At 41.7% G+C, this 144179-nt stretch overlaps 1 protein-coding gene across 3 annotated transcripts; it reads right to left on the bottom strand.

The window, feature by feature from the left end:
- Positions 1-804: 804 nt before the first annotated feature.
- On the bottom strand, positions 805-117661 carry LOC126095761 (outer dense fiber protein 3). Of its 3 annotated transcripts, none has more exons than XM_049910564.1 (8): positions 117560-117661; positions 76952-77061; positions 22979-23039; positions 21264-21334; positions 17962-18138; positions 17261-17394; positions 14605-14739; positions 805-2027 (listed from the first exon to the last, which is right to left on the bottom strand). In XM_049910564.1, the coding sequence occupies exons 2-7, from the start codon at positions 77058-77060 to the stop codon at positions 14605-14607; spliced, it is 687 nt and encodes a 228-aa protein (XP_049766521.1). In that variant the 5' UTR covers position 77061; positions 117560-117661; the 3' UTR covers positions 805-2027. The 3 variants fall into 3 exon arrangements, with proteins under 3 accessions (XP_049766521.1, XP_049766519.1, XP_049766520.1); XM_049910562.1 differs by having other exon boundaries at positions 17261-17520; XM_049910563.1 differs by lacking the exon at positions 14605-14739 and having other exon boundaries at positions 17261-17520.
- Positions 117662-144179: the final 26518 nt, after the last annotated feature.

Genomic DNA, 144179 nt, shown 5'->3' on the forward strand with positions numbered 1-144179 from the left:
TATTTTATTTTGTATTCTCCAAGATATTTTAGGCGTACAAACGTCCTTATTTTTGTTTAATCATTCATTTTCTTGCCATCTGCTAAGTGCACAAAACAAATTTGAAGTGGAGAACTATATTTTCTTGTTCTTATGTAGGTCGGTTGGTAGGACATGTTCTGAGGCATCAAGGGATCACAAATTTAGTATTGGAGGGCAGTGTGGAGGGTAAAAATCGTAGGGGGAGACCAAGAGATGAATATACTAAGCAGATTCAGAAGGATGTAGGTTGCAGTAGGTACTGGGAGATGAAGAAGCTTGCACAGAATAGATTAGCATGGAGAGCTGCATCAAACCAGTCTCAGGACTGAAGACCACAACAACAACAACAACAACAACAACATGTAGGTCTGTGTCACTTGCTTTAGTGAGAATCAGACAACAAATCCAAAGATTCAACATTTGATCGCCACTTGTTACTAGGATGTTTTCCATTATTTATTGCTGCCTTCTGTTCGTGCAGTGGAATGTGTACGAGAAAAATTCTATTTTGCAATGTTTGGATTCCATATTAAACAGTAAGCCTCCCTATAAAAGGCTGAGTAAGTAAGTTAATAGATCTGAGGAAGACATGAGCTCACAATTACAAGACCATGTCTAGAACAGAATTGTGATATTCAAACCAATCTTCACACTTTATTTCTCAATATTCAGAAAAGTGGAAAAATATATTTCAAGATTGTCTTACAACAATCAGTATTAATGAAAAGTGTACAGTGTATTATTTTATGTAATTGTGGTAAAGGTATAAAAATAAAGTTTAGCTGAAATTTAGCAATGACTTTATTGTTATTAACAGAAATGAGCATCACATTTTGGCATAATCTTTCCTATAGTCATAAACATCAATAACAATATGCAAAACTTAACAGTATATTATATAAGTAACAAGCCATCAGAATATTCTGAACAAAAGGAACTCTTCATTGACAAGAAGTCCTTCACCTGCAGTGTTATAAAACAGAACATAATTCACAGCAAGTATTAAAATTGATCTCCTGACTTGTTAGGATATGTGTTACTGAAGCCTCATCTTGTTACACTAACAAATACAATAGATAAATCAGAATGGATGGATGATATCTATGTAAAATGAGAAATGTAAATGACAGTTCAATATTACAAGATAACAGTGTATATAACATTAAATTTAACACAGTGTAAATAACAGTGGCAACAGAACAGTTATTAATATGTCCTGAATTTTACCCAAGTACACACATTTTACAAATATTTTCCTTCATTAATAGTTAGTAGACAAAAAGTTCATCTATAAAAATATACTTTCAAAGGCTTATTTATGAAGTCCATACATTTTTTTTTCCAAATGATGTGCTTCGCCTACTTACAAATATTTTAGCAATAGAGTCATTCATAGCAGCTCTTGTGTGCAAGCTTTGTCAGTATCTATTGAATGTCAAAAGTGCTTGTTTGTGTTTTAGCAAGAAACCAAAGGACTTCCCTGCAAATAATCTCATTAGTGCCATGCCTTACTACTGCTCTGTAGTGGAGTTCTACTGCAGAAAAAGACATTTAGGAATGGATTTCGCCCTTCTAACTATGTATGACAAAGTATAAAGAATAACAAATTGGAAAGATGAATATATTTCTTTAATATTGAATGATACTGCTTATAGCAGGTTAGCTAAATTAAGCAAACTGCAGTTGATGTTTAATGTATACGGTTTGCTGTTATAAGCTATCTTGCTAAACATAAGCTCACTCTGAGGCACATTATAGAATGAAATTTGTCGTATTGCTGAAAATATCATTCCACAAGTTTAATTAATAGTTCTCCAAAAAACAACAGCTAAAATATTTGCAGTACAGTAGCTTCCTTGAAGTGTCATACATATAAATAGATGAAAGGCCTCTTATTTTGAAATCACACATGGTTGGATTTTCTACACCATCTGCCCCTTCAGGTACCCAAGGTAAGGAGAATGCTTGATGCCAAAGCTGTAGTTTGGCAGTGTGTCCAGCTTCACCTATAAGAATAATAATTGGACATTTCACTTTAAAAACTGCAGCATATTTTGCAGACCAAAACGGAAATAAATAAGCAATTTTATTTTGATAATTGGGTAAATATGGCATACTGGTAACTCACATTAGCATTCTGTTAAAAGAGGAAGGAAAACTTACACAGTGAAATAAATATATATATATATTTTTTAGTTTTTAATCCTTTCAGTGCCAAACATTTTCTCAAAAGACCATGTTAAAAGTGTCATGCGATTTTACAATAAAATGCAGACCTCTCCCATACTTGCAATAAAATCTAAACTGTTGCATAAAGGAATGTATTTTTTTTAATTTTTAGAGAATGCTACTGGCTACAGTAATATGTGCAACACACAATGTTAAGGAACATATTTTCAGAGAAAAAAATTTTCATGATGGGGTTTACTGAAAAAAATTAAAACATTGATTTCAGTTTACTCTGAGACCCATCAAATTATGATATACTCAAAAAATTCAGGTATATATGGAATCTCTGTAGTTTCCTTAACAAAAACATCATAAAGGAATACAAAAAATTTTATTACACTAAGGAAAAAATCAAAAAGAACATAACATTACAAAAAAATTGTTTTGCTCTGAATGTCTTCTCAGTCATAAATCACTGACAAATGTTGCAGTTATGACAACTACCTGCACACCTGCTGACCAACACATGAAGAATGCTGTCCTTTCTTGCAACAAACACTGCAGTAGCATTCCTTTCTCCCTGGAAGAGTCTCTACATCATATACTGTTGGAGTACATACATTTATATTAATTGCACTTGTGGTTGCAACCCTTGCCTGAAACCACTGTTGAGAAAGTTTGCAAATGACTATGCTGTTAAACTTCAGCCATGTCAATGGTTTGTCATTGGAGTGTAGGCTTTCCTTACACAAATTCATATGCATTCAGGAACATCCTAGTTATTATGCTGAATGCTACCTTCTTCCACATCTTGACATTCTCTTCTCCTCTAAATAGCAGTATGCCATCATATCAAATGAGACAATGCCATACATATACTTATTATATTCAAAAATTACATCTGGTTTCTTGACCAACTGTCTATTGCGAATTGTTTTTTCTGATGTAGCAGAGGATGATGTACTCACAAGGAGGACTGGGTTTCCCTGTGATTTCCTCTGTCTGAAGCCACAGAGAAGTATAAGCGATATCCTGAAAAACTTTAGCTGACCCACAGCATAATTCAACAGAAGACCACATGGCAGGCATTTTCTGTTTCTTCTAACTGTTCCTGTTACATAAGTGTCAACTGAACACAGCTTTTCTGCCAGAAGAATAGATGTAAAAAAGTTATCACAGAACATGTGGTAACCCATTTTCATGTAGAGCTAGTACTTTCATTACTACTACGTATCCCAGGCCATTATCTTTTATTTCATTTTTGTGATCATCACTTTTTGCACCACGGTATACATAAAATGCTAGGCAGTAATTTACTACTGAATCACATAGCATCCAAAATTTGACTCCCTACCTGTGATGATGTTTATTGGGGAGGTACTGGATTAGCTGTGAGTGCGCCTTTGTCCCAACAAGACTTTCATCAACGATCAGTTCCTGGTCTGTAGTGGCGACGGAAAACACAGTTGGCAATATCCACCAACACTTGAAATTTGGCTGTTGTATTATATAATGGGTGAGCAGGAGGGCGAAGTTTCGAATTGTCTACAAAATGTAAGAACAACTGAAACCTGTTGCGTGAAAACATTTGCGAAAACCACAGTGTCAGCAGGTTTGCATCAGTTGACCAATAACTAAACACCGTCTTTTTTATCAGTCCCATATTCAAAATCACTAGTATAAAAGCCCTCATTTCTGCTACAGTTGTTGGTTGCCACTGTTTGATTCTCGAGTTTGGCGGTAAATGCATTGACTGAATCACCTGGCGAGCGTATCTGGTAGTCACCATAATCGTAAGAAGCTGCTGCGAAAAGAACAAATTGAAAAAATCAATTGGTGTGACGTTTGCTGGTATATGTTTAGGGCCTGGTAGTTCTGCATAAACAAAGCTCGTGTCTAGTGAAGCAGGGGATACAACCCGTCGGCTTGGGCCAATGACGTCAAAATTGGCCAGAGAGCATTTAGTACAAAGATGAAAGAGCTGACAAGACTGTTCAGAAACAAAGGAATGCGAGAGACGAAAAATATAGTTGACATATATAAAGGCCAGTAGTATTTTCTCGTCAAGGATATCATATTATTTCTCTGGGAAAATGTAGGGGAGAAAATGGATGCAAAATATTGTTACGTCGTATATATATATATATATATATATATATATATATATATATATATATATATATATATATATATATATATATCGAACCTCATCTGGCGTTTCTCTTTCCCTACAAGAGATTTCACAGCTGGCCAACAACCCTCTATACTATTTGTGCAAGACCCTGTGGATAATGATCTAAACTCAATATTGTGATTTACTACGAGATGTTGATAACCCCTTTACCCTAAATCCCTATATGAAGGAAACCCATCTGAAATTACAATGGAACCCTCTGCAATGTGATCTTCAATTAAGCTGACCAAAACTTGCTTCCTTCGAGTGGGCACTAGTTTGAACACTACATTGTCACACTGCTGACCTGAAACTACTGTCCCCCAAACTCATAATCCCACCGGAGGTTTCTCCCTGTTGTATTTCCTTTTGCCAAAACGTGATTCGTCAATTTCCACCATAACACCCGCTCCCCTATACTTCATGTACTCCCCACACACTTCCCTACAAAAAGAATACCAATCCACAACTGTACGCTTACTCACACGACATTCATCCACACACAGCCACACAGGATATCTCAGACACCAACAGTAAGTGATTTTCATAATGCCCTACAAGGCGACCTTAGATTTTTCGAACCACGTCCCTCTTCTAATGAATCGCCACAACCTATCTCTGATGCAGCGCCATACGAATTAGTCGTGAGTACGGCGACGAGATACACTTGTGAGGCGCATATGTTCGCCGCACTCGCGACATAGAACATATTCGGCAATGAGACGACACATTTGCAAAAAACAAATCGTGGCCAACATGTCTTCGCCCATAGCCTCTCGTAAACCATCAAGGTTCATTGCAACTGATAAATCCATACCTACAAACGAAAATGAGATACTAAAAATTGTTCTAAAATAATAAACTAATAGTCCAAATTACATCAATATCACCAAGAATGAAACTAAGTACCGAATGAATTATAAACAACCAATTAATTGAATAAAAGCACACGAGGAATGTTTTCAGCTATATGAAGCGATCTGTTTTAGAATCACATTCAATTTTTTTTAAAGTATAATGATACCGCTTATCGGAAACACATAGTTGTTTCATTATCTGTGGCCATGGAGGTAAAAATTTCTACCTCCATGTCTATGGCTCGAAGTGAAGACATTACTATCTATGAGTAATATATGACGTCATTGGTCAAAGCTGACTGGTTGTATCCCCTGCTTCACTAGACTCTAAATCTTGGAGGGGCGGGTTGTCTGATGCCTCATCCATTATTTCAACGAAAGTATTTGCACTGCAATTCAGTTGTGTTTGGTCGTCGTCATTTGCTGACGCTTGAAGGAGAAAACGAGTCCTCTTCTCCGCCGGACATCTCATAAATCGATACACTTTCTGCAAATTCATCTTCACTTTCACTGCTTGTCATATTATTGCCTAAATCACTCGCATCCGACCGCAACTTCTTACTTGACGATGCCATGCTGCCGCGAAATAGCCGGTAAATAAACAACACCAGAGAAGTTTATTTTAATCGACATATCGCACTGACAATCGATCAGAAGATCGATATGCAGTGCCTTCTACCTTCCTTCGCTAGGAAATACTAACATCTTTGCCTTCAAGCGCGGAAAAAATGAACTAGAAGGCCATCACTATCAGATCGTTACTGGCATTTTTCGCCCAAAATCTGGATCATGATAACATCGTATTTGGCACTAAAAGGGTTAATCACTGGCCAGCTGGCCCTTACGTGAGTTTCCTCGTTACTCTTATTAGACAGACAAGTGGGAAACAGTTATTTTGTCCAGCTGAGTAAATCATTAGATACATTACATAAGTTTCAATGGTTGTAGTGCTGGAAAAGACCCTGATCTTCAGATAGAGACCACAACAATATAGTCGCTTTTGACCATTATTATTGTGATTAGTACAATTGTTAATTCCACAACTATTTCATTGGCAAAATATTACTGAAGTTTTGCAGTTTAAATTAGTTAACTGGCTTTTTCTTTTGTCATTGGGTAGTTCAGATTTAATGACAGTCACTTAACACGCTTTGTTTTATTGAACAAAACCAACCTTTTTTAAGTTAAAATTCTAGGACATAAGGTAGAACTGACTTCAAGACATAATTAAATTATACTGAGTGATTTATCAGTACTTGCTGATTCCTAAACCAATAATTCTACAATTGATTGGAGCCTGATAAAGCAAACTTAGTAGCGAGAATACTGATATACACTTCCCAGAGTTAATCTTTCATTTGCTGTGGAGTGTGAAATGTTTTGAAACTTCCTGGCGGATTAAAATTTGTGCTGGAATAGGACTCTAATCGAGATCCTTACCGTTAATGGGGAATGTCCTTATTGACTGAACTCAACTAAGAATCTGAGACCCATCATCAAAACTTTGCTTCTGCTAGTTCCTCTTATACTTTCCAAACTTTACAGAAGCTCTCCTGTATACATATCTGGATTAGGACAGTTTTAATCTGCAAGGAAGTTTCAGTAGATACTTTACTTAATTATTTGTCAATTTTTAATCCTGGATGGCAACACAGTAGATGATGCTGCTCTGCCATGTTAATGGTAACACATCTTATTATGAATTCCATGTAATTTTGTGAAGAATTCAGCGGAAGTTTTATGAAATTGGGTACTATAAGATTTGAGGGCAGGAGTAGGATGCACCAGATAATTAGTTTTAGGACTGTGTATATGGCTTTGTATTATATAATTTTGTGTCAAACTTGGTAAACAGTTGAAGTAGTTTTTGTGCCTTTTGCTCACCTCAAAAAATTCATCAGTGTACAGGGTGATTATAATTAAAGTTTCAAAATGATTGCCTATTGAAGTCGGAGGGGTCCAAACCATACATATCGAGCGTGCGATAGTAAATCGATTATCGAAGTCTCATGGCGGGCGTTGTGATGAATTATTTGTGATCGTCATTTCTATCAGTTTTTCGTTGTTCTTTAGTTCATGTACATTACATTCGCGCCGTAATTATTTGTGATTTGATTGGGAAACCCACGCAGTTTCTGTTGATAGCGAGTATAATGTCTGCTGATTCTCACGTTTCTTCTGCGGATTGTCTGACATGGACAACACTAATTCTGTGCATATCCAGGATAGACAAAATGTTTGACTTTTTGCTGCAAATATGGACTTCTGCCAGACGAGGAAAGGAGGGACTGTGTTGACTGTGGTGCTGCGAAGTCTGTAAAACTTCGTAAGAGGAGTGTCGACAGTGAGATACCATTGAAATTTCATTGCGGACTTTGCGGAAGCAAACCAGCATCAGGAAAAATACGTGGTTCGAGTCCTCCAAATTATTCATTCAGGCGAGTGTAATTCTTGTGTCGTGCTGGATTCGAGATTACACGTTGGAATCCACAGCATCAGAAAGGAGTTATCTGCAAATTCTGCGTGTGACTTGCCGAGAAGTCTGTTACGTGGTAGTGACAAATGATAGTGTGTCAATCGTCGGAGAGAATAAAATTGTAGAAGTAGACGAATCTCATATTGCTAGATGAAAGAACCAGAAAGGACGACCTTATAAAAGTGGAATAGATCATTTTTTGGAATTGGTGGGTTAGAAAGAGAGTTGCGCAAGTTGTGAGGGTATTGTCCCGAGACAAGGTGACTTTAGTGGGTCTCATACAACACTTCATACTGCCTTGAACAAAAGTCATCGCAGATGGGTTTCAGTTGTAAAAGACTCTAAAAGCTGAAGGGTTCGACCACGAATTCATGAACCATTCTGTGGAGTTCATCTCTTTGGATGACGCCAGTGTCCACACCCAGAATATTGAGTGGCTGTGGAAGCCTGTCAAGTCTACCATAAAAAGAGAAGGGCGTCCAGGACAAAGAGACGAACTGTACTTGTTCCAGTACCTATACTTCCACAACTTGCGTTTGCAGGGGAAAGTCGATGCATGCGACACTCTACCGATATTCATGCGTGATATTGGCAGAGTTTACCCTGGCTGCAGGAAAAAAGAAATTGCCCCTGTAGCTTATACATCACACGGACTGTCACAACACGATAACACTGATGACGAATTTGAATTTACAAGTACTTCTCTAACGCGTTTCTTTTGTCGTTGCTGTAGTGACAAATTCAGACCTACTCATAACCCCCACCATGAGACTTCCATAATTGATTTACTATTGCACGTTTGATATGTATCATTTGGACCCCTCCAACTTCAATAGGTAATCATCCTTTGAAATTGCCAATAATACCACTGGTCATTATGATGTCAAATTGCAATGGAATATTATCGGAGAAAGGGGAAAATGTATGGCAGAAGAAAAAAAAATAGTGTGAAAATTGATCAATAGGTGGCACTGTATGTGGCAGAATACGTAAATGAAAAGACCTTTCATGTGCATGACCCATTGAAGTTGGTATAAACACACTGGGTATACAGCTTTTCCTTCTTCATCTGAGACATTTGCCATGACTGTCTCAATGCAGGATCATTCTCTGCTTGTAAAGCTGTATTACAAGAATGATGATTGTGCACATGTTGCTCTGCAAAAGTTCCGGACACTGAAGGGTTTGAAAAAAGGTGTTGGCCCGATGACTGCCACGAGTCTGGAGAAAATGATTGGAAATTCAAAAAGACTGGTTCTTTTGGTGTCCAGCCTGGTAGAGGGAGGAAACGAACTGATTTAACATCAGTGGAAGCAGTGACCACGGCAATGCAGCAGGAGACGAGTGGTGGTGTGCAAACGTGTAGTGCGTGAATGATTGCCCGAGCACTGAACATACCCTTGAGCATGGTGTGTAAAATGCTTCGAAACATCCCTCTTTGCTTTCCATTCAAAATTACCCATGTGCACGAGTTGCATCCTGTTGACCTACCCAGCAAGAGAGACCTTTGCTTTAGAATTTCTTGCTTACGTGGAAGTGGACAATGATTGGCTGTGGAAGATTTTGTGGACAGACGAAGCCCACTTCCATCTGACGGGATATTTCAATACACAGAATTGTTGAATAAGGGCAACGGAAAATCTACACGCAAATTAACCAGCACCACTTCATCCTGAAAAGGTCACTGTGTGGTGTGGGTTTACGGCATCATTTATCATATGGCCATATGAGACAGGTGCTTCTGATTCTTTACCTGTACCATCACTGGTAAGCACTTTGAGTATCTTTTGCACAACCACATCATTCCAGGTCTCCAACAGTGTGGATGGGATCATTTTATGCAAGATGGTGCACCTCCACACACTGCAAATGCAATTAAGCAGCTGCTGAAGCACCATTCCGGAAATGCTAGAATTACCAGCTGCCATTTCCCTACAGTCTGACCATTCCGATCACCTTATCTTAATCCGTGTGATTTCTGGCTGTGGGGTATCTGAAAGATGTTGTGTTCAGTGTTCTGATTGCAAACTTAGCTGTGTTGAAGGCACACATTATGCAGCACATTCTGAACGTGACCCCAGAAACACTTTGATCAGATGTGAAACATGCTGTTTCTTGATTTCAGCTTGTTGCAGAAAATGGTGGACAGCATTTGAACATGTTTTGTGCCAGTCACACAGAAATTAATAATCCCATCTGATTTGGATTGATGCTTTTTATGCGGTTTTAGGCCTCAGGTGAATTAAAAACTGATGTGATTGATGCTTTTTATGCAGTGTTTGGCTCCAGGACAATTAAAAACCAATGTAATTGATGCTTTTTATGTGGTTTTTGGCCTCAGGACAATTAAAAACTGATTTTTCCTATCCGATGTGATATGACCTTGCAGTGGTGGATGGACTTAAGTAACTAACATTATCATGTCTGTACACCCATGCATGCTGAATAGTACAGTTTGTTTAATGTCAAACATACACCTTAGGCTTTGTCGTACGATTCGTTTGTCATTTGTAGTCTACCACTATTAAATTATGATGCTTACAGGGCCATCTATTGTAACTATTTATTTTTCTTCAGCCATACATTTTCCCTCTTCTCCAATAATATTCCATTGCAATTTGATGTCATTCTGACCAGTGGTGCTATTTCTACAGTGCTTTGAAAATTTAATTATAATCATTCTGTATATTTGTTGGGAAAAATTTACTCTGTAGCTACATTAAATTGTAATAGGTTCTATTTTTAAATTGTGTTCTGCATTCCAGCTTTTCATAATCACACAAGTCTATTTTGGACACTCCCTCCCATATACCTGTCCTCCCCCTCCCCCTCTCTTCACACACACAGTGTGTTGATTACACAACGAAGAAGTGCATTATTGGTTCTGGAACATTACAGATACCAGCTCAGATGTATGCAATAGTGTTAGTATGTGGCAAATTTCGCTGCTTAGACCTCTAAGGAACCTCATTATATTCTGATGTTCTCACTGCTTCTTATCTTTTCCTTTCTCTTTTGATCTCCCTTCTATCAGTTTGTGTTTTCCTTATAGTGCTTACTTCGGGTTTCTCACCCTACCTTTTCTTTTGTGACCTTCAGCTTTCATTTCTCTTTTGATTTTCTGTTGGCCTCATCTCTCACTTGATGATTTTTTTCTATACTGCTCATATTTATAATATAGTATGTTGGCTTTTTGTAGCCTATCTCATTTTTGTAGTGCTGATCTGCTTCCATCCCTTTTGCATAGAAAAATGGCTCTCCATCTAGCTGCTTAAAATTTAAATCCTCCCTTTCTTCTCTTATATGGATTGCTCCAAGCATATCCTCCTGAAATACTTAATTATTTTGTAGCTGCAGAGCTTTCATTCTTTATTAATGCTAGTAATCAGTCTTTTTATAGCTCACTGGCTGATTTGTTATTGCTTCCAAAGGATGTAGGATAGTCAACGTTATTGTCCCAAGTATACTTTGATGGAGACAAAGTGAAACTCATTTGCTATTTTCACTTCTCATCCCATCTGGTTAGTCTCTCGTGACTTCATTTCTGGGTGACTTTTTCTAACTCTGTTGCTTTCCCTAAACGTCACCAGTCCTATTCCTTCACCCCTCTTCCTTCCCCTTCAACCCTTCTGCCATAAGGAGGAGCCACTGGCTCTGAAAGCTTACATAATTTAATACCTTTAAATGTGTTTTCTGTTGCCACTGCTTGATGAGTAGATTTTTTTTTATCTATCCTTTCACATCATTTGTTATTTTGTCATATGTTCAGCACATGTCATCAAAAAGCCAGTATAATGTATATGAATAAGGGCTCTGAAATAGGCACAGGTCATTGTCAGAGATGAAAATTGGAGTGTGGTTGTTACAGATGTATTTTCTGTGCTAATACATTGGATATTGCTGCTTTTTTGTTTTGGGTATTGTTGTTGGTACCACACTTATTTTTATTTCTGCTTCCAGTGCTGCTGCCATCCTTGCAGTGTCCACTATAATCATTTGCTTTATTCCCCAATGGTCCTCTCAATATACCAGTCGGTATCTGATAATTTTGGTATCTGTTTCTGAAATTTGTCCTTTAATTTAAATAGCTAGAAAAGTAATACTTACATTATCAAATTATCCTCTGAGCCTTCATAATGCATGTACACATGTTCCTTTCCTGATCCCACACTTATTTTGGAGTCAAATTAAAAGAAAAGCAAATAACCCACTCACTACCTTTTCTTTCATCTTTTCATTAGAGCATCACAAACACTTAAGGATTAATTCATTGTATCAGACACATGGTGATAATTTTAACATATTGAAATGTTAATTCTTTTGGGCCTAATTAGAATTGCTATTTCATGCAGTCTCTTAACATACTTGGCCTGCAGCAGCTTTCGTTGCAACAAACCATTGTTTCAGATTGCAGTTATCATTGAGTGTGATCTAGATTACTCTTGGTGTACTTCATTTCTAAGAAGTAAGCATTTCTTAAGGTGATTATGGGTATTTTGAAACTACATTTAAGAATGTTTCAAAGGACAACAACTTCCCTAATAGATCATAACATTCTCTTACATTGGTGGCAATAACCATGCATTGTAAGCACACTTTTTTGTGCCGGAACTGGATTTACTGTATCAAACATTATTGTCTTCATTAGGATAGCAGCTAACAGTCAAAGAGGTGATGGAAATCCAAATATATAAAATAATGATTTGGTTATATCCATGTGACTGTAAGGACAGCCATCTGTGAACTTTTTTCAGCTCTGAAGTGTTACCTCTAATTTAAAAAAAGTTCCTTAAAAAGATAGACTGAAGTTGGTGGTTAAGTACTTCTCTCCTGAAACAATCATATTAATCCAATACGTGGTGACCAGCTCTTACAAGTTATATAGCAGTAAATAATATGAAGTGACTGATAGGATGGCAATGGCTCACCACTATCACTGGCTTTGACTACCTTTTCATAGAGAATTTTAAGACTGTGCCATAAACTATTTTTCTCTGCCAGTCATAGGTTTTTCAATATGTAGATTTTACTACTCTCTCTTGGCCTCATGGAAGGATAGCACTGCAGTGTCATTAATAATGTGGATGGCTTGAAATACCATGGCTGCTCACATTTTACTGTCTAGCACTGGACTTAAATAGTGGCTCATTTGTCCATTGTTACAACCTGCAACAGCCAGTGATAGGTACTGTCACAAAACATATTTGATGTGAGCAGAAGTGACTTCATCTGAATTTAAATACTTGTTTTGCAGTCTTGCCGTGGAGATCCATCAAAAACCAACTTTAGAGATGTTAGAATTAGAAGGTAACTGCTCTCTGGGTTTGGCTCTCATGATTTGGATTATACTAGATTTGCTGAACCTCTTTCTTTTCCCACCATGTATTGTAAGTGCTTGACAAACAGATAGCAAGTACAAGTCCTGAAGACATCAGAGTTGCATGCCTTGGCAAAAATAATTCTAATCAATGGGATGACAAGATTTCTGTTTCTTTGATGTTAAAACTAACTCTTACCTCAGTTGTTTACCAGTGTGCATTACACACTGTATTTAGGATGCGGAATAATAAGCCACTAGTCATAAAATTTTCAACAGAGATATTATACCCATTTAAGTTGTACTTTTTTATGCTTGAAGTTCTTTGCAATGATACTTTCTGTTACATAGAAAACACCAATTCCCTCACCAATATACACTGATGAGCCAAAACATTAGGACTGCTGCCCATCACAAGACTCATTGTCACCTGGTGGCTTTGCGAGCATGTGATGTGGTAAGGAACACAAATGAATGGACCAAAGATGACTGGGGAATCATTCTAGTGGCCATAAGGGCAGAAAGCAGGGAAATCCACTTAATGAGTGACTTTGAAAAAAGGCTGATTGTTATGGCCCTGCACTTGGAAATGGTGAAGCTGGTTGGCTGTTTGCGAGCATTTGTGGAAACAGACTGAATGATTGCGGTTAGATGATGAGATGGTCAACATCAACACTATTCATGGAATGTGAAGGTTGGAGACTTGCCCATTCTGTAAAGCAGCATATGCAGTGATCTGTGACAAATGTAATACCAAAACACAATCTAGTGCAGACACAGTTGTTATGTAGGTGAGCCCTACATGTTCCCCTGTTAACCAAATGATATCATCAGTTATGACTGCAGTGGGCACAGGATTGTTGCATTGCCATTGTCCAAGCGAATGGCTACACAAAACATATGCCACATCAGAGAAGCAGGATGGTGGGAACGGTGTTATTATGTAGAGGTCATTCACCTGGGCTCCCATGTGACCTGTGGTAGCAATTGAAGGCTCCATGACATTTAGGACAACATGAATATTATTGCAGACTACATGCATCCCTCCATGATTGATGTTTTCCCCATCAGCAGTGGCATATTACAGTAAGATAATGCTCCTCTTACAAGTCCAGGATCATGCTACAGCAGTTTAGGAGCATGATAGTGAACTCATGTTGGTGTCTAGGCCACCAAATGTGCCTGATCTGAACCTGATGGAACACATCTGTAATGCTGTTGGGCACCAGCCCTGCACCCATACCACTGACCAGTAATTTACAGGAGTTATGCAACTTGTGTGTAGACATCTGGTGTATCATACCTTCAGAAACATGCCGAAGACTTGCCAGATTCATGCCACGCATAATTGCTGCTGTATTGTGTTCCAAAGGTGGGCCAACATGTTGTGCAGGTGGTCATAATGTTTTGGCTCATCAGTGTAAAATTCAATTATAAAATAAGAAAGGGTAGAAACAAATGTGTAAACATAGAAGCATTTTGCATTCAGCACTCAAGCACAGCAGCAAACCTGTCCCATTTATGTGTCAAAGCAAAGCCAGAAAATTGCACCCTAACCCACAGCAAGCACCCACTAAGAGTGCTACGTTACCTAGCAGGAGCCCCTCCTGTGGCCACAGAGTTGCAGCTTCTGCTCAGCCAGCAAATCAGCCCTCGATGTCCCCACATATGGGGAGTGCTTGATTCCAAACGAATGAGCAGGGGCCCATGGCCTGTTGAGGGTTACCTGGTGCAACCCGTTGCAGTTACATAGTTAGTCTTTAATATAACTGTCAGTGCTGATGGAACACATTTCCATACCTCATTCATCTCTGGAAATTTTCTTTTAATATTCCTTGTTCAAAAGCATTATTGCAAAAATTAGTACAAATTTATTCAAGGCAAGATTAGTGCAGTAAAATTTATCAGGGTCTACTGGCTATATACTGTGCTCTTTGATATCAACATATTTTGTACTTGTGGTTAAATCAATAAATGGGTTATTCAATAATACAATTACAAAAAAGCAATATACATTTGCACAGGGAATCAAATTAATTAGTTGCCTCTCAGATTGGTGTATTGTTATACTGTGCTGGTACTAAGTATTTGGTATTTCACTAACTGTTATAATAATAGTACAAAATTAATGTGATATGTTAACTAGTTCTGTATTTATTAGACTTGAAAATCACACTTCTAAATGAATATTGAATGTCATTTTAGCAATACAGCTTCACTCATGACGAATACAATGAAATGATGATAATGGAATTTATAACCTGAAAAGCAGGCACATGTGTGGAAGGTGGAACAATAAATTGATAATTGAGTTTTGAACAGTTCACATCTTTCACTCCATAAAATTTATTTGTAGGAATGAGTAGCCTATCTAGAACTTAATTATTATTGTGAGTGAGATTTAGTACCTCAGGCACATTGCTTTTTCTGTATTTGAAGGGGAGAGGATGTTAACACCTCACTGAAAAGAAAAGGAAGGCAGATAAGATTAATATCCTATCACCATCTATATCATTGAGAGGTGTAGCACTAGCTAAAAGAAGATGAAGAATGAAATTAGACATGGCCTTCCTGAGGAAATGATCCCAGTATTCACCTGAAGTGATTTAATAGAACCAAATAAAACTGATGATACTTAAACCATTCTGCTCTCAAATACTAGTCTATTGCCTTCACTATAGTGTCACACTGCTTGCTAATATATCTTTGACAGTAAGATTGTTAAAACCATACTACAAAATCAGCACTGAAAAGAATGAGAAGAAATTAAATTATGACATTCAGCACATACCTTTACCTAAGCTTATTTGGCATGTAGCAGAACATTCAAGTAATGAAGTATCAGTAGAACAACTTTCAAATGCAAATCTGTTTTTCTAATACTGTGCCAATCACTTTGTCTCTTCACAAGGAAGTTGTGTCTTTGGGGAATCTGGTGGTTTTACTTATTTATTTATTTTTTAAATTAAATATTTAAAACGTATGCTAAAATAGTGATACATGATGATTACATTAATTGTTCAAAGTCATTAGCAGGGATTGGCAATTAATTGCCTTCTTTATAAATATTAATAGAGTTCTTTAATTTTCCAACCAAGTAAGGTGGAACAGTTGTTAAGAAACTGAACTTGCATTTGGGAGGACAGAAGTTCAAATCCACATCCAACCATCCAAATTTAAGCCTTCTGTGGTTTCTTTAATTCACTTCAGGTTAATACCAGGCTAGTTCCTTTGAAAAGGCCCATAGTCAGTTTCCTTTTCTGCACTTCTCCAACCCCCCTAGAGCTCCACTTCTATTGACCTCATTTCCACTGGACATTAAATTCTTATCTTCCATCTGTAATTCTACACATTGTAAAAGGAGATCTCTTTGATTTAATACATAATATATTTGTTCATACACATTCTTGGACAATTATTCTCTGATAGTGTTTATTATGAACTACTGGCAGTTCCAGTTAGACAGTGATATTTACCTTCTCTGGTATACTGAAAAGTAAATGCTGAAACATAAGTTATGGGTCCCAACTAGTTTTCAGAAATGAACATTTTTCACATAATTAGATCTTTAAAACAATTACTGTACAGTGTTCTGTTTGAAGATTTCTGTGTGTGTGTGTGTGTGTGTGTGTGTGTGTGTGTGTGTGTGTGTGTGTGTGTGTGTGTGTGTGTGTGTGTCACAAAGGTTAATTCTTTCTTCATTGTGTTAAGTAATTGTTGGTTATGAATTAAGCTGCTGATTACTTATGTTTCTGTACAAAATCTGTGCTAGCTTTATGTGTGCTTGAAGCACATCTTCATTTTAGAAAATAAGCACATTTCATGAACTTTGTTACATTTGTTAGGTGACTCGAACCCCCAGTAGTGTTACTGAAATCACAGATAACTCTTAATTATAACATAACATACATCAAATGCTTGTGTTACTGATGGGTTTCCCTGTTTGTTAGAAGCAAGTGGTGACAAACAACAACAGACAGTCACTTATCAAACAGTGAGTTTTTACTTACCAAAACCATGACTATTTTGAATGAACTTAGTCATTTAGATAACTTGTTGTCTTTATACAATGTTCTCAGAAAGACACCTTGTATGAAGAATGCGTACTGTTATAGATGAATGACTTCAGTCAGTAGTAGTCATGGTTTCAATTAGTAAACAAACCACTGCCCTTCAATTGTGCCACTGATGTTGTTTATTTACAGTTAAAACATGTTTTCCTAAGGTGTTAGTGGTGTGCTGTTTACCTTCTCTGGAGAATGTGCCCCTGGCCCTGGCTTTTGTGTTGAGTCTGAAGGTAGCTGGTAACGTGAGCTGATGGAGTATGCTGGAGAACGTGCTTTGTAGTTTTCTGCCCGTGCATCGTTGTAGGTACCTGGGCCTGGCACAAGAATACGGTCATCAGTAAGTTCCTTCTGCCTCCCAGAAATGGTGAATGCTGGAGCCTGCTTTTTGTTACCCTCCTTTGTGGCACCCAACACTGTTGGAATGTTGTACACATTAGGAGCTGTAACAACAGAAAATAAAACTCCTTTATATTAATCTTCAGATAATGTTCCCGTGTTCTGCATCCGTAGAAATGATAGAAATGTACTGGAGCTAAGCAGGATCCCTTAAGAAAAATGGAACGCATAGACAAATAGCATGCTCTAGATTACAAGAAATAATAAAAATCAAATAAGTAATTTACCAACTGTTGCAGTCACTGGGAATACTACTTGGAGTTTTACTTACTGTGCAGCTTAGTCATGGAGTTTACTACATGGAATGGAAGGAAATTACTCAAAAAATGGAAATGTCAGTTGTTCTTGAACTGCCAAATTAAAAATGAACAATAATATATAGGCTATAACAAGTGTTAAAATTAATTTTTGGTGGCAATATAAATATTACAATTAATGTTAAGAAATAGCAGGATATTTAAGCCAGATATATAAAAACTACTTGCCTGGAGTAGTGCTAGGCTTCTCAACCTGAGTTTTCAGACCAAAAGTGTACTTCGGGGAGTTGTCAAGGACTACTTTTTCTGATTTTTCTGGATTGTAATCACCAGGAGCTGGTGTGTTGTCATGGCGTGGGTCCTTGGGGCGCCCATGAAGAGTGGCAGCTGGAGGACTGTCCTTTCCTAACAAACAAAGAGACATGAGAATATTAGTATTTTTTCTGTAAATCCCGACTGTTTTAAACTGCCAGACAGTTTTTGGTGGCATCTTATAAACAGCAGCTATTATTGGGTGTCTTTAGGGTAATTGTTCCTGTAAGAGTTACCATGTTTTATTCCTTACTATGATTCTTTAGAATAGAGGTACGGTAAGGTGTTTACTGTTTCCTTAATGCTGATTATGTCTGCAGTATAATTCCATTGATAGTCACATGTAGTCATATATATGGTACACTACCAAATTTTCATCGGCTCTCACAATGCAGTACACTTGACTGGAATGTTATGTGACTACAAGAAAATTGCATAAATGGGATGTGGAATCAACACAGCCATTCTGAATTCACATTTTGAGTGGAATAGTGTCCAAAATTAAGGTATTTTAAATAGTGGTAATCATTCAAATGATGAGGGACACAGTAGTGTCTGGACCTATCAAAAATAATTGCTTATCTTTCTGGAATTTTGTAGTATCTGACAGAAATTTGTGTATTTGATAGTAAATGTGGGAGTGATGTGATTTTATATGTGAGTGATTGTAGTTCTGTGCGATACAATTCTAGTCACTGGTTTTAGTATTGTGTACATTTCATTTCATTCCACGGCAGCAATTTGTAGAACAGAAAAGCAAACCACTACGACAAGAAGAGGTATTCTGGTAATGGCCCATTAGCTGTTTGTCAGCATAGGGCTTGGTATATGACTAACCCCTAGGCCATCCACTTGCAAATGAAAAATGTCTGTCTCTGGAGAACAACTGAAGCAGGTTAAAACAAATAAAGCAAAGGTGCCAGTGTAAAATAGCATCTCAAAGAGAACATAATCATTCTAGAAGAAACTTTCCCATGCCAAAATGCACATGATGGCTAAACAAAAAAATTCTTGTTGCCATATGTTTTTGGGAGAACTTGCTTGTTTGACGAACAAAGTGTCACCAAAAAGACCTAGTGAAATCCTTGATATTGTGTCTGGAGAATGTACCACAGATGATTCAATGAGAGGAAAGCATGAGATAAAGGAGAACACTTCACGACAGGATACACTTGTACATAGAGTTCTGTTCTGTGGCAGTCTTTGAAAGGTCAAGATCTTCTTTAAGATGGGCACTTATCATGTTTGTTACTGCCACTTGCTCCACACTTTGCTGCTACAGTGTTGTGGGTTTCCTGTAGATGCTCCAAAATTTGTTGTGCATAGCCAAGTACGCAAGGCACATGAGAAGAAGCTGTGGCTTCTGCACTTGTTACTACTTACTTCTACATGATGTACCATCAATATGTCCTGGAAGGAGGTAATCTATTGTCTTTCATAAGTCTTGTTCCTGTATAATGTGTGTTTCTAGAGTTGTCCAGGCAAATACCTTCAGATAATCTCACTCTCTGAGGAGCCAATAAATATTTGTTATTCTCCATCATTCACTTGCTGTAAAGCTTTTGTTGTACAGTTGTGCTTATTCACTCTGGTTCAATACAGATGCTTGACAACACTAATATTTCATTGCCTGGTATCTCACATTTCCATATTATGTTCCTTCATGTCTTCTTCAGGATGTCTGCACACTGTTGCAAAATTTAATTGGCATGTAGTAAGCAGCCTCCTGCTCAGATCAGTTTAACTAATTGAACCTCATTGCCTAAATTAACCCTATTACTTTTCCTAAAAAATCAAGATCCATAGTGCATTTTTTCAACAGAAATTAATGTGTATATATGGAAGAGGCTGCAGCAGATGTGAGACTATAGTATTACAACTGCATACCTAACAGTTTGTGGCAAATGTGTGGGTTGAGACTGTCTCAATCCGCAGTCTGTGGTGGTATAGACGCTGTCTCGGTATGCAATGATAAGCAACATAAAATGTGATTGTGATTGTTTCAGATGCTTCAGCTATCTTTGGTCTGGAAACACTGTTTGATACAGCTTTGCAGCCTTGGGCCCATTACAATTTGTGTGGCTATACATAACAATCATGTCTTCTTGCTCATGAAACGAATATCCTGTCATGTTTGAACAGGGCACTTTCAGTTAACTTATAACTTGTAGCACATGTACATAATGGACACATTGAAGACAAGTCTCCCTGCTGATACAATACCTTCTAGAATACAATGAGTGAAATGTGTGTGTAAGTAAATGGAGTTGTTGGGTTGTACCTGAAAAGCCATCGAATGTCAAATTTCATTAACAACTCAAAAACAAAGGATTTTTTTTACATATGTGTAAATGAACTTTCTTATCTTAGTAATAGATATTATTTTTTGGCAATTGTATTATATATTTCAGAACAGAATTCAGCCATTAGTTGCAAATATATTGTTACTTTGCTGTACTGATTTTGACAAATTAATCTGTATCTTCAGAAGTGTACAATTTAAGGGATATTACACATCTTTAGGCCTTGGCTATACAGTTATGTAAAGTATAAGAAGTGTTTTACAGAAAATTACTTAGTATTGGTTTAGCAGAAGTGAGTACTTTCTTCACAGAAGCATAATGCCATGATATGTCCAGAAATGAACATTTTTTTAAAAAAGTGTGTTGTATGCAAACTTCCTTATATACCTCAATTACACTTTTTATCTGCTTTTATATGGACGATGATGATGATAATAATAATTTTATTGTCATTTAGCCATTACAAAAATTGACAATGTCACACATATAACACAATATAACAAAACAGTGGGCTTGTTATTAGTGTCACACTATTATATTACAGTTGAAATATTAGTTTATTTCAGAGAATAGGTGGGTCACTAACTGGTATTCTGTGCTGCTAGCACAACAGCTTGACACATTCATGGATTTGATTAACATGCTATAAATTATTAATCTGTGTTTACAATAATCGCATTCAATATTTACATTTTTGAATACAGCATGGCAGTATGCAACTTGATTTCAATGATTAGGTAATTCTTAGTACATTGTAATCAGTTTAAAGAATTTTTTGTGATTTATTGTATCACTGTAGGCATCATAAGAAGTAATTAGAATGGGGAAGCACATCAAATCGTTATTTTCCTTTTTTTATTTCATCTGAGGATGGTGTGCTAAATGAACAAAGAAAATGTGTGATCAGAAACTTACCTTTTGCACTAAGACCAGTCACATTGTACTGGCCTGGTCCAGGACCTGCACTGTCATTCTTGCTGTTGTGCCTGAAAAAATTATCATGAAACATATAATCTGGGTGCTAATATGCAGAAAAGTAAACAACAAATCATATCATGAGCTGTGAATTGAAACATGTCAATTCTTCTGTAACATGTCCCAGTTCTCACAACAGTAATGAGGTGGAGTAATAGTTATAAGACTCGACTAAAACTGGGGAGGAGAAGCTCATGTCAGGGAATCTTCGTTTACATTTTCAGTAGCTTCTGTAAATCACTTTCGATGTAGGCAGGGATTATTGGGACTTTAACATCTAATTGTCCTTCCTGTTTCTTGTTTTAGGTTCTGAAGAAAGTTTATTATTATTTATTTAATCACTCATTTTTATATTATGTTGATATAATGATAATGCCATAAATAACAAGTTAACATAAAGTTAACTATGTGCTCTGAAAACCCAGTGACCTGTTCTGCAGGTGTTTGTAACAGCTGTCAGCTGCAGTTACCAGCATAGTGAAAGATGCTGTTTTAGCTCCTGTAGGACATAGACTACAAGCTCTGATCTCGTTGTTTCTAGTTTTGGAGGTACTGACCAAAGCACAAAGGACACTAGTTTGATTTACCTTTTATATGTGATGTGCAGTTGATCTTAATACTCGTTTTATTTCAACTGTTTCTTACTGTTAGCTACTTTATTGCTGTTGGTTTTGACATTAGGGACTCATTAATTAGAAATATGTTTTCTGTGACTTGTTAAGGATGTTAATGTCAAGTTAATTGTTGTCAGCTATATTTCAGTTTGAGTACCATATACTGCTAATCATTCAACTTTCATTTTATGGAAAAGTTAGTGAATTATTTGCTGATGACATAGTGCATTCCAAATTTTAGATGTATGCAAAAAAAAAAGTATTAGTTGACATGGTGAATTCTGAAAAGAAAAAAGTGGCACATTTCTCAATAGCATTGCTTTTAAGATAGCTTTATCATAACTTGAAAATTCTTTCTACATCATCACTGGCATATATTTTCTGCATTAATTCTTCTTCTCCAGAATCAATTTTCTCATCTCTGTAAATAAGAAAAACAAATCTACTTCTTTCATGAATGAATTTTCATTCTGGAGTGGGGAGTCCACTGATTTGAAACTTACTGGTAGATTAAAACTGTGTGGCAGACTGGGACACAAATCTGGGACCTCTGTCTTTCACAGGCCAGTGCTCAACCAACTGAACTATCCAGGCACAACTTGCCCTGAGCCAAGCACAACTCACTTTTAACCATGCTTGGATATGACAGCCAGTGGAGCACTTGTGTGCTATAGACAATGGTCATGGGTGCAATTCTTCATCTTACACACAGTTTTAATGTGCTGGTAAATTTAAAGAATACTTATTGTTCTTGCATAGTCAAAGATGTCATGAAGTCAGTGTTGGTTTGGCACAGTAATGTTGTATGAGCTATTTTCCTGTCAGAGATGGTCTGCCCTTGTAGGGAACTACCTCACTCAGTCAGTAATTGTAAACCTATGTTTTTACAGGAAGTGATCAATAACGAAATTTGGTGTTTCTCATACACACAAAACATTTTAGCTATACTATGTATGATAAATCAACTTATCAGTTTTATCCACAAAAATTAGCTTTCATAAAACCAGAAAATTGCACAAAATATGTTGTCAAAGTTATTACCTGCTGCCAAAGCTGAATGCCGGAGCACGTCCCCGTTTAGAATCAGGAACAGCAGAACCTCCTGCAGAAATAAAATAGCAATCATCAGTTTTAGAAAGGCTATCCTTCATTGCCTTGTCACTAAAATTTTGCTTCTTTAGTGCAGCACCTTTAGCTGCTGTGTTAATGAAGTGACTTTGCTTAATATTGCTATCAAAAACATTTTATTCTCTGGTCACACTAAAAACAATTGCAAATTTAAGATGGAAGGACTGATGTCAAGAATAACATACAATAATAACAAATATCATTTAAAAAAAAGACTAACAACTGCATGATATGCAGACCAAATGTTAAACCTAAATAGATACTTTTTTAAAAGAAATAATGATTGTTGACTGTATCCCATAATTTATTCTTACTCTCTGTTGCTCATTGACTAATGATGATCTTTTTTTGTTATGTTGCTAACATCAATATTAGGATATTTTCCTAAATTCAGATTATCACCTGTGGTTGTCGATCTAAAATTTCACCATAAATTTTATATCTTAAGTTTTTTACTGATTTCTCATGTGCCTTTTCATAGTTAATCATCTTACCCACAAATGAATATGAATGAGCTAATGTCTTGGTGAAAGTCAAGCACATCTAAAGTACTTTATTTTCCCCCTTCTGTCATTTCCAACATAAATGCTAATTTTGAGACCTGTTATAGTAAACCTATTTGGTTACTGCAGCTGCTTGTGTAGGACATTCTAGTGAAAAGATCTCCAAATTTATTTGTTAAATTAACGATCTAAAAATGACTAAGAAATTTATGCACTGTGTACCTCATAACTACATTACTTGAGAATAGTGTTAGTGTCTACTTTGTTGCAGTTCTCTCAAAAACAGCTTTGTGTTGATATGATAGGCAAGTAATTCTTGAAAAGCTATGCAAATGGTCAGCAGTATTCTACAAGGCACTTTGTACATCTAGCTGTTTGATTATTGTCTTGTTTGATATCATAGTGATATTCTACAACATTAAACAGTGAATGAGTTGCAAAACATATACATAACATAATAAATGCAGACAAGATTAAAAACAACAAAGATAAAATGGTGAAACTGTCATTTTACAACAATGCTGTGCAGCACATAGCATGGGGCAATTAAACTATTTTTGCAAAAAAGGAAATGTGGAGGTCAGTTACGTACCTGTCTTAATAATGGAGTCTTGTCTATGAGTAAAGAAGCACTCCAAATGGCAAACCATAGAACTTGCCCCAATGATATACACACTTTAGTATTAATGTCGCCAGGAATTCCTGTTCATTATTTAATATTTCGCTGTGATTTGTCATTTTTTTCTACTTAGGCTCTTGGGGTTCTAACTGACTTTTTCCATCTTTAAGCTGTCGTAAAATGAGCAAGTGACATCCACTTTTTGCAATAATTTCAATATAAATATCTGATTTTTTTCAGAAAGCACTGTGTTGTGTCTCTGTATGACACATAAGTGAAAGCCTGCACTCTGTGCACAAATTCAGTTTTGATGAATTTTAAAAGCTTTGTTTTGATCTTTGACTTCACACCTCTTATTTTTATGATATTGGATCGTTCATTCACTTGCTCTGTGTTTCGTGGATGTAAAGTTTGCTAAGTACCATATCTCATTGTTAACGTAGATGTACATAAGGAAATTATTGTTAACTTCTGTAATAAAATTTACATGCAGTTGCAACCACAGTTCATTCTGTGGCTAGGTGAAGCACCTCAGTCAAGGTTTCATGCACATTTTTTTCCCTCCACAATGTCATGTGAAATGGTTTTAACAGTAATTTTGATTAGCTGTGCAATCTTGCGAATGCTTGTCCTTGTCACTTATGGAAGGAGGAACACAATTTTAATTAGTATAAAAATATCAGAAATCACTCTTTACAGACAGTCTACACCTATATCTAGATTTTGTAAGCTGCTGAATGATATGTGGTGGAGAGCACCTAATGAACTACTATTACTTCCCCGCTTTGCTGTTCCAGCAGTGATTGGTGCTTGAGAAAAAAGACTGTTGATAACCTTCTGTATAAGCGCAGACCTCTTTAATTTAACTTTCACAATCTTTTTACAAGATATGTGTAGGCCAAAGGAGGATGCTGATTGACTCTCTTACTAAAGTAAGCTCTCAGAATTTTAATAGTGAAGCACACTACAATGCTGATGAATGACCTTGTTTGCAAATACATAGGCAAAGCTGCTTGCTTTATTGTTTATTTTTATTTGTGCTGGACTGGTATCAGGCTATAGGCCCACTTCAGCAGGTGTGTATTTTATTATTGTGCTCTCACGGAAATTCCATAATTTTTTAAAAAATTTTACTTTAATTCCTAATTGGTTTCGACCAAATCCTTGTTGTGTTACAGATGATGCAGTGATGAGGCTCATCTGTAACACAACAGAGACATGCTAGAAACCAACTAAAAATTCAGGTATAATTTTAGGAAGAATCTACAGATATTCTATGAGGGTACAAGAATAAATTATACAATCACTGAAGATTGGCATGTAGACCAGTAATGGTCCGCTCAAAATAAAAATGGACAATAAAACAAGTAGTCTTCTCCATATGCATACAATGTAGCTTCATAAAGGCTACAGTACTCTGTGAAAACAAAACACTGTGATGTAAAATACAACTATTACAGTGTCTGCCACTGGCGTTGGATGAGCATCTCTGTGGCATCTTTGCATGCACAAACGAACCAGTGATGAAACACTCTGTTTTCTGTGTATCTTCTGTATTTACTTTATCAATTGTACCTCATGAGTGTTTTAGTCTGAGGACTAGTATTTAAGAATCAGTCAAAAGATGGTTTTGTAATGTATACTCTTCATGTGACAACTACACTTTCCGAGGATTTTTCAAAAGAATATGTCTGGGATCTGCCATCAGTCAACTTATTTTATGCAGTTTATCCATTTGCAGTCACCCTGTACTCATTCTCCTAGATATTTAATGAATGTATTTCTGGAGATTTTTTGGCAGTTATGGAACCAAAAATAATTGTTATTTTTGCCCATTTACATACAATGCGTTCCATTTTTTTTATTTTTTATTATTTTGAAGGCCAATTGTCAATCCCTGCACCAAGCATATGTCCTTTGCAAGTCTCCCTGCGTTTAAGTAAGATTTTCTGGCATAGCAACTTTTGTATATTTATTAACAACATCCACAGACAGTCTCATGGAGTTTCTGCAGGGTCAGTTATGTTTATGGTGGAAAGTAATTTTCTTGACTGTAATGCCCCCTTGGGGTACACCCAATGATACTTTGTCAGAAGATCTCTCTCCATCAAAAACAATATGCTGTGTTCTGTATGGTAGGAACTCATCAGTCCAAAAGTCAAGGAATACGGCATCAAGCTGGAAGCAAGTATCTACCGTCTTATAGGTCTCATGGATTAATGCATCCTTCGTCTGTGATAATGGATCGTTGCTGTACACACACTTTGTTTCATCAAATGGGATGGTCCAGTGGTAGGACTGGACAAACACTCGGGAGGGCAATGGTTCAGATCACCATTTGGCCATATGCAGAGGTGGCTTCTTTCTGAATCTACATCTAATTGTGTATAGTGGAGGGTACTTCTATTAGCCCTATCTGATCCTCTCCCTCTTTTCCTGTTCCATTCGTGAATAGCATGTGGGAGGAATGACTGTCAGTATACCTCCGTAAGAGATCTAATTTCTCTGATTTACTGGTCATAATCATTTTGTGAGGTGTATGATGCAGGAAGTAACATGTTTTTCAACCCTAAACCCAAAAATACTCTCTCAGAATTTCGGTATTATACACTGGGTGATACACAACACCCCTCACAATCTTCCACTGGAGTTTGTTAGCAGCTCTGTAAAGCTCTTGCGCCAGCTAAATGAGCCCATGACAAAAAACTCTGCTCTATGTTGAAAACTCTGTCTCGTCTATTAATCCAATTTAATAAGTGTCCCAGACTGATGGCCAGTACTCAATCGGTCGAACAAGCACAAGCAATTTCTTTCGTGGATGAACAGTGTTTCCTAAAGGTTTTTCCAATTATTCTCAATATCTGCTCTTTCTTCAATTTTTTTTTGTGTGGTAATTTCATTTTAGATCGCTCCAAATGATAACTTGTAGGTTTTTTTTTTTTCAGTGGTTACTGTTTCAAGTGATTTATCAACAATGAGTTTCATTTATTTACGAGTACTTTCTAGATCAAATGCCGATCCCTGCACCAATTATCGAAACTCTGCAGGTCTTCCCTGCAGTTCGCTAGTCTTCTGGCGTGCTTTCCTTCCTATACACATCTCCATATTACGCGAAAGATCATTTATATATAGGGTGGTGCAGAGCAAGTTGTGCTGAGAAATAAACTGTTAAGAAAAAAAAATCGATGTGTTGTACTGCTACCATTGAAGTTAGTCAATCAGGCAGTTGCGCGCAAAAATTCAAGCGACTAGGCAGACGAGCTATAATTAGTGTCAGTTGTCCGCATACAGTAGATGATAGTACTCGAGACTGCTCAGCCTATGGCTCACGTTCGATCCTTACTACAGTCCCATGTCTAAGATCTGTATCGCTCTATTATTTGGCTTTTGGAAACCAAATGAAGAACACGTTTAGCAACACCGTCTCTGGCGGGCCACTTGAATTTGTGCACAACGGCCTGATTGGCTAACTTCAGTACTAATTAACTCGGAAACCGAGCAACGTATCGAATGTTTTTCTCGACAGTTATTTCTCAGCATTGCCTACTCTGCAACACTATCGGACGAGAGTGTGGTCGCAGTGCGTCCGATCTCCTTCGATAGTTTTTTGCGGTGTCAAGGAGTTTAGGTTAGGTTAGAATCTGTTCTCTGTAGGAAGTAGGTTAGATTTTAACATCCAAGGGTGGAATGGCTACCACAACGCCTCTATGCTACAGTGCGGCTTTTGCTATTAAAAAGATGCCGAATGCATGTGAATGAGCAGTGTCTATCTCTAACATAACGTGGCACGTACTGTACACTGTGTTCTCAGTTCTGGGAACTACCAGACGAGTTTTAGGAATGTATGAGAATCATTCTGTTATATACTCGAGATGGTTCGTAGTGACCTTGAAAAGCAAGATTACAAATCCTCTGTTTTCCTGCATTTATATCAGGTTATGAGAGATACTTCAGTTAGCTTTCAATGACTGTCATTGAGCATACGTGTGAAAGAAAGAGTTTCGAAGGTAAGCTGACACCTAAAGCACTGAAAAGCAGAAGCCACTTCATGTAACAGAATCACCGTCGTACTGGTAAAGAAGCGTATGTTATGTTATGTTATGTGGTTTATTCATCTCATTACATACAATTTTCAAATCATTTGATTTGATGTACAGGAGACATGTCAAGGTTTACAAAACAGTAATAATAATTTGTAGACTGCTAACGTCCACCTATTACAACTGGAAAAAGACCCTCTACAGTAACTTTAAGCATAGTATACACCATTCTCCTTACTTAAAGAAATTATTTTTTGAGGTTATAACTCACGCCTAAAATTTTCGATAGTGATATTGTCCACTTGTGGTTTTCAATAAACCTGTGACTTCAGTCCATAGATTCCGAACTATGTCCCAATCATGATATTTTTCGTTCTCAGGATGCCACAAACTACTCCTTTGACTAAGCTTGTCAGTTTCTCACAGTCCACGTTTCGTGTTGTGCGGGCAATTTGACCGAAGAAAACAAGCTGATTTGAATATCACCGATTGTCGTCCGAAGACTATGTTCGGGCGATCAGATTGGCTACATTGCGACCGCGCGCGTAGTGACGTATTGATTTGAAAAGATCGGCCGTCACCTGCCGATGTCGGTCGTCGTCAGAATCCACCGATATCGTTGCCACTGTTACCGCAGCCTTATGTTTCTCAGACCATTTCTGGCTACCCTGTAAGCTGTAAACAGTAACGTCCTTTCATATTTTCTTGGGGTTCTCCTGAAAATACCTCCACATCTGACGATTTTGTTTCGTTAAGAGCGACGAGTTGACTTACATTTGCAAGGAAGTCTTGAAGCCAGTCGCAAACCTGATCCGGTACTCAGTAAGCTCTTTTTTTTCTTTTTTCTTTCACTGAACGGCATTTTAGGACGGTGTCAAATGCCTTCCAGTAGCCAAGGAACACGGCATCTTCCTGAGCGCCGTTTTCTACAGCTCTATAGATCTCGTGGGGGAACAGAGCGAGCTGTTTTTCCAAAGATCTCTGTTTGCGGAACCCATGTTGATTTTTATAGAGGAGATTTTCGTTCCCCAAACAGGGCCTAACGCGGGGGATTGTACTTAGTGTATGATGACTTCGTCGTAGAGGGGATGTTAACTTCTTGTCTTCTTTCGCACCCTTTATCATTTTATACGCTTCCTGTGCTGTTTTCTCACATTTGAAACGAACATTACTGCACACTGTGTCAGTGAGCAGCAGTGACTGACGCGACGCGCAGCCACAAGAAATGTCCTTCGCCACTCAGAGCAGGCTCCAAACGCTGGAGGAAATAACGGTCATTTGGCAAGACTCCCGTGATGTAGCACCTCTGAGCGTTCAGAGGTAGGTAGCACTGGCGGTTCTTCACTGGAGAGCTTTACATTCGCAGTGTATATGAGTAGTTCTCCGTCTCGCACTTCTTCCGTTGACGCGTTTGAAACGTCAATACATGGTGTAAAAGAAAAAGAGGCTTTTGCCACGCACTTTAAACTGATTTCCGAAGTACATCTACATCTACGTGATTACTCTCCTATTCACAATAAAGTGCCTGGCAGAGGGTTCAATGAACCACCTTCAAGCTGTCTCTCTACCGTTCCACTCTCGAACGGCACGCGGGAAAAACGGGCACTTAAATTTTTCTGTGTGAGCCCTGATTTCTCTTATTTTATCGTGATGATCATTTCTCCCTATGTGGGTGGGTGCCAACAGAATGTTTTCGCAATTGGAGGAGGAAACTGGTGATTGAAGTTTCATGAGAAGATCCCGTCGCAACGAAAAACGCTTTTGTTTTAATGATTGCCACTCCAATTCACGTATCATGTCTGTGACACTATCTCCCCTATTTCGCGATAGTACAAAACGAGCTGCTCTTTGTACTTTTTCGATGTCATCCGTCAGTCCCACCTGATGCGGATCCCACACCACACTGCAATACTCCAGAATAGGGCGGACAAGAGTGGTGTAAGCAGTCTCTTTAGTAGACTTGTTGCACCTTCTAAGTGTTCTGCCAATGAATCACAGTCTTTGGTTTGCTCTACCCACAACATTATCTATGTGGTGGTTCCAATTTAGGTTATTTGTAATTGTAATCCCTAAGTATTTAGTTGAATTTACAGCCTTCAGATTTGTTTGACTTATCGCGTAATCGAAATTTAGCTCATTTCTTTTAGTACTCATGTGAATAACTGAGCACTTTTCTTTATTCAGGGTCAGTTGCCACTCTTCGCACCATACAGGTATCTTATCTAAATGATTTTGCAAGTCATTTTGATCATCTGATGACTTTACGAGACGATAAATGACAGCATCATCCGCAAACAATCTAAGACGGCTACTCAGATTGTCTCCTATGTCATTAATATAGATCAGGAACAATACAGGGCCTATAACACTTCCTTGGGGAACGCCGAATATTACTTCTGTTTTACTCGATGAGTTTCCGTCTATTACTACGAACTCTGACCTTTCTGACAGGAAATCACGAATCCAGTCGCACAACTGAGGCGATACTCCGTAGGCACGCAGTTTGGCTAGAAGACGCTTGTGAGAAACGGTGTCGAAAGCCTTCTGGAAATTTAAAAATATGGAATCGCTTTGACATCTCGGGTCGGTAGCACTTATTAAAAAATGATTCAAATGGCTCTGAGCACTATGGGACTTAACTGCTGAGGTCATCAGTCCCCTAGAACTTAGAACTACTTAAACCTAACTAACCTAAGGACATCACACACATCCATGCCCGAGGCAGGATTCGAACCTGCGACCGTAGCAGTCGCGCGGTTCCAGACTGCAGCGCCTAGAACCGCTCGGCCACACCGGCCGGCTAGCACTTATTACTTCATGAGTATAAAGAGCTAGTTGTGTTTCACAAGAACGATATTTTCTGAATCCGTGCTGACTATGTGTCAATAAATCGTTTTCTTCGAGGTACTTAATAATGTTCGAATACACTATATGTTCCAAAACCCTACTGCAAATCGACGTTAGTGATATATGCCTGTAATTCAGCGGATTACTCCTACTTCCCTTTTTGGGTAATGGCGTGACTTGAGCAACTTTCCAGTCCGTAGGTACGGATCTTTCTGTGAGCGAGTGGTTGTATATAATTGCTAAATATGGAGCTATTTTATCAGCATACTCTGAGAGGAATCTGACTGGTATACAATCTGGACCGGAGGCCTTGCCTTTATTAAGTGATTTAAGCTGCTTTGTTACACCGAGGATATCTACTTCTATGTTTCTCATCTTGGCAGTTGTTCTTGATTGGAATTCAGGAATATTTACTTCGTCTTCTTTGGTGACATGTTCAGATATATTGACATAATGAAGCCGTCGGTTATGCATTGCATTGTTGTCCATTCAGTCCTAAGTCATGTAATTTTGGCATTTCAATCCATAAAAGGAACATATAATTTTGTGTGAAATTCCCAAATCTACTTTTGTAGAATTCAGTATTCGTACATTCTGCGTAGGCCTAGTGCAATATGTGTTCACTAATCATCATGTTGGGATTCATATGAGGACCTGAAGTGGAAAACGTTCCTATTGCCAAACCTAAATTTCTCATGAGAATGAAAAACGACGTATCTCGGTTCGTTGATAACTGATTTGTGTCCCAAAACTGAGAAGGTATTCTGATACCACAGAATTATTATGTTTGCTGCAGCACCGGAAAAAATAATGAGACAAATTAGAAAATTACTTTTAAACAGGGGCACTGCAGTAGCGTGTTTCAGACAGCGAGGAGGAAGTGGAGATAGTGTTTAATGTCCCACCGACAACGAGGATTAGAGAGCACAAGCTCGAATTAGTGAACGATGGGGAAAGAAGTCGGCCGTGTCCTTTCGAAGGAACCATCCCGGCCTTTGCCTAAAGCGATTTAGGGAAGTCACGGAAAACCTAAATCAGGATGGCCGGATTTGGTTTGAACCGTCGTCCACCCGAATGCGAGTCCAGTGTGCTAACCACTGCGCCACCTCGCTCGGTCAGCAGACAAAGACTTTCAATTAAGATGTCCTCGCCCTGCACAGGAATTACACAACAAATACTAGTGCAGGATGTGACGCATGATCGACGACATGTGGAACTTTGGGTCTGCCCGTGAGTCGTTCACGGCCAGCCAAAGCGTTTAAGGTGGCCGTTCGCGATAAGCAGGAAATGCTGGTTCGAGTGCTGGTCTGGCACAAATTTTCATTGTCGTTCCATTATACAACTGACGGCTGACCGTATTCGCAATTGCGAATATGTTTCGTGTAACTTTCTAAGTGTCTTACCAGGGAACTGACTGGCACTAAATATCAGTAAGACAGCTTTTGCAGAGAAGAAAACAGCAACCAGCCACTGTTAACAATGCTATTTATTTGCACAAATAGCGTCGTTACCGGCATCGAACCGACAGGTTCACCTTCAGTTTTTTTTTTTTGTTTTTTTTTTTGTTTTTTGTGGGGTTTAAGGGCGCTCAACTACTGAGGTCATTAGCGCCCATCACCTTCACAGATGGCTGTTAAAGTTTGTATGACATTTGTTATTGCGTGCATTAATTGTTGTTTGCCTTTTTCGAACAACTAATGTTCTTTTTTTCCCAACAGATAATTAAGCAACAATAAATGTGAAATAAACGTGGACAGCCCTCTGAAGATGTTTTTCGCTCCTGCAGTATCATGTCCTTTATACACGTATAATTTAATTTTGTGTGTATAAGTTCTGTACTGTGTAGGTACGATTCGTTCAGTAAACTGTAAGTTGATACTTCTTCATAATCAAACTATCATTATGTTACAGTCCTTCTGTATACCAACGTGTGTCTTCCTACAGCGAAAAAACAATAAAAAATGTGTATGTTATATCAGCAATTAGAGTCCACGTTATGTTTGTACTGAAATGTGTCCCTCGTTCAGTGACCACTATTTACATTGCAGTTTGACCATTCTTATGTCCTTTTCCGACACAGCTGCACCACATCATAGTAAACATAAACCACTAACTACTGCAACATATTGGTACTTATTGTTAGCACGAGCGATGAGAATTTGATTAAATAATAAGGGGATATTCAATGTATACAGAGAAGGGCAGCACGAATGGTCACAGGTTTGTTGTTTAATTCGAGGGAGAGCGTCACAGAGATACTAAAGGAGCCGAACTGGAAGACTCCTGAGGATAGACGTAAACGATCCCGAGAAAGTCTATTAACAAAGTTTCGAGAACCACCTTTAAATGATTACTCTAGGATAATGCTATAACCCGCTACGTATCGCTCATATAGGTACCATGAGAATAAAATTAAAATAATTACTGTACGCACAAAGGTATTCAAACAATCATTCTTCCCACGCTCCATACGCGAATGAGCAGGAAGAAACCGCAATAACTGGTAGAATGGGACGTATCCTCTCCCACGCATTTCACGGTGGTTTGTAGAGTACAGTTGTAAATACATACGTAGAAACCCTGCTTACTGTCGTGAAAGAAGATTATGTGCGTTGGTAACATTTTTTTAAAAGTTTTAATGGTTCGATTCCTTGTACAGAAGGATCTTTCGTGTACGTTAGTTGTTACCAGTTCATGGGCTGACAAACCGAAAATCGGTTGGTGCTGAATAGACATTGTGGAACAAAATGCTTTTTATTTTCTTTGCATCCTTAAATATGTAAATGTTCTACTGATGGATGACGAAACAATCCAACAGCACAGGTAAATGGTGACAATTGCGATAGAATTTTTTTGTAGACAAAAAATGAAAGCTCCGGTGTTCTGGCTTCAGACGGGACACTCGAGACTGACCGATCGCCGTATCACCTGCAGCCAATGGCGTTATTTGGATGAGTTATAGAGGAGTGTGAGATCAGCATACGGCTTTCCCGGTCGTTTTCGACTTCGGTGACCTTGGATCCACAGCTTCTCATTTAAGTAACTCTTCAGTTGGCATCACGAGGCTGAGTGGACCCTATTCCAGTCCTCCCACCAAGGAAAAATCCCAGGCAATGCCGGGAAATGAACCCGGATCCTCTTCGTGACAGTCGCCGCGCTGATCAGTTTTCTAAAATCTATTATTTTCTTCTTCATTTTTCCTCAGCAGTTCTGTGCGGATGTCTGTTGACACCGCTCAAACATCATCGATGCAAATCTCATTTTTTAAAAATTTTTATTATAGATGGTGGCCAGCTCACCGGCATCTCTCAGCTACTGAAGCGGAGTTCGTAGACGGAGCTCTGTGGAAAATCTGTCCAGTACCAATACAAAACTCTTTTTCGTGCTGCGATCTTTGGCCCTCTTCTCAACTTAGATTATGATTTAATGTCCCGTCGACGACTGGGTCGTTAGAAATGGATCACAAACTCAGGATGCTGACGTATGGTGAGGCAAATAGGCCATACCCTTTCAAAGGAACCATCCAGTGATTCTTTTTCTTAATTTTTTATTCGAAAAAGGCCATTAAAGACCAGGTTAGGTGACACTTATACATTACTGGGAACCTTTTTTGTACATCAAAAACTTTGCATTCTCTCTATGGTAGATTGTCTTCCTTGCGCTATCAATCTCCTGTCCAGTTTCTGTTCTCCCTGAAAGCCTTTAGCCGGCCGCGGTGGCCGAGCGATTCTAGGCGCTTCAGTCCGGAACCGCGCGACAGCTACGATCGCAGGTTCGAGTCCTGCCTCGGGCATGGATGTGTGTGATGTCCTTAGGTTAGTTAGGTTTAAGTAGTTCTAAGTTCTAGGGGACTGATGACCTCAGATGTTAAGTCTCATAGTGCTCAGAGCCATTTTTGAAAGGCTTTAAAGCAGTCGATCACTGACCTATACTTGGGCCGGACTGAGGTGTCTCCACGATTTAATTCAGCTCGTCTGAGGTCATTTCTCACCTCCATAAACCACTCCTCGGAAATTTTATCTCTGCTGCCAAATGTATTAAAAATCTTGTATTTTCAACCTCTTCTCACCCATCGTGAGCAGATATCCGTAAAATTTTAGTCTTCTTTTTATAACTGATTCGTTTGATCTTTCTGTTATAGTTCTTCCCTTCCTCACTATCTATACTGTCCATCCATGATCTTTAGACCCATCTTCTTGCGGAAGATCTTTCGAATTTCTGGGTTCTCTTACTCCTGGTATTCTTGCCATTCGGAAGTATTCTCTTGCATAAAATCATTCTGTTTTAATATCAGTGTTTTGGTGTCATAGTTTAATTCCCCTTGAAATAGCTTCCTTCGTGAGTAAAGTGTGTCATGCGAAAAGCAATGGCCATCTTTTTTCACCTGGTGCTGTTGGTGTTTCTTCCGTCATTTTTCATTTGTACTATTTTCCTGAAATATTTAAATCTGTCAACTCTGTCTTACTGTGTCCCGTCTTCAGGTAACGAGAAACGGCTTTGTGTTTGTCATATAATTTGTTTTTTCGAAGGAAATTTGTAGTCGAGTTTTTTCTGTTTGCGTCCCAATATTCATATTAAAAGATTTAAGTAAATCACAGGACTCTTAAATCTAGATGGAATGATGGGGATTTGAAATGCCAACTTCTCGAATACCGGTAGACTACAGTGCCTTAACACTGCGGAACCTCACTCGTTTCCCTTGAAGGATATCGTCTTGTTTCTGGACCCACGTTGCCCAAGCAAGTACGGACCGTCAAGGCCAAAGAGCATTATGGAGTCTGCATTCGCTCATCGCTATTTGGTGACGTTGCCAGCCGTAATGCTGTAGGCTTCCTCCGCAGTCAGTTCCTAGTCGTGATTTCGTCATACTGTAAACGTTCTTTATTCAGAACAGGCCTCTAACGCAGGTCATTCCGTAGCACTCAATACGTTCCTTGCCGTGACTGACATCAGAAATGGAGCCGCCGGGCTGCAGACTGTGAGCAAGCAAAGGCTGACTTCTCCCTCTGCTGGCTGAGGTCACGGTCCTCCACATGGCGCATCTCTGGAACCGGTTTCTCCAGCGCGTCCGACTGCGACCCTCTGGAGCGCACCTCGCGAGCGTAATTTCTGACTTTATTCGCGGTGCACAGTCTGTAGAATAACACAGTAACTCGAATGTAGATCTGCAGAGTAGAATCACAAAGACATCCATAAACCGTTTGCACAGCTAGGTGAGAAGCGTTCACTGGATTCGAGAACATGCCGTGTTGAGGATAAAAGGGATGAAAAGGTCACTCGTAAAATCGGTTACCGGACAAAATGCTCCTGCCCAGATGGTTTTTGATCGTAACCACAGCGAAACCGAGAGTGATAATATGAAAGCTGATATACTGAATTCTGTTTTTCGAAATTTCTTCACTAAAGAAGATCATAATATTGTTCATACTTTCAGCCGTCGCGCAGTTGCAAGAATGAAAGGTATTCTATAAGCGAGTGCGGAAAAGAAAACCACTGACGTCACCAGAGACTCGAAAGGTCACTAGATCAGATGGAGTATCGACTGAGATTTTCTGTCTAATATCAGAATAAATAGCCCATCTTCTGGGTGCATATTATCGTAGGTCACCGGAATGGATCAGGTATTGAGGCTTGTGAACTTTGGTGTAAGACACAGAGTAAGATATCTATGGTGTGAGCATAGAGTACTGCTCATCTCGCCAACGTCGAACAGTAACCGTCACGTGACTTCGGGGGATATAGGGCATTTGACCATCTACATAAACAAATGTAAATTATTGCGTGTGCGTAGACAAAACACCCATTACTGTGTGATTACACGTTTGCAGAACAGAACTGAAAGCAGCTACTTCCATAAAAGATCTAGGAATATGCCTACGAAGGGATTTGTAGCGGAACTACCACATACATTTAATCGCGGATGAGGTAGACGGCGGACCGGGATTCGTTGGAAGAATCCTCGGGAAATGTAGTCCATCAACAAAGAAAGTAACTTACAAGACACTCGACAAATACCTGAGTTCGAGTCTTGGTCCAGCACACAGTTTTAATCTGCCAGGAAGTTTCATATCAGCGCACACTCCGCTGCAGAGTGAAAATCTCATTCTGAAAAGGTCGGTTGTTTTCGCCATACAGTAGAGATATATATTTTTACTCTACGGTTTTCACATATGAACGCAGATTTCTTAGATGTTCCTACTATGTAGTACCGACACTATGGAGGTAAAAAAAGAGGGGAGGTGGCATTGTGCCACACATTTGAAGCCGATGTCCGCCATCTTAACTAGCCCAAAACATTAGGTTCACTGCATTCACACCCACACATTCGCCACTGTCACACTTCCCCGTGAAGTCACTCTGACTGTATCGTATTGCTAGAGTAAATACGCATTCAAGAACAGAAAAACGTTCGAAATTGCCTTCCTGACACTACGTTCATGTAAGCTCTATAATTTTTAGTATTTAAAACGGTTATTGAGCGCACACGACAGAAATAATGAACCAGAACCACTTGTAAACAGTAGTCGCAAATGTTTTGGGCTACTTAAAACGTAGTCCACTTTGGCTTCAAAACAACATAAACGGCAAGTCTGTAGTGCCACCTCCATTCACTTTTTACCTCCATGAATGACACAGTCTAACTGCACTCGCGACACTCTAAGCTGCGAAAGTTGGTACCATCTGAGCGGTAAGAAAGCCATTAGTCACGTAACGTCACATGTACCATAACATTAGTGTTTTTTATTAATTCGTTCTCTACTTAATTCAGAAAATAGCTGTTATATTTTTGCTTCCTATGAGTTAGTAAAACATCAAGAGACCTGAATAATCCTAAAATAAATATAAACACAGCTGAAACTCATTACCTGAATGACATAAACTACAGTGTCTTCGTGAAGAAATACTCTCGAAATTGCTCATAACTGTAGCTTATACCTCTGAAAGCAAGAGAATAGAAACACAGTACTTTATCCATAAAAAGCAAATATTTCTGTGGGTGAAAGATCATATGATTGGCACATTCGTTGACACACACCGATTTTGCACGATGTCTAAAGATTTACCCTTCGTTACTCTTCACTCGACTTTTTAGTTCACGAATATTTGATGGAGATAATTATTTCTTCTTCGAAACACGACGTTTCCGGCTCTGATATCACAAGACCTCCTGAGCTGGTTTCTTTTGAGTTGGGAAGCAGTTTTATTGTTTTTATCGCTTTGTTATCAAGCATCGTATGTGGCAGTTTTCAATACAGCTACGGTGACAGTGACTTATCTGGCACGTTAAATAATTTAGATACTGCATTACGTAGGAGTTTCCTATTTTATGCATTCATAAACTGGTTCGTTTCGAACTGCACTGAACAAAACCTCACGTTACTGTGTACATATAAGATGTCTTTTTGCAATTCATCATGCCTCTTGCTGTTTACTATCTACTTCTTGTTTCTAAAAATAAACGATACTCTTCAGTAAATGTCCGTAGGCTACAAACAAATTGGCAACTTAATAGTCCTGTAATATGATGTTTCATATCGCTTTGTGGCCGCTATGAAACATAAAGACTGATAAATTTGATGTCTTCCTTTTGTTATTGCTTCAGTTTTCTGCGCTACGTACGCTCCCTTTCGTACAAACCGTGTTACAAAAAATGTAAACGATTATATCCGTATTAATCGGATACCGTATTTAACCGTGTTCATTACTTACAATGAGCGGGTGTATCGTGACTGTATGTGTTAAACTGTGGTATGGATTATGAATGTTACGTCTTTCACTATGTGATATTTCTGGAAATACGGAACTAAAGATATGCTAGTTTTGTTATTTTTCGCGATAAAAGATACGCGAAACTAATGCTGAAACGCGTAGGACGCAGTACAAGACCGCGGACTGTTTGAACACACTTGCTGCACGCCGCATAATAACATTACGAAACCATAACGTATGGTCGAGCGTCACTCTTTCGACAATGCCGGATAAACACTCTATCGTATTTCCACCATTGCGTTGTCAATAGGACGTTTGTGAATAAGTAAGCATGACAGAACAGACTGTGGCAGAATTCTCCGAACGTAAAATATTCCTGTGGCGTACATATGCACGCTATATTCACTAACAGCACAGAGATTTATATCCCTCCCGTTTACTTCATTCGCGCTGTCAGCTGTTTTGTTCACAGCTCGCATTATACGCAACAATCCGAATTACAGGCGGAAATAAATCCTGTAATCGTATATCTAAGCAACGGCCCAGAGAGAGAGCCAATATTACGCGCTTCGTCAAGAAGATGCATCAGTTTGTCGATTAGACAGCGCTTGGGGATGTGAAATACTGTGAGGACAGATTACACGAGACTGTAGACAGATTTATAGGCCTTGACGATGAGAATCACAACTATCGACATATAATCGATTCTCTACAAGCGCAGCATTCCACGCGATGTCAACATTCACACATACTGAATCTAGTTGTGTCTTTCCACCTGGAGTCCTGCACTGCAGAAATCCGGTAGTACTCTTTGTATAGCTATCATTCAGGAGTCGGCAGCGGCGCAATTTCCCTGCTTCCTCCGACCTACTGTACGGTTTTCTCAGACGATATCTGCGCACTGCAGCTATACACGCACTCCAGATCACGGTGTGGTTTGACATACTCTACATACGTGAAGCTTACTAGAGGGGAAAGCTGCGCCGGGAGTTGTCCTCACATCTCCAGCTACGAGGTAGCTTTTCGATCCCGATCCAAATTCTGCAGAAGCCTATGTTACAAAGGAACTGTGCTGAGCATAGTTTTTATCGTTTTACTATAGACTCGACCACATGTCACCAAGCAAGAAGCAAAAGACTCTGTTTACACTAATACATGGCAGAACACAAAAAAACTTATCAACTGCCGTTTCGTCTTTCGCTCGTCGCTTAGTGTCATGCTACTCTACAGGGGATGGACAAATACAGGGTTATTACAAATGATTGAACCGATTTCACAGCTCTACAATAACTTTATTATTTGAGATATTTTCACAATGCTTTGCACACACATACAAAAACTCAAAAAGTTTTTTTAGGCATTCACAAATGTTCGATATGTGCCCCTTTAGTGATTCGGCAGACATCAAGCCGATAATCAAGTTCCTCCCACACTCGGCGCAGCATGTCCCCATCAATGAGTTCGAAAGCATCGTTGATGCGAGCTCGCAGTTCTGGCACGTTTCTTGGTAGAGGAGGTTTAAACACTGAATCTTTCACATAACCCCACAGAAAGAAATCGCATGGGGATAAGTCGGGAGAGCGTGGAGGCCATGACATGAATTGCTGATCATGATCTCCACCACGACCGATCCATCGGTTTTCCAATATTCTGTTTAAGAAATGCCGAACATCATGATGGAAGTGCGGTGGAGCACCATCCTGTTGAAAGATGAAGTCGGCGCTGTCGGTCTCCAGTTGTGGCATGAGCCAATTTTCCAGCATGTCCAGATACACGTGTCCTGTAACGTTCTTTTCGCAGAAGAAAAAGGGGCCGTAAAGTTTAAACCGTGAGATTGCACAAAACACGTTAACTTTTGGTGAATTGCGAATTTCTGGAGTTAGTAGTTGGTGGATCTTTGTTGAACTTCGTCCTGAAGTGTCGTTGCACTGTTATGACTGACTGATGTGAGTGCATTTCAAGCACGACATACGCTTTCTCGGCTTCTGTCGCCATTTTGTCTCACTGCGCTCTCGAGCGCTCTGGCGGCAGAAACCTGAAGTGCGGCTTCAGTCGAACAAAACTTTATGAGTTTTTCTACGTATCTGTAGTATGTCGTCACCATATGTCAATGAATGGAGCTACAGTGAATTTATGAAATCGCTTCAATCATTGGTAATAGCCCTGTAGATGGAAACAGCAAAAACACAACAAATTACCAGACCTAATACGGTGTAGGAAAACCGTTGCCATTTAAAGCAGCTGCCAGTCGTCTCAAAATAGATAAATACAGGTCCTGTATGGTTTTCAATGGAAATTTATACAATTCGTCCGGCAAAATCGTGGCAGGTTCCGCCAACAATGAGGGAAGTGGGTAGCCATTCCACAAATATCTCTCCAATGTAGACCACAAAGGCTCAATAATATTGAGACATGGTGACTGTGATGACTATGGTAAATGCGACAATTCATCCTCATCTTCATAAAACAAGTTCCCTGTGTGGACAGGGGCCATATCGTCTTGGAACGCAGCGTCTCCATTCATGAACGATCATCGTACCGTGCGATGAATCTGATCAGCCGAAATGGTAATGCGAGCTTGCAGAGTAACCATGAGCCCCATGGAATACCACAATATGGCTGCCCAGAACATCACGGAACCCCTGCCAGGTTTCGCACTTGTGACGTAAACTCTGTCAGAAGTTGGAAACAGTGCGAAACTAAAGAAGACATCCGACCAAACGATTTTCTTCCATTGCTCCATAGTCTACGTTTTATAGCTCCGGCGCCACATCTCCCTGTTATGGGCATTTTCATTACTGTTGTGTGGTTTTGGAATTCTAGCTCACCTTAAAATTTGCAGCTTCTGGAGCTCTTTCCGTGTTGTTTTTGTGCTGATAGGGTTCGCGAGTGCGCCATCCAGTTCCGTAGTAACTTTTGTAGCTGTCGCAGTCTGATTTTTCGTAACAACCCTCTTCTATGGTGGTTAGCACACTGGATCCGCATTCGGGAGGACGACGGTTCAATCCCGCGTCCGGCCATCCTGATTTAGGTTTTCCGTGATTTCCCTAAATCGCTCCAGGCAAATGCCAGGATGGTTCCTTTGAAAGGGCACGGCCGACTTCCTTCCCCATCCTTCCCTAATCCGATGAGACCGATGATCTAGCTATCTGGTCTCCTACCCCCAAACAAACCAACCAACCTCTTTATCTGTCACGATCGCTCGGCCGGCCGCGGTGGCCTAGCGGTTCTAGGCGCTCAGTCCGGAACCGCGCGACTGCTACTGTCGCAGGTTCGAATCCTGCCTCGGGCATGGATGTGTGTGACGTCCTTAGGTTTAAGTAGTTCTAAGTTCTAGGGGACTGATGACCACAGATGTTAAGTCCCATAGTGCTCAGAGCCATTTGAACGATCGCTCGATAGACACTTTCGTCAGCGTTGTGGCAAGCGGTTCATGTTTCTCCACTTTCCCCGTATGGGTTATAAATCTTCGATAAGGTGCCTCTTGAAACATCAAATACTTCGGCTTCCTTGGTTACGGAGGCACCAACGACTTGGGCACGTTCGAAGTCACTTAGCTCCGACTACACATTATGCATATACTCGTCTCAGTACTACTGACATTTGCAACGTATTGAGAACATTTTACAGGCACCGTTGGTGGTAAAATACATCAGCTCAACCGGAAGGCCTGGCTAACATCTGCATTTATGTTCAAGCATGCGTTTCTCGCGGGGTTTCCACACCTTTGTCCACCCTCTGTATTTGTGGAAGAGACGGCTTCGCCATTCGCCACAGACTGCGTGAATCTTCGATTCCCACCAAAATGAGCTTATACAGGGTGTTTCAAAGTTTTAATGCTAAAATTATACAGTCTGTAGAGAACCCTAAATCAAGTACTGTTAACAAGGAACCAGTGGTCGGAAATGAATACTTAGTTTTTTATTGAGATAAATAACGAACATCTTATAGCAAGGACTTAAGCTGATAAAACGATTCAATATGACGACTGTCGTTCTCACTGTGTGTACTTCGACCCAAATCACTGACAGAACAAAACTTGTTCAAAACATAGCTTTGTGTTGCTGTAAGTACCCAGATTTTGTAAGATGCTGTTCACGACAATTTCTTCCAACTAGACTGACGCTTATGTATTTGTCCCGCTTCGTGGAAGTTATATTCTGTTGCACTGTACATTGAATTCTTGCCTGTAAGTTCCTTGTCGAGAAATGTTCCCTACGGACGCGTCACAGACAATTGTCTTATGTTTTTTTTCTTAATCAAGGTAGCGCCTCCAACGTCGATGCGTGTGGCAATTTTTTGTTACAGTGGCTGTCCTTTGAGAAGAACGCAGCCCACTTGCTTTCCCAATCGGAGCTTGTGTCCCGTCTCTAATTACCTGGTCATCCAGTGGGCGTTAAACGCAAATCATTGTTGTTTCAGTCGTCTCTAAAGCACCTTGACACTATACAGGTATAATTCGTCATAGTCTTATCTTCGAGCTCTTATATATGTATTGTGGAAGTGTCTAATGCAGCGAAGTTACCGAGTACCACCGACACTATCAAGGAACATGGCGTGCCGTGGATAGGACATTTACATTTTGTGGACTACTCTCGCCTTCTACGACGCACTTGCCAAGAGACGGTCTGGAGGCCTGCACTGTGCTTGGAAGACAGATGTGAACGCGAGTGCAACAAATGGAGGAGCTCGCCGTAGCGTGCAGAAGATGGAGGAAACTCGTCAAGGACGGCAGCAAGTTTCTCGACGGCGCCTGGCTTAACAACTTAGCGTGAAAAGGGAGTATATGCGTCGAACCACCCTGTCGGGATGATATACAGTTGCCATACCTAAGGGCGCCAAGTGGACTCTCGCTTCGACCTCCTGAGTCACCAACGAAAGTGCTTATGTGGTGCTACTCCAATGTTACGTCAGGAAGAGAGTTGTCTTTAATGGTATTTTGGAATGTGCCCCGCATTTTTGTCCTGTTTGTGTTTGGAAATGAAATGGAAGATCATGGAAGATGGACGCTTAAGTAAGTGGCAACATACAAGAGCGTACCAGGATTCGAGCTAGAGGGAGGGTCGTGTTGGTTTCATGGAGAGAGGAGGGATAGAGGAAATGAAGCACAATTTCCCACTGAATGGAAGTCTGGCTGTAGGTACAGTTACTACTAGTCAGTATGGCTTTCTTCGGAGTAGTACGAAAGTGATACGCCAGCCTGTGTGGCGGATAGGAGATGGATTCGATTTGTTAAAATCATGGTGCTTTTTCTTCCTAGTTGAAGCGGCAGGGGGACAGGGTTCTACACCTCGCTTGGCATGGGTGGCTGCTAATGTTTGAAAATACAGTGAAAGCAGGAAACAGATGCACGTGTTGGCACGCATGATACCTCTCATAATTATGAGGTGGTTAGCATTTGCTGAAATAGATGGTTCACTGTCAGATCTATTATATTCTGTCGGGAAATTTTCGGCTAGATACAGGATACTGGAGTAGAAACTGCAGGACAGAACTTGTACATCACCGTCTGTTCTGCCCTTACCACGGTAGTCCTGGTTCTCTGAGCTACGGCCGTCATAAAGAACCTGACTTCATTGTGCCCATCTCTCGTTACTTGGCATTTACAACGGCGCTAGATGAGCCTGCCATATATACGCGAAGAGATAAAGTGTGGAGATAGGTGTTCGACTAAGATGTGGGGAAAAGTGCCTTAGTAATTATCGGAAATGCGAATGCAGTCCACCGGCGGTAACGGCCGCAGACTGCGACTCGAGCACGAGCAGTTCCGCCCACGTAACGTTCCGTGTGGGCGCGCCACCTTGCCTCGGAAATCGTCCGCCGGAGGTCGCGCCTTATTAGGACGGCGTCGCGGAGCAAGCCCGCTCCCTGCTCTGCACAGATCTGCCAGTCTGATTAAAATTACTCGTTACTCGACGTCCGTCGCGCGGCGCTGCGGGGTTGTCACACAGGCTAGCAGCTGCGCGCCTATGAACTCTGCCACCTAAACAGCCAGGTGGTGCTGCTATGGGCGACACAGGTGCAAGGTCTGACACATCTTACTAAACCGCTATCCCAGAATCCAGTTCCAAGTGCAGATTGCTGTTTAACGAGTTTCATCGGCAACAAAAATTTGTTTTTCAGTATTTCGCTTCATTTAACCCTTTATTTGGCAGTGTTGCTCTCAAGCAACATCAAATTTACGTTGGCCTTGTGGGACAACAAACACTTCCCAGTGCCTTTTACTGGCATTGCTGCCTCCAGGCAACGTTCCTTTACACACTGCGAATGCCAGTTGTTGTAATAGTTCAAGGTTTTCCACACGAGATGGCAGTTTGTGCAGTGGTGTTACAGAGATATCCTCGTGTGAGCAACAGGGGTGTCTTATTTTGGTTCTAAAAGAGTGGATTTCAATAAATTGGCAGTAATATTAGCAGATTTTCTTCAAGAAATACCCAGAGGTGAGTTTACAGCAGAAATATTTAAATCTAATATTGTTTTGAATTACGTAAATAGTATAAAACTTTTATGTTGCATGTGAGCAACATTGCCCATAGTTGGGACATGTGCAATTAGTATATTACATATGCTTACGGCGGATATTCAAAACAATAAAATCGTGACACTTGCAAGCTCATTTTGTGGTGTCCAACCACTCTCAATAGTAAAATGATGGTACAGCAATGAAAAAAGAAGAATTGATGTGCCCTGTCCCAGTACCGTACGTCAGTACAACAAGCATATGGGAGGAGTTGATCTTGCTGGTATGCTGATAGAGCTCTACAGAGTACCAATGAAAACTAGGTGTAGGTACATGAGATTGTTTGGATTTATGCTAGATTTGAGTGTTGTAAATGCCTCGCTGGTATTTCAAAAAGATTCTCTGGACAAAAAGACCTCACTGAAGTCATTCAGGGAAGATATTGACAATGGTTTGATGTTTTCAGGGAAAAGGAAAGTAGGAAGGCCCTAATAGACATAACACCACCGCAAAAGAAGAGGAGGAAGCAAACAGCTCTGACTGTTACACAAGATGTTCGATTTGATAATATGGAGCATTGGCCTGTATACGGTCCCAAAGGTCGTTGTCGTTATTGTCCGTCTGTATTTTCTACAGTCATGTGTTCAAAATGCAGTCTAGTATTGTGCTTCGTTCCAAAGAGGAACTGTTTCCAAAAATTCCATTGCAAGAAGAACTAGAAGGGAAAATGAAACAGTTCTATTACACAGCAGGAATGCATAAATGTGTTTATAAATTATTCATGTACCGGAAACCTTTTGCTTGAGGTTATTGGCAAACACTTTTTTTCTATAATATGTATAAATGTGGTCTACTGCTGGCAATGTTGCTTGTAAGCAACATTTCATAATTTTTGTCAAACATTTCTAAAACTGACTGAATTGTATTTCTTTAAGCATAATAAATAAATATAAGCACTGAAAAAATTTTTGTTTTTATTTTCACCATTTGCCAAATAAAGGGTTAAATTAATTAAAATAATTTAAAATGCTGCCATAATCTACTCATTAACACTTTGGAAATAAAGACCGAGCACAGCTCGGCTCACACCACTGTGTTCAAAAGATCGCGCTCGAATGTAGTTCGAACTGCGATTTTCTCGACGCGCGAGCCACCTCTCTCTCTCGAAAACTGGACTCATTTCCTATGAGAACAATATACGGATGTCTCACTACGTGTTCCCTGACAGGTGCTGCCTTCTGTTTTAAATTTCAGATTATTTCGAAAGAAGCATAAGCGAATGTAACAGCTGCTGCAGCGAATGGCTGAGTTAGGATGTCATCGCACTGATATAGTGTCCACCCCGGTAGCTGAGTGGTTAGCTGGCACGGTAGCTCAGCGTGTTTGGTCAGAGGGTTAGCTACCCTCTGTAATTAAAAAAACTGAGTGAACGGATCAACGAACAACCTGAACGGCTGTCATGAGACGTCTTTATAAGAGCAGGCACGGTAACTCAGCGTGTTCGGTCAGAGGGTTAGATGCCCTCTGTAATGAAAAACTGAGTTAATGGATCAACGACGAACTGAAACGGGTGTCTTGCGACGTCACCCCCCCCCCCCTCCCCCCCCCCCCCCCGAGCACATACAAAGAACAAAAACGAACAAAATGAGATTAATAAAAAAAAAGGTGGTCAGCGTGAGAAAATGTCAATCCTAAGGGCCCGGGTTCGATTCCCGGCTGGGTCGGAGATTTTCTCCGCTGAGGGACTGGGTGTTGTGTTGTCCTAATCATCATCATTTCACCTCCATCGACACGCAAGTCGCTGAAGTGGCGTCAAATCGAAAGACTTGCACCCAGCGAACGGTCTACCCGACGGGAGGCCCTAGTCACACGACATTTACATTCACTGATATAATTTCGTGCACGTACTCGTTAGGTTTTGCAGTTGGCTGTAGTTCTGCTACAGATACATCACGTTTGCTAAGTAAGCAAGAAATTTTGGAAGTTCAAGAGGAAGAAATTGCTCACTAATTTACCTTAAACTTTTTTTTTTTTTTTTTTTTTTTTTTGGAAGGATAATTATACTTTCTGTTATCATTGTTCTAAAACTTGTAATCTACCATAGAACTAAGGTATATATGAAAAAAATCTTGAGACTTGGTCCTTTTTTTAGTATTTATTACTCTTAAAGATATACAAGTTGCACATGTGCTAGTAACTCTTTAAATAATGGCATATATGGCTGGCCTTCTTGGCCCGCTATTCCTCTAAGTGGGCGGTCTTCAAAGTGTTAAAGAGGTACAATCTTACGTTAACAGTTTTAACTCGCTAAGACAAGTTAGAAAAATTTAACACAATAAGACGAGTTAGAAACTGTGTTTGTCCTGATGCAGTGTAACTGACAGCGCGCAGATAGCGGGACTTTATTGATCCATTATTTGAGAATGTGAGCATTTACACGTACTTTAAAATCTTTACGAAACTTTCTATAGCCGGCACCCCCCACAAAATGACGATTAAAAAATTTATCACTGACTACACTTTCGCTGTTCATGCAGTTTAACTTCAGCACAGACATGATTTTTATCACTACTTTACTATCAAATCTATTCGCAGCACTCTTTCCAGATAGTATCTACACTGTCCAGCCACAATGTGACCACCTGTCAAAAGCCTAAGAAAACTGCCTTTTGGAGCGTTAGACGTGCAGGAAGAGAGTCAGTGAAGTTCTAGAAGGTTCTGATAGGGCTGTGGAACCGCACCGATTCCAGTGCGTGGCCAGCAGCGCTAGGAATCTCTGTTCAGCATACACGGTGCGAAAAGTCCATCGAGGTGGAGGAGTTTACCGTTCAACTATCCCAGTACTATTCGAACCACGCACGTAGACTGCGAGCTGTGTGACTCGTTGCATTGTCCTGTTGGTAGATGCCATCCTGCCAAGGAGAAACAAACCGCATTTTAAGGGTGAACATGGTCCACAAGGATAGATGCGTATTTGCGTTGATCCATTGTGTCAGACTACCCAGAGAGAACCACGAATACTTTCCCCAGACTATCATGCTCCGACGATTGTGGCAGCGTGTTTGCTTTCAGATGTTTCACGCCGTACACGCAAACGGCCATCACTACTGCTCGTGTCTTTGGGATCCCCTTCATGTCGGATCACAGGAGGACATCGAAGTAATTCGGAGGCGTGCTGCTAGATTTGTTACCAGTACATTCGATCAACACGGGAAGATTAACGAAATGCTCTGTGAATTTAAATGGCAATCTCTGGAAGGAGGACGAAGTTATTTTCGGGAAACAATGTTGAGGAAGTTTAGAGAACTGGCATTTGAGACTGACTACAGAATGCCGCCGGCCGGTGTGGACGAGCGGTTCTAGGCGCTTCAGTCATGAACCGCGCGACCGCTACGGTCGCTGGTTCGAATCCTGCCTCGGGCATGAATCTGTGTGATGTCCTTATGTTAGTTAGGTTTAAGTAGTTCTAATTTCTAGGGAACTGATGACCTCTGGTGTTAAGTTCCATAGTGCTCAGAGCCATTTGAGACATACAGAATGCCTGCCACCAAGGCACATCTCGCGTAACAACTACGAAGATAAGAAGAATTGGGGATCATGCGAAGGCACATAAACATGCATTTCCCCTCGCTCCATTTGTGAAACGGAAAAAACAAATTACCAGCAGTGGTGCAAGGTACCCTCCGCTACGCCCCTTATGATGACATGTGCAATATGTTTCTAAAGGCAGATGTAGACGAAGTCCCCACTGTCTCAGAGCGAGTGTCGTAAGTTTATAAACAACCTGTACACAAATAAAGACAAGGTTCTGGGACAATTACAATAATGCGTTACCTGGGCACTGTAAAACTGCCGCAGGTAACATTTGCAAATTTCGAAACCATCGACAAATGTAAGGAAACTTAATGGCAATGGGTAGCACAGCAGTGGTGTAAGCTAATAAGCAATTTCCACGTCATTGAAGTTTATTCCTTATTATTCCACAAGGTTTAGAGAGTGTGGGCGAATGACATCGACACCTTGCTACGACATTTCGGCTGGATATCAGGCAGCCATCTTACTGCGAGTTTTACATTGTAAAACACATTCATCTGAATATGGCTGCCTGGTTTTCAGCCGAAATATCACGGAAAGAAAATAGCTAAACCTCATGGAATACTAAATACGCCGGGAAAACTTTAAGACCCACACATTCACTGGTTTAGACAGCATCTGTATCTGAGACAGGTTGTACGACTTCTCCTTAGCCGCTGCCCTTATAAGATGTTTACCGTATACAGTTGTATGCGAAGAAGTATCCTGCAGTAAAATGCCGAGTGGCCGTGTTTGAGTGGTAAGAAGGCGCCAGTGTCTCGTTTGCATAGCGCTGCAGACTGGCATCGCCACGGAAGGCTGTTGTGCTGCCAGTTTATAAATGATTTGCCGGAATGCCGTAGAAGGCAGCAGACGTACACGCGACGGAGTTCGCCACCGTAACGAGCAGCTAGACCGACAAGGACTGCCTGCAGCTATCGTGTGTGGCATCACGCCATCCCGTGTATAATACAGGAGCGGACCACTGCCACCCACAGCGAAGTGACAGTCTTACGGTCCAGTAGACACAAGTCATTTCTCGATTATGCTGAAAATTAGCAGTTCCTTACTCTCTTCGAAACTATTGCGATATTTTACAGAGGCTGTGAGAAATTGTTCCAGTTATGCTAATGTATTCATGACTTCCTGTCAGAGAGGCCACAGTACATTTTAACCGACGGGAACTCATTACTGTAACTAACGTTATATGCGGCGTTCTCCAAGGATTTTTTTTCTAAAAATATGATGTCGTTGACTATTTGTACAGTCCCCTTAGATTGTATGCAGATGATTTCCTCGTAATGGAGTCGACAGCAGACGATAAAAATAACAATTATTTAGACACGTTAACTGAATGGTATAATAAGCGGTTTTTGACCTTGAATAACAAAACGTGTGTAAGCGAATTCCCTTGAATTTGTTACATTATAAAATACACAAATTTAGAGTTTGTCGATTCGTTTACGTATCTACGGGTTACATATAGGAGCAACGAGACGATCATATAGACTTGGTTTCCGACAGTACGAGCCGAAGGTTGCTTTTTACTGATAAACTCGGAATGAGTTTCACATCCACTGACGAACTTGCTTATACTACGCATGAAAACCCTCTACTATGTTCTGTGCAGTATGGGATACTAACGAGACAGGAATGGTAGAAGACGTCGTAAATGTTCAAAGAAGAGCATCTCGTTTTTGCGTTATCAGGAAATAGGGAATAGATTATCACGGATGTGATAAACGAGTTGAAATGCCATGAAAATATAGGTGTTCGCGTGATTTCAATCAACAAATGTCGCCTCCAAATGCCAAAATATTTTTTTGAGCTAGCAAATAAGAAAAATCAGGATTCGGACTGAAATATTTAGGTGTTCATTTGACCGATGCCGTATTAGAGAAGGGAACGATAGATATAACGTTCCGAAGTTACGTCTTGCACCGTCTGCCAAGCACTTAAGAGTGAAATGCAGAGTAATCATGTAGATGGAACTGGAAACGAGGTGATAGTTTGCTGAGTTGGAGGTACAGCACGAACATAAATGTCGTAGTAATTGAAACTTGTAAAGCAAGTCGCAACTAACTTTTATGTGTCATAGATTTACGCAGTAAATTATAGATATTGCCTTGTGTAGGAATGTATGTTTAAAGGAACAGTGACAATAAAAAATATAAGATAAAATAAAATAAAAAATATATATATCACTGAAAAGAACCTGCACTATAAGCCGCGCCGGATTAGCCGAGCGGTCTCAGGCGCTGCAGTCATGGACAGTGCGGCTGGTCCCGGCGGAGGTTCGAGTCCTCTCTCGGGCATGGGTGTGTGTGTTTGTCCTTAGGATAATTTAGGTTAAGTAGTTTGTAAGCTTAGGGTTCAAATGGTTCAAATGGCTCTGAGCACTATGGGACTCAACTGCTGAGGTCATTAGTCCCCTAGAACTTAGAACTAGTTAAACCTAACTAACCTAAGGACATCACAAACATCCATGCCCGAGGCAGGATTCGAACCTGCGACCGGAGCGGTCTTGCGGTTCCAGACTGCAGCGCCTTTAACCGCACGGCCACTTTAGCCGGCTGTAAGTTTAGGGACTGATGACCTTAGCAGTTTGGTCCCATAAGACCTTACCACAAATTTCCAAATTTCCTGCACTATAAAGGAACCATTAGAAACGAATGAAAGGATGGCATAGGATTAATGTTGTTTTAAATACAAATTAAAGTTTCAGAGTAACACAACTTCCAAATCGCAAAAAAATCCTCCTAGTATTCCGTATCACCATTCCGGGCCGCAATAAAACTTTATACTTCCGATCAATAAGGCACTTGATTTCAGTGTTCATGTGGCACTGGTGGTGTGGAGCCACGCACTGCGACACAACTAAAAGACAGAAGCTTATGAACTTTTTTTAAAATTTCTTTATTGCCATTTCATTCCCCTATGCCGGGCGGGGCTGGCAGCAGCGTTGTAGCAGCTCTCCAGCCTACAGTTAATTTAAGAGTGGCATTAAAAACATCGAAAGGTGATAAAAATGTTACATTATCTAAAAAAAGGGGGGGACGGTGATCAGGCGAATTGACCTTGTGTGTTGAGCTGCTCGGAGGTGATAAGGTATGAGATCTAACTTGATGACTAGCTCCAGGTAATTAATAGGTGCGAAGAGATCATGATGGAGAATGTATAGAACATGAGGATAAGGAGCTGGCGTTGGAGGTATATATATAAAAAGAAAATTTTGTGTGTGGTTTGTGAAGATTGCACTGACAGGAGAGATCTGGCTATGGTGTGGCATGGGGATGGATGCTGTGGGGTTGGATTTGCTGCATAAGTTTGAGAAGTAAAGAATTAGGCGAGAGCGTCTAGTCAGGAAGATCAAAAGTGGGAGTGGTTTCGGGAGCACGTGGCAGTGACATTTAAAGGAAAACTGAGCTGGCAGCTAGGGTGACTTGATGGAGGACTTGTGGACGCTCAAATTGGTGTATACTTTGAAAGACAGTGGTAATGAAGCCGATGATATCTTTAGCTGTGGGAACAGGACGTAGAGAAACTTCCTGGCAGATTAAAACTGTGTGCCCGACCGAGACTCGAACTCGGGACCTTTGCCTTTGCGGGCAAGTGCTCTACCATCTGAGCTACCGAAGCACGACTCACGCCCGGTCCTCACAGCTTTACTTCTGACAGTATCTCGTCTCCTACCTTCCAAACTTTACAGAAGCTCTCCTGCGAACCTGAATTTAAGAAACTCTGGAAGATGAAGGAAGACCGACTGGCAGAAGTAGAGCTGTCAGCACCGGGCGTGAGTCGTGCTTCGGTAGCTCAGATGGTAGAGCACTTATCCGCGAAAGGGAAAGGTCCCGAGTTCGAGTCTCGGTCGGGCACACAGTTTTAATCTGCCAGGAAGTTTCATATCAGCGCACACTCCGCTGCAGAGTGAAAATCTCATTCTGGAAACATCCCCCAGGCTGTGGCTAAGCCATGTCTCCGCAGTATCCTTTCTTTCAGGAGTGCTAGTTCTGCTAGGTTCGCAGGAGAGCTTCTGTAAAGTTTGGAAGGTAGGAGACGAGATACTGGCAGAAGTAAAGCTGTGAGGACCGGGCGTGAGTCGTGCTTCGGTAGCTCAGATGGTAGAGCACTTGCCCGCGAAAGGCAAAGGTCCCGAGTTCGAGTCTCGGTCGGTCACACAGTTTTAATCTGCCAGGAAGTTTCATATCAGCGCACACTCCGCTGCAGAGTGAAATTCTCGTTCAGGACGTAGAGAGTCGTCTGGGTGAAGTGGTGTATCGATAGGGCGAATTGATACGGTCAGTTAAGGTTTAGTTGTGGGATGTTAGCTGTAAACTTACAGGAGTGGGTGAGATCGGATTGATTGCAACTGTTACAGAGGGGCAAGGATTGAAGGTTAGAACAGTGTTGTTACAGGTAATTGACTTTGCAGTGGGGGTATGTGAATGAGTTGACTTCACGGACGAGCCGGCTGACTGAAACAAATTTGACGTCATGAAATCCGTTTCACTTGGACTGGAGTGTTGCAACAACATTTCTCGTATATTTCTGTTTTATTACTTTTCACTTGCTCCCGGCAGTACTTTTCGTCTGCGCTGCTCATTAAATAGCCAGTCGGTCTTCCTTCCTCTTCCAGAGTTTCTTAAATTCAGGATTGTATCATAACTCGTCATTTCCTGTACAGATAATGTCTTTTTCGAAAGCAAGCGTTCCGTGTGAAACTGTTATGGAAGTGTAAGTCGGTGACATAAAATCTGTGCATACAGTAAATAGTCATAGTTTAATAAATTATTTTCTGTGTAGGCATAGTGCCGTGCAGGTACACTTCTTTTATTCCGGTTTGGTGCTCGAATAAACATGTTACGGTGTTGTCTCAACAAACACTGAGGCAATCCATGATTAAATAAAACAATTGCTTTTGACTTTAAATCGATCTAGTAAATGTCTGCTTTTCATTCGTAGTACGAGATACGCAAACGATAATATTACTGCAGCCGTTTAGAATGAGAATGACGTCATTCATGGGTGTTTGACTTGCTTGTGACTCACAGTTTTAGTACTTCGCTCCCTTTTTATTTATTTCTTTTTTTTTAAAAAAAAAAGAAAAAAAAAAGAAAAAGACCTCAGCTAAGCATCACATCAGGACTGGCAGCAGACGAATTCAAGACTGTTCTTAATCTTTGAAACGTGTCGTATATAATTCATTAACATGTGACTATTTACCGTGCACGATTTGTTACTGTAAAACTACTTCAAGAAGTTATGCAGAAGAGAACACAAAGCATACCCATTTTTAAAAGCAACACACTCAACAAGTGCAGTACTATGATGGTGTTGTCTTTGCTATGAACAGGAATAGAGGAGTGGCTATACATGTTGGAAATCCAAGCATCAGAGTGCATGCATACAGAGCGTGCAGCTAAGGACTCAAGGCACTAGTCACTAGTCACTGGTGCACCTACAGATCTCAGTGATCCAATGCTGTGTCACCATTACTCACCATAGTGGTCACAGTCATACAGGACAACGACGCAGTAGCAGAGGACAGAGAGAAATACACGGTATTAATAAACGTCAGACACACAACACACGCTAAGGCAAACGTGAGCAAGGGTAAACATACACTCCGTCATCACATAGTGACATGACAATGATAACTTTGGAATAAATTAATTAATCTCCTTTTGGATATCGTATAATCGGAATGATCAGGGATTGCCTGACCAGTCTTTCAGGCGTGAATTCTCGATTCTTGCAAACTACGTCTCACAAAGCAATGTTGTAGAGATCTCATTGATTTCTTGCAGCGTTAGGATTTATAATTAACTGTCAAAGTGGGTCGAAGAGATCTGCTGTGTATTTCGGACATTGTATATATACTGGGCTGTCGTGCCAGAAACATTACAATGTTCAGATTTTGTATGTACGGGCTAGCCTAAGGAACTACTTTAGAGATTTTGATACGTTGGCCTTTTTTTTTTTTGTGTGCCCCGTGGCTAACATCCGAAATCAGCCATAGGTATAAGTCAATATACCACGCCATCACGTCTGTATTTGACTTCTCCTGAACTGTGGCTGGTTTTTAGTTGTCCGCCAAACGTTTTGTTGTTGTTTGTGTATTTTGAATGAAGTTTTCTCCTGCTCGTTGGTGAAATTCTGGGTCTTATTATTTTGCTGTGACTTGGACTTAAGTTTCACTGAACAATTTACTACAGTTATATCTGTAAAAACGAAGCTGATACCTCACAAATCGTTTGGGTGAAAACGATTGCGATATCTTAAGCGGTTCAGGAAACATCTGAAATGAACAGCTTCGCTGAATGAAACTGCATGTTAACACTTGCAGCACTTACAAAGTCACAATTTCCAAAATAGATGTTGCTGGATTGTATTATATTTTTCCATTATTCATCAAAGTGAAAATTTGTAGTTTCCATGGTGTTATTAAAACAAAATGGAATGAAACAGTATGCACACTTAACAAACGGAACATATGAACATGCTACATCATTTTCGGCGTGTCCGCAATGCAGTACTTCAGTATCAATGTTCAAAGTGATCACGTTTCCAGATATTTGCCACGATCTATTTCATTCCACTATGTTTTAATTAGTGCGCTGAATATCCACGTTTGTATTCTGATGATGGGTAAGAGATGAACGTTTAACACAGCAACATCTATTTTCAGCAAACATGAGTCTGTAAATTATACCACCATTTCTTGGGAATGCATCCAGGATATTACTTTTCGGCTAACAACCTCTAAGAGATTCTCAAGGTGAGTCGCTTGCAGGATCTCTAACGCTCTTAACATTGTGGAGTAAACACGCATGCGTCAACGATAGTACTGTTGGTAACAATAGCGTCACTCGTAGACAAAACTTTACACCTCTAAGAGTATGGCAAAGCAAGTACACTCAATGGATCCACAATGTTTATGGAGTATTTGGTTGGTTATTATCTATGGCATACGTTGGAATGCCAGGCAGTGGAAACCTAGAACAATATTTCCTTTGAGAGCACAAATTGAAATGAGGGCTTTCCATGATTTGCCTAGCTGGCAACACTCGTCTCGGCTAAGCAGGTTGTCTGTTAATTGTTTTTCCACAGCTTACTTGACCACTGAATCCCAGTAGGATGAGGCTGTGGTCAGTATCCTAACTTCTCCGTAATACATCATATTGACAGCAGAAATAAAATGTTCAGCCACTGTAGATTTGCTAGGCTGTAGTAGGCGAAATTATCGCTGGTGTTCAATGCAACGTCCTTTTACAATGCGTACTGTTTGTCCTATGTACCTTTACTACTCTCACAAGGAATTTCGCATGTACCTGCCGTTCGTAAAAGCAAATCATCCTTCACAGGTCCCAGAAGAGTTGCTGTCTTGGCAGGCGGTAGGAAGTTAACCCCCACTGTATTCTTCTTCATTATTCTTGCAGTTATTTAATAAATATTTTCCACATAAGTTTCTTCTTCCTCATCTTTTGGTTGGTCGGGAGATTACGTTTGCAGATGTTTTGTTTTCTGTCCTTACGGAATATTTCTTCTAGATGTACCAGTTGACTCTGTAGGCTATCAGTATCGGACACTCCTTGAGCCCTGTGCACTTAAGTTTTAAGCACACATTGTCTGCGATGGATAGTGACAGTTAAGGACCTGCAAGTACACATCTGTATGGGTAGGCTTACGATAAACGGCAAGCCCTAAAAACCCTTCTTACTTTTATGGAACTAATACGAGTCATGTTTTTTTTTTTTTTTTTTTTAAGAAAGTACCATTTAGAAATAAAAATAAAACAAGTAGGTTTTTCTTAGCGATGTTATTTTTACGTGAAAGGTTGTACTTTAATCTGCTTCTCTACATAATTCCCACCAGTATTAACGCACTCTTCGTATTGTACGACCAGCTTTGGAATACTATTCTAGCAGAAACCTGCCGCCTGATTTACATGACCATTGTAACACGATCGTTTTCACATCTTCATCGTTGTCGTGGTGTTGACCACCCAGGTGCTTCTTCAAATGCAGGAATACATTATTAGTCACATCGAAGTCGTAAAGCATCTGTTCTCTCTCACTTTTTCCATCAACTTTCTACACCAAACCGTCAGTAATTACTGGAGGTGGCTCATGTTTTTTCTCATCATGCACATTCCTACGGCCATCTTTAAAAGCTTTCACCGGTTTCCGTACCATTCAATCGCTCATAAAGTTCTCTCTATACCCTCACTGATCTGAAGCCTTTGGCACTAAGAGAACGGATCACAGTGCGTATTTCGCAGTCGTCGGGATTCTCAATCGGAGGAGGCATTTCAAGTACTCGCAAACAAACGTAAACACGCCGAATGACTCTGTAATGGCGTCCGTGGCTTGCCAGCAGAGTGCAGTACACAGCGTGCATGCGCCAAATGCCGACTGCGGCGCTGCAACGGCAGAATTTTAAAACAGTACTTACTTTAAAAAAACGCCTCGTACATCCAGAAACGGTAGACTGCCATTATTTTCCAGTTCCATTGCAAATTTGATAGTTTCGTGAATGGAGTTTCGATGTTCAAGAAACTGGATCAATTTGTCCTCGCCATGTCGCCAAACTATGAATGTGTCATCGACATATCTGCAGAGAATTATCGGTTTTAAAACGGTAGAGTTGATTGCTCTTTCTTAAAAAATCTCCATAAATAAATTAGTTATCTTGGGTGAGAGAGGTCTGCCCATGGCAACAGCATTAATTTGTTCAAAATGTTGGTTATCAAATAAAGAATAAATGGAGTTTAGCATATGCTTAAATAATGCCGTTAATCTTCTTCAGACTTGCTTCCAATCTATGACAGAGAGTCAGCAATAGGTACTTTTGTGAAACAACGTCAAAGCTGCCATAGTTGTTAAGTTCCAAAGCTTTTAACCTACTAATACTATCCTATGAATTTCGGATATGATGTTCACTTTTATCTAGAATAGGTCTCAACAACGAGTCTAAATATTTGGCCAACCAATAAGTAGGTGCATTTATATTACTCATTATTGAGGTAAACGGCAATGCTTTTAAAAACGTGATTTATAACTTCCATCATCTTCTGAACCACTTTTTTGTTTCTGTTTAAGAGAGACCTTCAATAAGTAATGCAACACATCTTTTTCCTCGGCCAGTTTCAATTGAAAAAAATTCGGAATATGTTGTGGGATATCGTCGAATATTCCCGCGCTTCAGCCCCTGTCGTTTCATTAAGTTACGATTGGTGGCGGCGCCATACGTAGCCTTCAGAATGGCGTCTGTGACGAATTTGCGTTCCAGGCAGTGAACTGCCAATGACTTTATTTTGTCGGAAAACCAGAGCATCGCAGATATTCATAGGCGCTTTCAGAATGTCTACAGAGACCTGGCAGTGAACAAAAGCGCGGCGAGTCGTTGGTGAGGTGTCTGTCACCATGGCAGCAAAGTCGTGCAAACCTGTCCGATCTCGCGCGTGCCAGTCGGCTGCATACAGCCTCAGGAAACTGAAGAAACAACTCCAGCGTGTTCGTCGCCACAAAAAATGCAAACAAACTTCTCCTTCACCACGACAATGCGAGGCCTCACACAAGTCTGCTTTCCCGAGAGGAGCTCACAAAACTTCATTGTGCTGTTCTTCCTTATCCCACCCTACAGCCCGGAACTCGCACCATTCGACTTCCATCTGTTTGGGCCAATGAAGGATGCGTTCCCCGGGAAACGGTACTTGGATGATGGGGAGGTTATAGAGGCAGCGAGACGTTGGTTCCGACGTCGATCAGTAAATTGGTACTATTGAGCATACAGGCCCTCCCAGTAAGGTGTAAGACCGTCGCGTTGAACGGAGATTTTGTTGAAAAATAGGGTTTTGTAGCCAAAAGAGCTGTAAATAATGCGATGTATTGGAATCCTAAATAAAACCAACTTGCTTTCCGAAAAATGTGTTGCACTACTTATTGAACGCCCCTCTTACGTTGTGGAGCTTGGGGAGGAACAGAGCTGTGTCCCTTCAGTCAGCTGGTGTTTTCGTTCGGTACGGAGCTGGAATTCAGAAGTGAAGCAGTTTTTCTTCGAACTCGCGCAGTGTGATCCTTGTCAGTCTTACGGTATGTTGTGTCCTCAAGTAAGTTGTACGGTTTTTCTTTGTACACGTCTCTCGGCAGCAAAACAGTGGCACTGCCTTTGTCTGCAGGAAGAACCACCGTCTGGGAATCGTGTCATAGTTTAAGACGTGCAGCTCTCACAGACGAGAATATGTTCCTTTTTGTGAACGGGGTCTTGTTAGTGCTCGGCTTCACGTCGTCCGCCTCCGTAGCGTAGCCACGGAGGGGGCCCAGGTTTGATTTCCGGCAGGGGACTGGGTGTTGTGTGTCCTTCATCGTTGGAGTTGGGTTGTTTGGAGGAAGGGACCAAACAGGGAGGTCATCGGTCTCATCGGATTAGGGAAGGACGGGGAAGGAAATCGGCCGTGCCCTTTCAAAGGAACTATCCTGGCATTTTCCTGGAGCGATTTAGGGAAATCACGGAAAACCTAAATCAGGATGGCCGGACGCGGGACTGAATCGTCGTCCTCCCGAATGCGAGTCTTTTGTGCTAACCACTGCGCCACCTCGCTCGGTTGTAAGTTCTACAAATATTAACATATACAGAATAACCCCAACTCCACCGTCAACACTTCAAAGGCTATTCAGATATATTTTCTGAGAATTTTGGCACAAAAGATCCACGGTGTCTGATGTCTCTTTATAGAATAATATTCAACCACCAAAACGTACAACAAAGAACGCAATCTACCAACCCTCTGACCGAAGCAAGTGTTCTGGGATGTGATAAACATCGCTGCGGAAACAGCTCAGTGTAGAGTCGTGCCGCATTTCCATTGCATTCAGTGAACCGGTACACGAGGTATGCATATCAGCCGACTCTCTGTCAGTAAACCGGTCTGTACTGCTGTGCATCACTGCGACGTTCAAATAATATTACCGTAAAAACAGACGCGAGACAGAAGCGAGCAGAACTTAATGAAACCTTGAGAGCGAAAAGTAAAGTATGCTTTAGTCAGCAGCAAGTACCGTAAGTGAACACAACAAGTTTATTTCCAAATACGGCTTACCGTCGGCATTCGTGCTGATTTGCCGATGAATTAGTGTCCAAAAGTTAAGCCTAATCACGAAAACACGAAAATGAAGAGAGAAAAGGTGAGCAAACACCTAACATCACTGAAAATATTTACCTGCGAACCCTACTTTTCGCTATGTATAGGGAAGAAGTACTCTGTGCTGTGAACAGCTACTTAACCGAAAGGTAAACACAAACAGTGCATGAGACCATTCATGTCTTAGTCTTGTTTGGCCGCTCATATGAGCAGAGTGTAGTCTCTTGGTGAAGTTGACAACGTAATGCCACGAACACTCCGTATAGACCCCGTTTTGCAAGGTATAATACTCGGCCGCCTGCAAGCATGCCAGTCACTGACTAAAGTCTCAATATCCTTGGACGTGCTAAGAAGTGTCATTTCGAGGCATCGGCCATGGTATCGAGACGCACAGAGGACATACACTACTTGCCATTAAAATTGCTACACCACGAAGATGACGTGCTACAGACGCGAAATTTAACCGACAGGAAGAAGATGCTGTGATATGCAAATGATTAGCTTTTCAGAGCATTCACACAAGGTTCGCACCGGTGGCGACACCTACAACGTGCTGACATGAGGAAAGTTTCCAACCGATTTCTCATAGGCCGGCCGCGGTGGTCTAGCGGTTCTAGGCGCGCAGTCCGGAACCGCGCGACTGCTACGGTCGCAGGTTCGAATCCTGCCTCGGGCATGGATGTGTGTGATGTCCTTAGGTTAGTTAGGTTTAAGTAGTTCTAAGTTCTAGGGGACTGATGACCACAGATGTTAAGTCCCATAGTGCTCAGAGCCATTTGAACCCATTTTTTTTTTATTTCTCATACACAAACAGCAGTTGACCGGCGTTGCCTGGTGAAACGTTGTTGTGACGCCTCGCGTAAGGAGGAGAAATGCGTACCATCACGTTTCCGATGACTGTTAGCAGAATATGGACTCGATGGGTTCAGGATGGAAATACGGAACGCCGTGCTGGATCCCAACGGCCTCGTATCACTAACAGTCGAGATGACAGGCATCTTATCCGCATGGCTGTAACGGATCGTGCAGCCACGTCTCGATCTCTGAGTCAACAGATGGGAACGTTGGCAAGACAACAACCATCTTCATGAACAGTTCCACGACGTTTGCAGCAGCATGGACTATCAGCTCGGAGGCCATGGCTGCGGTTAGCCTTGACGCTGCATCACAGACAGGAGAGCCTGAGATGGTGTACTCAATTACGAACCTGGGTGCACGAATGGCAAAACGTCATTTGTTCGGATGAATCCAGGTTCTGTTTACAGCATCATGATGGTCGCATCCGTGTTTGGCGACATCGTGGTGAACGCACATTGGAAGCGGGTATTCGTCATCGCCATACTGGCGTATCACCCGCGTGATGGTATCAGGTGTCATTGGTTACACGTCGCGATCACCTCTTGTTCGCATTGACGGCACTTTGAACAGTGGACGTGACATTTCAGATGCGTTAGGAGCCAGGGCTCTATGCTTCATTCGATCTCTGCGAAACCCTACATTTCAGCAGGATAATGCACGACCGCATCTTGCAGGTCCTGTACGGGCCTTTCTGGACACAGAAAATGTTCGACTGCTTTCTTGGCCAGCACATTCTCCAAATCTCTCACCAATTGAAAACGTCTGATCAATGGTGGCCGAGCAGCTGGCTCGTCACAATACGCCAGTCACTACTCTTGATGTACTGTGGTATCGTGTTGAAGCTGCATGGGCAGCTGTACCTGCACGCGCCAAAGAAGATCTGTCTGACTCAATGCCCAGGCGTGTCAAGGCCGTTATTATGGCTAGAGGTGGTTGTTCTGGGTACTGATTTCTCAGGCTCTATGCACCCAAATTGCCTGAAAATGTATTCACATGTCAGTTCTAGTATAATATAGTTGTCCAACGAATACCCGTTTATCATCTGCATTTCTTCTTGGTGTAGCAATTTTAATGGCCAGTAGTGTATATGTCGTAGGCCAGTACAGGGTCGAGCAAGAATAACCACCCCACAGCAGGACCGATACCTGGCCGTAGCTCCTCGACAAAATCGGAGAAGGAGATTAGTGTTGAACGTCCCGTCGACAACGAGGTCGTTAGAGACGGAGCCCAAGCTCGCATTAGGGAAGAATGGAGAAGGAAATCGGCCGTGCCGTTTCAAAAGAACCATCTCAGCATTTGCCTCAAGTGATTTAGGCAAATCACGCAAAACCTAAATCAGGATGGCCAGACATGAGTTCGAACCGTCGTCCTCTCGAATGCGAGTCCAGTGTGCGAACTACTGCGCTACCTCGCTCGGTACTAAATCGGAGTACACCTGAAGACAATTGGCTGCAGAGTTTGTAATTGCCTGAGGAGTTACTGTTTGAAGACAAACTGTATATCGGAGTCTCAGAACAGCAGAGCTGTTCGCCGGACAGCCGGACGCGTGCATCCCGCACACTCTACCGCATAAACGGGCGCATGTACTATTGAGACGGCAGAATCAAAATTGAACCATCAATGAAGGAAGGAATGTGCTCTTCACAGATCAATCCCGCTTCAGTTTTCAAAATGATTCTTGACACACGTTACCCAGAGAACCCGGTAGCCGATACAGCCCGGGGAACTTCATGGAAAGAGACCGGTTTGGTAGTGATGGCGTCACAGTGTGGGGAGGCATGTTGAATGGCCACACGAAATCTTCGTTGGTGGTCGGAGGAATAATTAAACGCTCAGAGGTATGGGACTGAGGTACTGCTACGTGTTCACCTTTTTAGTGGTAGAGTTGGTCCACACTTGCTCTTCACGAACGTTAACTCCCGTCCGCAACGAGCTGCTCTGGTGGATGAATTTCTTGAAGTAAGTTTTTGAAAACAGCCACAAGCCACACTTTGTATTTTTTATATATTTTTATACACATTTTTTATAAAAATACAAAGTGCGACTTATGGCTGTTTTCAAACACTTGTTAACAGTCGCTCCCTCTGCTAAATTTTTTGAGGGTCAAGGCATGACCTGGCCATAGAGATCCCCGGATCTGAATCCTACAGGATATGCCAGGGCTGCATTAGGGAAGCGAACTGCATCCCGACACTTCCAAACCTCCGCACCGTTCTTACTGAGGAATAGGATCGACTGCCAAGACAGTTCTTGACAACCTGTCCGGTAAGCACCCCATTTCGCGCATCAATACTGCAGAAGAAAACTGGTGGTAAGTTCCTATGGGACCAAACTACTGAAGTCATAGGCTTACACACTACTTAATCTAATTTATGCCGGTGCACGCAGTCTCTTTAGTAAATACGTCGCGTCTTCTAACTATTTTGCCAATAAAACGCAGTCAATGGTTCGCCTTGCCCGCAACATATTCTGCATAATGGCTCCAATTTAAGTTGCAGTACTGTAATCCATAGGTTTTTAGTTCAACTGCCAGACATTTAATCTGTCTGATTTATCCTGTAACCTAAATTTAAAGGATTTCTTTTAGTACGCATGTGCATGACCTCACACGTTTTATCGTTTACTGTCGATTGTCACTTTTCGCACCATACAGATATCTTGTCTAAATCATTTTGCAACTGCTTTGATCTTCTGAGCACTTTACTACACAGCAGACGACAGCATCATGTGCAAATATCGATTGTCCACAGATGCAGAGTTTTGCAGTTAAATGGCCGTGATGGGTGACGAAACAGACACATTTGTTTATTTTGTATAGTTTTTATTCGGCTGCAGCCGTTCGACCTCTGTTACTCCTTAGTGACATTCGCAGTCCAAGGGATACCCAGTTTATATTACTGGACTAGAAGAAAGTTCTCCAAGCGGACGACAGTAAAATTGCAAAGCGTGGTACACGAGAAGGCACAAATGAGCTCCACTCTGAGAAAGGCTTTCTCTCCATAAGAAGCATGGGCAGCTGTGGAAGCCGGCTCGCCCTGTATGGAAAGACGAGTGGAAAGCCCGAAGCAGCAGAACCGCAGCGGTCGGTGGAACAGGAAAACAGACCAGTTCCTCGGCTACCGCGTCCCCGGCTTTTCGGAGAACTCGCGACAGGGCGGCGGACTGACGTGCGTCTCACGGGACAGCCAAGGAGTTTTACTTGCGCTCGCTCCTTACAAGGCGTGTGCAACTCTCCTAGGAAATCTCTTGTGATTTCACTCGAACGTCGATCAGAATGGCTCGGCTACTTCTCATCTCAGCCCATTCACAAATAATGGCGTGACAGCAGAATGAAATTTTCACTCTACAGCGGAGTATGCGCTGATATGAAACTTCCTGGGAGATTTAAACTGTGTGCCGGACCGAGAACTCGGGACCTTTGCCTTTCGCGGGCAAGTGCTCTACCAAATTAGCTTCGCAGGCACGACCCACAACCCTTTCTCACAGCTCTACTTCCACCAGTACCTCGCCTCCTATCTTCCAAACTTCACAGAAGCTCTCCCGCTCGCAGGAAGTTGGGAAGGTAGGAGACGAGGTGCTGGCGGAAGTAAAGTTGTGAGTCGTGCTTGGATAGCTTACTCGGTAGAGCACTTGCCTGCGAAATGCAGAGGTCCCGAGTTCGAGTCTCGGTCGGACACACAGTTTCAATCTGCCAGGAAGTTTCAATACTGTGGTAATTTGCCCGGAATTAATAAGAAATTAGTTCATGACGTAACAGATCCTGCCATGCCACAAATTTTTCATTTACTTTGTAGTTTTCTGTCCGTTTAGGTTTGTGACTTGGCCTTTTTTTTAGAGTTCTTAAAGAGCAGCATTGAACTTAACAGTCAGCTCCAGACAGACGTTTAGGAGATAAAGGGAGAGTATAGCTTAAAATACCGTCGACGTTGGGTTGCTAGAGTCTGAGCGCGAACTCAGTTGGACACTACTTGGAAAATCAGCTGTGGTCCTGTTGGAGTGGATTACAGAAGTGACAGTGATGAAATGAAAACAATTACTGTTCTGATAACTTAGATTCGTCGTAGATGGGTAGCATATTTACCTTCAATTCGTTGACATATAGGGTGTCCATAAAGTCACTTTACAACTTCAAAATTTTGTTACAGCGGCATTTGTTGAAATATTTTAACAAAATTTCTTTTATTGTAATCCTGTTTACTAAAGTTTTTATATATACTAAAATTCTGTGTTTCAGATCCTCTGTTGGCGGAAGGAACTGAGACTCTATAAAATGGCAACTCCTCTAGAGAAGCCACAATGTGTGTCCTGGTTTATTGAGACAAAATCGGATGTTCAGACTCAACGAAACTTCAGAACGAAGTATGGAAGAGATCCACCATCGCATGGCACAAAAAATTTATGGGGACATGGACAGTGTCTTATAAAGGCAGGAGCGGGTGACCAAGAACATCCGAGGAAAACATCGCTCGCATTTTAAATGCCTTCACTTGTTCACGTACGAAGTCCATCCGCACTGCTACCAGACAGTTGCAACTACCACGTTCAACTGTGCATAAGGTCCTCCACAGGAACTTACCGTTGCACGCTCACAAAGTGTAACTGCTACAAGCACTTGAGCCAAATGACTAGCCAAAACGGACAGAATTTGCACTCAACATGCAGGAACGCTTTTCGGAGGATGAAGCATTCCTCAAGCGAGTTTGTTTCAGTGACCAGGCAACTTTTCATGTTTCTGGGACACTAGACATACACAATGTGGGAATCTGGGGATCTGAACACCCTCATGTGACTAGGGAGCTTCACTGGGACAGTCCAAAAGTGAATGTGTGGTGTGGAATCATGCGCAACCGAATAATTGGTCCATTTTTATTCAGCGAGTCAGCAGTATTACTGCAGATGTTTACCTCTACCTTCTGACCGAATATGTCGCAGCACAACTGATTCACTTGCAACCAACTATCATTTTCCAGCAAGATGGTGCCCCACCACATTGGGGACTGCATGTTCGTCCGTTCCTCAATGAAATATTCCCAAGCAGATGGATTGGGAGGAATGAGCCAATTCCTTGGCCACCGCGTTCGCCAGATATCACTCCCTTGTCTTTTTTATGGGGGTATGTAAAAGATATCGTGCATCAAACACAGATACGGGACATTGTTGACTTGAAGCAAAGGATTCGTAATGCCGTTGCCACCACTGATGACGCTATGCTACGGCGAACAGGGCAAGAAATCTAGTACCGTCTTGATGTGCTTCTTGCAACTAAAGGCGCCCATATAAAGGTCTATTAACACTGACAAAAACTTTTATAAACACTGATTACAATAAAAGAAATGTTGTTAAAATATTTCAACAACTGCCGTTGTAATAAAATTTGGAATTTGTAAACGGACTTTATGGACACCTTGTATATTGTGCTCCAACAAATCTTCAGCTAAAGATGGTTGACTGAATGACCGTGGTGTCTTTTTTTTGTACCTGTACAAGATTCATTCCAACTGTGATTGGCTATATCACTTATAGATTAACTTATTTACAGGTTTTTTCCTATCACCACGCTCAGAATCCTGTCAAAATTTGGAGTACTTAATAATTTCCGTGCTTTTCCGTTACATTTATCTCCTAAGAAGCAACTATATCATCAGTGAACAATTTGTTGTCAGCTGCTACCAACACATTATTATACAGTGTTAACAGTATTGTCTTTATCACTCTGTTTTGCACACCCTATGTTACCTCTATATCTCTTCAAGATGGTACTTGTCTGACTTTCAATTCTTAAGCCAATCAGAAATCTTGGTAAATGTCTCTTATTAACTGCTTTTACTTAATGTCCGTAACGTACTGTACCCAAAGGTCCAGGTATATCAGACCATAGGGGATAGTTTGTAGAGTTTCCGTTCGACTGTGTCCTAGGAAAAATAAAGGGATTTAGGCTCACTAAGTGACTAAACTAGCTGGAGGAACGGTAGACGCTGAAGTCAGTAAATTACTTCAAGAGACACTAGGACTATTTCTCATTTAAGATTCATGTCGATTCATTTCCAAAACTGAGCGATTATTTCGTCTCTGAAGACAACACCGTACACTCTATAAACAGGCAATTATCGGCCAAACTACATAATTAGACCAGGACTCAATAATTAGTTGTTTAATGTATGTAATTGGTTCAAATGGCTCTGAGCACTATGGGACTTAACTTCTAAGGTCATCAGTCCCCTATAACTTAGAACCACTTAAACCTAACTAACCTAAGGACATCACATACATCCATGCCCGAGGCAGGATTCGAACCTGCGACTGTATGTAAGTGGCCAGAACAACTGCGGCTTTTTTTACGACATTGACCTAATATAAGGAACTTTCAGCAATGCCTAAATTAACCATTGCATTCTTGTCCCAGTTAGCACATTCAGAATTAAGAGTTTTCAGTTACGGTACGTGTAATTGCTTGCTCCACGTCCTATGTAAAGGATAATAAACGCAGACAAACATCTGTAGCAGAAAATTGTGCACTTGAAACTACACGAGAATTTTTGAAAGCGATAGGTCCAGACTAACCGCAATAAGTTTGATATTCTCTATTGCTACAGCTGTTTTGGTTTTATTGAAGTTCCCATATAACCTGCAAATAACAATGGTGAAATTATCTACACACATGGTGGTTGTCCATATGAATAATTATACATTGGCATAGTACTTCTAGTTTGATTTGTCGCCCATATTTCATCTATAGTAAACTGTCGTTGTCCAATTCGTAGAGATTACGCGACGTGTAGTAATTATAAACGTATGGAACACATTTTGACACTTATTTGATAGCTCTTTCCTATAAAGTACGATTTAACATTTATTTGACAAATAAGAGACAAACTGTATTCCATACATTTATAATTACTGCATGGCACGTCGTATCTACGAATTGGAAAACAACAGTTTGCTATAGGTACAATATGGACGTCAACTCAAACTAGACGTAAGTGCCAATGTACTATTCCAATGTATAATTATTCATATAGAAAACCACCATATGTGTAAATAATTTCACCAATGTTATTCACAGGTTATTTGAGAATGGCAATAAAGCCGAAACAGCTACCGTAATAAAGAATATTAAACTTATAGCATCTAGTCTGGACTTAACCTTTTCAAAATATCGTATTTTGGCTTGTACTGCTCTGCGGGCCCAATCGAAATGAGAATTCGCACAATCCTAAAAAACAGAATACAAAATATAAATTTATGGGCTCTTTCTAATTATTGGGAAAGCATCGTGTAGCCATGACAGCAAGAAGTCTTTCTTCTCTCAGTCACATAGGAGACATACTATAAGAAGATACGGTATATGTAATGAGGAGGAAAACTGCGAGTGAGAAGCAGGTGTCGGCTAACAGCTGCTCGGCGTTTTCTCGTGGTCGGGTCGCGCGGGCATCGAACCCAGGCCTCGGTGCCGGTGACCCTCCTACTACAGGCGGTCGGACAACAAAGCGAACCACCTTGCCCACGAAGGTCGGCCGGGTGTTTTACCGATGAAACCGCAGCTGGAAATCGTAGTCCGCGAGACACGGCCGCAGGTTTACTCGTGTCATTACTAGCAATAGTTGGTGGCGCCAGAGTAACGAGGACACAAACGAGAGCAGCGGCTGTTATTCCACTCATGGTTGTTAACACGACAGGAATGGTTGGCAGCAGCCACAACAAAATGTCACTAGAACATCTTGCCTCAAGCAGCTGATGAGTGCAAGTCTGACGGTGCCTCGTAGCATTCGCTGGCGTACCCTTTCCAGTCTCATTTGTGTGTGTGTGTGTGTAGGTAGCGACGAGAAAAAAAATGTTGGTCGCTTCTCTTTATGCGTACTCTAACCAGTTTTCATTTGCCCTTGTGATCGCAGTGGGAAATAAAGGCTAAAAATATCGCAAAATATTCAGAGCCCAATATCTGATGATTTTTTTGTAGTTTATCTAATTTTGTATCGTGAGAAAAGCAAATGTATCCTATGAATATTCCCATTTTTTAGCAACCTGATCATTCCTGTATCTCTATTTAACGGACTATTTCGTTCCATCACAAACGATGCGCGTCTTCTTTATTGAGGTCCACAGCCATCAAATCGATTTAAAAAGCTTCACTGTTCCACTTAAGCCGTCTGTTATTTGAATGAAATGTTTCATTCATCATTATTGTCAAATTTAGACCACCACCATCATTATCAAATGCTACGCACATATACAGTGTGTCTCTCCTAAGCGTCGTTAGGCACATTTTCTCTGGTGTTTCGCAGTATATTTCAAATTTCGTTTTTGAAACGTTTAGATAGAGTCTGCCCAAACAAATACTGCTCATCAGATGTTTCGTGCGACACGCAGTGTGAAGGCTAAACGCCGGTTTGTTACCCGTTATAAAAGGAATTCTATTGAGTGATCTGAAATTAGTCTAATGCGATATTTATTTTGTCGGTTTGTATTAATAGGGACAGCAAAACAGGAAGAAAAACCAGTACACTAGCAGCGACTGAGTAGCACAGCTGCATAGGGTTAGCAGTCAGCACCAGGTAGGGCGGCCCGCGACGCTCTGCTGGATTACTGGTTATTCTTCGTGTTTTACTGTTCTTGTTAATACACATCGATGAAACAAGTATCGTACTAGGCTAATTTAGGACCGCTCTATTCGATGGGCACTTAAAATTCCGCTTTAAAAATAATTTTGTATGTAAACCGACGCTATTTAAGTGTCTGCCAGTAGGTTCACCGAACCACCTTCACAATAGTTATTATTCCATTCTCGAACAGCTGCAGAAAATACGAACACCTCTACCTTCCCGTGCGATTTCTGATTACCCTTATTTTATTATGATGATTGTTTCTCCGTCTACAGGTTGACGTCAACAAAACATTTTCGCATTCGGAGGAGAAAGCTGGTAACTGAAATTTCGTGAGAAGATTCCGCCGCAAGGAAAAACACCTTTGTTTTAATGATGTCCACCCAAAATGCTGCATCATGTCAGTGACACTCTCCCCGCTATTTCTCGACAGTACAAAACGCGCTGCTCTTCTTTGAGCTTTCTCGATGCACTCCGGTTATATCGTCTGGTAAGGATCCCACACCGCGCAGCAGACTCCAAAACAGGACGAACAGTCTTTGGTGTAGGCAGTCTCTTTAGTAGAGCTGCTGCATCTTCTAAGTGTTCACCTAATAAAACGCAGGCGGCCGGAGTGGCCGTGCGATTCTGGGCGCTACAGTCTGCAGCCGAGCGACCGCTACGGTCGCGGGTTCGAATCCTGCCTCGGGCATGGATGTGTGTGATGTCCTTAGGTTAGTTAGGCTTAATTAGTTCTAAGTTATAGGCGGCTGATGACCTCCGAAGTTAAGTCGCATAGTGCTCAGAGCCATTTGAACCATTTTTTTTTTAATAAAACGCAGACTTCGGTCCGCCTTCCCCAAAACATTTTCTATGTGTTATTTCCGATTTAAGTTGTTCATAATTTTAATTCCTAGTTATTTAGTTGGTTTTACGGTTTTTAGATTTGACTGATTTATTGTGTAACCGAAGTTTAACGGATTTCTTTTAGCACTCGTGTGGATGGCCTCACTCTTTTCATTATTTATGGTCAATTGCCAATTTTTGCACCGTACAGATACCTTTTCTAAATCGTTTTGCTATTAGTTTTGATCTCCTGATAACTTTACTACACGATAAACGACAGCATCATATGCAAACAACCTAAGATGGCCGATCAGACTGTTTCCTAATATAGATAAGGAACAGTAGTCGGTCTGTAACACTACCTCGGGGAATACAAGAAATCAGTTCTTTTTTGCCCGATGACTTTTCCTTAGTTACTGCGAACTGTGACCTGTCTGACAGAAAATCACGAGTCCAGTCCCATAACTGAGTCGGTATTCCACAAGCACGCAATTTGATTACGAGTCGCTTGTTAGGTACAGCGTGAAAAGCCTTCTACTGACACTGCATGTCGCATGACAGACGTGATGAAAAATTCATTGCCCCTTAGTTTGTGTGAGGTGTACTCGGACATTTTGAACAAAATGGGCTGGTGCTCCATCATTAATGAACCACACCTCAAGCCGTTTGATAGGTACGATACCTTGTACCAGTCAACCTATATGGTAGCATGTAAGGCCCTATAAGTATGGATATTTTTCAGCATACAGGACATAGGCTATGCGGGTGCTTCCATTTGCCAGACCATAACAGATGAGCACGTATGCCATTTCCCACGTGGAATAATAGGTTTTCATGACTCTGGTAAGTACAAAGATAAAACTAAAATGTAACAGCACTTCACAAACTTATCATAACACAAGTTAGTTCCGTTAGAGCTAACGTAAATGCTGCATTTACACAGAACTGTGAATACAGTTTATTATTGTAACACCACCAACAGATGTTTACTGCGCGCTGTATCCACGGACAATAACAGAGGAATTTGCCCTCATTTGTTTACTGCATTCTGTAGGTCGTCATAATAGCAAAGAGCTTGCAGGAGAGAAGATGTGTTCCGCACTGCACAGTAACAAAGATGAGCAAGTGCTCACAGCTCTTAAGTAGGCATTTGAGTGCCCATGTCTACTGGACATTTTTGACTTGTTTTGGTCCATACTATCACCTGTCAAAATATGGTATACCTTTTTTAGCGCCCTGTATACGCCAAGAGCAGTTCGTTCATTCAGCCTTAATTAAAAAAGGAAATGCCGAGACAAGTGAAAATTCATCGCTGCCCCAACTAGCTTGAGATCGCGCTGCAAAACATATTAAGTTATTGTGTTCACTCGTATTGCTAAGCAGAATATACAACATAAATATGAGTTCCTGTAAATGCATAGGCCGAAATGGCGCGTCGTTACGTGGGCCATCATTACATTTGGATAAACTTCGCCCTTTTATTTTTTATTTTTGACTGTATGTAAGACCTACAATTAGCCTATGTATGTATATGATCGCACTTGATAATGACCATGTAGTAGAAATTGGTCATCACATTCCAAATCTCTGCAAGGTGTCTCATAGAGTATGTGCGTGTGACACTGACCAGGTAATTCTTCTGCCAGATGTGTCATTAAGCTTGGTGTCCCATTCGTGATATTCCAAACGAACAAGCTGTACATCAAAATTCGGTTTCATTCTCTCAATTTCTTTCATGTCTATAATGACCCCTAACAAACAAACACAACACCACGCTGGGCATAAACACTAGCAGTAATCCATACTATAAACTGATACTAACTTTCCACTTCTCTAAAGTGTCGGGGGATGGCATAGCTAACGACTGCCATTGGGCCCTTTCAAAAAAGCAGCGAGGAACCTTTCCCCTACCTTCAAAACTCAACACTGCTGATGAGACTAACTTTGACTTCATAGCGCTTTGTTACTCCCAAGAAGCCTCGAGAGGTGTAGTTTTTCGCCCTCTTTAACTATTTGACATGCAGCCATGCAGCATGGAGTTCGTCTCGTTGTTTGATTTTAAAAGTTCACTTGAGATATTTTTTCTACGTATGCTTCAGATAATGATACTATAGTCGCTCGGTGCTGTCCGCAACGTACATATAGTAATCAGAGCATTAGATTCTACGTCAGTACTAACATTCTGTATGTGTCTTAATCGGAAGCAAAGCATTCTACACAGGACGCCACTTCTATGGCTTACTTGTATCACCAGTCAGTTGTTTGTATTGTGTCGGCAACTATGGTGCGTACTTCTGTGGTGCGCTGACGGTGATGAGAATGGGAGAAGAGGAAGGGTGGAATCCTGTGTTTACACGTAGCTTACATCTTTCGAGAAGCCCCAAAAATACAATGTCTTATGACCTGATATTTTCTTGCCCTGTCAGTATTCGAGCCGTCTAGTTCTATGTCAATCGTTATCACGTTGCTGTAGATTGGCTAATAACTCGAGAATATTTTAACGAAGACTTCCATCCACATCCACGAAGCGAGGTGGGGCAGCGGTAAAACACTGGAATCTTATGCGGAAGGACAGCGGTACAAATTCCGGTTTACGTTTTTCTTGACTTTCCTAAATCGCTTGAGGCAAATGCCGGTCTGCTTCCTATGAAAAGACCAAGGTCGATTTCCTGCCCCAAGCAAAATGTTTGCTCCATCTCTAATGATCTCCTCGTTGACTGGACGATAAAGTGATATTTCTGTCTTCCTTTCCCTCCACATCAAAGAAGGTAGGTTTAAGTCCCGCGCGATGCAATCGGCACTTGCGACGCCAAGCTGAGAGGTGTGTCAGAGGCGCTTAAGTGCAAAATATATTTAGAGGGTGTATCATAATCAGTAGCAAAAGCTGACGCTGGCGAATGTCATTCGGAAATAGTCTTCGCAAAGAAAGAGATTCCAACATTCTGGACTAACTTTCTGTTGTCCTCCATTTGACCTAGTGCTCCGTGAGTACTGGACTCCATGTCGACGGGAGGCTGAACTCTTCACTTCTTTTCCAACGGCTTGCCGTATTCGTCAGAAGAACTGTTAAGCAAATAGCAAAACAACGAATGTGATACTCGAGTCTTGCTGACGACTAGCTGGGGAGGGGGGGGGGGAGCGGGGGGAGGGGGGGAGCGGGGGGGAGGGAAGCTGACATAATTCAAACGACTTTAGTCGCAGTCACAAGAGCTGCTCCTTGTATGTCGCGGCTGCTGATGGCAGAACAAGCACGGCTCTGTTCCGACATCTGCATAGAACAGCCGCAGGACACACACACACACACACAAGACTTCTCTTGTGTTGGAGAATTCTTCCGCGAATGACGGGGCGCTCCACTTGGCGGAGAGTTCGTGCCCGATGGTCAATCTATTGCGAAGTCTACCGTTTCAAAATTTATACACTTCTTGCATAGGCGAGGTAGCTAGCGCACGCATATGTGGTGGTTGTTGGCATGGTTGGCTCCAAAGCTGGTTGAGGTAGGAACGTTCATCACTAGTTTAAAGTTGATCAATATTTCAGTAACAAACAGTTGTGTTAGATAAAAGTGTTTTTTTTTTTTTTTTTTTTTTACTTTTTAATAGTGGAGTATGCTGCTGCATGTTTTCTCCTAGTAGGGAAACAACTGTTCACTGTGTAGTTACGGTGCAAGCAGTGTGACACTTATCCATGTGGAATATATCATTTATTTTTTGCAGATGAGATAATACGAGCTCCTGGGTGGTGCAGGCTAAATTTAGACATTGCGTTCATTCTGGCGCCAGAGTCAGTGGGGTAAGGAGCGATGACGGCGAGTTGTTTTTTGATAGTCTGGGTAAGAACGTATGTTGGTGAAACACTGAAAGGCGGACAACCCACCTCATTCGACGGAATCATTAGTAACATACGATACTGAAAATCGTAAAGAAACCGCGGACGATGATTTCAAACAAGTACTGCAAGTTTTCTCGAATTTAACAAACTGTGAGTGTATATATTTCGAAACGGAATAATCTGTTTGATGAGTACTTTCAACGCTCTGGATTATGAACGGTGAAATGTGTTTCAAAGAAGCTCGAGAAATCATCCATGAAAATGATACAAAGGCTGCTCCAATCATTGTAGAGGTTTCGAAACTGGAAGTGTGTTGATAAGCTCTTTTTGTACTACATCCGTAGTGTATAAACTATCCAAAATGATGAAGATCTTTGCCTGGGGGTAAACTAAGATTCACTTTACCAGAGCAATATACCTGCGGCACTGCTGGTTTCGTAACTGTATAGTGAACAGCGATTTGCCCCGAGGGAAGACACTCCGTGACGTAAACAACGAATAAGTAAAGCTATTCGTGAGGAACTCCCGGATTGCAGAAGATGACTGCGAGGAAGTTATAATACATACGGAAATCAGACACACTGTAGTGGATAGAGCACCTTCCCAAGGTTTTAATTCGCGTTACAGGTGTTCAATACGGGCACCGTTTGTGACGTGAGAAACGTCAATACCATAGTCAAATTCTTGCCACACACGTCATAAAACGTCATGGTCACATTAATTATATTTCCGTCAGTTTGAGTGTCAGTGGGGGCAGGAACACACGATCTTTGACTTACCCCATAAGAAGAGATCACACAGACTTAGTCAGATGACCACTGAAGAAGAGGTGAGTCATAATGGTAAGTAAATCCACCTTCATGGTGTTACAGTTATAGTATAAGAGGCATTCAAATGAAACCTGGTCACTAGTGTATAGCAACCGTAACGATTTTATTAACTCAAAAATGTGGTTACACACAGTACACATACTTGCCGGCCGCTGTAACCGAGCGGTTCTATGCGCTTCAGTCCGAAACCGTGCTGCTGCTACGGTCGCAGGTTCGAATCCTGCCTCAGGCATGGATGTATGTGATGTCCTTAGGTTAGTTAGGTTTAAGTAGTTCTAGGTCTAGGGGACTGATGACCTCAGATGTTAAGTCACATAGTGCTTAGAGCCATTTGAACACATACTCAAGAATAGTCGCCAAAACTGTTGGCACATTTATCCCATTGCGGCACTAGCCGGTCAGTTCCATCCTTGATGAAGCTAGTAGGCTGCTGTCGGATCCAGGCCTGGACCCAGTCACACACTTCGGCGTTCGTTGCGAATCGATGTCCGCTAATAGCTTGTTTTAGAGGTCCAAACACATGAAAGTCACATGGTTAAAGATCGGGACTGTACAGTGGATGTTCCAGTGTTTCCCACCGAAACTGCTGCAATGTTATCTTCACCGCATTGGCCGTGTGTGGGCGGGCATTATCATGCGGGAGGATATCGCCATTGGACAACATGTCTCGGCGTTTCGACTTGATGGCTCGTCTAAGGTTCAGTAAAGCATTCACTTCCGCAACCATTTCCGTTGTGATGACACGATGAGCCTGCCCAAGACGAGCATCGTCTTCCAGTGACTCGCGCTCCTCAACGAATTGTTTGTACCATTCCACAACACTTGAACGACTCTGACTGTACTCACTATACACAGCCTTCATACGTCAATACATTTCACGGTCTCCAAAAATCGAATCACTTCTGCTTACCCGACTGCATGTTCCCGACTGCATGTTCGATAGTGGACGATAACTTGTGTGACCTTGGCGCTATGCGCTATGCAACAACAAACAATGCGTACGCGTCAGTTCAAATGGTTCAAATGGCTCTGAGCACTATGGGACTTAACAGCTATGGTCATCAGTCCCCTAGAACTTAGAACTACTTAAACCTAACTAACCTAAGGACATCACACAACACCCAGTCATCACGAGGCAGAGAAAATCCCTGACCCCGCCGGGAACCCAAGCGTGGGAAGCGAGAACGCTACCGCACGGCCACGAGCTGCGGACGCACGCGTCAGTATTTCTACCAATAGATGGCGTCACCGTACCCGCAGTTACGTGGTGCCACCTTACGTGCAAGGCGGCGGTCTTCTTCTTAAGTTGCCAATCCTAAGATTGATTTGCAGCAGCTCTCCATTCAGTGCGATTGTCGGCCAGCCTCTTCAATTCCGTGAAACTTCTGCATCCTAGGTCCTGCATTATCTGGCTTATGTACTTTCTTCTAGGTCTGCCTCTTGCCCTTTTGCCCTCCACAAGGCCTTCCGTTATAGTGTGGAGAAGACTTTCATGTCTCAGAATGTGTCCCATCCATCCTCCGCTCTCTGCAGGACTTCTTCATTTGTCATCCTGGCCGTCCATGGAATTTTTAACATCCTTCGCAGACACCACATTTCGAATCCTTCAATCAAGGCGGCGGTAGACGTACTGAAAATGAAATGAGACCCCATGCGGAGTCTTCGGCCGCCGAAATTGCAAGTCTCTTTTAGCTGACTTGCGAGTCAATGATGATGAAAGACACATCTCGAGGCAGAGAAAATCCCTAACGCCGCCGGGAATCGAACCCGGGACCCCGTGCGCGGGAAGCGAGAACGCTACCCCAAGACCACGAGCTGCGGACGGGTAGACGCACTGACCAGGTTTCATTTGAATGAACCTCACACAATGGCCAGCACCAATGTTGATCCTCCTCATATTTTTCTCTTTTTGTAAAACGAATATGGGCCTGAAGTAGTGAATGCCAAACTCTCCATACGTAAAAAGAATGTGATTGTGTTAGAGTAACTTGAAATAAATTGTGATGTTAATGCGTCTTGCACCATGGTAGATGGATGCGGTACTCACCGATGAGGTTGGGTAAGGTGACGCAGGCCGGTCCTGGACCGGAGAACTCCGCGGCGATCGGTCCACGCCTCTTGGTGGGTGTCCACGGCCTCTGAGTGATGCCTCCCATTCTGCAACACAAGTTATCCACGAGGAGTCAGCTACATCCCACAAGCACCACGCCAGGCGGCCTGTCCTAGAGAGAAGCACTCATGCTGTTACAGAGAGGTCAAAAGCACACAGCAATGTGTAACGCTGAAAATTACACAAGATGCACTAATTTAGGGTGATTTCTCTAATATTTGTATTACTAAGCGACTGTTCCGGAACCCGGTACCAGTCGCAAGTTGCCTATCAAACGGCTTCCAGGCCCAACAAAAGTTTGATTTTCATTATTTCGCGTATTTATAAATGCTATCTAGTACGCTCAATAAGAGCTGTAATCTTACGTTAAAGATTTAACGCAATAAGACGAGTATTACAGTTATGAACTGTGTGTTTCTCTTAAGGCAGGATAACTGATGGTGTGCAAATGCTTGGATTTTATTCAGCCAGTATTTGCCAGTGAGAGGACTCAGCAACTTCCAGCTAATTTAACACGTAATTTCAAACCTTTAGCAAACTTGTTCTCGCTGATATCCCCCAAAAAAGTGACGAAAGGAAAGAAATTTATCGCTTAATACGTTTTCGCTTTTCGTGCAGTAAAACGGCAGCACATCAGACATGACGTTTCAATTTAGTACTCCTTCAGTACCGATTCTATTCGCAACACAGTTTACAGACGGTATTGAGATATGCCATTGAATATACCTGCAAAATTATACCATAGTACGCCACAATGTATAGGACGAGGCCCACGAGAAAGAAAGGCCGTGGCGCTACGTGAGGCAGCACGTGACACAACAGGTCTTACGAGTGCCAGCAGCCATGCCCGGCGGGGAGCAAGTAACTGCACTCCTCGCCATTAAAATTGCTACACCAAGAAGACGTGCAGATGATAAAGGAGTATTCATTGGACAAATATATTATACTAGAACTGACATGTCATTACATTTTCACGCAATTTGGGTGCATAGATCCTGAGAAATCAGTACCCAGAACAACCACCTCTGGCCGTAATAACGGCCTTGACACGCCTGGGCATTGAGTCAAACACAGCTTGGATGGCGTGTACAGGTACAGCTGCCCATGCAGCTTCAACACGATACCACAGTTCATCAAGAGTAGTGACTGGCGTATTGTCACGAGCCAGTTACTCGGCCACCGTTGACCAGACGTTTTCAATTGGGGGGAGATCTGGAGAATGTGCAGGCCAGAGCAGCAGTCGAACATTTTCTGTATCCAGAAAGGCCCGTACAGGACCTGCAGCATGTGGTCGTGCATTATCCTGCTGAAATGTAGGGTTTCGCAGGGATAGAATAAAGGGTAGAGCCACGGGTCGTAACACATCTGAAATGTAACGTCCTCTGTTCAAAGTGACGTCAATGCGAACAAGATGTGACCGAGACGTGTAACCAATGGCACCCCATACCATCACGCCGGGTAGTACGCCAGTATGGCGATGACGAGTACACGCTTCCAATGTGCGTTCACCACGATGTCGCCAAACACGGATGCGACCATAATGATGCTGTAAACAGAACCTGGATTCATCCGAAAAATGACGTTTTGCCATTCGTGCACCCAGGTTCGTCGTTGAGTACACCATCGCAGGCGCTCCTGTCTGTGATGCAGCGTCAAGGGTAACCGCAGCCATGGTCTCCGCAGCTGATAGTCCATGCTGCTGCAAACGTCGTCGAACTGTTCGTGCAGATGGTTGTTGTCTTGCAAACGTCCCCATCTGTTGACTCAGGGATCGAAACGTGGCTGCACGATCCGTTACAGCCATGCGGATAAGATGCCTGTCATTTCGACTGCTAGTGATACGAGGCCATTGGGATCCAGCACGGCGTTCCGTATTACCCTCCTGAACCCACCGATTCCATATTCTGCTAATAGTCATTGGATCTCGACCAACGCGAGCAGCAATATCGCGATACAATAAACCGCAATCGCGATAGGCAACAATCCGGCCTGTATCAAAGTCGGAAACGTGATGGTACGCATTTCTCCTCCGTACACGAAGCATTACAACAACGTTTCACCAGGCAACGCAGGTCAACTGCTGTTTGTGTATGAGAAATCGGTTGGAAACTTTCCTCATGTAAGCACGTTGTAGGTGTAAATGCTCGGGAAAACTAATCATTTGCATAGCACAGCATCTTCTTCCTGTCGGTTAAATTTCGCGTCTGTAGCACGTCATCTTCGTGATGTAGCAATTTTAATGGCCAGTGGTGTACTTCAGACGAGTTTAGTAATTCTTGACGGCGTGTTTTAAAGCTTACAATCTCGCGATAGCTCACGACAAAGTTAAGACTTTCAGTGGGCACCTATTCCATTACATATTGATTTCCCGCGAGCTCTGCACGGCACAGAGAGTTCGCGAAGTGTGTCAGACAAACTGACTAGTGTGACGTCACAAGTTCCTTGCATGGACCGCATTGCCGTTGGCCCCGGTATATGGGGTATGACGTCAAAGACACTTACACACGTGAAAAACAAGCTTCTGCTTATATTAAAAACTTCAGCTCCAGGCATGACGTTTTAATTTACTACTTCTTTACAACTAACCATATTCGGAACACAGTACTACACATGTCACTGAATGTGCCTGCAAAACTATATCATTGTACGAACCGAGCAAAGTGGCGCAGTAGTTAGCACTCTGGACTCGCAGTCGGGAGGACGACAGTTGAAACCCGCGTCCGGCCATCCAGATTTAGGTGTTCCTTGAGTGATTTCCCTAAGTCACTCCAGGCAAATGCGGGATGGTTCCTTTGAAAGGGCACGGCCGATTTCCTTCCCTGTCGTTGACACAATCAGACCTTGTGCTCCGTCTCTAATGACCTCGATGTCAACGGGACGTTAAACCCAGTCTTCCTTCCTTTTTTCATTGTGCGACATTCTATTTGCTTAAAAGTGAGCGCAAAGTACCCAGCCTTTAGCTCTTCGAAAGTGAAATATTTCAGGCGCATTTCGTTTCCATCGTCCGTATTAAATGTTAGAATCGTGTGAAGTTACCAAAAAATATAGTATGATGCACTTAATATTCAAGGACATCATTAGAAAGCTACATCCGGGTATTCGCATTTCTCCAATTCAGTTCTCGACCTGCTGTGGATAAATAAGCCAAAAACTATGACAAAGTCTTGAACGATGTAAAATAGTATACTAACAATAGTGTCTACCTTTCATGATGGCGCCTAAACGGGGTATAGCCCATTGAGAAAACTAAGTTAGCAGTGTAACTGGCTGAGAGACATGCAATATTATTAAATCGAATGTTAAGGGGCGCGGTATCCTATGTTTGCGTCCGTGTGGAGTAGACTCGTCGAAAATCACACTGCCCTAGAAGAGCCATCATGGAACATTGACCTTAGTGATGTGAAACAATTACTTTATTGTTATTCAAAATTCTGTATTATTTTTATAGAAGCTTGTGTGAAGCAACTTTTCACATCCAAAACACAGTTGCTGACGCATTTTCACTGACAATATTTGCTACGATCACTTGTGAAGTAACTACGTCGACAGTATCTTTGCCAGGTAGAGCTTATGAACCGCAACACTGTTAACAATAAACACTTAACTATAATTCCGCACTCCGATTTTGCATTAGTCTATCAGATACGTAATCCTAAGCGCAGTTTCCGTGCCGTAGGAGTCAGAAGTCACTTTGTTAATGACGCAACGACCTCATTTCACGTATATTCCGACATAAACAATCATAAAACGAAGTGTAGCCGTGAAGGTGTCACGTACTCTTACGGTGATCTCTCTCCACCTCCCCACCGCTGTGAACAATCGGCCGCTTTTCATCCGCGCTTTTGCTGGTTCTTGGCCGCCGATCATCAGTTTGCGCGCTGTTCGTGGAAAAAAAAGGCTCAAATGGCTCTAAGCAGTGTGGGACTTAACTTCTGAGGTCATCAGTCCCCTAAACTTAGAACTAGTTAAACCTAAGTAACCTAAGGACATCACACACATCCATGCCCGAGGCAGGATTCGAACCTGCGACCGTAGCAGCAGCGTGGTTCCGGACTGAAGTGCCTAGAACCAACGGTCACAGCGGCCGGTGTGTTCGTGAAAACGCTCGTTTCTTGTCATAACACATGTGCAGTGGCAGTCTTAGCAGTTTTAGTGCATTATCACTAGCTGGCGTAATGCCTGCGTTCATTACAATTTACTCAGCATGTAACCCACTCTGTCGGTGTATCCTTTTGTTATTTATCTACCGTTTGTCACATCCAGCCTATACTGTGCAAGCCTTCATTATTTAATGATAATTCATCCTCGTATCATTTGTAATGATCAAAATAACCAATAAGGCAGAAGTAAATTTTGTTTTACACAACTGGAGGTGAGCCAACTCCCACCTGGATAATCGAGAGCGTTAACGCGTCGCGTCCGCGATTGTGGGAGGCAAGACTGCTTCGGATCGAATCCGATTAACGACGAGGGCAGTTTAGCCATCTAGCCTAGATGTGGTTTTCAGGCGGTTTCCCACATACAGAGTGCTGTGATGTTGCGGAGTGAATTTAAAAGACTCGTGTTTCTCCCACAGACACCATATGTAGTGAGTTAGCGTGTTGAATAATTACGAAACGTTTTCCCTTTTCAACTGAAAGCAAGATACCAAATGTAGTTCTTAACAAGAAGCTATGTAAATTTGATGATTTACTGCAAATTTATTTCCATTTCAGGAAAAAATGGTAAAATGATCAAGACCAAGCGAAGCGGGTCACTCTCAGCTCATGCGTGGATAACAGACAAAGGCTTCTGCTCTGCCATACCAGTTTACCAGTGAAAGAGGCCCCATGCTCATGGAATGAATATAGGGGATAGATACAAGAATCCTGCATCGCCGCTCATGGAGGTTGTTCGCCATTGCCATCATCCGACCTGTTCCGAAATGTCAATTGTGTAGCTGTGCAGCGCGGTTGAATTTGAGGAATGCTTGTACAAGGTAGTGTTGGGTTTTGTGCTGTAATGGATGAAGGGCCTGGAAGGGATGAAACCGGCGCTACCACATAGCCTGTCTCTCGTGTCCAATAGAGGCCCATTCTGCTATAAAGGGTCCCGTCACCACTACGAGAGGTGCCTCAGAAATAGCACATTGGTGCTTAACCTGCCACATAGTCAAGCCGCGATGGCTTGTCATGGTAGTGGCCTACTCCTCGCGAGTAGCACGAAGGGGCCGCCTAGCTTAACGTCCGTATTCGACGGACGGATCATGGTCCACTTCATGAGAGAAGGAAGGAAGGAAGGGTTTAGGGTCCCGTCGACATCGAGGTCATTAGAGATGGAGCACAGGCTCGGATTGTGTCAAGGTTGGGAAGGAAATCGGCCATGCCCTTCCAAAGGAACCATCCCGGCATTTGCTTGGAGCGATTTAAGGAAACCACGGAAAACCTAAATCTGGATGGCCGAACGCGGATTTTAGGCCGTCCTCTCGAATGCGAGTCCAGTGTGGTAACCACAGCGCCACCTCGCTCGGTTCGGCAGAGACTGTCTAGAATTTTGGAATTTAACTCAGGAAAATGGAATAAAGTCTGGTGATCAGTATAACACCCCAATTACAGAAACCCTAATAAACAACCCTTTGTTGTAAAAGAAGTAGGAAAATTAGACATCCTGACAGTGACGCCAGCTACTGACGACAAAATTTACACTTGTGATAATTTGATCAACAGGAATGTCATGTGAATAATAATATTTATCACTAAATAGAGAATGAATGAAAGAATATGATAGGATACGAAACAAAAACATCAAGGAAAGAATTGCAAAATAATTAATAACGAAGGTTAAAGCCCAGATGGTAAATTGGCCAAAGATAACATTTACCGTAGAAGAGAGTTGTGGCCGCATCGAAAAGGAAGTTCGATGTGACTACAATGTAACTTGGAAATGGAAATGTTAGCTTCAGTTGCTATGTAGTCGCTCTCAAGCACTATTGCGAAGTAGCATGCATGTAAGCGCTACTAGATTGTTTTAGGCTAATCGGAAGTTTGAAAGTTTGCGATATAGACTGAAGTATTATTCAGAAGTTATACTAAAGCAAAGTCATCTTTACCGTTAGCAAGATAACGGGATACTGAGATTCACGACGAAATTAAATCGTGTGAGATTTGCGATGGGACTTAACCTTCGTGATACTGAATAAGCACGAACATTGAGAGGCATTGAAAAAGAAAGATCGCCGACAGAAAAACAATAATTAGTCTCGAGTAGGTACCAGACAAACACAAACAAGAAGAACGTACAATTACGCCGAGTTGGCAGAAGTTGTCGTCAACGAAAGGATTACTAATGCAAACGGAAGCAATTCCCTGAGTTCAAATGGCTCTGAGCACTATGGGACTTACCGAGCGAGGTGGCGCAGTGGTTAGCACACTGGACTCGCATTCGGGAGGACGACGGTTCAATCCCGTCTCCGGCCATCCTGAGTTAGGTTTTCCGTGATTTCCCTAAATCGCTTCAGGCAAATGCCGGGATGGTTCCTTTGAAAGGGCACGGCCGATTTCCTTCCGCATCCTTCCCTCACCCGAGCATGCGCTCCGTCTCTAATGACCTCGTTGTCGACGGGACGTTAAACACTAATCTCCTCCTCCTCCTCCAGTATGGGACTTAACTTCTAAGGTCATCAGTCCCCTAGAACTTAGAACTACTTAAACCTAAGTAACCTAAGGACATCACACACATCCATGCCCGAGGCAGGATTCGAACCTGCGACCGTTGCGCTCGCGAGGGGGTCCATATTGCAGCGCCTAGAACCGCTCGGCCACCGCGGCCGGCAATTCCCTGAGTGAGAAATTGGTGTGCGTGCTCAGCGTAGGGACAATTAATTACAAAGAATAATAAAATTTAATTCCAACTTGTATTCTTCGTGTTGCCTACGTAATTGAATAGACATTGTCATGTGTATTAGTGACAATTAATTGATTATTAGAATATTATGAAGTGAAAAGTGAATTCACGGTTATTTAACAGTGAACAGTCATCGATTTGCCCCAAGATTACGACGCATTCTGAACATTGCTTAAGTATATGTTATCTCTGGAATTACGTCGTGTAGTTATTGAACACGCGACATAACTACGTCTTGACGATGGAATAACAATTTATCAAATTTAACATCCTCATAATGCCATAATGTGGACACGACTTGAGTGATGAATTGAAGATTCAAGACTTTATATTATTAATATTCAACATCCATTATCTAACCGAACATAATAAAAAGAAGAACTACAGTTAGCCAGTTCGCGCAAGATGAAAGGTCTGTCGCGGACTCACAACGAATGAAAACAGGTGGTCATCATTTCAGGTAAAGGGAGTCATCGCGTCATCAAGGTGTGCAATTGCCGCGTTTATCAGTGAAGAAGCAAGAACGGCTTACACATTTTGACGCGCTGCTCTCTCGAAATATTGACATTAATCACGAAAGACGGTATGTGAAATATGACCAAACCATGCGAGGAGTTTGTGTTTTTCTACTACTTACAGGGTGGCGTTGTCGTGAGCGACGAACGCCGTTCTATGTCATACCGACTGGGACAACCATCACTACCGAGTCTTGTCAACTCTAAGGAGACGCAGACTCCACATCAGGAACTTTACAGTTCATCTCTCCTCCCCTTGCGGGCTAGATAATAGGAGTGAAAAATTCCACCACCTGGAAGCGAACTGACTTACATCCGAGCCAAGCATCAGCACACAAGCGTGCGTTAGTGACCTCAGTTACGGAGAAAGGTACCACTTCACGACGTAGGTAAAATCACATGAAATTATGTGAAAACATCTTTCTTATAATAACACTTTAATGCATAGGCGCTTCAGTCCGGAACCACACGGCTGCTACGGTCGCAGGTTCGCATCCTGCCTCGGGCATGGCTGTGTGTGATGTCCTTAGGTTAGTTAGATTTAAGTATTTCTAAGTCTAAAGGACTGATGACCTCAGATGTTAAGTCTCATAGTGCTTAGAGCCATTTGAACCATTTTAATGCATAAGTAAAATGACATAAAACTATGCGAAAACATTTTTACAATGCACACAAACTCAGACCGACAGTGGAGCTTACCAACCAAACTGAAAGTTTTAGTTAGTACACTCCACCGTCAGAATGAGATTTATGTGTACTGGAAAAAAAAGTTTTCGCATAACTTTACGTGATTTTACTCACGTAGTAATGTGGTATAGCAAGATACCAGTGGTTGTCGGCTACCCCTTCCGTACATGGACGTATTTCATCGAATCGGTATAGATGCGATTGGTTTCCCACATAAATCTGATGATGGGAAGTGTAAGTTGATATGCATCATGTGCGTTGTAACAGAGCACAGTCTGAGGAAGTCTGTGACGTTTTGAAACGTCCCCTTAAAAAAATTTATGAAAGACTGTGCTGATAAACCTCTTAAATTATTTGATTTTCAAACAGCTGACGAGAACTGAACGTACTCAGACATTTCGCTCTTTACCTATTCTGATCAACACTAAACTGACACACAATATTTTTAGCGCAACGCAATCTTACTTTCAAAAATCCCTAGAAAAGAATGGCCCTGACTAACAATAACCTATACCTTTCATGAATCACTTACGTCACAAAAATATTCGTTACTCGAACTACTGCAGTACAGCGAGCGCCACTACTGCCAGCTAAATAAAAGATTCTAACTACTGAAGGTACTAACTACTGATAGGCATAGTCAGCAAATGAAAGATTTTGATAGAGAACAAACAATGTATTTACCTTAATAATGTTCCAGTCATCATATATATATATCAGTTCGTGATACCCAATATTACAAATTTACTTTTTCTGATGGACACACGTCCAGATCGTCCGCTCTCAAGATTCTGCCATCTCTCTCCCCACGTCCACCACTGCTGGCGGCTCACTTCCAACTGCGCAACGCTACGCGCTGTTCACATCCAACTGCCCAATACTACAATGGCTAATATTCCAACAATGCCAACCATACACAGACTGCACACAGCACAGCCAATGATTTTCATACAGAGCGTTAGGTGACGTTACCAACACAAAAACCTAAACAGCCTACTTACAGTTTTCGTTTAAAAGTAACCCACAGTGAATACGTGAATACATATTGGAGATTTATGAGTGGATTTAGCTAGCGTGCAGACTTCCACCGTGATCATCCCCGTAGCGCTAGCTTGTGGGACACAAAGGTGAGCCAGGCTAGGATCAACTCCGCACCGCCCAGAGTGTGGCTTTTAGGCGGTTTCCCACACTCGTTTTGGCAAATGCTGAACTGGTCCCCAAACAAAATACAATCACACACAGCAATTCATAGTCAGGCGATAAACACAACTTCCCTCCTTTAGGTAACCCGCAGCTGCAGTGACAGGAAGGGTATGCGACGGTAAAGTTAAATAAATTTGCCAAAACTTGAGTATAGTGGAGTCCGTTCTAGACGGGATAAACGTTCACGGAAAGAAGAAGTGAAAGATTAAGCAAGATTCCCTCTCTGTTATGCAAATTTAAACTGGGAACACAAAAACCCGAGTATAGGTGATGTGCCGAACAACGCTTTGGTCCGAGGAGGGACGTCGCTGTGTGACAGTCTTCGAACAAAGAGGTTACCAGACCAGACAGTCACCTCGCTGCGCTTCGAGGAGTCTGCGAAACAATTACGCGACAAGGTGAGGCAGGGCGCTAATTCGTGCAGCGACCGGCGTTATTTATGCAATCTCAAGGCCAGCAGCCGGCCCTGTGCTCCATTTACGGCGTCCAGCGGAGCGTGGGAGTCGGGCTGCTGGCTGCGCGGATGGCCAAACACGGGTGCGCTGCGGCCGGGTCGTCGCCCACTCGCTGCTGGTTCCGCAGCCGGCGGGCACGTGGGACGGGGTTGCCTGGCCGACCACGCCTGTCGCCGCGCACACGTAATACCTAGCGCAGGGGGCCTGCAGAGCGGCCTTTCCACGAGAACTGAAATGTGGCGCCGTACGAAGTCACACTCGCGACCGCGGTCCGAATCCACTCACTCTACATCTACACCTAAATGGATATTCCGCAAATCACCCTTAAGTGCATGGCAGAGTGTTCATCGAACCACCTTCACAGCAATTCTCTATTACTCCAGTACGCCCAAGCGACATTATCCCTCCTTATACCATAACACGTGGACCACTAAAACGATCACATTACACAATGTGAAATTTTAGAGGAAATCAGGAGTGCCCTATATCGCCGAAACTTAAAATCTACTGTACGAGGTGCATTCAAGTTCTAATGCCTCCGATTTTTTTTTTCTAATTAACTACTCACCCGAAATCGATGAAACTGGCGTTACTTTTCGACGTAATCGCCCCGCAGACGTACACATTTTTCACAACGCTGACGCCATGATTCCATGGCAGCGGCGAAGGCTTCTTTAGGAGTCTGTTTTGACCACTGGAAAATCGCTGAGGCAATAGCAGCACGGCTGGTGAATGTGCGGCCACGGAGAGTGTCTTTCATTGTTGAAAAAAGCCAAAAGTCACTAGGAGCCAGGTCAGGTGAGTAGGGAGCATGAGGAATCACTTCAAAGTTGTTATCACGAAGAAACTGTTGCGTAACGTTAGCTCGATGTGCGGGTGCGCTGTCTTGGTGAAACAGCACACGCGCAGCCCTTCCCGGACGTTTTTGTTGCAGTGCAGGAAGGAATTTGTTCTTCAAAACATTTTCGTAGGATGCACCTGTTACCGTAGTGCCCTTTGGAACGCAATGGGTAAGGATTACGCCCTCGCTGTCCCAGAACATGGACACCATCATTTTTTCAGCACTGGCGGTTACCCGAAATTCTTTTGGTGGCGGTGAATCTGTGTGCTTCCATTGAGCTGACTGGCGCTTTGTTTCTGGATTGAAAAATGGCATCCACGTCTCATCCATTGTCACAACCGACGAAAAGGAAGTCCCATTCATGCTGTCGTTGCGCGTCAACATTGCTTGGCAACATGCCACACGGGCAGCCGTGTGGTCCTCCGTCAGCATTCGTGGCACCCACCTGGATGACACTTTTCGCATTTTCAGGTCGTCATGCAGGATTGTGTGCACCGAACCCACAGAAATGCCAACTCTGCAGGCGATCTGTTCAACAGTCATTCGGCGATCCCCCAAAACAATTCTCTCCACTTTCTCGATCATGTCGTCAGACCGGCTTGTGCGAGCCCGAGGTTGTTTCGGTTTGTTGTCATACGATGTTCTGCCTTCATTAAACTGTCGCACCCACGAACGCACTTTCGACACATCCATAACTCCATCACCACATGTCTCCTTCAACTGTCGATGAATTTCAATTGGTTTCACATCACGCAAATTCAGAAAACGAATGATTGCACGCTTTTCAAGTAAGGAAAACGTCGCCATTTTAAGTATTTAAAACAGTTCTCATTCTCGCCGCTGGCGGTAAAATTCCATCTGCTGTACGGTGCTGCCATATCTGGGACGTATTGACAATGAACGCGGCCTCATTTTAAAACAATGCGTATGTTTCTATCTTTTTCCAGTCCGGAGAAAAAAAATCGGAGGCCTTAGAACTTGAATGCACCTCGTATGTATCGTATTGCCTATTTCTGTTGACGCAGAAACGGAAGTCACGAAGAATGTGCGTACGCACGGGAAACCGAACCAATACCACGCTTAGAGCACTGTAAGGATTACTCGGTGTAATTCAAACAACTGGTTCGCGTGCCACTTCACGGCATGTTTTTAACTTGTCGCTATATGAGGAACAGCAGGAGGAGAGCATCGCACGTGGAGTGGACGTGTTACCAGCTACCGGTGGGTGGTTCACGGTCCGTGGCCGCGGCGGATGTTCGCTTGTTGCCCGTCGGCAGCAGCACAAAGGCCGCTTCCTGGTGACCTAGAGCGTGCAGCGGCATACAACACTTCAGTCATGTCCCAAAGCTGTAGTAGCCTTGGCTCAGTCTGCACAATGCAGGAAATAAACCTCTCATCGCACTCCGAAATGTCACTGCAGCAAGGTTTCTTTTAAATGTAACATTGCTATATTTAGAGAAAATTTATAGAATTCGTTAAGCTTTATTCGGTTGACGTGAAGCATGTACACACGAAAATGAGTTTTGTCACTTTGGTATGTTTGATGTTGAACAGGAAACTGTATAACAATTAAATGAAACAAGTGATAGTATGGAAGAAATCAAATAAAATTCAAAGACATACACTACTGTGTAAAAGTATATGAGGAAGGGCAGACTTGAACCATACTTCTGTTTATAAAGGCCCCTATCGTTCAATGACCCTCTGAAGCATAATCAGTCCCACACTCCTCAACAGCCATTGGGGACAACTCAGAAACGCTGCATTGCCGTCCTGTTGAAAATCCTATTGGGAAATGTTTGCCGTAACCTTCTCGACCCTGTTGTATAGAGGTAAGGTCGTATATCCTGCTTAGATAATCAAAGTGTGGTGTTACAGTCTACTTCAGCTATCAATAAACCTGTTAATAAATTTCCCGGCGGGGTCAGGGATTTTCTCTGCCTCGTGATGACTGGGTGTTGTGTGCTGTCCTTAGGTTAGTTAGGTTTAAGTAGTTCTAAGTTCTAGGGGACTGAAGACCATAGATGTTAAGTCCCATAGTGCTCAGAGCCATTTGAACCATTTTTTTTTGTTAATAAATTTTAGGAATTAAGTATTACGGATCAGAAATTATATGTAGATGGCTGATGGAAAGAGACCTAAAGGTGGATTAAAAAAACAAGAAATTACTCGTATATCAGTACCGGGTGGAAGACTATGATATATGTTTCCGCAGCCTAATATTGTGTTGCACTATTGAAAATTTATTTGAAATGTCCCTGCAGGAATTTATCTGCACTCAGTAATATCTGTAATTACAGTTTTATCGAAAATAATTAATCGCAGATCATACGCTTGTACATTCGCGTAACTTAAATCCCATTGATTTTCGAAACTATGCCCACGTAGGCAGGTGTAACGTCCGAACGGACTTAGTCACTTACTCCTTCGTTTACCGCTTTAGACAATGTGTGCGAATCATGCCAAACGTCCGTGGACCCCGATTCTCGCCAAGTATTTTCGATTTTTCTCTCACAAAATCCACATCAACCTTCAGAAGTGCACAATGCACTTATGGTGTCTTAAAACAAGCTTACTTGTCTTGACAACATGACATAGGCCGCCTCCTCGGAAGACCTCTAATATCAAGGTTCCTTTGACACTTCATAGGACTATTCGCTAAAATAATTTCTGCATTGATGTATTCATTAACTATTAGTTAATTCTGAATATTACTTACGAATAGTGTCACTCCAGCGAACCGAACAGTTCAGAGATTCATTGTTAGCGTGCTTCCTAGATCCTCTCTCTCTCTCTCTCTCTCTCTCTCTCTCTCTCTCTCTCTCTCTCTCTGTGTGTGTGTGTGTGTGTGTGTGTGTGTTTCCGATGAGGCAGTGATCTCAGTACATTTGGTTGTTCAAAAGATTTATCGTTTCTTTTTTGTATAGTCCCACCACGTAACGCATAGAAATTGTTCGTTTCGCAAAACAAGTTTACTAATTATGTATTCAGCAAATGTATTAACTAGAGAAGCATATTATCATAGCCCACTAAAATAATATTGCATCTTTCGCAGATGATGTGGACACACACACACACACACACACACACACACACTTTCTCTCTCCTCAACTAAATTTCCATCACTTGAGTATCTTTTTAGTGACTAGATGTGTTTATGTAACGTATGTATTCCACTGCAGACTCTCAAATCCAAGAAGCTGCATCAGTTCCCTAGTTTATAGACTACTGTGTAGCTCAAAAATCTCATAACAAGAATAATGTGAGACTTTTATGCAGAGGCACCTTTGTGGCCACTTCCGTACTGCTACGTTACACTGGCCAACCGAATAAACAAAGCACAATGAGCGAATAGTTATATTTACACCTGTATAGCGTACACGAACCGTAGCCGTATCAGATCACTGTTTCAAGCTCCTGCTCTCTCTGCCCCCTTGCACAATTTCTTTTGTGTAATGTGTAACAGTGTGTGAAGCCGCGTTGACCTAAAACAAGCAGTGGAATTAGATACTTACGTCAACACTCGTGTCTATATTCACTGTGCTTTACATCCGTTTCAGTTAATTTTGTGGGGGATAAGAATTTGCTAGTAGAAAAAGGCTCATTTCACTGCGATACCCTGCAAACAAACAGCTTTGTAAAATCCATTGTGCATACATGCTGTTTTTCAGTACAGAATGTTACTTTCTGATACAAGGAAGGAAGATCAGGACTTAAAAAATTCCATTGATAACGCGATCATTACAGACGGAGCATAATCGTTTTCTGCAAACTATACGTAAAAGGGGCGATCAAAAAGTTTCCATTTGAGGGCGTTGCTGCAGCGTATATGAAATGCGATTCCGGCATGTAAGCATCGACATGTTGGCAAGGGATCAGTGTAGCATTCGTTGTCTCTCGAACGTGCGTGTGGTAAATGCGGAAGCTTAAACTGTGGCGACGCTATTACCAAATGCGTCCAAACAGGACCAACGCTCTGTTATCCTTTTCTTGGCTGCCAAAGGTCTGACGCTTGTAGATGTCCATCGGAGAATGAAGAATGTGTAAGAGTCTGTCGAAAATCACCGTTATGGGATGGCGTGCCGAGGTGTACTGCTTCATGATAACGTAGAAGTTACCCCAACTTAAATGGGAGATGTGCAGTTTTACTATATACAGTGTGTCCTAGGAGCAGTGGTCACTATTCAGAGGTATGAAAGGAACGATCACTCGAAATGTCAGAGCCTATTAAACATGGGCTCTAAATTACATACTTTAAGAGCTAGGAGCTCTTAGTACTTGTTCATCTTCGCTACTGTGAAACACATCTTTTCTAATGAAGAAGTGCTCCTAGCTGTTAAGATAAGTATTTTAGAGAACATGTTTACTACATTTTTTTGGTTCGAATGATAGTTCCTGCTATATCCCTGTATGTTGACGATTCCCCCCGGGATATCCTGCATAGCGAAAGCCTTTCTAATCTACGGAGACGCGGCGAAAAATGCTGCCTCCGAATTTTTTTTGTGAAAATTCTTAAGGTTTTTTTAAAAGAAAACAAACGTTGTTAACATTCTACATCTCTAGTCTCCATGTCAACATACAGTGTTTGCAGCTCTCTGCCGCTGGAGGACTCAGAATTGTACTGTTTAACAAGGCGGTGCGTAACATAACTGTGCGTGAGAATCAGCGTGCTGTAATCGAGTTTCGAATTCGAAGGTTTCGTCCACACATGGATCATTCTCCCCTTCAGCGTGAAAATGCCAGACCACACACGAGCGCTGCAACATCTGCAGCGATCCCACGCCTCGGGTTCACTATCATCGATCATCATCTTTGCAGTCCCAAATTGGCCCATCCGATTTTCATCTGTTTGCAAAATTAAAAGAAAACTTTCGAAGATTTCGCTTTTATAGTGACGAAGCGGCTCAAGCAGACGTGAGATTGTGGCTCCGTCATCAGAGTCAACCATTCTACGGTGACGGTATCAACAAACTGGTCTCTCGTTGGAAGAAATGTTTTGATGGCCAGAAATAATTATGTAGACATATAGCATAAAAAAGGTAAAATTTTAACAACATTTGTTTTGTTTAAAGAGCTTTGAGAATTTTCACATAAAAATTCAGAGGCATTGCTTTTCAGCACCCCTTCGTACTATTCCCCCTTATGAAGTCAAGAAGCCAGCCGCGGTGGCCGAGTGGTTCCAGGCGCTTCAGTCCGGAACCGCACTGCTGCTACGGTCGAAGGTTCGAATCCTGCCGCGGGCAAGGGTGTGTATAGAGCCATTTGAACCATTTTTTTGAAGTCAACCAAACTGCCGTTCTTTGTGCTATTATTTTTCCACATCCGTTTTAGCTTTGTTGCCTTTGAGTAAGACACTATGATAAGCAGGCTAACCATTCCATTCAGCAGTTTTAAATCAGGCATACTGTAAGCTAGGAAGGTCACGCCGCCTGCGAACTTCAACAAATGTTTTGTGTGCAGTGCACTTTTATACTTGTTCTGAAAAGTCAGTCACATCACACTTCTTTATTTTCCGTACTACAGATGTGGGAATGTGGAATAACTGTACTCTTGTCCTTTACAAATAAATTCCTTGGCCGGTATGATTTCCCAAAAAAATGTACTTTTATCACTTATATTAAACGAAGATTCGTTTTAGAGCGAAGTCCACACCTTACCGAAAGGCGAAATGCTGGGGAGGTACTCCTGACTGCATAAGCTTTTCAGAATGCCGCGGTATTAGAACAAAGCGAGAAGTTCATGTAAGCCGCAAGGATAGTTGATTGTTGAGGAATGTGGCAATGTGTTACATGAGAAATGTTGCTCATTATTCATAAACGCTCAGGGACCGCTTCCATTTATAGTGAGAAGGCAACTCGAAATAGACTGTGAGGTCATCCTTTTCCTGTGAATAATTTTCCACTGCACATAGCGGTCAAAGGCCTACGTAACGCCCAGGGGTACCAGTGGAAAAAGAAAATAATGATCGGCGTGGACAGAGCAAATTGCCTGCTTTATTTCGGGTGGTGATGCTGCGGCCGGCTATGACGTAATGCGGCACCTCGCCGCTGGCGCTTGTGCGGCTGTCCCGCCGTCACTAATGATTGATGACGCGGCGAGAAACGGCGATTGCCACTCCGATCGCTCGGTATGCGGTGGTCGGGTAGGTTCTACGGCGGGAAACATTTTCCATTTATCCTGGCAGATACGCCAAGGCTTCAGAGAAATTTTAACACTTTCAGTGTCATGCCCATAATAATACGTTGCCTTCAATGTTCGACCTCCCCTTGGACTGCCACCTTACAGTTGGTGGGGCGGTTTGTGTGTTTCAGTGATTCACTGAACTATACTGGTAGCAGTCACCCCTGCCAGACTAGTTAGTTAGTGAGACGCCAGACAAAGTGTAGCCCCCTAGGGGCTCCTTTCTTGATAGTATGGGAGTGGTAACCACATGGGCTCTTAGCTAAGTCTGACATCACCCCACTAACTTGTGTCAGGCCTTTTCTGTTTCCTTTCCCATCGGAATCCCTTGGCTAACACTTGGTTGTTTCGGCATCATCGGTATTAGGTTTCGAGGTTCGAGGGTGTCTTTTGTTTTTCCTTTTCTATCTCGAGGGGGTAGCTGCCTACTGAGCGTGACAGTAGGAATCTACTGCCTTGTAGGAGGAGGAACTCTGAAAAACTAAGGGACTGGCGGTAGAGTGCAGGGGCGACTTACCTGCAACGTAAAAAGTATGTACACTAATGGCCAGGAGGGCTGCCCCATTACAGCCTTTTGAGTGACTGTCTTTTCTGTCACGGATGGTCTCCGAGCTGTTAGCCCATGCTGCTGCAAACGTCATCGAACTGTCCGTGCAGATGGTTGTTGTCTTGCAAACGTCCCCATCTGTTGACTCTGGGATCGAGACGTGGCTGCACGATCCGTTACAGCCATACGGATAACATGCCTATCATTTCGACTGCTAGTGATACGAGGCCGTTGGGATCCAGCACGGCGTCCCGTATTACCCTCCTGAACCCACCGATTCCATATTCTGCTAACAGTCATTGGATCTCGACCAACGCGAGCAGAAATGTCGCGATACGATAAATCGCAATCGCGATATTCTCCTCCTTACACGAGGCATCACAACAACGTTTCACCAGGCAACGCCGGTCAGCTGCTGTTTGTGTATGAGAAATCTTTTGGAAACTTTCCTCATGTCAGCACGTTGTAGGTGTCGCCACTGGCGCCAACCTTGTGTGAATGCTCTGAAAAGCTAATCATTTGCATATCACAGCGTCTTCTTCCTGTCGGTTAAATCTTGCGTCTGCAGCGTATCATCTTCGTGGTGTAGCAGTTTTAAAGGCCAGTGGCGTAGTTACGGCGCTGAAAGCTGCCAAGCGAAAACTACCATGCCAAACAGATGATACTATTTCCAGCAAGACCAATCAGAATATGGCATAGCCATGCTTGGGAGAAAGACAAAATATTTCCTGGAAAGCTACGTAGTTTTGGAACGTGAAGTGACTGTACTTGGGTTCGTCATAAACAAAAAAAAAAGTCTGATCAAAACGAGAAACTAAACAAGATGCAGAGGCATTAGGCAGACTGAAGGGTTTGAAAGAGTAAATCAGTTTAAGAATTTCAGAAGAATGTTACGAAGATGATATGGTACCAACAGAGGTAAGGGCAAGTATAGCTGCAGGTAACAGGTGCTATTAAAGCTTCCTTAACATGTTGGATCCTCCAACATTTCAAGACAGCTGAAGACGACAGTTTACAAAAAGGTACAAAACCAGTTGTTATGGATAGGTCCGAAACGTGGACAGGTCAGAAACGCCATGAATTCACGAGAACGCAAAGCACTGCCCAAGATATATGGGGCAGTACATGAAAATGGTGCTTAGAGAATTAGGACTATTGTAGAACTGTACGAACTTCTTAAGAATCCACGAACCACCGTAGAAGCAAAGGCACGTATGTTGCAGTGGTTGCAACATGCGCGGAGAATGGAAGAACAGCAAGTGCCAAAGAAGGTGCTAACTGCGAAGCCAGAGGATAGCCGCAAAATGGTGAGAGTGAGCCTGCAATGGTAAGATGATGTCGAGACGGTTCTGAACAGTTAGGAGTACGGAACTGGCTAGCGAAGTCGAGGAAGGAATGTAGAAGACTGGTGATCGACAAGGACCGGGGCCGGCCGGGGTGACCGAGCGGTTCTAGGCGCTACAGTCTGCAAGTGCGCGACCGCTACGGTCGCAGGTTCAAATCCTGCCTCGGGCATGGATGTGTGTGATGTCCGTATGGTTAGTTAAGTTTAAGTAGTTCTAAGTTCTAGGGGACTGATGACCTCAACAGTTAAGTCCCATAGTGCTCAGAGTCATTTGAACCATTTGACAAGGACCGGCCCTTCAAGGGCTGTAACGCCGAAAAAGAAGAACAATGTTCGTAAGAATGTCTTACCCGTAATATTTCGGGACAGAATCGTAGTTGAGATTGGCACCCCATTACATTACGGACTAAGCGGTCCTCAGTAAGATGCTGTGCTCGAAATATTACGAGCATGGCAGTCTTTTCAGGATAGAAGGCAAAATATAGTAAGGGCATGTCACTAAAAATGTTAATGGTTTGTTTATAAATAACTTTTCTGCTACCAGTCACGATTTTCATTTACTCATAATTTACACGATTCCCATTTTCAAGTGCGCATTTCTCTGTACTATGCCATTTTAACGCAATGTTTTCGATGTGTGAGATTCTGCTTTATTATGTTGACTTTACTGTGCAATATGTAAAAAACGCGCAGTTTTTAGTTAGTTGTCGATTTTTGTATGTAGTTAGTGGCGAAATTTGGAAGAACTACTTCCAAATATAGAATCGAGAAAGAGAGAAACACAGAAGCTATTAACTCACTAACAGATATACAAGATTTTCTACTGCACGTCTACATCAATACTCCGCGAGCCTGCATACGGTGCATGGCGGAGGGCGCTTTTACTACAGGTAGTCATTCCCTTTCCTGTTCCTCTCGGAAATGGAGCGAGGGAAAAATGACTATCTACATATTTCCTTACGAGCCCTCATTTCTCTTATGTTGTCGTCGGAGTCCTTAACTGAGGTAACTGTTGACGGGAATAGGATCGTTCTGCAGTCTGTCGCATTTTCCAGTTCTGTAAACCTTCCCAATAGCATTTAGCGAAAATCAAATCTAGTAGCACACCCTTGAATTTCTTCAACGTCTAACTTTAATCGGACCTGGTGGAGATTCCAAACGCTCTAGCAGTACTCAAAACTGTGACGCACAAGTATTCTGTACGCGCTATCTTTTATGCATGAACTACACTTTCGTAGGATTCTTCCAAAAACCCGAAGTCGGCCATTCGCCTTCCCTATAACCGCCCTTATACACTCCTGGAAATTGAAATAAGAACACCGTGAATTCATTGTCCCAGGAAGGGGAAACTTTATTGACACATTCCTGGGGTCAGATACATCACATGATCACACTGACAGAACCACAGGCACATAGACACAGGCAACAGAGCATGCACAATGTCGGCACTAGTACAGTGTATATCCACCTTTCGCAGCAATGCAGGCTGCTATTCTCCCATGGAGACGATCGTAGAGAAGCTGGATGTAGTCCTGTGGAACGGCTTGCCATGTCATTTCCACCTGGCGCCTCAGTTGGACCAGCGTTCGTGCTGGACGTGCAGACCGCGTGAGACGACGCTTCATCCAGTCCCAAACATGCTCAATGGGGGACAGATCCGGAGATCTTGCTGGCCAGGGTAGTTGACTTACACCTTCTAGAGCACGTTGGATGGCACGGGATACATGCGGACGTGCATTGTCCTGTTGGAACAGCAAGTTCCCTTGCCGGTCTAGGAATGGTAGAACGATGGGTTCGATGACGGTTTGGATGTACCGTGCACTATTCAGTGTCCCCTCAACGATCACCAGTGGTGTACGGCCAGTGTAGGAGATCGCTCCCCACACCATAATGCCGGGTGTTGGCCCTGTGTGCCTCGGTCGTATGCAGTCCTGATTGTGGCGCTCACCTGCACGGCGCCAAACACACATACGACCATCATTGGCACCAAGGCAGAAGCGACTCTCATCGCTGAAGACGACACGTCTCCATTCGTCCCTCCATTCACGCCTGTCGCGACACCACTGGAGGCGGGTGCACGATGTTGGGGCGTGAGCGGAAGACGGCCTAACGGTGTGCGGGACCGTAGCCCAGCTTCATGGAGACGGTTGCGAATGGTCCTCGCCGATACCCCAGGAGCAACAGTGTCCCTAATTTGCTGGGAAGTGGCGGTGCGGTCCCCTACGGCACTGCGTAGGATCCTACGGTCTTGGCGTGCATCCGTGCGTCGCTGCGGTCCGGTCCCAGGTCGACGGGCACGTGCACCTTCCGCCGACCACTGGCGACAACATCGATGTACTGTGGAGACCTCACGCCCCACGTGTTGAGCAATTCGGCGGTACGTCCACCCGGCCTCCCGCATGCCCACTATACGCCCTCGCTCAAAGTCCGTCAACTGCACATACGGTTCACGTCCACGCTGTCGCGGCATGCTACCAGTGTTAAAGACTGCGATGGAGCTCCGTATGCCACGGCAAACTGGCTGACACTGTCGGCGGCGGTGCACAAATGCTGCGCAGCTAGCGCCATTCGACGGCCAACACCGCGGTTCCTGGTGTGTCCGCTGTGCCGTGCGTGTGATCATTGCTTGTACAGCCCTCTCGCAGTGTCCGGAGCAAGTATGGTGGGTCTGACACACCGGTGTCAATGTGTTCTTTTTTCCATTTCCAGGAGTGTATGTTCGTTCCACTCCATGTCGCTTTGCAAAGTTATGCCTAAATACTTAATCGGCGAGACACTCTCAAACAGTACACCAGTAATACTGAATTGGAACATTAACGATTATTTTTCCTACTCATAGGCATTAATTTATATTTGTCTTACTTGTAGAGCCATCTGCCATTTATCACAATAACAATAGCATTGGTGATAGAGCAGCTGCGTTCAAAATTAAGTGCTAGTTATATTAGGCACATGGCTACAGTCTCCAATAGACATTATGTCAGTGTTCGATAACATAGTAGTGTGTTGAGTTTTCGGATTCTTTTGTCAGTGGGCGTTTTTCAGCATTTACGGCAGCTGAGTAATAGCTGCTTATGTACCAAGTCGTCCACTGCGAAGGCCAGGGCCGCTCCTCTATCAACTGGAAGACGACGGGCTGGTCTCTTCGGGATTCCCGAGCACGTAGCGCTGTAACATCCGCCTGGAATGTGGATCGTCTCGCGACCCACATACGCCTTATTCGTCGGCTACTGGCAGACGCTAGCTGTTACTGCAGGCATTTCCGACCACCTGCTTCGTCCATCTTAGCAAACGTCGTATTAACATGTTCTGCTAGCTTTCAACAATAGAATTACGAATCATTTAGGAATAAAGGAGCAGTCGACTGAGCACAATGTAGGGAGACAGGCATGTGTGTGTGTGTGTGTGTGTGTGTGTGTGTGTGTGTGTGTGTGTGTGTGTGTTTTTACTACAGCTAGGAAAAGAAAGTGCATGCCGAAAGCTAGGCAAGCTCCGTCGCTCTTGTTTATGTGCCTACAGACGACGCAGCGCATCTGCCTTTCTGTGAGCCGTCTCCTTTATTTCTAAATAACTCGTAATTTTCAACCAGGACTTTCCGTACTTTAGTTCAACAATAAAATTTGTTTCTAAGGAATATACTATACGATTTGTTGCATATGGTAGCTTAATTCAAACTTTTTTACAGATACATTCCACATGTCCTTTCGTCATCGCCTCTACAGAATCTTGTATTCGTGCCGGAAGAGTTTGCACGTCAGGAACTGGTGAACTGCACACTTCATCCTTAACGTAACTCTACAGAAATTAAGAGGGGTTAAATCTTGTGAACGCGGTGGCCGTGAACGTGGACCGTCTTTGCCGATCCATCTGCATGGGAACGTTTCATCCAAGAACTTGCGAACAAAATGAACCTAGTGTCACGGTGCACTATCTTGTTGAAACTCTACTCATGTTTGAAATTCCTCTAAATGTCGTGCCACGTAAAGTATAGAAGTTTATCCACAAAAACTTTACTAGTTAAGCTTACATTTGCAACAAACTACATAGCTGTGTCTAGCGCATGTCCTTAGAAAAAATTTTTTGTAATCAGGGAAAGACTTCATGTTCACCCTCTATAACTGAAAACACTTATGTTGTTGAAAGCTAGTACATTTAGAACAACCCAAAAAAAATGTAATGTTTAGCTGCCAGAAGGACATTAACGAGCATAAATGCCTTTCTTGTAACTCTTTTAAACAGCACCATACATTATTTTTATTCGATAATCCACTTCCTCTCATAATCTGCTCAAAAATTTATCACAGTTTACCATTCAATAAACACGACGTTATTAAACACGTTACACAAAATTGACTATCACCCTCTTATACTAGCAAACAGAGAAAGCTCACGTAACTACATCTACATCTGCATCTACATGGCTACTCTACATTTCACACTTAAGAGCCTGACAGGAGGTTCTTCGAACCACCTTCAGACTGTTTCTCTGCCTTTCCATTCTAACAGCATATGAGAAAAATGAACACTTAAATCTTTCTGTACGAGCTCTGATGTCTTTTATTATTTTATTGTGATGACCATTTCTCCCTAAGCAATTTGCGACGGTAAAATTAAGAGGAGAAAGTTGGTGACTGAAGTTTCATGAAAAGATCTCGCCACAACGAAAAACTCCTTTGTTTTAATGATTGCCATCCTAACTTGCTTACCATATCCGGACACTGTCTCTCCTATTTCGCGATAATACAAACTCGTCCACTTGCTTGAGTTGACACAAAACAAATAAAACACCAAGAGAAAATGCACATTGCTCATACAGTCAATCGCCTTCAATGGAAGCTTTCTCTAGGCGCAATGAAGACCAACAAAGAGACTGTAGAAATGCTAAACGTCGTTTAAAAGTGCTACAGTGCCGCACAACTTGTAGCCGTACTGTAAATAAGACGACAACATTACACTTACTATCCTGCTAACTTATAGTCGCCGTAGATGACAAGCATTTATCCTTTCTCGTCTCTGGTCTTAACTTCACTCACACAAATCTTCAACAGAAGACATGAGTTTCGTACGAAAGGCGTAGGGCTTGTTGTGGAAGACCTTCTCAAGTTTCCAGAGGAGGTTATATAAAGCGTTGTCATTGTTTGTACGTGATTTTGGAACGAGAGTCACAGTGGACTTTCGCGACCGCAAATGAGTACGAGCATCAATTTCGTGGAGGACGATGTCAAATTGAACTTTTAAGGAGAGCTGCGAAAGGTTGTTCCAACTAGAGATGCATTTATTATAACAGAATGGTAATGGAGAATTTACGACTCAACAACTACCTGTATGGCAATTTACGCTTTCTCATCATGTTCAGATTTCTTTCAGCGATTGTCTCGCGGCGTTGCATGTTACACTGCATCGATTTTTCGTCTTCATTTTGCAAGATCTTTTGGCTTGTCGGAGGGAAATTTGTCAGTGTTTCGGTCGCTGTGGAATGTATTGTAAACTTGACTGTTACTTGTCTCTTGAGCCTCATCCCGACGCAAAGACACGTACGACCCTCTACTTTGTGCTGCACGATCTGTTTGTCTGTTACCCACCAACACGGATAATACACTGAACTGCCAAAGAAACTTCTCAAATGAAAAAGAGAATACTTAGTAAAAGAACATAGAACTAATAATAAAAGAGAGACAAAAACATAGCTACATATAACAATGACTGATTAATTGATAAAAAGTGGTTGATGCAGTCGCCATTACACATTACAATCTGCCTCTGGTCTCCCCCCTCTCCCGCAGTCGTGCAAGTGGCTTATGTAGAAGATCTTACTCAAAATGCAGTTTTAAAATTTTCGCGGCAGTCGTGTTGTCAGATCAGACTGATGACAGATCCTCAAGAACATTGAATGTTGCCCTTAGCAAATAAATCACATAATTTTCAAATGTGGTGGACTGATAGCGTTTTCTTTCACACTGTTGTGTCCTCTCTTTCCTAACGATGCATCTGTGGATCACAAGGAAATGTTCTATTATGAACCCAGTGTCTATCATATCTTTTCATAACTACGTTCACCATGGTCTATTGTTGGGCTGTATACACTTGAGGTGACAAAAGTCATGGGCTAACGATGTGCACGTATACAGATGGAGGTAGTATCGCGTACACAAGGAATAAAAGGGCAGTGCATTGGTGGAGCTGTCATTTGTACTCAGGTGATTCATGTGAAAAGGTGTTAGACGTGATTATGGCTTCACGAGGGGAATTAACAGACTTTGAACGCGGAACGGTAGTTGGAGCTAGGTGCAAGGGACATTTCATTTCCGAAATCGTTAGGGAATTCAATGTTCCGAGTTTCAGAGTGTGCTGAGAATACCACATTTCATGCATTACCTCCCACCACGGACAACGCAATGGTCGACGGCATTCACTCAACGACCAGCGGCGTTTGCGTTGAGTTGTCAGTGCTAACAGACAAGCAACACTGCGTGAAATAACAGCAGAAGTCAATGTGGGACGTGCGATGAACATCTCCGTTAGGACAGTTCTGCGAAATTTGGGTTTAAGGAGCTATGTCAGTAGACGACCGATGCAAGCGCCCTTGCTAACAGCACGACATAGTCTGCAGCGTCCCCTTGGTATCGTGACCATATCGGTTGGACCCTAGACGACTGGAAAACCATATCCTGCTGGGACGAGTCCTGATTTCAGCTGGTAACATCTGATGGTAGGGCTCGAGTGTGGCGCAGATCCCACGAATCTATCGATCCAAATTGTCAACAAGGCACTCTGCAGGACGGTGGTGACTTCATAATGGTGTGGGCTGTGTTTACATGGAATGGACTGAGTCCTCTGGCCCAAATGAAGCGATGATTGACCATTGGTAGCCATTCATGGACATCATGTTTCCAAACAACGATGAAATTTTTATGGATGACAATGCGCCATGTCTGCAGACCACAATTGTTCACCATTGGTTTGAAGAACATTCTGGACAATTCGAATGCCCGCCAGAAATCCCTTGGACATTAATGGACGTAATCGAGAGGTCACTTCGCGCACAAAATCCTACACTGGCAACACTTTCGCAATTATGGACGGCTATAGAGGCGCGTGGCTCAATATTTCCGCAGGGGGCTGCCATCTACATCTACATTTATACTCCGCAAGCCACCCAACGGTGTGTGGTGGAGGGCACTTTACGTGCCACTGTCATTACCTCCCTTTCCTGTTCCAGTCGCGTATAGTTCGCGGGAAAAACGACTGCCGGAAAGCCTCCGTGCGCGCTCGAATCTCTCTGATTTTACATTCGTGATCTCCTTGGGAAGTATAAGTAGGGAGAAGCAATATATTCGATACCTCATCCAGAAACGCACCCTCTCGAAACCTGGAGAGCAAGCTACACCGCGATGCAGAGCGCCTCTCTTGCAGAGACTGTCACTTGAGTTTGCTAAACACCTCCGTAACGTTATCACGCTTACCAGATAACCCTGTGACGAAACGCGCCGCTCTTCTTTGGATCTTCTCTATCTCCTCTGTCAACCCGACTTGGTACGGATCCCACACTGATTAGCAATACTCAAGTATAGGTCGAACGAGTGTTTTGTAAGCCACCTCCTTTGTTGATGGACTACATTTTCTAAGGACTCACCCAATGAATCTCAACCTGACACCCGCCTTACCAACAATAAATTTTATATTATCATTCCACTTCATCGAGTCGTTAAGTCCATGCCACGGCCAGTTGCTGCACTACGCCGGATAAAAGGATGTCCAACGCGATTTTAAGAGGTATCTCATGACACTTGTCACCGTAGTTACTGCCGACTTTTTTTCTTCCAAATCATTCATGATTTTCAACTCCATAAGTGAGATGAGAGCACAACACCTAAGTAGGATAGTTCAGCAAACAGGTATTCTTAGAGGCTGTATCCGCGTTATAATCGCCTCATAATCCCACATCTCTTTGTGCCCAACATCAACAATCCCTCCCATTGTTTGGGGGTTTCAAGAGAGAGTCACGGTTATTCCTGGATTGTCTAACCTGTTCCCCTATGGAGTGAGGTGACCGAGACTTGTGCTCGGGGAAGACTGCGGCCTGTGCCTGAATTAGCCATGCCACGATAGAGAAAGAACGCTTCCAGCGCAACCCTTTCCCTGTGCTGGGCTGCGGGCTGCGCTTTCGTGACTGCCGGCGCTCAGTCAATAGCGGGCATGCCGCGCCGTCGCGTAATTCTCCGCCGCTTCCGTGTAAGCGAGGAGCGCCGCACTGCTAGAAAACTCCTCGTGCAGTTAGCTGTTAACACAGAAAGGCCCAGAATTTACTCTTAAAGGAAGTTAGCTGCCAGCACGTCATGTTACGGACTTTATTGAATATCTTTCAAATTTGAGCTTAAAAAGAATACACCATTTCGTGACGTTTTATTTTTTATTTCACATGCGTGATAGTCCTGTATTTGGAGAACAAGAGAGAATAGAGTTTAACGTTCCGTCGAGTTCGTTCATGGTGGAACACAAGCTCAGTCGAGTGAGGAGGGGGCAAGAAATAGGACACTGCCTTTGAGAAGGATTTATTTATTTTATTTTATCTAGCGTATGGCCGCCGGTAGGGTCGAGCGGTTCTAGGCGCTTCAGTCCGGAACCGCGCTGCTGCTACGGTCGCAGGTTCGAATCCTGCCTCGGACATGGATGTCTTTGATGTCCTTAGGTTGGTTAGGTATAAGTAGTTCTAAGTCTAGGGGACTGATGACCTTAAAAGTTAAGTCCCATAGTGCTCAGAGCCATTTGAACCATTTTGAACCTCTGACGTAACAATTGCTGGCATGTTGCTGCTGCAAGGCATCCTCACGTTCCCGATGGTTGTCTGCCGCCAGCATCCGTGGCGGACTCCGAACGGCGGTGACGTCATTTGGAGGTCACGCACCCGCCGCTGCTAACCAGCTCTCGCCAGCGGTCTCTTGGCGGACCCGTTACCTGGTCGGAACGGCGACGCGACTGGATCTTCGCACTTGCCAGTCTTCAGCACGGCCAGTTCCACAGCTCACTCAAATTCGTTATGTTAGAAAGTATGGGAACTGTGAACGAAGCTGCAGCCACGTCCACGAACCAACTTTACTGCAGCGGCGCTCGAACTGCAGCCATCCTCTTCGAATACCAGTGGTGGAAGTAATTGTCATCTGAGTTTGGCAGATAATGGAACGAGACATAGTGGCGTATAGTTACTGACCACTAGATTGTACATAATTGTTCTACGCTAAGTTCCCAAACTCTCAGCTGTGTATGACGAAGTTACAGCATGCGGTACTGCAGATTGTGATCCGTTGCGAACGTATAAATTGACAGGACCCTGGTTCTAATTCGAGAGCAAGTACCGGATTTCATCCATTCTCTTCTTTCTCGTTATCGACAACTCAAATATGACACTAAACTCTTAAAAGAGGGGGAGGGGGGGGGGGGGGGGAAGAACAGCAAGGTTTAGCGTCCAGCCGATGACGAGGCCAATAGAGACAGACCACAAGCTCAGACTGCACAAGGACGAAGAGAAAAATTAGCTGTGTCATTTTCAGAAGTAGCCTCTCAGCATCCATCGTTCACAATTCAGGGAAAGCACGTAAAATCTAAATCTGAATGCCAGGAACAAGACTTTGAGCCCTGCTCATCCTGAACGCGAGACCAGGCCGTTAACTACCACGCCACCTTGTTCGGTGCTAAAGACTCCAATCCTTCATCATTCTTCCACACTTAATGCCCCCGACACAGAAGCTGCTGAGACGTCTTCATCTAGAGCCGCATTCGGGCATGACGGGAGCTGTATAAAATTATTATTACAGTGATTGTGTACAACGTGCGTATCACGGAATCGTTTATTTCGTTATCTGCACGATATGTGTGATTTCAGTGAATGAAGAAAGTATGCTTTACAAACATGATGTATAAGTAATGCCTAAAATATGAATTACATAACAACTATAAAACATATAAGGGAATGCTTACGAATTTTGTATGTCAAAACTCTTACAGCTTTCTAAATAAAACAAAGGCTATTAATATTCTACATCATTATTCTTCATATCTACATATTAATTTCTCGTCTAGTTACCCTGGGAACGAACCTATTTCTCCCAACGAGAAACCGGTTTGTTGATACTGTCACTGTAGAATGTTTGACCGTGTTGAAGGATCCACAACCTCACATCTGCTTTCACCTCCTATCACTATGAAAGTAACGTTGTCGAAGGTCTTCTTTAAGTTTTAGAAGCAGATGAAAATTGGATCGGGCAACGTCTGGATTGCTTGGAGGATGATCGGTGACAGTGAACCCAAGGTGTCGAATTATTGCAGATGTTGCAGCGTTCGCGTACCGTCTGGCATTGTAACGGTATCATGCTGAATGAGAGAGTGGCCAATGTGTGGACGAACTTTTTCTCATGCACCGACATAATTACATGACATCGCGTCACGTTTCACGCTAAAATTCGGAGCCTTTAGAGCCAGAGGGCTGTAAATACGTAGACATGTAGAGGAAGGATGTCAACAATTTTTTTTATTGAAATATCTTTAAGAGCCGTTACATAAAAAAATTCGGAGGCATTTCATTAGAGCACGCCCTCGTAAAATTAAAACTGGAGAAGATGACATTATCTGAATATTCCGTCGGTACTTGACAGATCATGACAACAATGTTAAATAGGAAACACTATCCTGATAATTTTGCAAAATATTACTTATTTAGTGATGTACCACCCCTCGTGAGCTGAAGAAGCCGAAAAGCGCTTCGTGACTAAATCAATATTATTTTGCGGAATATCAGGAAACTGCTACCTATTTAATACTGGAGAAGATAAGCTTAATGATTATTTTACTGATGATTCTTCCCAGTTATTACTGTTCAAATTCCATGAATGTGACATGTATCTGGCAATCAGCGTTTTATGTTCATTTCCAGAAAACAAGGTATGACGAAGAAATAAGAACAACTACCATCTTAATTCACAGTCTCGTTACATTTGAAATTCTACGACGAGAAATGCACCACAGGAGGTGAAAACAAATATTCAAATATCTCGGTTAATCTCGCCGTATAGACCACGTGGATTAAGCTTTAGTATCACCATTCTAGAATTTAGTACACCTTCTGTGTAGATAATGGTTTTCCTCTACGCAAACAGCCGCATCTACTAATTAAAGACGGTATTCAAGATACATTTGAATGCAAACGCATTTCCTGATTCACATATTTCCTTTCAGAAAGTACCTAAATCAAGACTTTTTTAATAAAATATACTAACCTAAGGTTGTAAATGGACTGCTGAAATTAATTTTGCAGACAGCCAGAATTAAAAAAGATAGTCAATTGATATACTTCTTTTAACTGTGAGAAAAAGTAAATATTCAAATCCATTCGTAATCTATTTACTGTCGTTGGTGGGGAGTGTACTGCTAATTACTGATTACTTTTTGAGTAAATACTAGCTTTCAGTAACACCTACATTTTCATTTTACACTATACAATGACATTGACTGCCAGGCTGCCTTACGGAATTACAGCGTGCGGTCGCCCGTGTATTCTGTCAATAAACACGCTTGAAGGCCATAAATTGCACGAACAGACAAGTTTATTTGAACACTAAAAATTGCACTCAATACAATGTAACACTAAAAAAAAGGGACCGCAAAGATCTAGATGGTAATGATATCCACTTTATTGGCCCTGTATGTGGTTGTATGATAGGAATTCATACCACCGTGTGTTATTAATGCCTAGGAGTACAATGGATACGCACTGTACGGTAAATCATAATCATACTAAAGACGGTTAAAAGAGTACGTTTGACGTGTCAGGGTCACTTGGCCAGAAACCGATGGTTTAAAGACTGAAAGCTTCCAAATACTGTCTTAGGACCTGACAACTGAAAGTAACTGATAACACTACATTTCAGTAGGAAATATTTTCCATCAGGGAGGAGCACATCAGTGAAACTGGTGCAACAGTTGTGACTGTCGAAGTATGTTTGTTCGCTGAGTACATGTATCATCAATGAAATTCATTTTGTGTCAATTCAGATGACAGGGTAGTTTGGGTTTATTACTACGGCTAGACACGAATGTGTTTGGAAGCAAACATCACAGCAGTCACTCAGTGAACTACATATGCAAAAATCCACTTACAGAAAACATCTCAAGAAACAGAAAACTTTCGCTGAAAAAAATTTCCTGCGTATGTCCTTAGAGAACAAATGGTCTCCTTCAACCACCTTTAATTTTCCAATTTACTTCGACAAAAGTGTGAAACATTTTCATCGTCAAATACAAAGTAAATTTCCCTCAAATTACAAGGAAACACTCAGCCCTTAAGCATCAGTCCCTGGCTTGTAGTCTGTTCAATGTTAGTGCTATATTTTAAATGTTCATTCGTTGCTTTATTTCCAGCCTTTTGTGTCCAAAAGTGTTCTATATGTCTCCAAGTGGATGCAGCCTCACGAGATTGCGAATATATCGTACAGTAAACTTGAGTGCCAGAATCTGAAACTGAATTAAAATTCAATAAGGGCCGAAAGTCGATTTTCATTAAGATCTTATGAGTTTATTACAGTCACGATATCGGAAAATTGAAATTAGTAATAATAACCTGCAGAAGCAAAAAGTCACAGTGAAATTGATCTGAAGTAGGCTGAACTAAATTTATCTTCCACCGGTGGCTCTTAAATCCAGGGAAACATTAAGCCTTCAAAACTTGCAGTATGTACAAAGAGAATCACATACACCGTGAAAACTTTTATCGTTTTGTCAGTTATTTAGGGTGCTTGAAAATCCATTTATCATGATTCCAAAAAGTATTTATTTACGGTGTAATGATAGTGTACGAGACACTAAAATGACTGTGAGCGGAGTGATGGGGTAAGTCGAAAAGACTTTTGAAACGCGACGAAAAAACTAATAGTGAAATAGCTGAAAAGCAGTGACATGAGAATTTAGATTGTAACTGGTGCAAATATATCACTTGTTGTTTTCTCAGATTGTATGCGGATTTTACTCCGCTTGTTTTCATATTAACATTCAAATTCCGAAATTGAGTAGTTCTCACAATGCACCGACATATTCCCTTCGGATTCTCAGTGCAAAAAATTATCACTAGGGGAAAAAGTGCGTGAAAACTGGACTGCAAACTTCGATGGTCTATTGTTGACTACGTACTAGTATTTGCCTCCTTGCTACGAATAACGTTTACTTGCGAACGAGTTCCATAATATCAATAACTTTCGATACTATGTTTATAGTAGTACTGCGCTATTTTTAAGAGTAAATCTCTTCAGTTGGGGTGCCTATGCATCAGTGTGATCATGCAAGAGTACGTTGGAACGGAACATGGAATATGGAACATCACTCTGGAGGCTTTCGAAACACAATAGTTTGCTTGTATAAAGCTATTTTAATGGTGCTTTAAGGAAACATATGAGTGTTTATCATATATACTGTCTTCAAAATTCCTCAGAGTTTAATAAATAATCAATGTGAACCCAGAGAAACTACCAGAAAGTCATTCACCAGAAGCATGGCCTTGGTGTATATGATTAAGCAGCTTTGAAGATCTCCAGCCCGTTCTGAGCCACTTCCCAGATATAATTACTCGCGCGGTACATGTGCATATTCTCTGAACTACATAATTTTGGATGTCCTCCTTGTAAAAGTTGTAGAGCGCGCATGTTGGCTGTCTCCTCTATCATTTCAACAATGCCTAGAGATTCAGATCCGTTCCGCTTGTTTTCATATTTTCAATTCAGTTCTGCATGATACAAAAAGTAGTAGCTCCAGTTGTTCCGAGATTCACTCATCGTCAAAAAGTGAATTGGGCAATAATTTTCTGCATACAGACGCTAAAAGTTACGCAGTTATGGTGCAGATTATACCTACATAGCCGAATCAGTATCTTTTCCCCATTCGGAAATGAGTAATGCGATGCCTTGCGTATAATTTTGAAGGAGCCTTACAAGTAAAATTCGTACCGTATTACATAACAAATATTGAGGTAGAGGTTTGTCGATCATCTTATCGAATTACTTATTTTACAATGTATTAATATTTGTTTTCGTTTCCATCATTACACTGTTAACAAAATCTTCTCTCCCACAAATGTTTCCTTCTAACAAGGAGCACAAATGACAAGGAACAATCTCGAGGAGGCAATTCTGAAAAATATCATCGAAGCTGATCTCAAAAACACTCGGAATCTTAAAAAAGCGTTTCGCAGAGGAAGAAATCGATAATACTCTTGATATTATACAACTTATATGCTAGATTTTACATGATAAAAGTAAATCGAAGTGCAGGCTGTAAAGTAATGAAGTATATCTTTTCTCACCAAATCACGAAAACTTTGTGTGGCATCAGGCTGTTGTAAGGTGACAGAAACTTTTAATACTAAAGTAAGATTCTTTCTTTTGTGAATGTTGTAAGTTACTAGAAGGTGAATAGTGCAAGCCATTTAGTTAATAGGAGAACTTTAAACACTAATTTCTTCATACACGAATTAGTGAAGCAAGAAGCGCCAATAGCATTTCGGAGGATATGAATATCAAAGGGAGATGACACTAATCTTAAGGACTCGTTAGGGTAAGGAAAAGGAACTAGTTAACCTGCAGACTACAGGCAGTTTGAGTTATTGTTCGGCAGAAATTTTATAACTGTTAACTCTAGTATAAGAAATTCCATTGTTGACCGTACAGTAAAGTCTCCTGCTCTGATAGTCGTTTCAGAATGTAGCTTAGCTCGTGATCTTAGTGAAAGATCTTGTCGAGAACCCGAGAAAATTATGGTCATGTGTAAAGCCACTAAGGAGTCGAAGGCTTCTATTCAGTCGCCGGCCGTTGTGGCCGTGCGGTTCTAGGCGCGTCAGTCTGGAACTGCGTGACCGCTACGGTCGCAGGTTCGAATCCTGCCTCGGGCATGGATGTGTGTGATGTCCTTAGGTTAGTTAGGTTTAAGTAGTTCTAAGTTCTAGGGGACTAATGACCACAGATGTTGAGTCCCATAGTGCTCAGAGCCATTTGAGCCATTTTTCTATTCAGTCATTCGTCGACCAATCTGGGGTGGCAACAGAAGACGGCAAAAGAAAAGCTGAAGTTTTAATTTTCATGTTTAGAAATTGTTGTGTCTAGACAAGACAGCCTAGACACAATGAGAGGAAGCCGAAAGGCACGCGCTTAAACTCAAGTAGGCTGGCGTGAGGTCTGAAACAGGATACGTAATGAATGCTATAAAGAATAGTACGTAGCTTCTGGAATACTTAACTTTAATCCACATTTGTAGAACATCGCTCTTGATGATACATTAATTGAATATCAATATGAATTGAATACGGCGCCTTGCTAGGTCGTAGCAAATGTAGCTGAAGGCTATGCTAACTACCGTCTCGGCAAATGAGAGCGTAATTCTCAGTGAACCGTTCCTTGCAAAGTCGGCTGTACAACTGGGGCGAGTGATAGTACGTCTCTCTAGACCTGCCGTGTGGTGGCGCTCGGTCTGCAATTACTGACAGTGGCGACACGCGGGTCCGTCGTATACTAGCGGACCGCGGCCAATTTAAATGCTACCACCTAGCAAGTGTGGTGTCTGGCGGTGACACCACAGAAATCATTCACGCAGCAGGATAGTACAAACATAAAGTTGTTTGATCGACGTACAGATTACCGCGTGGAGGACATAGAAATAGGCATCCATGACATAGAGAAGCAACTGAAAGTGTTGGAAACAAGTGTCGCCAGGTCCAGATGCAGCCCAGAGTATTCTGCGGCGTTGGCCCCTTATTTAGCTTGCATTTATCGCGAGTTCCTCGCGTAGCACAAAATCACAAGTGACTGGTGAAAAGTGCAGCTGACTCCTGTGTATAAGAAAGGTAAAAGAACGGACCCTCATAATTACAGACCAATCTCCTTAACATCGGTTTGCCCCAGAATTCTTGAACACATTCTGAGTTAATGAAATACATTTCCTTGAGACGGAAGAGGTTCTGCAAACAAATCAGCTTCTCTCGTGGAAAACTTAGCCTGTTCTTTTCTCCCGTGATATTCTACAAACCATGGATGGTGGACAAAAGCAGACTTCATAATCCTAGATTTCTGGAAAGCGTTTGACACTGTGCCCCGCTGCTGACGGTTGACAAAGATCTGGACATACAGATTAGGTTCCCAGATGCGTGAGTAGCTCGAAGACATTTTAAGTAATAGAATCTAATGCATTATCCTCGACGGCGAGTGTTCATCAGAGACAAGGGTATCATCAGGACTGCCTCAAGGAAGTGTGATAGGATCGCTCTTATTCACTGTGTACATAGATGAACTGGCAGACAGGATAAACAGCAATTTATGGCTGTTTGCTGATGATGCTGTGTTGTACGGGAAAGCGTCGTCATACAGCGACTGTAGGAGTATCCAAGATGACTTAGACGGAATTTATAGTTGATATGATGAATGGTAGCTTGCTCTAAAAGTAGGAAAATGTGAGTTAACGTAGATGAATAGGAAAAAGAATCCTGCAACGTTCGAATGCAGAATTATGTGGGTGCTACTTGACACAGTCACTACAGTTAAATATCTAGGCATAAAGTTGAAAAGCTATATGAAATGCAATGAGCACGTCAAGTTGGTAGTAGCGAAAAGCGAATGCCCAACTCCGTTTTATTCGGAGATTTTTGGGAAATTGTAGATGATCCATAAGAAGATCGCGTATATAAACCTAGTGAGACCAACTCTTGACTAGTGTTCGAGTGTTTGACATTCCCAACAGGTTGGAAGAACGAAGCAATTCCAAGGCAGGCTGCTACATTTGTTACCAGTGGTTCCATCAGAAATGGGAATCCCTGGAGGGAAGACGACGCTGTTTTCGCGAGGCATTATTGCTGAAAATTTAGACAATCGGCGTTTTACGCTAACTGCAGAACGACTGTACTGCCGCCAGCGTACTTTTCGGGTAAGGACCACGAAGATAATTTGCAAGAAGTTAGCGCTCGTACGGAGGCTTCCAGACTGCTACTTTTCCCTCTTCCGTTCGCAAGTGGAACAAGAAAGGAAAAGACTAGTGGTGGCACAGGGTACCCGCTACCATTCAGCATACAGTGGCTTGCGGTGTATGCATGTAGATGTGGATTATCAATGTACACTACTGCGCATTAAAATTGCTACACCACGAAGATGACGTGCTACAGACGCGAAATTTAACCGACGGGAAGAAGATGCTGTGATATGCAAATGATTAGCTTTTCAGAGCATTCAAACAAGGTTGGCGCCGGTGGCGACACTTACAACGTGCTGACATGAGGAAAGTTTCCAACCGATTTCTCATACACAAACAGCAGTTGACTGCCGTTGCCTGGTGAAACGTTGTTGTGATGCCTCGTATAAGGAGGAGAAATGCTTACCATCACGTTTCCGACTTTGATAAAGGTCGGATTGTAGCCTATCGCGATTGCGGTTTATCGTATCGCGACATTGCTGCTCGCGTTGGTCGATATCCAATGACTGTTAGCAGAATATGGAATCGATGGGTTCAGGAGGGTAATATGGAACGCCGTGCTGGATCCCAACGGCATCGTATCACTAGCAGTCGAGATGACAGGCATCTTATCCGCATGGATGTAAGGCATCGTGCAGCCACGTCTCGATCCATGAGTCAACAGATGGGGACGTTTTAAAGACAACAACCAGCTGCTCGAACAGTTCGACGACGTTTGCAGCAGCATGGACTATCAGCTCGGAGACCATGACTGCGGTTACCCTAACGAGTCCTTAAGATTAGTGTCATCTCCCTTTGATATTCATACCCTCCGAAATGCTATTGGCGCTTGTTGCTTCACTAATTCGTGTACGAAGAAATTAGTGTTTAAAGTTCTCCTATTAACTAAATGGCTTGCACTATTCACAGACAGGAGCGCCTGCGATGGTGTACTGAATGACGAACCTGGGTGCACGAATGGCAAAACGTCATTTTTTCGGAGGAATCCAGGTTCTGTTTACAGCATCATGATGGTCGCATCCGTGTTTGGCGACATCGCGGTGAACGCACATTGGAAGCGTGTATTCGTCATTGCCATACTGGCGTATCACCCGGCGTGATGGTATGGGATGCCATTGGTTACACGTCTCGGTCACCTCTTGTTCGCATTGACGGCACTTTGAACAGTGGACGCTGCATTTCAGATGTGTTACGACCCGTGGCTCTACCCTTCATTCGATCCCTGCGAAACCCTACATTTCAGCAGGATAATGCACGACCACATGTTCACGTCCTGTACGGGCCTTTCTGGATACAGAAAATGTTCGACTGCTGCCCTGGCCAGCACATTTTCCAGATCTCTCACCAATTGAAAACGTCTGTTCAATGGTGGCCGAGCAACTGGTTCGTCACAATACATCAGTCACTACTCTTGATGAACTGTAGTATCGTGTTGAAGTTGCTTGGGCAGCTGTACCTGTACACGCCTTCCAAGCTCTGTTTGACTCAATGCCCAGGCGTATCAAGGCCGTTATTATGGCCAGAGGTGGTTGTTCTGGGTACTGATTTCTCAGTTTCTGTGCACCCAAATTGCGTGAAAATGTAATGACATGTCAGTTCAAGTATAATATATTTGTCCAATGAATACACGTTCATCATCTGCATTTCTTCTTGGTGTAGCGATTTTAATGGCTAGTACTGTGGATGTAGACCTATTCTGATCGGCGTCGAAATAGACCTCTCCGTGTTGTCGTAGCTAATCTTTGATTTTTTTTTTCAGCTTCATGTACGAAGACTGAATCTACTCCAGAGGGTACTGATCTGACTCTCCAGTACAGAAAAGAATTACTGTAGCCTATATGTGGCGGTGAAAGGGGGGAAAGTAATTATTCTGTTCCAATACATATACAGTAGCTTTGAAAACGCTGCTCAGAAAATCAGTGGAGATCATTCACTGCAAAAAGGCAGAATTGATGATTCTCGAAATATTATGTTTGATTAGTTTTCGAGAATAAAACTTGATAATTGTTAATGATAAGTATGAAAACTTCCTTAATCACAAGCCGCGCGGAGTAGCCGCGCGTTGTCACGGTTCGCGCGGCTTCCCCCGTCGGAGGTTCGAGTCATCCCTCGGGCATGGATTTGTGTGTTGTCCTTAGCGTAAGTTAGATTAAATAGTGTGTAAGCCTAGGGAGCGATGACCTCAGCAGTTTTGTCCCATAGGAACTTACAAAAAATATCCAAATTTACTTTAATCACACATCCAGTTTGGAGGATCCATCTTAGAGTACAGGAAATTTTCATTTATACCTTACTTTTGTATAAATACCCAGCTCGATAGTTCATCGGTTAAGGTAATGGATTCTCATTCGGCAGAAGCGAAATGTTCGTCCAACATCCAGATCTAAGTTTTCCGGGATTCTCTTTAATCGATTAAGGCGTATCGTGAAAGGACACGTTGGATTTCCTCCCTCATCCTTTCAAAAATGTACTTCGTCTTATACGAACTTCTCCTCAATGGGACATAAAATACTAATCTCCCTTCTTTATTTACAACTTCACGCTGCGTCAGTTTCAGCTCATTGTTGCGCACCATGCTCACTACATACAACGGACAGGCAACATACGATAGGCATAACAGATGCATTATCATAGACAACATGGGAATTGTGGGTCTGCCTTGATGCAAAACAGTTTTGTTATTTATATGTTTATTTATTCCCCAAACTAGTTCAGCGACAAATATAGCCTTTATCAGTGGGTTCTTTAATTCTTATTTAGTATACGTCACAGCACGGTTTTAAGATTGTTGTTGCTGTTTGGGGCATATTTTCTGTGTTTTCCTGTTGCCGTTTTCTCGGCTTACGTCATGTCATCTGCAGCTGTGTGAGGGGGTTCGTTGGACGGCTTGCAGCTACTTTTATACAAAGAGAAACATAACTTTTGCACTTTGTTCGTAATCCAAAATGTTACGCCACATTATCATAGAGTAGCGATGACCTTTATGAGTTTGATTTGTACGAGGGGAGGTCATAATAGTGATCTTTAGGTTAGTTTTGATGTGCCTTGTCAGGCTGATGGGCATGCGGCAGTTTCCTTTTATTCTTCAACCTGTGCACATTTCGTAAAGATGACTACTTCATACGCAATCCAGGGTCATCTTTACAACCCAGACTACGGAACAGCTCACAATTTTTGAAACGGTTGTATATACTGTTCTCACTACAATACCAGCTATACTACTGCAGAAATGTGCTTGTGATGCAACTTGATGCCACTGGTAGTTTTCCTTTATTAGCGTCATCCCGCGAGATTACGGTCTACAATCTGGCTTGCTCACTATGATGTTTTTAAACTACGTACTGTCATTGCCTTGATATTTACGAATGTATGTAATTGCGTGGCTACAGCTAATGATGTTTTTCAATGTATATTCACCGCTTTGTTACATCCTGAACGATCTGAAGATGGTTGTAGATAGTAACTGAAACTAGTTATCATATTGTAATTGTAATGGGACACTTGCAGTGTAGGCATTAAAAGTTTATTTACTTTGAAAAATTTTTTACTAAATAAGTTTTTGTTAGCATGAAGTTATGTATATAATTTTTTTGTTTGTTTGCAGGTATCTGTCTGCATTCCTTGTACACAATGAAATCCACCCCACATTACTGCAACACGCCGATAGAGTAGCCAATAAAAGACGTTGCAACCCATTGGGACAGGGGCGTATTTTGCGGTAATTCCATTTCTGTTTTTGATGGGAAATCATCGTTGCAACAATCCATGACCGGCTAGGTCGGAGGTTTTCTTTACTCGAGGAGTGGGTGTTCCTGTTGTCCTAATAATTTTATTTCATATTCATCACAAAGACGCGTAATTAGCCATAATGGTGTCAAACACAGATTCTTGCACCAGGCAGCCAATACTGCCAAACGATCATATCCTTTTACAGCAACACTGTACCATGATATGACACAGTGTTCGTGTCACAGACGCTTGCAGTGTGGTCAGAGAAGTCTGACAGACGGAGAACGAAACGGTGAACCATCTCTCAGTTAAGCACCAGGAAGCGCAAGAGAAATGGAGGCCCTAGTGCTAGAAAACCGGCGTATAAAAATTGAGACGATAGTGGAGTAAGTGAAACTCACTCGTGAATAAGTTTACAACATCATGTAGGACATTTTGAACAATGAACATTTTCGGCTCCCGCTGGATTTCGGGGCCTTTGTCTCAGCTCTGTATTCTCCTGAAATTGAACTCAATGACTTATCTTCTTCCCTTGGTTGAAGTAGCTTTTGCCTGATGCTCCACCCCGTGGCTGATCACTATCAACAGTGTTACTTGGCTTCACGCTGTTGCACAGTGCGTAAGGTTTTTGATATACGAAAATATGCGCCATTGACTCTCGTCTCATGACAAACATCACAAAACAGATTACTTCATTCCGTAATTTTTATGTCTAGTTGACGGTAATTTCTTGAAGAATCTGCGCAGACAGATCATCCGATTTCAAACTATATCTAACACTGTTTCTTGCCTTCTTGAATCTGCAATATCAAACTTTATGCATTGCAGGAATGACGTTGAAGTGCTTTGAAAATTTCTGTCTGTCAATTTATGTACTAGATTTTTCACTTCTTGCGGAGCACATAGATAACGTGTCATGTTACGTGTTTTTATAGCTCTTTACAGCCTTCTGTGACATGTAACAGTTCAGAGACCTACCGCGACCTGGACCACAGTGGTATCACAATTTACACGCCATCGCTAGAAATAATAAATCTTTCGTAGAGAGGAGTTGGCATGTTGCACTGATTATCGACCCGATTGAAGAGAAATTAAAATCAACCGAATACAGTAGATCTGATGGAAACTGGGCAGTTAACGAGCGGCCGTAGATGAGAGGAGAGGCTACTGACCTGGTGCGCTGGGTTGCTGCTGCGCTGGTTCTCCCGCGGTGGCTGAACGTCGACTGGCGGTTCTCTGCGCGCCCGCCGCCACAAATACCGGCCGCCGTGTGACGTCACTCGGTGCGGCGCTGCGCCGGCTTTATACAGTATGCAGCGCCGCGCCGGCCAAAGGAACAGCTTGCGAGTACATACCTCCTGGGTGGGAAACCGCGTGGCGCTCGGTTTCGTTGTTTCCAATGTGGCGCAAGTCGCAAACTTCTCTAAATTATTTGCTATTTCTCGAGAGGAAGTTTGATGGCCCATCGGCAGCTGTGTCATTAAAGACAGAACCCAGCTTTCTTCAAATATGCGAGGCATGTTCAAAAACTAACGGAATTTTTTTTAAAGAAACTCATTTATATCTCGACATCAACATCATCTTCTTCAAAACAGTTCCTGGTATATATTGCGCACTTATCAGCTGACAAACCCTGCATTGCCTGGGTATTCATTCCGCCAATTTTCTGTTAGAAATGAAACCTTATATGTAGTCCTGCAGTAGACCCAGTGTGAGATGGTCACGGGCAGTTTCTGTACGCATGGCGCAACTGCTTCGCTTACCTACAACACTATTTTGTAAACGTCTGTGTGGTTTCGCCGCGTCATAGCTCTATTGACGGCTATTGTTTTCGGCTTACAGCCGTTTACCCCTCACAGCTGAAAGCTCTCAAAGACGCCGCCAGATGTCACGGATTTCCTTGAGTTGACTCAACTGTGGTAAGGAATAAATGTATTAAAACTTCATACATGATGCGGCATTTTTTCACTTATCTCAGTGTTTATGACGTCATATCTCTTGCATTATGTCTTATACAATGATACAGGGTGACAATTATCGAACTAGATGAAAGAAAACGTAAATTAATTACAATCTACAGCGTTCACATACTTTATTCAACATGTAAACTTCGCTACAGACATTCGATATGCCTGCCATCATTATCGATGATGTGGCGCAGACGAATATCGAAGTTCTGCATGACCCGCCGAAGTGTCGGAACATCGATGCTGTCGATGAACTCCTGAGAGGGTGTTACCAGCTCAGCAATTGTTTTGCGGTTACTGCTGTACACCTTGCCCTTAATATAGCCCTACAAAAAGGAGTCGCGAGTGTTCAGATATGGTGGCCAATCGAGGCCCATGCCAGTGGCCTCTGGGTATCCCAGAGCCAGAATGCCGTCTTCAAAATGCTCCTCCAGAACATCAAACGCTCTCCTGCTTCGATGGAGTCGAACTCCGTCTTTAAAGAACCATATCTTGTGGAAATCAGGGTCACTTTGGATAAAATCATCTTCCAAAACCTTCAAGTACCGTTCGGAAGTCATCGTGCCATCAAGGAATATCGCACCATGACTGGACATTGCACACAACACAGCCACCCGTTGAAGGTGAAGAGACTTCCATATAATTTTGTAGATGCATTTAGCGGCGTATATGGTTACTGTCTGCGAAATATATTTCGAATAGAGTTAGTAGCACAGAAGTGATAACTTTAAACGTCATGCAAAATGCGGCAGTTTTTCACGCATGTGAGTCTTTGTCATGTCTCCTGAACTATGATATCTAGGTGGTTATTATCCCCTCAGTGATTGTTGCCTGACAGAAAGGCATATTGAAAGGCGGCTACAGTGAGTCACAGTGCCAGAGATTACGCCAAAGAGTATTATTCAGCCGCCTCCACTGGCAGTGGTAGTTGAGAAGTTGCCGTGTGCAGTAGTAGTTGAGGGTATGTCGTGTGCTTTTGTTCTGCTGGACGAGACACCAGATGGTGTTTGAATGGGGATGTTGTAATGATCACAGTGTATTTTCCGTCAATATATGAAGGTAACAAAAAATTTTTTTTGTTTCAAATTTCCTAAATAACAATGCCTCTTGGTCGAGGTTCAATCAACAAAGCATCTGGCTTGTGTTCATGTATTAGACTGTAATTCTGGTTTCTATGTGCCATTATAGCATTTCTGGTTTTTTGAATTACTTCATTGTAAATGGTGTTTAAAATATCTTGTCGTATTGAGGAAGAACCGTGCCAGATGTGTACGTTGAATCACACTTCCACACACAGAACAGTTACACTTATGCTTTGTTGCTTCGTAGCTTTTATAGTTGCTGGGGACTTAATTAATCAACTGTGTTAACGGAAATTTCCTTTCATTGTTTATTGTTATTCTCTGCAGTCAGATTGCGTACTAATACTTGGACACAAAGTGACTAAACTATATTTTCATTTAAAAAAAAATAATTAAGCCCCCATGCACGTGGCGACCGCTGCTTCGGATCGTCCCTTGGAATTCTTTTGATAGTAAAAATAGCAGACAGTACTATTGTTGTAGTAATTCGTAGTTTAGTAATTGTAGTCTATATTGCATGTGTAGATTTGGTAATTGAACATTTGTAGTTGTCATTCTTCTAATGGTATTTTTGCAGAATTTAATTTTTGATGTCTTGTATACGGGTTTAACAATTTTGTGCAATTATGAATATTTCAATTGTTCGTTAATCGTGTTTACCGGGAAGCATTTCGTGTGAATGGTATTGTTGGTGATAAAGTGTCATATTGTGTGTAATTTTCGAATAGTGACGAGTTTTGTATGTTTTGTAAATGATTACGCGATCGATGAAAAAGGCAAAAATGATGAATAGTCAAAATGACGAAATTGTTAACATGGCGAACTCGCCAACACAGGAGAACAGTATGATGAATAATGAAGTTGAAAACAATTTAAGAAGTCGGGAAAATAGTCAGGAACCAGCTCAAAATTTTTCACAATCAAAAAATTTTCAGAATATGAGATTAACGACAGAAGATTCTGGAATAGTATCGAATACAGATAGCTTTACAGATATGACGAAAGAAGTTGGTTTTGCGGGAAATGTTAGGGGTGAAAAGAATTTCGAACCAGTTAATATGGAGCTGTTGATGAGTGCAATATTAAATTTGGGATCTGAATTAAAAACAGTGGGATCACAAATAGGAACAATTAGAACTGATATGGGAACTTTGCAACACGGTTAGGAACTGATATGGAAACAATGGAAACACGGTTAGACTCACGAATAGGGACATGTTTTAAAAACATGAAAGATGAATTAAAGAAAGAAATTAGAGAAGAAGTACAACTGATTCTGAATTCTCACAATAATAGATTAATTTCAATAGAAATTAGACAAAAGGAACAGGATAGAGAACAGGAAGAAAGAGATCGCACGATAGTACAAAAATTTTCAGAGTTAAATTTACAATGTGCACACGATAAGGAAGAAATATTTGAAAGAATCGAGGAATCCGTACCAAATGACAGAATAAATAACCAACACAACAGTATGAGCAGTTAACTACCAAATGTGTCAATACTGAAACCCGAGTCGCGACACTTACGGAAGAAGTAAATAAACAGAAAGAACAAATAGGTGGCTTATCGGAAAGAGTTGAGGAGATTTCAGATAAATTGACAAGTCTTAGTTTAAATGGGGACAGAGATTCAGATGATACAGCTCCATTGCCATTTGCAGAAACCGAAGAGTACCAGAACATAAATAAACATGTTTAAAATCAGGGAAAATTTAATGAACGCGTTAAAAGGGAATTTGAGGCGTTACGAAAGCAAGTCAAACAAATTGAAAGCGAAATCGTAGGAAAAGACAGCAGAAGAAATTTAGAATCACAGATAGCAGAGGGTTTTCAAGAAAATAATCTATTTCATTTGCGAGATGTAACAAGAGAGCGCCAGGCGCGCGAACTTGACAATAATCGACATTCGGACTGGGACAGACGCGGTAGGTCTTTGTCGCCACGACGCGAAAACTTTGACTATAAACACTTTTCAACTGTTCGGAAATTTAAGATCTTTCGCAATTCTAAGAATGACATACATCCATGTTCATGGTTACATCAATTTATGTACGCACTTCCACCAAATTGGCCACTAAGTCACAAACTGGAATTTATGTGCGGATATTTAGAAAACGAACCGGCGACGCGCATGCGCGCACGTATTAGAGATTGTAATAATTTAAATGATTTTTATCATGCATTTCTATCGGCATATTGGTCCGAAAACACGCAAGACAGAGTCAAACATAGTCTTATTATGCAGCGTAATTTTAAACAGTCTGAGTTCTGCACGCCGGCAGAATACTTTGAAGACATGATTCGAAAGAATCAGTTCCTTTCCAACCCTTATAGCCCGACTGAATTAATTCGCATTTGTTTAACTAAGCTGCCACAATCCATAAGACAAATCGCTTTAGCCGGAAGATGTAAAGACGACATTGAGACTTTTAAGACTTTGCTACAAGAACTTGAGTATGACAACGACGACGGGACTTCTTGTAATTTTTTCAGTAACAGTAATTACAATAGATTTTCAGAGAAAAGGGATAGTGATCGGAACGGACGTTATAGTGGTAATTTTGAAAATGACAGACGAAACAGACAGGACAATAGATACCAGCCTTATGACAATAACAGACGGTCTAACAGAAATTACACAGACAATTATAATAACAAAAATTCCTACCGGAATAATCAATCATACGGAAACAGTAATCGGTATCATCAAGACAGAAATTATTCATACAATAATAGAAATTCTTACTACAGAAATAACCAGGCTAGTAGATCTAACAGTAATTTCAGAAGTGACAGTCGAAATTACACAAGAAGTGGTCATGCAGATAGCCAGGAGAACAGAAATTTTAATAACAGACACAATCAAGAATTTACATGTAACAGACAGGAGGGACCTAATTGGCATCCTCCACGTGACAGAAATTCAGAGATACAAGTGCAAATCGTAGAAATTGATCCGCGAAATAACGCGAATAATCAAAGACGTGACCCAAACTATCGACAATGACTTGTAGCTTCGGCTTCTGGCAGCAATATAGACGGTTCACAAAGCAATGCCACTACGACTTCACACTACGTACGCCTGGAAGACATGAGAGACATTTTGCTAGACGAAAAGGAAAATAATGTAGATGCATTTTTACATCCTATTATTGAAGTATGTGTGGGTAAGAATAAGTTCACTGCGGTTTTAGATTCAGGGAGCCTATTGAATGTTATTAGTGAATCAGTTTTTCGAATATGTGTAAGAACTATTGCTTGTCCTGTGTTACCTGTTTCTAAAACTACAATTCGAGGAGCTATTTCTGGAAAAATTTTGGAAGTCAAACAACAGACCAACTTAAATTTCATTTGTCAAGAATATGAATTTTCTGCTAATTTTATTATTGTCCCATTACTCAGTACACAAATTATATTAGGTATGGAGTTTCTTAACATACATAAGGCAATTTTAAACTTTAAAGAAGGAAGTGTGAACTTGACTGTTGCCGGAATGCCGAGATGTTTGAAATTTTTTGAGTGTGTAACGAAATCTGGATCAGACACAAAATGTTTAAAGTTTCTTACTTCTGATGTTTTCGCTGAGCATTATGACGGCAATGTGTTCATTCATGACAACGACAATAGATACAGAGACGGGATGGATGATATAATTAATAGCGAAGAATTAATTAATGAAAAGGTTAATAAAGCTGAAGTGCCAGATGACGTTGCAAGAGAAGAACAATTTTGACTTCACATGCTACAGTATTTAGTCTAATGATTCAACTTCTTTACCGCCTATACTGATATTAAAAAATAAAGCACCGACAAATCGCATTTCTGAAATCGTTCCTTTTCCACCTTCACGGAAACTGCGGCTGCTAGAAGAGTGAAATCAGCTAAACGTCCTGGTCGTTTAAAAACCTTGTCAGTTGGTCAAAAGGTGTTAATTAAGTCTCATCGTTTGTCTCACAAAGGAAAAGGCTTGTGTCGCAAAGTTTTTCTGCTTTATGACGGTCCATATAGGGTTCGCAAAATTATTCATGATAACACTGTCGAAGTAGAAACTCTTAAATCTCGGCGCTCTAAGGGAATACATCATATATCGAACGTTAAAATTTTTGTGGAATGACATACTTTTGAGAAACTAACAGTTATACGTAAACACGCAGAGAATACAAGGATACCGCGCCGTCTTCTGGCGGCTGCACATACTCAAAGCAACAGTCAAGTCTGCGCGCCGCACAAGGCAGTCGTTGACCGCAAACAATTACTTCCTACATCACGCATACCTACAGCTGATCGAGCGCTCAGTGCGAATGCACTGACAGCCGTAAACAAATACACGGTCTAATTTCTCTGATTCAATTCAGTATAAAGCTATAGTGACTTGATAAATTATGTTATTAACGTGCAGTATTTTTCAGGTTACGGTTGTATAAAATATTTAAGAACTTCAGGTAAATTCTGTGTGTGTCCGACGTTAAGAGGACTTGCTATCGAGAAAATTTCAGGAAGAATGTAATTTCGAAGAAGAAACTAATAAACTAAAAAGGTAACTATTAATTGAGTTTATTTTTCAGGTAACATATTTCTACTTAGGTAGATTTGCTGCTCACGGTTACGTGATTTATACTTTGTGCTAAATTTTATGTTCTATGAATTTACTTGTGAAGCGACGTGCTTGCGTACATTTTCTGATTTTGACAATGTTTCATTAATGAACAGGGTTGTTACTTGTGTATATTATGCATCGCTTGGCTGCTATGCTTTTTCACTGATGTCACATTTTTTTTATTATGTGTCTGCTGTGCTTATTTATTTAAATTATGATTGTCACCTGATTAATTGTGCTGATATGGTTATGTACGTAAGTTATACTTTGTGATTTTTCTGCTTGCGCCTTCATGTTTACTTATTAAGATTACATATGAACATTTATTTGCTTATGCTGATATGATGCTAATGACCTGTTTATTATGTAAGATATATATTTGCTGCTTTGCGTATGGATTGCATATTTACACATTTCTGTTTTGTTGTCATAACTACTCTTTAATTTGGTATATAGAAATGCTGATATACTGTGTACGAACATAGAGTTTAGGTTACACTATGGTATTAATTATAGATTGTTTGCTTGGCAGAGCCTCGTTGTAGGGATTGTGCTGCATTCACTTGTTGACATTCTGTTCTCTACTGGTATATTTACTGGCTATTGCATGTTTTGCTTACGCTCAGTGCCTTATATTTTGAGATAAGAAAATGAACTGCTATAATGCTACGAACGACATTGGTACTCGAAACTTCATTGAAGTCACATGAGCTGGAGGTTTTATGGAAGCTGTATAAATTTATGCTAATAGGAAGGAAGCTAACGACATGACATACCAACACTAGGTTTAGACCATTGACAGTTATTACACTGCATTCTTCGTGAGCAGTTGAAATAGCAAGTGACACTTGACACAAGAAATATTCCACATGTTTGCTTCTGTTTCGCCATGATTCTTGAAGTGGCGTACATACTGTGAAATATTACGATCATTCACACTCCGTACTCGTACTTACTTATTGAAAGTTATTCAAACTAAAGGCTGTTAGAGGTCATGTATGCATTTCTTTTATTTAATGATGAACAAGGTAACCAAAATGTATTTTATAATTCATAATGAGTAGAAGATTTGGGTCAGATGGATTACACAGAGGTTGTGTGTGGACATTGTATCTTCGGATTGTATGGGATGATGAATTGAAGTTTGCACTAGGATTTTATCTGTACTTGTTCGAGGAGACTGACTAGAGGAAAGAGTTGTTATGGAAGTGAAATGATATTGGCGATAAGGTTTATATGTATCGACGTATTGAAGAGGTATTATTGAGGTACTGAGATTGTGTGAAGTTGATGATTATTGGAGTTTTGGTGGACAAGAGGTAATGTAAATGATATTGATGATAAGGTTTATATGTATCGACGTAAGAGGTATTATTGAAGTATTAAGATTATGTGATGCTGATGATTATTGGAGTTTTGGTGGATAAGAGGTAAAGTAAGTGAGGAGCATAATTTTTTTTGTTGGTTTATATGGAGCAAGGAGGATGAAGATGGCTGACTAGAACAGTCAAGTGGGAGGAAGATTGTCTACACACACACTTTGTTAAATCAATGAGCAGTATATACTTTTTTTGGAGAGAGGAAGTATTTGCATATCTTGGCACACTGACAGTTGTTCAGCAACCGTACATTTTGATTTGGCTTGGCAAACATTGGTCTTGACATGATGACTATGACGTTGACTAACTATTATTGACTGTTATACACTGCTGCCACTACTACTTGATACACATGTTGAACATCAAATTTTGACAGAATTGCATTTACACAGTTAACACTATTCAATTACACAGTAGTACTTAATATGTGGATGAAAGATGAGTGAGTGTGTTTTGTGTGTTTTCCTTTCCTAATCCCAAATAATTGGTACCGACCTACCTCCTAAATATTATTTTATTTGTTTGTTATGGCTTCCACTGATACCCATAAATATTATAGGTTTACTGTTATTTGTGTATTGTAATAGTTAATATGACAATTATCTGATATCATTTGTGTGTTTGTTATGATTTGTATGTTTAGTGTAAGAGCATTGATGATAATTTTGTAAAAGCAATTGTGTGTGCATTCAAACTGTTGTTCGTGCTTACACGTATTAACATTGGTGGGTGCCACTTGGAAATGTTTAATTTCTGCTGAGAAACTCTGATGAACCGTGTAATTATTGCTGGTGAATATTATGGACTGTTACCTCTGTTACCTGCACCTGTTCAACATTACTGGGTGCCACTGATGGAACAGCTTCTACTGAGATAATGTCACTTGTTGCTGTCTGCACCTGCTCAACATTACTGGGTGCCACTGATGGAACTGCTTCTACTGAGATGATGTCACTTGTTGGTGTCTGCACCTGCTCAACATTACTGGGTGCCACTGTTGGAACTGCTTCTACTGAAATGATGCCACTTGTTGTGTCTGCACCTGTCAACATTGCTAGGTGCCACTGATGGAATTGCTTCTACTGAAATGATGTCACTTGTTGTGTCTACACCTGTCAACATTGCTGGGTGCCACTGATGGAATTGCTTATACTGACATAATGTCACTTGTTGGTGACTTGCACCTGTTCAACATTGCTGGGTGCAACTGATGGAACTGCTTCTACTGACATAATGTCACTTGTTGGTGTCTGCACCTGTTCAACATTGCTGGGTGCCACTGATGGAACTGCTTCTACTGAAATGATGTCACTTGTTGCTGTCTGCACCTGTCAACATTCCTGGATGCCACTGATGGAACTGCTGCTACTGCGATAATGTCACTTGTTGGTGCCTGCGCCTGCTCGCAATTGCTGGGTGCCACTGTTGGAGCTGTTTAAATACTGCTGATGAACTGTTATGAGACTGCTATTTGCACCTGTTGACCATTGCTGGGTGCTACTGTTGGAACTGTCATCTACTCTGAGGAGTGCTACTTGTTTATTGAACTATTGAAAAGATTTTATGTGAATATTTGTATAAACTGATTTTTTTGTGTATTTACTGTTTATGAAATGTTATGAGACTCTTACTTACACCTGTTCGTCATTGCTGGTGCTATTGATTGAATGAGACGTGTGTAAACTATTATGTAAATCACATGTATGCAAGCATTTGTATTCCTTACTGTATTTTATATATTAGGTTATTGAAGGGTCAGTGCAAAGCCAAAATTTATTTAGTTATGTGATATTTACTTATTAATATTATCTTTTATTTTTGTCTGTATTTTTTTTGGACGAATTTGGTGGTATTTTCACCACCAATGCTGGCAAAAATACCATCAAATTCTAGCCCGTGGAGGAGGGGCATATGAAAGGTGGCTACACTGAGTCACAGCGCCAGAGATTGCGCCAAAGAGTATTATTCAGCCGCCTCCACTGGCAGTGGTAGTTGAGAAGTTGCCGTAGGCAGTGGTAGTTCTGAGGTTGCCGTGAGCAGTGCTTGTTGAGAGGATGTCGATAGCAGTACTAGTTGAGGGTATGTCGTGTGCTTTTGTTCTGTTGGACGAGACACCAGATGGTGTTTGAATGGGGATGTTGTAATGATCACAGTGTATTTTTCGTCAATATATGAAGGTAACAAAAAATTTTTTTATTTCAAATTTCCTAAATAACAATGCCTCTTGGTCACAGGTTCAGTCAACAAAGCATCTGGCTTGTGTTCATGTATTAGACTGTAATTCTGGTTTCTATGTGCAATTATAGTATTTCTGTTTTTTTTAATTACTTCATTGCAAATGGTGTTTAAAATATCTTGTCGTATTGAGGATGAACCGTGCCAGATGTGTACGTTGAATCGCACTTCCACACACAGAACAGTTACGCTTATGCTTTGTTGTTTCGTAGCTTTTATAGTTGCTGGGGACTTAATTAATCAACTGTGTTAACGGAAATTTCCTTTCATTGTTTATTGTTATTCTCTGCAGTCAGTTTGCGTACTAATACTACTCAGGGCCAACCGGTTATGAGACTTCGTAACTGGACACATAGCGACTAAAATATATTTTCATTTAAAAAAATAATTAAGCCCCCATGCAAAATGTGTAACAAGTTTCGTTGAAATAGGTCTGGTGGTTTCGTAGCAGATGTGGAACATACACACGTACATACATAAATACATTTTTGTAATATGTATGGATTCCTAGGGAGGAAATTTAGTAATCCATGAACAGTTGTGTCATCAGAGATAGAACCCAGCTCTCCACAAAGACGCGCTCAATATTGCATACGACGTGTGTTAAAAAAACTAACGAGGTTTCTGATTTTTAAAGAATTTTATTTATTTCTCTATATCAACGTGACCTTCTTCAAAATAATCCCTATTCGGTATTACACGCTTGTGCAAGCGCTTTTCCCAGTCGCAGAAACACTACTGCAACTCGATCTTTGGGACAGCTTCTGGCTCTCCCAGCGATGCGTTTGTAATGTCATGTGTGCTCGTAAAACGGTGGTCCTTTGAAGTTTTCTTTATTTTTGGAAACGGAGGAAAGTCATCTGGTGAACACGTAGACTAATCAGAAATTCTCGGACATGCAACGAAATGTGAATAGGTACATTATCAAGGCGCAAAAGTTATGATTTGTTTCGCTGTAGATCCGGGAGGTTTTTTCTCGGATTCGAACACGAAAACGAAATAGCGGTGCCACCTTAACCTCTTCGGCTATCCATGTACGAAACTTGGCGAGACCCAGACTTTCTTACGTCTTCCAAATGTCTCAACCAGCAATCGTACGTTATGTATATTCCCGTCTAGGAAGGAAATATTTATTGATAGTCGAGGACCTGATATTGACGAATAAATACGAAATAGCAGTGCCGGTGTTATTAAGAAGTGGGATGCAATGCAGGTCTTCGACTCTCCAAAAATATTTCCTTCCTGGAGAAGAATATAAGTAATGTACGAGTGCAGGGTGTAATACAAGGACGACGACGTGTGGAAGTTTAGGTCTAGCCGTGACTCGTGCATGGATAGCCGAGGCGCTGTACATTTTGCCCTTGCTGATGAAGGTGATGATGACCAGTTTATGTCTGTGGCTTACTAGTCCTGCTTGCAACTGCCCCGACTTCGAGAACTCTTTACCAACATGCTGACTCTTACCTTCAATGACAGGACATTGGATAGTTCCAGCAGCAGCAGCTGCTGCTCTCATTGTGCTTTTGTTTCCTCGTCTCTTTTTCCTCTGTATTCCATCATTTCGCGCTGTTGGTGTTATTTCTGGAAACTTACACACCACCAAGTAAATAAAAAAAGAATATATGAAACCGAGTGAGGGAACAGCTCAGTGACAGACCTTGAGTTCTCGGGACCCTTTGGTGCGCGGTATTCAGGATGCTGTTTTTGCTCTCTCCGAGTGTGGTCGTTCAGCGACGTTTGTGCGGACCCCGGGCCACATCAGCATTCCAGGAAACGGACGTGTCGATCGGTTGGCCAAGCAGGCCACCACTTCGCCAGCCCTGGAGCTTGGTCTCGTGGAAAGGGACCTCCGGTCAGCCCTACATCGCAAGGTCCGCGATGTCTGGAACTCTGAATGGTCTGTCTTGAACACGCCAAATAGCTCCGCATAGTCAAGTCGTCCACGGCCGTATGGAACTCATCATTGAGGGGCACGCGTAGGGACTCAGTTGTTCTCTGCCGTCTCCGAATTGGACATACGCGGCTGACCCACAGCTATCTCCTTCGTCGTGAGAACCCGCCCAAGTGTTGCTGTGGTGCAGGGCTGACAGTGGTCCATCTTCTGATGGACTGCCCCCTTTTAGCCACCTTGCGGCAGTCCTTTAATTTACAAGCTGTTCCTTTAATTCTCGGTGACGATGCCTCTATTACTGACTCAGTTTTACGTTTTATCCGTGCAGCTGGGTTTTATCACTCGCTCTAGTGTGGGCGCTCTCTCATGATTTCTCAGGCTACACCCACTCCAGCGACCTTTAATTGTGACGTGGATAACAAAATAGTGTCTTTTATGGTAACAAGTTGTGTTGGTACCTCTATCAACGCTTTCTAGCTGGAGGTTCTTCGTTTGTCGTCGAGTGGTTGACCTTGTACCTGATCCATCAACCACTGTAGTCTGTTTTACTCTAGTCAACTATTTGCTCTGCTCGTTTTAAGTGTTCTCCATTTTGTGTTACTGTGGTGTTCATTTTAGCTCTGTACCCCTTGGTGTTCCCTCCATTTGAGTGCAGAGGTTACGTTTTTACTGTATAGGCCTTTTACGAGTATGTCTGTTTGGAACTGGGGACTGATGACCTCGATGTTTTGCCCCCATCAAACCCCAAAACCAACCAACCAACAGACCTTGAGATTCGACTCCTACCCACCTTATCTCCACCAGCCTGAAGCTGACTGTGACCATTACAGCTAGCGTTTTGTAATATGTATCTCCTGTTTGTACGAATACAAAAAAAAAAAATGGTTCAAATGGCTCTGAGCACTATGGAACTTAACATCTGAGGTCATCAGTCCCCTAGAACTTAGAACTACTTAAACCTAACTAACCTAAGGACATCACACACATCCATGCCCGAGGCAGGATTCGAACCTGCGACCGTAGCGGTCGTGCGGTTCCAGACTGTAGCGCCTTTAACCGCGCGGCCACTCCGGCCGGCTGCTCGTCATGTTTAACGTCTTTACGGTCTTCTTCGAAGTGCTTATACCACTCTTAAACCTTCGATATCCTCATAGGAGACTCACCAAAAGCAATATTTAACATTTCTAAAAATTTTCTGCACTTTATTCCTTTCATATGGCAAAACTGAAGGCAAATTCTCTGATCGATTTGTTCAATAAATAAATTGTCGCCGATACTATGAACAACACATGTAATCATTGCCAAATGAAATGGAACGAGGATGTAACGATTGTAGTAGGATAGGGGAATGATCGATTTCTGTTTATTGGGAGAATTTTAGGGAAGTGTGGTCCACCTGTAAGGGAAACAGCATATAGGACACTAATACGAGCGACTGTTGACTGCTCAAGTGTTTGGGACCCGCACTAGGTCGGACTGGAGGATGTCGTTGAAGCAGTTCATAGGCGGCCTGATAGACGTATGACCGGTAGGTCCGAACAACCCCGCGAGTTTTCCGGCAATGCTTCGGGAACTCAAATCGAAATCTCAGGAGGGAAAGTGATGTTCTTTTCGAGGAATACTGCTGAGAAAATTTAGAGAACCGGCATCTAAAGCTGACTGCCGCTTACTGTCCACACACTACATTCGTAGTGCCCCTGCCCACTATACTCTCTACCCGCGGCAGTCAATCTACCGATTCCCGTAAGAATTTCAGCAATGTAACTGCATCCACGCTGAAGAAGATCATTGACTGGTAAGCTTTATCTATATATATATATATATATATATATAATGTAAAGAAAGGTTCAGTACGTCGTAACTTAAAGCTGGTTAGTTTGAAAAGCACAGTACTTTAATAGACATGGTTCTCTTGAAGATGGTATCTCCCTGCCTTCTTCCGAGCCTGAGTTGTCTTAACCCAGCCAGTTGTCTGTGGGCCCCAAATCAAGGAACAACTCGGCGTTTTCAAATTAATAAACATGGTCAGAAATGAAAGAAGCGGTTAGAACCGGAAATCGAACTCCAGACGTTTGAATGCATAGTCTTACACTTAACATGGAGCCACTGAGCAAAACCTGATATTTTCCATCACTTGTAAAATTTCAGTCGAAATATACGGCACCAAAATAAACTGGATCTGGGAAGAGGTAAAAGAGGGATTTCCAAGAAAGAAGTTGGAAAGTGACTGAATCTTAACTGAAGTGACGCTGCATTCTGGTAGACTGAATGCGGAATCAAAGCCAATGGAGACCATTTTAATGCCCATACTCTCTTGTTCATGCGAGTAGTTGTAACATGGCACCTCAATGTGTTTAAGCTGTTCTGGAACAGTTGATTGCGTGCTTACTCAAACTAAATGCTCTTTTTGCCAATATGCTGCAGTTTTGCGTTGCAGTTTTGTTTTCACAGCCGGTGTCGACTTAATTATGAGTCATTTTAAGTGTTATTTCTTCAAAAAAATACACAGATGGAGGCTGTGGCTATTATACGAAATAAATAATTGATGATGTACAGCAACAAGCCACAAATAGGTTTTATGTTACTGTATTCAAAAAGTACTGTTTCCACTTTCGAATTTTTCACAATTCTTCATCGGACGGCTTTTATATTTTCATCTAAACAAATGATACATCGGTTTCCTGTGAGTTGCCCAATGCAAGTTACGTGAAATGTCCATCTTGTGCATTTGTTTTTGCAGTTTTCTTACAACGAAATATATTCTAAAAGTATGTGAGTGTCAAAGATTCTGTGATATAATGAGACAAAGATAAAGCATTTTTCGGAAAGGAAGCGTAAATTACTGCTGTGATAAACTGAAAAAAGTATTTTGCATTAAATGTAGAGTATTAAATACAGAGAGATGACTATAAATACAAGGGGTTTTGTGAATTACAGCGTTAAAAACTTATTTTACACAACGAGAGAGAAAGAAATATGAACACGGAGGTGTGTGAAGTCCTTATGTGCTACATGACCATTGATGATGACAATGCATTAAAATTCATTAGTATTTAGTACCGTAAATAATATTGGCTATTATAGGAACATACAATATTATAAGATTACTTACTTGATTTGCAGATAATTGTACGAGGATCATGAAACCTCAAAGAGTGAGAAACAAGAAGCTGGTCACCACTTTTATTGAGTTCAAGAAAGCATATGATAGTATCCATCGTGAGTCGTTACTTAAAAACCTCGCGGAATTTGGATTGCACCTGGAACTCGTTAATCATATTGGACTCACCCGTAAGAATATTAAATCAAAAGTTAACTTCAGAGGGGAAATATCTGAATCATCTGAATTCCGGACGGGACTTCGACAGGGGATGGTCTCTCACCACTGCTATTCAATGCGCACTGGAGAAAGTCATGCGAGAGTGGAATAAGGAATGCCAACCAAAAATCAAGACAGGCAGAAATATCAAACTCAATGCTGATGATTAGCGCTGCTCGCAAATAGCGTGGAACAGGCTAAACACCAAATTGACGAACACGAAAAAATAGCAGCAAAATTCGGACTACGTATCTCGTTTCAAAAGACAGAAATGATGCCATCCTTAAAGGTTGAAACACCAGCCATTACACTGAATGATAACAAACAAATTAAAATAATAAATAAATGCAAATATCTTGGGGAGATTATAAGTTGGAATTCAAACTAGTAAATATCAGTAGAAAGCAGAACACCTAAACTGAAACAAGCACAACGCATCACCTGGCCAACATACAAGAAGAAATGTCTCTCAATAAATGCAAGACTCAGACGCTACCACTCAGCTATTAAACTTGAAGCAACCTATGCTAGTGAAACACTGTTCAAGATGAACACCAAATCAACCACAGACAAACTACAGAAGGCAGACAGAAGAATCCTTAGACCAATTATAAACAAAAATACCAAGTAGAGGGACAGTGGGGACTATTACCTAACGAAGTTGTGTACCAAGAAACTGAGTCAATAATTGACACAGAGCGGAAAAGGAGGGTTGCTTTTTTTGCCACATTTCCAGACTACCAGAAACAACTGTTCACCTACTTTTGGAAAAGTAAGACCAAGAACAACTGGTTCAAAGAAGTTCAAGATGATTTAGACAAGTTAGGCTTGGCAATACAAAAAATTCAAGGCAGAGACGAGAAGAATATCCTGAAACACAGTGACACAAGATTTAAACTAAGGAAATTTACAAGCAAAAAATACACCATACTGAATGCAGCCAGATCGGAAAGGGTGAAGAAGTTTTGGGAGCAGAAGAGGAGAGCCAAATCTACAACTAGTATTAAGACTTAAATGTATATCGATTGAATAAAGTGCTCCAATGTGGGCGTAAAATATGTAAATAAATAAATGAATAATTGTACAATACACTGGAGTATGAAAGTACTTTCTGGAAATTTTTCAGGAAACGAGTGTTAGCCAACTAATTCTGCTCATTAAGGATATTATCAAGGGTAGTGTTTGTGTGTGTGTGTGTGTATTTCTATTTCTGCTAACAGATTCTTAGTGGCTCCGTTTCATGCGAAATGTAATATTTTCATGTTGTTCTCAGTGCTTCTCATCGAATGATTTTCTTCTGCAATGTGGGCTGCAAATGTAGATCTATTCAAGTTTCGAAGCCTTAAGGCATCAAGGTGTTCTTTGAACCTGATTTTGTAACTTCTGCCTGTCTGACCACCTGAATGTTTTCTTTGAGCCTAATCATATAACTTCTGCCTGTCTGACCAACTTGATGCCTTATGACTTGGGAACTTGAATAAATCAACATTAGCATCCCACATTGTAGAAGAAAATCATTCAGTGAGAAACACTGAGAACAACATGAAAATTTTACATTTGGCAGGAAAAGGAGCCACTATGAATCTGTAAACAGAAATACAAACACAAACACACACACACACACACACAAATACACTACCCCTGATCATATCCTTAATGAGCAGAATGTGTTGGCTAACTTTCGTTTCCTGAAAACTTCCAGAAAGTGCTTTCCATGCTCCAATATAAGTAATGTTTGTTCATCTATCTGCACATTAGGTAGCTAATCTTGTAATATTGTGTGTACGTACAATAGTCAGCATTTTTCATGGCACTAAATACTTATAAATTTTAAAGTATTATCATCGTCAATGTTCAAATAGCATATAAGGACTTCACATACTTCCTTGTCCACATTTGTTTCTCTCTCGTTGTATAAAATTAGTTTGTAATGCTGTGATTCATAAAATCTCATATATTTATAGTTTCTCTTTGTATTTAATGCCCTACATTTATTGTAAAATACTTTTTCAGATTAAAACAACAATAGTTTTCGCTTCCCTTCCCAAAAATGCCACATCTTTGTATCATTGTATCGCATAGTTGACACTCACTTACTTTGTGAACTCTCTGTTTGTTTTAGTATGTTGTGAATCAAAACATGTGCTGACCATTGGAAATTCTTTTTGTGACCAAACGGAAGTATGTTACAAGGCAAGCCAACCTATGTGATTGTGAAAGTATGAAAAATCTTTGAGACTGTATTTCGTCGGAAGAAAACTGCAAAAGCAAATGCGCCAGAATGACATTTCACGTAAGTTGCATTCCAACACAAATCTGGAGCGCAATAATTTTTGTTACAAGTTTGTTTATCTTAGGGCAACTCACAGGAAACCGATGTATTATTTGTTTTGATGAAAATATGAAAGTCGTTTGATGACGAACTGTGAAAAATTCGAAACTCTAATGGTACTTTTTGAGTAAAGTAACCTAAAACCTGTTTATGGCTGGTTGCTGTACACCATCAACAATTTATCTGAGAGTGTGTTAGGCGTTTATGCAGAGGATAGCGATGTATTACAAGTTGTGTAAGTTTGGGCGACGTAAGCCGGCATTGGGTGGAATTCTTGCGGCGCAAAAAGAGTCAATACGACAATATAATATGTCTGCACGAGTGGAATGAACTGACCAGTAAAACGAGAGAAGGGAAGAAAGAGATTTATGTGAAAAAATGTTGGGAGATCTAGGGCTAGGTGTCAAATTGCACTCAGTATTTTAAAGTTGAATTAAGACAATATTTATTGTGCTCTACAGACACATCTAGTAAGTAGTATATTAAATATAGGGATCAAAATCAATGAAATTGGTGGCTTATCATCTGATTCCCCCCCTCCCCACTCTCCAAAAACATATTTGAACATTTGTGTCAGTGGCATAATAAGATATAATACATGACAATACATGAAATGTGTTCAAAGAAAACAAAGAAAGTAAACGAACTATAAAACGATAGAATAGAAATAATAGTGTAAATAATAGTAATAATAATAGTAGTAACAAGCTGATAGGCTGACCAGAGCGGGGGCATCGACTCCATTTGTATGACCGAAACCTGTCGTAACTACCATTTAGCCGATGGTAAAATGAAAACTGAGTAGCTGGACCAGAAGGAAGCATGTAAAATGTGGACTAATCCCAAAAAACAAAAGCATGGCATGCTAATGATGCTGAAACCATGTTTAAAGCGAAACTCTTAATTCTGGGATTGAACAGGAGACAGATCAAACTCGTGGATGGTTTAATAACTGCGCACGGTAGCTTCAAGAAACATCTGCACACGATAGTAACAGAAAAGCAAGCGTCTAAATTCAGAATACAGGGGATGAAACGGCACATATTCAATCTTCTAGTTAGAAGTACTGGAGGAAAAAGACAAAAAATACACTGGCGAAAAAAAATTAGCACAGCCTTTCAGAGGTTTCCAGTCCAATCAAGATTTATTGTTGCAACAGTGCATGTGGAGTACATGAAATGATTACATTTACAGATCAGTAGCACAAGTGGTTCTCAGATACCAGCATCGACCCATGCTGAAACACCCACATTAGTATGTGGTGTAGCTTCCAATATGGAAATGGAAGAGGATGTAGATGAAGATGAAATGGGAGATACGATACTGCGTGAAGAGTTTGACAGAACACTGAAAGACCTGAGTCGAAACAAGGCCCCAGGAGTAGACAACATTCCATTAGAACTACTGACGGCCTTTGGAGAACCAGTCATGACAAAACTCTACCATCTGGTGTGCAAGATGTATGAGACAGGTGAAATATCCTCAGACTTCAAGAAGAATATAATAATTCCAATCCCAAAGAAAGCAGGTGTTGACAGATGTGAAAATTACCGAACTATCAGTTTAATAAGTCACATCTGCAAAATACTAACGCTAATTCTTTACAGACGAATGGAAAAACTGGTAGAAGCCGACCTCGGGGAAGATCAATTTGGATTCCGTAGAAATGTAGGAGGAACACGGGAGGCAATACTGACCTTACGACTTATCTTTGAAGGAAGATTAAGGACAGGCAAACCTACGTTTCTAGCATTTATAGACTTAGAGAAAGCTTTTGATAATGTTGACTGGAATACTCTCTCTCAAATTCTAAAGGTGGCAGGGGTAAAATACAGGGAGCGAAATGCTATTTTCAATTTGTACAGATACCAGATGGCAGTTATAAGAGTCGATGGGCATGAAAGGGGAGCAGTAGTTGGGAAGGGAGTGAGACAGGGTTATAGCCTTTCCCCAGTGTTATTAAATCTGTATATTGAGCAAGCAGTAAAAGAAACAAAAGAAAAATTCGGAGCAGGTATTAAAATCCATGGAGAAGAAATAAAAACTACGAGTTTCGCTGATGACATGGCAATACTGTCAGAGACAGCAAAGGACTTGGAAGAGCAGTTGAACGGAATGGACAGTGTCTTGAAAGGAGGTTATAAGATGAACATCAACAAAAGGAAAACGAGGTTAATGGAATGTAGTCGAATTAAATCGGGGGATGCTGCGGGAATTAGATTACGAAATGAGAGGCTTAAAGTAGTAAATGAGTTTTGCTATTTGTGGAGCAAAATAACTGATGATGGACGAAGTAGAGAGGACATAAACTATAGACTGGCAATGGCAAGGAAAGCGTTTCTGAAGAAGAGAAATTTGTTAACATCGAGTATAGATTTAAGTGTCAGGAAATCATTCCTGAAAGTATTTGTATGGAGTGTAGCCACGTATGGAAGGGAAACATGGACGATAAATAGTTTGGACAAGAAGAGAATGGAAGCTTTCGAAATGTGGTACTAGAGAAGAATGCTGAAGATTAGATGGGTAGATCACATAACTAATGAGGAGGTATTGAATAGGATTGGGGAGAAGAGGAGTTTGTGGCACAACTTGACAAGAAGAAGGGACCGGTTGGTAGGACATGTTCTGAGGCATCAAGGCATCACAAATTTAGCATTGGAGGGCAGCTTGGAGGGTAAAAATCGTATAGGGAGACCAAGAGATGAATACATTAATCAGATTCAGAAGGATGTAGGTTGCAGTAAGTACTGGGAGATGAAGAAGCTTGCACAGGATAGAGTAGCATGGAGAGCTGCATCAAACCAGTCTCAGGACTGAAGACCACAACAACAACAACAACAACAACGTAGCCTCCAACAGCGGCAATTTAGGCGCGGACTCTGGCATCCAGTCGATCGTACAGATGTCGAATACTCTCCTGGGATGCGTTATGTCACGCCTGTTCTACCTGTTCACGTAGTTCTGTAAGAGTTGTTGGTTGACGAGTGGCATGAGACCCTTCTCATTCTATCATATCCCACATATGCTCGATTGGAGCCAAGTCTAGAGATCGTGCTGGCCAGGGGAGCTGTTGCACATCTTGCAAAGCACGTTAAGTTTCACGAGCAATTTGTGGTCTAGCATTATCCTGTGGGAACGACACTTCACCTTCATGTTGCAAGAACGAACAAAGAACGGGTCCGACAACATTCTGTAGGTACCGAGCGCTGGTTAGCGTCCTTTCCAGAAACACCAAAGGTGGACGAGAGTTGTAGCTTACACACCCAAGACCGTAATGCCTGGGATGGGGTCAATGTGGTTCAAATGGCTCTGAGCACTATGGGACTTAACATCTGTGGTCATCAGTCCCCTAGTACTTAGAACTACTTAAACCTAACTAACCTAAGGACATCACACACATCCATGCCCGAGGCGGGATTGGAACCTGCGACCGTAGCGGCCACGCGGTTCCACACTGAAGCGCCTAGAACCGCACGGCCACACCGGCCGGCAGGGTCAATGTGTCTTGGACGAATGCATTCTATGAGAGGGCGCTCATCAGATCTTCATCGTACGCGCAAACGACCACCCCTTGCGTAAAGGCAAATTTGCTTTCATCGCTGAAGACCACGGTGCGCCATTCCATCTTCCTTGTGATCCTCTGACGGTACCAGTCGAGCCGTGCTCGTCGATGCCGTGGCGTGAGTGGAATACGGTCTAGAGGTGTCGGTGCTCTTAGTCCCACTGCTAATAACCAGTCCGCAACAGTTCAAGTTGACACGTCAGAGCTCAAAAGTCCTCTTATCTGCCCGCATCTCGTGGTCGTGCGGTAGCGTTCTCGCTTCCTACGCCCGGGTTCCCGGGTTCGATTCCCGGCGGGGTCAGGGATTTTCTCTGCCTCGTGATGGCTGGGTGTTGTGTGCTGTCCTTAGGTTAGTTAGGTTTAAGTAGTTCTAAGTTCTAGGGGACTTATGATCACAGCAGTTGAGTCCCATAGTGCTCAGAGCCATTTGAACCATTTTTTTTCCCTCTTATCTGCGCTGTAGTCACTGTACGATATGCTATTGCTACCCTTGCATATGATGATCCTGGTGGGCGCCTGTGCTGCGTCGACGTCCAGAACCTCGCTTATGGGAGTGAGAAGGTTCACACGACCACTGATACCGCGTCGTTGCGTAACTGTTGTAGCACGTCCAACTTGTGTGGCAATTCTCCGAAAGGACCGTCCCACTACTCGGAAGGTCACAATTTGACCCCTTTCAAACTCAGTTGACTGTAGGAAGCACGAGTGCGTCTCTGTGGCATGGCTGCCTGCTTGCATCACACGTTTGTACCGCACTGAGCCTTACGGCTGTCAGAATTCCCTGTAGAGACACATGGTAGCTACACCACTAGGCTATCTCTTGGTGAATGACGCAGAAACCATTATCAGTACGTCTACTATTCCCCAGGTGGCTTATACGCTCTTCAGATCAAAACCGACGTCATCTTTCAAGCTATACATTTTTTTTCGGCAGTGTATCTGTGTCATTAATTCCCGAAGAAATTGTAGCTATTGGACACGTAGTAAAGGGACTGCAACTACTCTTTAAGGTTACTGCTTAGCTCTTGTAGTATGATAGGGAGGTGTATTGACCAATATAAAGTACTTTCAAGGGAACCTCCCCATCGCACCCCCCTCAGATTTAGTTATAAGTTGGCACAGTGGATAGGCCTTGATAAAACTGAACACAGATCAGTCGAGAAAACAGGAAGAAGTTGTGTAGAACTATGAAAAAATAAGCAAAATATTCAAACTGAGTAGTCCATGCGGAAGATACGCAACATAAAGGAGAATGTGAGTTCAGGAGCGACATGGTCCCGTGGTTAGCGTGAGCAGCTGCGGAACGAGAGGTACTTGGTTCAAGTCTTCCCTGGTGTGAAAGGTTTACTTTCTTTATTTTCGCAACGTTATGATCTGTCCGTTCGTTCATTGACGTCTCTGTTCACTGTAATAAGTTTAGTGTCTGTGTTTTGCGACCGCACCGCAAAACTGTGCGACTAGTAAACGAAAGGACGTGCCTCTCCAATGGGAACCGAATATATTTGATCGCAAGGTCATAGGTCAACCGATCCCTCCACAGGAAAACATGTCTGATATATTCTATACGACACTGGTGACGGCATGTGCGTCACATGACAGGAATATGTTGTCGACCCACCTAACTTGTACACTTGGTGAACGGTTAAAAAGATTCTTCTACCTTGCCAGGTTTTCTTGTGGATGTGATAATCACTCCCAAAAAAGTGATCGCATCGGTCGGACGAATGGACAGATAATAATTGTATGAAAATAAGATACTTCTTGATGTTACGTATCTTACACATGGACTACTCAGTTTGTATATTTTGCTTATTTTTTTCATAGCTCCACACAACTTCTTCCTGTTTTCTCGATTGATCTGTTTGTACACTTGTTGAATGGTTAAAAAGATTCTACTTTTTCAAGGCCTATCCACTGTGCCAACTTATAACTAAATCTGAGGGGGGGTGCGATGGGGAGGTTCCCTTGTTATTTTCCCTTGGTTAAATCTAATCATTTCATGAAATAATACAATCACTGGGATGTAGTATACTCTTTTTCCATCTAAGAAGGAAAAAAAAAACAATTTCTTGTAACAGCTTACTGTTCAGAATAACAGGAGCCAAAAAGAAATGAGTCAGGATGTACGTTTGTTCAACTTCGAGAACTGTTCTCCCTAAGACTTGCCAAGTAACGACAGGGGGCTATAATCGTGTTCGTAAGTTAAGCGGCCCACGAAAACTACATTTTCTCCTGGTGACACCGTGTTGTCTAAACTAGACAAAGCAACACAGAAACATGTGACGTACAATATCACACCTGCACGAGGCCTCCTAGCGTGGTTGCATTGCCCGTAAGGGTAAAAATCTGTTGTGTTGTCGTTCTAAGTACATTTTGTGTGCATTTGGGACACATTATTAGAACGGAACTAGATCAAGAGCGGATACACAGAACGGAACTAGATCAAGAGCGGATACAAGGGCGGAGGGGAGGGGGGGGGGGCGGCCTCGGCGGTCGTGAACTCTCCTAACCTCGACGAACAGTTTCGTAGAAGCGTTTGTATTGCGACAAATATCGGTTTCCGAATTTCTCAGCCAACTGGTAACTGACTGCAATCAAATCCACTTCCGGAGATTATGTACACTCACAGCGAGAGTTGCTACGGATCTTGCTATAAGACTGTTAACGTGCTGAGGTTGTTGCCATGTTTTTGTATGTCAATCGTTTCTCTGAGTAAATTGCCATAGTAGCTCCTGTTCACTGTAATCCCGAGTGACTTCTATTGAGAAACTGTAGATTTCTCCGTGTGTCCCAGTCTGAGGTAGTCTTTAAGTTCACTGATTATTGGCAGATTTTCTTTTCATTCTACGGCGTACTGTATTGAATCTACGGGAACATAGGAGGTTTATCTGTGTTCGACTTCAAACAGAAAAGTTTCACTCAGAGCAAAATGAATGATGGCATGGAAGTAATTCATGCTAAAGCGAATAGTGGTCATGGGTTGAACGGGTTACAAATTTCGCTGCTGTGACGGTTTTATCCACTGACGTCGGTATGTGAGATGGCTATGAGCAACTACGCCCAGCGACAAACTGAGCCATGTACCATATTGAAGGGCAGCCTCTAGAGGAAAGGCCAGCACTAGAGCTTATAGACTCTCCTACCTCTATGAGATTATTTCAGATAGCTCACGTAATTTGTTTAACTGTTTAGCAGGGCTTTATTTGGTTATTTTAGGTGGTACGTTAATGCGAAAGGAGGTGGGTTGGGGATAGGATGGAGACTGGTAAGGTGACGATGAGAATAAACAACTTTACTGTTTACTGGCTCGCGTAGTACCCTGCCTATCGAAGAAAATGCTGGAAACCAATGCTGTCAGTATGACCACAGTACCTGGTGCAGGGTAAATGCTGTACCACTCCTCATTGAAAACTAAGATACCATTCTAACCTAAAATGGGAGCCCCATGAATAACCTGACTTGTTATGACTCATTAAGCAATTCATGGGCCAATGAGCTAACTGCAACACTCGGGAACATCACCTGGCTACGGAGAAAATACACCAACAGCCATTAAGAAATGCAAGTGAAAATTAATTTCTAAAATCCTTACAATACTACGTAGAGTGTAAGATTTTTATCAGACGAAGAAGAAGAATTATCAGAAATATTGACATAGCTGCCACAACAGAAATCAACAATAAAGCAGGAGCACATGTCATGACTAATAATGGATGAAATTCTCAAGGAACGGTAAGTAAACAGATAGGAATTTATACAAACAAAAACTGGAAAATAAAAACACCAACTCAACGCCAAAATCTTAATTCTAACTCTAAAAAAGGATGTTAAAAGCGTGACCTTTATTGTGGTCTGTGCAACTGAAGAGAGGAAAACAGACGACATACAGACAGAAAAGGTGCATGTACACCAAAATGCCCATGAGCTAATTTCACTTGGAAATTTTAGGGCAAGAACTTGAAAATTACTCATACAAATTGTAATACAAAGAATAGTACGTCTTACTGTCAATATAAATGGAAACATTTTTAAATAATTTTTCTTTGGGAAACCTAAAATTAACTAATAGTTCTCAAATAAAAGATTTACTAAATATGCATATGATACTTAGTAGTCTGTCACAGATTAAATTACCATCAACAGAAACATCAAGTGAAAAGTAAGTGTTAACAGAGTACTTAGTAGATATGATATACAGCAACAGATAGTCACATGCTGACATTACAAACAGAAATGCATACAAAACGGGAAAACAGAAATGTTCTTATACGAGAAAAACCAAAGAAGAGGTTTAAATATTATATCTACTCGTTGAAGTCAGTATTAGGGATATGTACCAGAAGAGAATGTGCAATACTGCATAAATATGATAAATAGGCGATGTTAATGACAAACAGGACAATTAATAGTAATAATAATAATAATAATAACTGCTCAATAAAATAATGGGGGAAATTGCAATAGAACCAATTAAAATTGGTTTTCAAATTCGGAATAAAGAAGCAGAACATATTAGTACGTGAAATAAAGAATCATGTCTTAAACATCTCAAAGAATTCATCTGAATGAAATCATTACATTTATTAACAAAGTAGGAACGACAAATAAAACAGAGTCAAGCTGATAAAGATTTATGGAATAATGTTATAAGCCTAATCGAAGATGAGATTCAAAAAGAGAAGTTATGCTTGAATATAATATAGAGGAAAGAGAAAGAATTATAAGAAAGTATTACAAGAATCTATGATATGAAAGAGTCAAACATAGTTTGGAATGAAGGGGCATTAGAGGTATAATACTACAGGAAAACCGTGGTAGTTCGAGGTAATTGTTTCGGAAAACTCGAATTACATGAAATGTGACCACCTTAGAGATCATTTCATTAAAAATAGACAGTATTATTACAGTAAACCATTTATTAATCAGTTGCTGTATTATTTACAATTTGCTTAAGAAATAACGTTCTAATACAACTTAATCATTTATTGTAACACATATGTAGTACATGATCTACTGTACAACTGTTACTACTGTACATACATTATTTTCAGAAAAAAGAATCGGTAGTTTTTGTTTTTGTGAAAAATGTCTGTCCCGCCAACGCCAGTCCTGCGTCATTGTGCCGTTTTGTCGCTTCAGTGTTGGCATTGCCGTTCGTTTTTTTTATTCTCTCGGTTTGTATTTTGAAGGGATCTTCCGACATGTTATTCTAAGTCTGTCCTGACAAAACTGCCCCAATGATCGTGCCTTGTTTTTTTGTAATTCGTCTTTTTATCGTCATTTGGCTTCAATATATTGTTGCAACCTGGCTTCTTTTTCTTGTGTTGTCTTTACTCATTGACAGTGTCGTCTTTTATTTCGTGAGCCCTTCCTTAGTTTTGTTAATAATGCTGACTACGTTATACTTTGTGAAGATGGATATTGCA

This window comes from Schistocerca cancellata, chromosome 8 (genome assembly GCF_023864275.1).
Source record: "Schistocerca cancellata isolate TAMUIC-IGC-003103 chromosome 8, iqSchCanc2.1, whole genome shotgun sequence".
Taxonomy (NCBI): domain Eukaryota; kingdom Metazoa; phylum Arthropoda; class Insecta; order Orthoptera; family Acrididae; genus Schistocerca; species Schistocerca cancellata.

Bases quoted from the DNA above. Each gene is read 5' to 3' on its own strand.
- LOC126095761 (XM_049910562.1), bottom strand. From the start codon at position 77,060: ATGGGAGGCATCACTCAGAGGCCGTGGACACCCACCAAGAGGCGTGGA. The intron at 21,335-22,978 runs GTAATAACTTTG...TAATTTTTTCAG, and splicing joins GCATTCAGCTTTGGCAGCAG to GCACAACAGCAAGAATGACA. The intron at 14,740-17,260 runs GTAAACAGCACA...GGGTTGCACCAG, and splicing joins GGGCACATTCTCCAGAGAAG to GTAACCCTCAACAGGCCATG.